Source organism: Vanellus vanellus (assembly GCF_965231255.1).
Source record: "Vanellus vanellus genome assembly, chromosome: 12".
Lineage (NCBI taxonomy): Eukaryota > Metazoa > Chordata > Aves > Charadriiformes > Charadriidae > Vanellus > Vanellus vanellus.
In genome coordinates this window covers 22,717,014-22,838,909 of record NC_138917.1, presented here as the reverse complement: position 1 = coordinate 22,838,909, position 121,896 = coordinate 22,717,014, and the positions used below count along the sequence as shown (strand labels likewise).

At 47.5% G+C, this 121,896-nt stretch overlaps 6 protein-coding genes across 15 annotated transcripts in view; 5 read left to right on the top strand and 1 right to left on the bottom strand.

The window, feature by feature from the left end:
* Positions 1–416: 416 nt before the first annotated feature.
* CENPT (centromere protein T) lies at positions 417–21,132 on the bottom strand. Of its 3 annotated transcripts, XM_082489590.1 has the most exons (14): positions 21,053–21,132; positions 20,335–20,461; positions 19,689–19,782; positions 16,742–16,875; positions 15,257–15,290; positions 13,964–14,106; positions 13,033–13,461; positions 11,159–11,365; positions 8,818–8,994; positions 7,874–8,089; positions 5,674–5,803; positions 3,271–3,426; positions 2,716–2,820; positions 417–671 (listed from the first exon to the last, which is right to left on the bottom strand). In XM_082489590.1, exons 1-14 carry the CDS (start codon positions 21,101–21,103, stop codon positions 548–550), a joined length of 2,127 nt encoding a protein of 708 aa, XP_082345716.1. In that variant the 5' UTR covers positions 21,104–21,132; the 3' UTR covers positions 417–547. The 3 variants fall into 3 exon arrangements, with proteins under 3 accessions (XP_082345716.1, XP_082345717.1, XP_082345718.1); XM_082489591.1 differs by lacking the exon at positions 11,159–11,365; XM_082489592.1 differs by lacking the exons at positions 15,257–15,290; positions 16,742–16,875; positions 19,689–19,782; positions 20,335–20,461; positions 21,053–21,132 and adding an exon at positions 15,032–15,134.
* A 118-nt stretch (positions 21,133–21,250) lies between these two features.
* Positions 21,251–22,324, top strand: THAP11 (THAP domain containing 11). Its single transcript, XM_082489593.1, has one exon. The coding sequence runs from the start codon at positions 21,450–21,452 to the stop codon at positions 22,230–22,232; it is 783 nt and encodes a 260-aa protein (XP_082345719.1). The 5' UTR covers positions 21,251–21,449; the 3' UTR covers positions 22,233–22,324.
* A 6,325-nt stretch (positions 22,325–28,649) lies between these two features.
* NUTF2 (nuclear transport factor 2) lies at positions 28,650–54,542 on the top strand. Of its 8 annotated transcripts, none has more exons than XM_082489301.1 (7): positions 30,207–30,713; positions 31,733–31,856; positions 36,168–36,279; positions 38,086–38,210; positions 40,940–41,011; positions 45,838–45,936; positions 54,010–54,542. In XM_082489301.1, the coding sequence occupies exons 4-7, from the start codon at positions 38,112–38,114 to the stop codon at positions 54,121–54,123; spliced, it is 384 nt and encodes a 127-aa protein (XP_082345427.1). In that variant the 5' UTR covers positions 30,207–30,713; positions 31,733–31,856; positions 36,168–36,279; positions 38,086–38,111; the 3' UTR covers positions 54,124–54,542. The 8 variants fall into 8 exon arrangements, with proteins under 8 accessions (XP_082345430.1, XP_082345423.1, XP_082345427.1 ...); XM_082489298.1 differs by having other exon boundaries at positions 30,207–30,813; XM_082489304.1 differs by lacking the exons at positions 30,207–30,713; positions 31,733–31,856; positions 36,168–36,279 and adding exons at positions 28,650–28,703; positions 49,568–49,725 and having other exon boundaries at positions 54,010–54,106.
* A 2,659-nt stretch (positions 54,543–57,201) lies between these two features.
* EDC4 (enhancer of mRNA decapping 4) lies at positions 57,202–95,167 on the top strand (the record flags this gene model as incomplete). Its single annotated transcript, XM_082489231.1, has 29 exons — positions 57,202–57,280; positions 61,307–61,463; positions 62,549–62,660; positions 63,797–63,896; positions 65,494–65,683; positions 66,775–66,922; positions 67,454–67,558; positions 68,462–68,571; positions 69,156–69,239; positions 69,824–69,919; positions 70,988–71,090; positions 71,525–71,705; positions 73,860–73,932; positions 74,384–74,475; positions 75,136–75,332; positions 77,451–77,539; positions 78,330–78,483; positions 79,220–79,683; positions 81,383–81,484; positions 82,482–82,634; positions 84,008–84,044; positions 85,037–85,217; positions 87,188–87,343; positions 88,091–88,206; positions 88,903–89,068; positions 90,288–90,474; positions 91,727–91,946; positions 92,676–92,839; positions 94,167–95,167. The coding sequence occupies 29 exons, from the start codon at positions 57,202–57,204 to the stop codon at positions 94,357–94,359; spliced, it is 4,209 nt and encodes a 1,402-aa protein (XP_082345357.1). The 3' UTR covers positions 94,360–95,167.
* A 1,214-nt stretch (positions 95,168–96,381) lies between these two features.
* On the top strand, positions 96,382–100,036 carry NRN1L (neuritin 1 like; the record flags this gene model as incomplete). Its single annotated transcript, XM_082489168.1, has 3 exons — positions 96,382–96,439; positions 99,519–99,678; positions 99,763–100,036. The coding sequence occupies 3 exons, from the start codon at positions 96,382–96,384 to the stop codon at positions 100,034–100,036; spliced, it is 492 nt and encodes a 163-aa protein (XP_082345294.1).
* Positions 100,037–109,183: 9,147 nt separating this feature from the next.
* The window catches only part of PSKH1 (protein serine kinase H1), a gene marked incomplete at its 3' end in the record, with an annotated part of 32,966 nt that continues 20,253 nt past the window's right edge, over positions 109,184–121,896 (top strand). The window contains exons 1-2 of the mRNA XM_082489614.1: positions 109,184–109,211; positions 110,391–111,422. Of these exons, the coding sequence (XP_082345740.1) occupies positions 110,478–111,422 (945 nt within the window). The 5' untranslated portion in view covers positions 109,184–109,211; positions 110,391–110,477. The remainder of the gene's footprint in view (positions 109,212–110,390; positions 111,423–121,896) is intronic.

Here is a 121,896-nt window from a genome sequence, read left to right as displayed (position 1 = left end):
CTGTGGTCACAGATGGATTGTCATCTACTCTCGACCCAGTAGACCAGACCTGCAAAGGGGGACAAGACCCCACATCCGGAAGCCCCCGCTCTAGAAAAATACACAGCTTAACAAAGATTTGCTTTGTGGAAGGCAGTACGTCACTCTTCTCCTTCGAGCAAACAGCTAGTTAGTAGGAAGAGGCTCAACACAGCTAAATGTCTCATTAGGAACATTTTGAAGAATGCAATGCAGTAGCCTTTCAGCTCGCTGGAATGAGCAGCATTTGTATCGTGCAGAATACACACAATATTTTATTTATCAGAGCTGTACAAGTCTTCAACAGGTAACATAAAAAATTCAGGCTGGTCAAATTACTTGTAATAATAGTAGGCGAGATCACGCAGGCTGGCGTGATAGCCACAGCACAACCGGCATCAGTTCAAAAGAACATTGACCGTTTATTGCCCCACTTGTTACTGGTGGAAAACCATCACAGGGAGCAGTTACATGGACCTTTTAGAGCCCACTCTGAGATAAGGCTATCCTCCCGCCCGCAGGAGTGCGTTCATTTGCAGGGGATCACTTTATTTCCACTCACAGCAACTGGAATCAGGAGCTTCCTGTACTCCAGAGGCAGGTAACGCTCTATCAGCACGTACAGCGGCATCTTGTCTGTCACCAGCCCTTGCCTTTGTTGGAAAAAGAGAAAAAACAGAGAAAAAACAGTTGTCAGTGAAAAGTGCTTCCACTCAATATCAGAGTAAAGGTTTTAAAAAGTCTTCTTGCAGTGGCATTTTGCATTTAATAGCTGAAATGCTGTGGCTGCTTGTGATATGAGAAGCTGCAGACGTCTATTCGCAGGCAACTTTCTCCTGCCCACGGCACAGGCACCACGCTTGCCGACGCAGGAAGGCGGAGCAGGAGAGCGACTGCAGGGCCGCTTCCCACAGAGGGACGCGTCCTCCGCAGCGAGCATCAGCATACCCCTCCTTACCAAAGTGTGAGCTCATGGCTTTGTAAATTCACAATGCACCTGCCATGGGATCAATTTTACTATTTAAAGACGTGCACAGGACGATGTACCAGAAGCAAATAGCTCATTACCCAGCAGATTTTTGACATTCACATTCAGAGGTGGTTTTCAAACTCTGTAGGCCACGTAGTTTTCTAGTACACCATTTAGGTGACTGGCCTGAAAAAAATCAGCAGCATCTTGCAGAAAGGAAAAAAGGAAAAAAAAAAAAAGCAGCACTTATTCATGCTTTCCTTGTGGAAGGAACAGAAATACTGTTCTTATTCATGAACCAGACAACAATTTTCAATGCCTTCATGAGGCAGAGGAAAGGCATAAAAGGCATCTAGGAAAAGGTAAGGTAACAAGAGTTACAGAATCCTCAAACCTGGCCAACTAAACCACCCCAACCCTCAGCCTCTTCATACTGAATTTCAGCACACACCTCTCAGGTGGGAAAATTACCCTCTCCAGACCAGGACAGCAACAGATTTTTCTTTTTAAGCACCAGCTCCATCGACACAGGCCCAGCGAAGCCAGTGCCTTTAATCAGGCGTGCCAACAAAATCCCTCAGATGACTCTAGCATCACATCTGAAACTCTTCCAGTGGAGAGGAGGAATAACAACTTGGAGTAATGACTTTAAATGAGGAGTGATGAGTATGTTTCAGGCCCCACAGAGTTTTACAGAGGGCTCCCAAGCCAAGAACAACCCCCTTGTGTTATGATCACAGGAACAAAGTGAATTCAGGCGTGAGATGGGGGAGCGGAGGGAGCGCGCAGGGAGAGGCTCCGAGAATAGTTCACCCAGGCTGCTGGCCAGCCTGCCCCTCTGTGGGGTCCCCAGGCGGCAGCACGAGGGGGAACACAGTTGTCAGGAGAGGCCAGCCCAGGGCTGCCAGGCTGGAGGCTCATTTTCCTGCTCTGGGGAGGAGCTGTCAGTTTGAACCCTAAGTATCAGCTTTTGCAGAGGCTCCCTGAAAGGAGGGGGTAGCGATGGGGGGGGGCGGTCTCTTCTCCCAAGGAACAGGCGATGGGACAAGAGGAAACAGCCTCAAGTTGCGCCAGGGGAGGTTTAGATTGGATATTAGGGAAAATTTGCTTCACTGAAAGGGTTATCAGACATTGGAAGAGGCTGCCCAGGGCAGTGGTGGAGTTGCCATCCCTGGAGTAAGACAGGCAGACGTGGCGCTGTGGGACATGGTTTAGTGGTGGGTTTGGCAGTATTGGGTTAATGGTTGGACTCTATGATCTTAAAGGTCCTTTCCAACCTAAATGGTTTTATGATTCTATGATTTTGTTTAGAATAAGTCATCAAAATAGATAGCAGGGCATGTGAAAATGCTCTCGCCTTTTCAGCTGCAAGTGCTATTAGCAAAGAGATCGCTCAGGGATGCAAACTGTTACTACTGACACCGCTCACTTCCCCGCCATAACTGCTTCACCCCTGCACACACACACACACCCTGCACAACTCCTGCACTCCCAACCCCTCACTACTTCCTCTTGCCCCTCCACCACTGTCACCACGGAGCATAAAAACCCACGTCCACGAACGCCCTCCTGAGACAGAATGCCAAGCGGCATCACGCAGAGTAAATCACAAGATATCACACTTACTGTGGACACACTCCTAGTGCACACCCCGGCAAGAACAGTCTTACCGGGCTATCAAAGCACCACCAAACACTACTACGGGTTAATAACAACCCTCCCTTTACCTTCTCATGAGGACTTCCAGGTCAGCCATCTCCACTGTTTTCCTCCCTGCATGGTGTGTGTAAGCTTCCAGATCGCTGCTTAACTGCTTGAAGTATCTCTCAGAGCTGCAGGAGGATTGAGGAGGGAAATAAAGTCAGGCTGCAGAGCGCGTGAACACCAGCTACTCACCCACTTCTGTAGGGCAAGTTGCAGTAGAGCTGCTTGCTGTGTAGGTCACAGCCTGCCAGGGAAAACCGCTGGGGAAGAAACGCTCCAGAGAGCAATAATGATGTTAGTGTGCTGTTAGCTAGAGCAGAGTGCGAACGGCGCCGTTTGTACCGGCTGGGACAAAACCCAGAAGTTCCTGCAAGGCAGCGTTGGTCATGGATACCCTCACAGCAGCCAAAAGCACCCTGCACATTTCTGTCCTCATTTTAATTAGGCCTCTCGTGACTCTCCCCAGCTGTCAGCTTGCCAGCAGCGCTCCTGACAGGTTTGTTATTTCAGAAGAGAAAAGGAAAAAAAACCCAAACCTCTAAAAAGAGTGGGAGGAGGAGCAATTTGCTGTCGCTTACCATTTTTCAACAATTTTCAACGCATCTCTGGCCACTGGCATTTTCACATAATGGCTAAATATCTTCTTTATCAAACTACTGGCTACTTCAGGCTCACGCGTTTTCCTCTGCGATGCTCCCGAGCTCTTTGGAAGTGGTTTAGCCTGCAGCGGAGACCTTTGGGGGAAGATGAAAATTCACACATCAAATGAATAAACACGGGGGAGAGGCAGAGAAGACCAGGCTGAGTTTGGGCAAACCTTATGCTGAATTAGAAGGGGGAAGAATTACCTCGAGCTCTTCATTCTTTCTCCCTCCCAATTCTTCAAAACCCTTATGCCCAAAAAGTACAGTTTGCAAACAGCTCACACGGCACTATGATCTTGGGAGAAGCAATCCAGGCTCAAGTATCCCCAAGATAAGCACAGCAGCACAACAAATAGTCAGCGAACGATAGTTGCCTCCAACACATGAATGCAGTTTTCACTGCATCCCTGTAGTATTCACTCTCCAGGAGTGCACAAAGTTTGAAGCATCCACAGATCACCTCTGTATCTGCAGACAGGAGAATCTGATCTGCAGGGTATACCTTTACACCATTAGGAACATTTTATTTAGGGGTTTGGGGTTTTTTTGTGGGTTTTGAGTTTTTTTTTCTGCTCAGTTGGTTGGGGTTATTGTGTTGTTGTTTTTTTTTTTTTTTTGTATATTTTGTTTTGAATTTTCCTTAGACAACACTGTAAGTCCCAAAGGAAACTAGTACTGCTTTCTAAACTACTAAACTTACTGTTTTCTAAAAAGGAAAAATAGTAACACGAAGAAGGGAAAAATAGTAACACGGATTCACTCAGTAGCCGAGGGGAAAACACCAGAAAAGACCTGGAATCTCAGGCTACCGCATGCAAAACCCCCCAAGGGAGTGCATAAATCATTTGATTCCCTCTCCAGCCCACCCGCATGTTTCTCTGTCAGAACCTCAGGGGCAGCTAGAAGAGCTCAGCCCCAGAGATGAAGTATGTGTAGTAGTGAGGGAAAAAAAAAAAACAGCAAACAAACAGTCATGATTTAAGTCATCTTGGTTACTGCTTCTGTGCCTCAGTTTACCCATTTGTGAATGACTATATATGAACATTTGGTTCACAGGATCAGGGCAAAATTGAAGTTTAGTGACTGTATGAGACTTTGGTGTTTCTAAATCACAGAATCACAGAACGGTTAGAGTTGGAAGGGACCTTAAAGACCGTCTACTTCCAACCCCCCTGCCATGGGGGGACACACACCTCCCAGTAGAGCTAAATGAAATGTTCTGTGGCCCTGTTGCACTCTAGTTGATCACAGCAGAATTGTACCAGTATAAAGAGATTATTTTACAGCAGAATGCCTTAACTGTGGCTCTCGCATGGTTATTGCTCCACTACATAACCTAGAGGATTCCTCAGACTGAGCGTTGCCATCTCAGGAAGCAAGCAGGCCAAATCAGAGCCAGACAGTATTCCATAAAGTGCAGACAAACCATGCACTTTTTGTGCAACAGCTTCCTTTAATCGAGGCTCTGAACCTATAATTTTCATTATCTGTTATCTCAGCACAGCTTGAAAGCCTGAAAAAAATCTGTCAGTCTATTCATGTCCAGAAATTCCTGTAAAGAACGTGCATCCAACTACGTGGACTTCTTTTGCCAATGAGGACCAACACTCTCTACAGAAGGATTAGCATTCAGCCATTCCATATATAAATCAGTAAATAAAGAGCACGTCCTGGTGCAAAAATCCCAAAGCAAATCTGCATTCATTCAGTTCCACGTCAGCAGAGTATCAAAGACTCCTTTTTCTATTTTATAAATATATTTTACTATCCATGATTAGAGCAATCATCTGGCACCTTCTGTAAGCATCATTCATCTCTGTTCACAGCAGTAAAGGGCACAAGAATTTGGTTTTATTGCTTATTGCTCCAATAAACAAAAATCTAGAGTCATGGGCTAGAAAACTCCTCCTGTTCCCTGGGACCCACTGTTAGAGGTTCTGACGAAGCATATGGCTTCACCAATTTTCCAGTTAAGAGGGTGACAAATGTGAATTAATTTGGAGTACTGCAGAGTACTGCAGAGGAAAGAGGTTCACTTTCTGCCCCTAGGTGAGCTTCATTTTACACTTAGCACATGAAAATATTAAATGAACGTTCATTGGACGGACCTGAGGCATCAGATCTGTTCTGGGAGAGTACTGACATTCACTTGATAGAATTCTTTATTCAACTGCTTAAAGCAGTGAACAAACTGAAGGATGCAGGACCACTTACTCCCTGCTACAGCTGATGAAGCACAACACAACTGACAAAGCTGGGCTCGGCTCTCTCCCCCTGGTACTTACACCCCCCCCGTACGCTTCTCCCAGACCACTGCTGGAGGTGGCCTGTACTTACTTGGGAGCAGCGGATTTTGCAGAACGTGGAGTTGACAACTTGGGAGCAGCAGGTTTTGTAAGACGTGGAGTTGACAGCAGTGGCTTGTAGGCTGCAGCACGGACAAACGTGGGCGTCTTCATGGAAACCTCTAGGGGGGAAAAAAAAAAAAAGTAGTTGAGGAACCAACTCTATTTTGGGAGTTCCTGCAGCAAGCAGCGCTGCAGCAGCAGAGAGAAGCCCAGCCAGCTTCCCACACATCTGGTCCGGTGCCTGCGCTCCGGCTGTGGCTCCATGGCACCCTGAACCAGCGCAACTGCTGGCTGCCACAGTTCCACCCTCACCACCTCCTGCCACGCAGGCCGGTGGTTTCCCTCACGCCCAGGCACAGCAGGCTGGGCAGGGTGCAGGAACGCATGCTGGGGGCCAGGCTGCAGGGGCTGCTGGCTGGGTGAACTTAGGCTGCCAAGAAGCTGCAACCTCTTTTCCCAGAGAGAATAAAGTCTGCGAGCTCTACCACATTGCCATCCTGCTAAATCAGCGGCAAATTCTCCCCAACAGGGACGAGCAGACCAACAAAATCACGTTACCTGGGTCAATCTATGAGCATCTCCCATATTCACAGATTTTCATCAATTCCCTCCAGCTAAGGTTGAGGTCATAGACAGTACCTCACCTCTTCTTTGCTGTGAACTACCCATATCAGTTCCTTCCAAGTCTAATCTGCATCCTCGAACTTCACTCTTGAACTTCTTTCACTTCTTAACAAGCGGGCGCAGGAAAGTAAGCTGTGCTAACAGAACTGAAATACTGAGAGCAGCTTGCTGTCGAGGAGTGGTCACGAAGGGCCTCTCGCCTGCCAGCTTCCCTTGCAAGCTGAGCGCAGCCCAAGAATCCAGAATATCTGGTAATGGTGTCAACTTCGCAACCCTCCTGAAGAGCTAGGATACCTGCCCCGTTATAGAAGACAAGCCCAACTACTAGAGGCCTCAAGTACTGCTGAGAGTTAAATTCCACAACACAAAGGGTCAGGAGTCTCCCAGAGAAAGCCGGGCTGGGTGAACTACCGTGGTTCCTCGCATTAGCTTCTTCTGAAGAAATATTTGTGTGCTGGAGGGACAGGGAGCAAGATGCAGGGGAAGAAACAAGTTATGCTGAGGTTTCCGAGGTTATCTTTTATGACAAAAGGTCATAATTTTTCATCTTTTCTTCCTACTTTTCTTCCTCTCCTTGTTCAAAGAGACCTGTAAGATGCTACCCTTACTGTTCCACCCTATCAGCAGGGATCTCTTCATCAAGATCTTTCCATCTCTTCATACAGCTGTGTTAAAGAGAAGCATGTTGACACACCATCGTAGATGCCTTAAGAACAGCCACAGTTTTTCTTGTGGCAAAAGTTCAACTGCCATCTTTGTGCCTTCCACACTGCACAAATACATAAAGGCATCAATATTCTCATTACAGCTGTATTTTCCCACAATGCCTCAAATCCTGGCAACAGGGTTCTTTTAGGACATCCTTAGTTCAGTTTTTAATTTCAAGGTGTATTGTACTTCGAAAGATTTTAAGACCAGGCCAAAAGACACCACTGAAACGCACTCTGGGCATTCTCAAACGTGGCCTTGGTCAGAGAGAACTCAGTCTGATGTACACATTCTTCCAAAAGGCATAAGCACTCTTGGGGCAACGGAGCAGAGTGATGCAGTGTCTGAAGGACTGTTTAGAAACAGACACTTCCTCTCAGCTTTCTGGAAAGCCAGCCTACTCTTTTGGTTAACTGGAAAGGAAATCTGTAATTACACGTACAAAATATGGGGTTCTAAATTAGGTTTCAAGTCTGGAATCATGTAAACAGCTGTGGAAACAGCAGTTCAATGCTAAGACATTAACAAGTCAGCATGAAGTTAGGAGTCAGAAGGAAGAATAAAATGGAGGATATCCCCATGTCACTGTATAAAACCACTTTGCACTCAGTTTTGTGTATTTCTGCACTTCCATCATCTTCACTTCAAGAAGGACAAGATGATCTGGGTCCCTGACACACCTGATGACCCAGTAACAATCTGGTCCTAGGAACAGCAGCCAATAGCTTCCCCTGGACTATGTGACGGACTAAACAGTTAATCACATTATTAACCCTGTTGTTCCCCAACCTATCAAGAGATAACAGGGAAAAATTCTCTCCAACTGCCTTCTGCTACTGCTGCAATATTTTTCTTACCTTCACTCTCAGGGTCTTCAGCTTCATCCTCAGTAGGCTCTTCTTCCGGACCATCGAATTCTACCATGATCGCCTGGTCCTCTAGTTCATCTGCTTGTTCATCTGCTTGTTCAACAGCTTCCTCTAATGGTTTCATCCCAGATTTTCCAGAGGAGGAAAAAGCATGAGAATGCCTGCCCAGACTTCCAGCTTCAACACCTTTGGCAATCTCATGGTCTAGAGTTCCGAAACAGGAAAAATACATTACTGAAACAAGTATCACAGCCAAAATTTCAGACCACTCATGAGAATAAAACCCAACTTTCCATTCCTGGCAACACTGCCACCTATTATATTCCCATCTTCAAGGATTAGGGTGTCAATACACTAAGCTAGATAAGGTGATGAATCCTCAACTTTTCCCTGTGCTACATCTAGGTGTGCAGAGGTCACACCAAAAAAAAGAGCTCTTGATAACATGCAGAAGCCCATGAGATCCGAGTGAAATTTTTATTTGAGCTCCTTTTAAATGAACTTTCTTTAATAAGAACTTTTATCTCAAAGAAGTCTTAACAAAGCCTTATTGCAGCACGTTGAACACAGAAGACCCAGCAATTCAGGAAAATTAACTTGGGACATCCTGATTTGCCAACACGCTCAGAACGTTTCCAAGTTTTATCAATCTTTGCCTAATTCTAGAACTTCCACTGGTAAGTTTTAATTAAGCTTCCCACAATTATATAATTCTAAGCAGTATTGCCAACATAATTTTGTTTTCCATTTGAGCAGAATGCAGTCTTTCAGCTTAAAATGCCAAAATTAGTTTGCTATTTTTCCCAGCATTTAGCCCAGATTCCAGAATGCATAGAGAGTTAGCAAGTCTCTCCCTCCCAGCACCGATGCCAACAATGCAGCTTGAGATTTTGGCATTAAAGACAGTCTTCAGTATTAGCAGTTGTCCTCACCAGCCTCAGGAGAGCCTTGGTGTTCAATGCTGCCTTCTGCTATTCCCTCTTCTTCTGAAGTGGCCATTTCTGTTTCGATTACGGCATCCCCTGACGCAGTTATCTGCAATTCTGCTTTTTTGGTCAGTTTCTTCTCCAAATGTCCAGAATATCCAGCATTTGCACGATGCTCTGCAGCTAAAATAGGAAATTCTATCATCAACTTACCTACAAAAAGAACCCCAAACATACAGTTTAACAGCCGCTAAAGTTTATGCACAATAAGTAAACTCAGCAACAGGCATCAGCTATAAATAAGGGAAGGAGATGGAGTTCCCTTCCAAAAGTTTACAGCTGAAAAACACACAACTTCTTCTGGGTTTGCTCAACAGCCACTCAATTAGGGTGCATGGCAGATCCCAATGAAGGAATTTTACCTATCAGTAAGCGGAGCTCCTCGAGATCTGCCATCTCTACATCTACTCTCAATTTTTGGTGATTGTGTGAAAGACCAATTTGTTTTCCTTTAAGTCTAACAATACACAGAGCTTGTGCTCAGATTCTCTTCCCCCTTTCCTCAGTTTTTCTGAATAAACAATTTTGGAAGAGATACATCGCACTACAAAGAGGAGAGCACCTAGCAGTGGTTTCAACCGTCCCGGACAAGTCTCTAGCAGGCAGGATAAGGAAAAATAAATGGACAAATGATTTGCGTGTCTTTAAAAACCTCCAGCTACTGAGGTGCTACTGAAGTGTACTTAAGTACTTCTTTTCCCTACGTGCTAAATCTATAGTCCACATGTCTGTTACCATATAGCTCAGAAATCCACACAGGTAATTATTTGGAGAAATCTTACTGGGAACTCTCACAGTACTGTCACTTGCTGCAGGGTTTGGAAATCTTGGCTGAGCCCAGAACAAGAAGCTGCAAAAGTGGATTTTCACCATCCTCTCCAGCGACTGGGAGTTTTCACACTCACAAGTAAAAGTGTCAAGGTCTTGAGAGCCCCAAGCCCCATTGAAGAACCGAAGGAAATCTGACCGAAGGTGGTGCAAAAACCAGTAATGCCAGTCTCACTAACCAGAACATTGGGCTCCCTACACCAACACAGGGCAAAATCTTGCCTAAAATTAAGCGAAATATTAACTAGCTTTGTGGGGAGAAAACAAAAGCTCAACTCGACACCAAGACTGCCTAAGGCAGACAGCCACCAGTGATTCTCTCACACCACTGGATCCCTTCTGGGATACAGTACTTCAGCAGTGGAGTACCAGATGCTATTGAGACATCCAAGTCTGAATTTTTACCGATTGCTTCACCTGTTGCTAGTGGCAATACCTCCTGCAGTGTGGTATAACCCGTTAGCTGTCAGTGATGGTTGCTCCTCTCTAGATCCCTGATGGATCAGGGAGCTGTTTGTTTTGATTTGTTCGCTGAATCATCTCCTCCCTGCCGCTCAAGGCTTTGCTCTTTAAACTTCTTATATTCCACTCCCATTGCCTTTTTTTCCAGGCTGAGCAGTCCTTATCTTTAGTCATTCAACGTACAGAAACTGCTCCACATATTTGATCATCGTTAACGGTAAAACTGTTCTCTGCACCTTCTCTAGTTTTGTTAGAGATGGCGAGGTTAGAACTGCACACAGTATTCAAAAGGTGAGCATGACAATCATTTCTGTAGTGGCACAGTGACATTTTGTCATCTCTTCCTTTCATAATAATTTTTACATGTTATTTGCTTGTCTGACCAGCCCGCAAGCTTTGAGCTGGTGTTCACAGAACTGTAACAATCCTGAGGTGACTTTTACCACCCCCAAGAGTCACATCCTGTTTCCACTTCACGCTCTACAGGTGCGCCCAAGCAAAACTACAACAGGACAAAAGACTCAAAAAAGATTACAGGATGCCCACCTTACGTAACTGTAAATTTAGACATGCAGAATATCTCCTACCTTAATGAACTAATCTAAAAACTGCTGAAAACAAAAGGCTGTATTATCGTGATAAAAAGGCAACATAACTAATTTTGCTGATACACCTGGTATATGCAAAAATTTACTTATGGGCAAGTATACTGCAAGTATTCAGTTTAAAATTCTAACAACAAAACTGTTGGTGCTATAGACTGTGCTGTTTCCATACTGCCATAAGGTAATTCATATGATGCTTCAGACATAATTAAGCCTAGGAAAAGCTAAACCCGCATGGCAATGGTCTTCTCTCATTTCCAGACACTGTCGAAGGAATAACGGGAAATTTACTGCACAAAGTCCTATTTCACTCTGCAAGCCACCTGAAAAACTCTTGGTTTCAACCGGATTAAAATAGTCCATTCGCTCGCAACACTGAAAGCACTTCTTACCCTCTCCGAAAATCTTTTCCCATTCCACTTCGTTCACTGTATTAGCCACCTCTTCTTCTGTAGCACTTATGTCTAGGTCTTCAATTATATGGGACACAACTTCTCTCAAAGAGATGCTGAAAGATCTCTTAGGCTTTAGAGTGACTGGGGAACCCAAACATTTCCTTGAACTTCTGGATGGCAAAGAGGAGCTCCATCTATTAACAGCTAGAAATTGAGAGCATTAATGTGCCCCCAGTATCTTTTTAACCCCCCTTTCAGCTTTCCTGATAAGTAAAGAACCCACCAAGCGGAGAGAGAAATACACAGAAGAAAATGCTCTTCCTTTACTTGAAACAGTTTAGGGAGTTCACACTGTATCTTAGGAACCAGTTGGAAAAGTCCTTGCAACTATTTTGCAGTTCACACTGAGGGAGCAGCATTGAAATCAGCTACCTTTGGTAAAACAGCAGAACTAACCATTAACTTTTGACATTAATGCCTTACAAACTCCAGCACCTTCCAAGATACACTCTCACTCCCCCTCCTCTTCCTCTCATCTGATCCAACCCCCTATCCCGTGTTCTCCACACTTTTCTCCCCATTATCTACCCATCTGTCCTAACAGCGCCTGCCAGTGGCTTCTTCAGAGCAACTAACCGTCTTCTGTTGGTCTCTTCCCTTGTCCTTTCAAAACAAGTTTTCCCACCAAGCTCCCCACAGACAACCCCCCAGAAGCACAGTATGGTGCAGCAGTCCACCAGGCATTAATTAATTTCTAAGCTTTCCACGGCAAGAACTCCTCTCCTGGCTTGAGCAGTACTAAATACACCAACTGCTCTTTAAATACCGCTTCTGTGGCCCTTTTGCCAAAGGACCATAAAATAACCTAAATGAAAAAGAAACATACATTAGGTGTCCATACATCATGGAAAGCATAGGGAGCTTTGATTGAAGCTATTTACCACAGCAGATCCTGTCCCGGCTAGCTGTCCCAGGGTAACTTAAGCAGAAAATTTTAGGGTTACAACCGTGGGGCCTGGTCCATGCAATATGAGGAAAATGTGCTCCTGTTTACGCAGCCAAGACAAGGTATTTACAGGGAAATGAATGCAACCAACCACCGGGGAGAAACTGGCAAGCGACAGGACGTGCAAAGCATCGGTACAGCGTGACCAGGGATGTGGCTCCCCCTGTCCAAGGGATTTTTAAGGCCCTGGAGACAGCAAAGTGGTTATCTGTGACAGGTAAATGACCTTACCAGCGTAAAGATCGAGACTCATAAACCTCCTGAGACTCCTTCTAACTCTGCCTACAATTCCTACATATTATCTCCTAATCTCACCATATTTGTGACCAATTTACGGTGTCCACTTCTGGGCTCCACAGTAAAAGAAAAAGATGGACGTACTGGAGAGAGTCCAGCAAAGGGCAACCAGGACAAATAAGGGACTGGAGCATCTCTCCAAGGAGAAAAGGCTGAAAGAGCTGGGACCATTCAGCCCGGAGAAGAGAAGGCTCAGGGGAGATGTCATCAATACATGCAAGTATCTGAAGGGAGGGTGTAAAGCAGATGGAGCCAGGCTCTTTTTAGTGGTGCCCAGTGCCAGGACAAGAGGCAACAGGCACAGACTGGAACACAGGAGGCTCTGCCTGAAAATAAGGAAACGCTTTCTCACTGTGAGAGGGACTGAGCACAGGCTGCACAGTTTGCAGTCCCCATTGTTCGAGACATGTAAAAAGCTGCCTGGACATGGGCCTGGGCAAACTGCTCTAGGTGGCCCTGTTCAAGCAGGGAAGTTGGAGATGACCTCCAGAGGTGCCTTCCTACCTCAACCATGCTGCGATTTCAGATAATACCTGCTAAGCCCCAAGTCCTAACTCATAGTACTCACTGCCATCCACCACCTCTTCTGAAAAAGAAAGCCGTTCCGCTGGGTTAGTCTGCTGGGAATGATCTTGCTTATCTTCTTGCTTGTTTGCAGGTGTTTTTGGAGATACAGGACTCATTCTGTCCACATGCTCACGATCAAGGATTAAATCCTCAGAATATCTTTGGGTCCTTCCCTCATTTGTGCCCACACTGGATACCAGGCCCACCAGCCTTGCTTCCTCTTGAGCTGCATCAGAAATCTTGCTTCTCTGTGCTGAAGTTTTCGAATCCGACAGCTGGGGTTCAAGAGCAGAAAGCTTATTTTGGCTCTGTTCATCAAACTGAGGCTGAACAAAGAGCTCCGTGTTACTCAGCATGATTTCTGCATCACTCGTCAGCATGGCTGTTCGAATCCCAGATGCTGTTTGTGAGTCCACGAGATAGTCCTGTGCTGCTTAGAGGAAGTTTTAAAACAAGTTTTACGTGAAAGACTGCTCAAGGTCATAGGGACACACACTTATTACCAGGACTCGCATAATTCAAAATTTAAGTCATTCAACGAGATTTTATTCATCCTCCACAGATCTAACACTGCAACTGTATCACCACACTTCAGTGCCCCTAACTTTCTCTACCAAACCATCTCACCAGCACCCACAGTCATGAACATGATCCCAAACGATTCCTGTGGTATATTACCAAATAATAAATAATATTAATTACCAAATAATAATTACCAAACTGGGCAGGAGCACATATTTAAGCGCAGAACCAAAGCAATAACAGGTACAGAGCCTCATCCGAATCTTGCCTCCCAAATCACACTGGATTTCTGTGAACGTGCTAGTGGCCTTCAAATTGTAAAATACAGACCACACTTCAGTAACTGCTTCTAAAAGCCACCTTATATAAGGCCCTCCCTCCCAAAACAGCAGCAGCAACACAAAAGAAACCTTTTCTCTTCAGCATGTTCTGTTCCACTCCGCCTTCAAAAGCTTCCATATCAATAATTTTGTGACGTTTTGGCCTCCGGAGCAAGCCTCTCTTTTCAACAGTGTCTGGTGGGATCAAGGAACCAAGAGACATGCGAAGAGATCTGTAAAAATAAAAGGCAAGAAATAGTTCTCCAAACTCACACACTCCCCTTTTACCCTCAGATTACAGACATGGTGCCACGAACAGTGAGATGTTTCAGAAATCCCTGAGCTAGGAGGCATTTATCCCCAAAAAACCCTGAATATTACATGCCAGTCTACTGTAAACAAATTGTTTAATTTCACAGTATCACCTGACATCAGGATATGTATCACAGAGACCAGGAAACAGACTGTTTTACAGCCTCCTACCTGCAACAATATGTATGAAAAAAGGTTCAGGAAATCTAAAAATTTTAAATAATAAAAACAAACAAAAAAAAAGAAAACAAACGTTTGAGAATAAAGATGTCCTCTAGACAACAGCGGGGTGGTAGGAGGACTTCAGAACAAGTCTAAGAAGCTGCTTAGTACCAGTATTCACAGCAAAGTACAGCTACCAACACACTAGACCTTTGAGATGGAAGCTAAGATAGCAATATGCAAAGCATGGGAGAAGATGTATCTCAATGTACGTATTTTGCATCCTCAAGAGACTGGCCACACTCAGCTCCCTCCTGTCCCTCCCTCTAGACAGCCCAATCAGAAAGGGGATTCAGAGGATTCAAAGACTGGAAGCACAGAATGCAGCTCTATCGATCACCTTGCATGGGACCACAGGCTGCAGCAGGAAAGGCGAAATAAATCGCGAAGCGTGGCTAGGATCGTTAGCAAAGTACGTGGGCAGCACAAGAAAAGAAATTCTTGACTTGCTTAAAGTCCAGGGAAGTTGGACTAAAGACTGCATAGATGCAACAGATATGATGAGTCAATTCTAAGGTAAACTGTGTACTGATTTATTGTTGGAAACATGAGAATGACAGGCAAAAAGGAATGATCCTGATAAGTAAACAGAGGAGGAACAGCAGCAATACAAGCTAGACCAACCTGGGCATACAGCGCAGAGCCACAATTTCTGAAAATCCCAAGAAGGTATTTAGTGGAACACCTTCAAATTCCATCACCAGAGCGGGAGATAACTGTGTTATTTCAAACATCAGTCTTTATCACGAATCCAGTTATCTATACTGTACTTCACAACTACAGAGGTGATGAATCAAGGCAGCTCGAGGAAGGACAGCCAGAAATTAAGGCATTTTAGTTTAAACTCACCGAACCAAAGCACTGTTGTCCAATGTTGACTGAGCTAGAAAAAAAAATTGTGACACATTAGCTGAGAAACTATGCTAGCTGAGAAATTACCCTCTACACAACAGGCTGCAGGAACACCCCAATGGATGCTCCTCTTTCTAGAGCTAGTTATGCTACAATCCTCAAAAGTTACATTTTGGTGAGAACAGAATTAGATGATCGGTTTACTTTACAACTTCTTGTCTGCATTTCAGAACTGCCTATTAGAATTCTAATAAGCAATTTCTGAAAGGGTAATAAAACGGTTATTTCATAGATTATTCAACACGGCACATGCCCTCACACTCAATATTAATCTTGCCGCACTAACAGCAAGATGCTAGGCTTGGGCCTCAACCACAACCACCCTGCAGCAACCCAAACCAAATGTTAAAGCATCTGGAAGCTTTAGAAGTACAGGTAACTACTCCACAGATTGTTGGTGAAACTGTAACTCAATCCTGTTCTACGCACAAAGTCCCCAAAATCTGAAAGCACATCTGGAGAGCAGTGACATAATCATGCTCATACGAGCAAATACTACAGCACGTCCGCTCTGCTTTTACAGAGCTGCCCGCATCGCAACAGAACACGTTCAGACCAGGTATCAGGCTAAGAAAGACAAGTTGATCTTTTTGACCACAGGCAAATCAGGGTGGGATACAGCTCCAGACTAAAATATCCCAACACAGGTGTCTATGTTCCCATTACACTCAAGCACAATTAATCATAGGTGTCTGCTTTAGGGTGAGCTGAATCACTCTCCAGACTCCACTGACTGGATCTGCCCTAAAATTTAGGAAGGCTTCAGTTACCTAGTGCACACACAGGCACATAATTCCGAACTGAGGTATGGGTGTCTGTAATTTGGAGCTGAATCCCACCCTGGAATTCTACTCCAGTTCCTACCACTAATAGGGTATATAAACCAAGGTGAGGCGTTTTACCTTTCTGTCTCTGTTAAACTGCAACTAAAATGAAAGTTATATTTACCAAATTTGAAAATTTATGTTTAAAGGGGAGACTTACTCCAGAATAAAACATTATTTCTTTTATAAAACTACAGGGCCCTTTCTTCTCCAACAAGGACTTTATCACTTCTTTGACATAGATGCAACAAAACACGTGCAGCTTGTTCTATTTTTAAGTTTCTGGAATTGAGGGGAACACAGGGTTTGCTTCCTTTGGCAATGCTTCAAAACTCAAAAAGCACCAAGTTGCAAAAATAGTCAAGAAGTTACGTACAGTCAGAGCAGAACCTGTAATTTGCCTCAAAAAGGCTTCTTTTAAATTTGACAGAGGGGCTTTTACCTTCTCCACTATCCCCTTTGCACAAGGTGCTGCAGTCTTGCTTCCAAACATACAACTGCCCAGCTGAGAAATTACTAAGAACTAAACTGCAGCAAATGAAAATCAATTGACAGCAAACGCAGTGCTGAACAAGGTAATTTTTGACTGTGGCCTTACCTTGGTTCTGAGGAAGTCGTTTGTCTGCTGCTCTCTCAAATTCAGAAACGCTGAATTTCCTTCTCTTCTTAGTCATACGGAATGTGGTGACAGATGTGTCCTCAGGAACAAGGTCTGGCAGTTGCATTTCCCCCCTACCAACACAAACCAGGCCTTTAACAAAGGACAACATTATCGCTTAGCTACCCTAGACAGGTCCCTGTAACGTCACTGAAAAGCAAATTAAAATTATTTATCCTTGCTGCAGCAGGAGTAAGGAACTAATCAGCTGTCCTGGTTTGAGAGACACAGGACTAATTTCTCTTCTAATGCTTGGGAAAACTGCACTTTTAGAAGACTCCAGTGTCTGAATTTGTGAAAATATTTACTTTACAGCCAGCTATGGTGTGTGGGTCTCAAGGTCTCAGTGTTTTCGAGCTAGCCAGGTGCGGGGATGAGGAGGAGCAAGACCCAGGCACTTGACCCAAGCTGGCCAACAGGATTATTTCATACCATCAACGTCACACTCATTATAAATTAGAAAGTTTGCTGCGAAGTTGGCTCTCTCCCTTGATGGCTGCCATCCTGAGAACTTCGTGCCCTGGTGCCGGAGCCCTGAGGCCTTCCCTTCCTCCTGAAGCCGTAGTGCTCGCAGTGTCCGACATTTGCTGTCCACTGCTGGGAGTGCACAGCTTCCTACTGATATAATTGGCTGAGTATAATCTTTGCATATTCCGTATTGGTGTCGGGATCAATCTCAGTTCTTTAGTGCTCTTAATGTTAATTATCTAATCTTATTCTATTAAATCTGTTTATACTTCAGCTCTCAGGTTTTCTTGTTTTTCCCAATTTCCCTTTCCCAGGTGGGGAGGGGTCATCGGGTGATAGAATGATTGTCTAAATGACAACAAATTGTTATGGGTCTCTCAAACCATAACATCAGCAAATGCAGGAATGTGTCATTCTCTCCTACTAAATCAAAGTAAATTTCACAAAGAGAATCAAAACTTGAGTGTATAGTCCAAATAGGGCTAAGAAAGGTCAAACTAGAGTAAAAGCCTGGATTTCCTACAAGCTCCATAGCTCTCTTCTCTTCACAGCACACAATACCAATCATTACAGTGTAAATGAAAAAGCTATCATCATGATACTTATCACAAAGCACACTAATACACAGCATAGACACATAATATCTCAGTCAGGACCTGGATCAGGATCAAAACGTAAGTTTCTAAGCTGCTTTCCTCCTTTACTGAGAAGTTCCAAGAATCCCCTCTCATGAAGGTCACGTTCAGGCAGGAGCTGCTGCCAGCCCTCCACCGTGTCCTGCAGAACAAGATCGAAGCATCCCTCCCACAGCCAAGAGCGCACATCTCGGCAGACAGAGCATTCTGTACCCTTTGCTGCAACAAACGTGGCTTCAATATAGCAAGAACGGTAAGGTGATTATGTTTACAGGTCTTTTGCCATTACAAAATACATTCTCTACCAGTCAGAAAGATGGATAAGTTTCATTACTGTATTATGAGCATAATGTAAGACTAAGCATTAGAATTAACTGGTTTGTAATGAGGAACAAATGTAAAGCAGCAGGCAAAAAAAGATTACTAATTTTTTTGCATTTATCCTGGAAGATGCTATTACAACAAGGGAAAGCAGTGCCTTCCCAAATCCAAGAAAGTTCATGTCACCTAAGGGACGATAGTGAGGGTACTTTAAAAAAAAAAAAAAAAAAATTTTTTTTTTTAATTTAAAAATATTTTTTAAAAGTCTATTATCTGTTCAACTTGAACAACTAGGTAATGTATGGCATATAAAATCCTGCAAAGATCCACCTGTTGTCTTTTCACTTAAGAAAAGCAATTTAAAGACATTCAATAACCACAACAAAAAAATGAGCAGTAATTTTAGTTCCTTCTTCATCTTTTTTGAATTAAAAAACCCCACACAAATAAACAAGCTACCACACTTGCTGAAAACTCAGATGTTTCTTTCTCTATTAAAAAAAAAAAGAAAACGGAAAGATAGAAGTTTGCCTAATGTTTTACATGACCTGCTTAAGGTTGCTTAAGGTCAATGCAAAAAAGTTTAGCTATAAAGACAACACAAAAGACAAAACATCTTCCCTGGAGATTTTCAAGACCCGCCTGGATGCAGTCCTGAGTAATGTGCTCTAGGCAATCCTGCTTTAGCAGGAGAGTTGGACTAGATGATCTCTAGAGGTCCCTTCCAACTCTGAAATTCTGTGATTCTGTGAAATCACGTTATTTAGAACAGTCTAATTTGCAGTAAGCAAAAACACATACGAGTGTTGTGACAAATCTGGCTAAAGCAAAGTCAGACCTACCACCACTACTGGTTTTCTTCTATTTCATAACAAAGTGGAAGGAAACAAACCACACTTCAGCCTCTCAGGCCCATTAACTTAAAATATTAAGAGAAGCTAAACATGAATAAAAGCAGCTGAGCCTCAGGCAAACCTCCCCTCCAAACCACTCTACAGGAAGGCAGTAACCCCTAGCAGCCCAAAACAAGGACAACCATAAAAAGCTACAACAGCCCAGATACGAGACACAGCAATCACTCGTTACACCTCAGCATCATCAGCACACGGCCTGTAGCTTTGGGGAGATCTAAGAATTTCTATTTTAGTATTTCACAGACAACTAAGAAAAGCAGGCTTCCATCAGTGCTGCATCCAGCACTTCCACTGCAAAAAAGATGTTAAAAGTCCGCATTTAAGAAGGGGGACTAAGCACAAGCCTGCAGTATTTACTATTCAGTCCCCCACTCCCAGTGATTCCTGTGCAACTTTTAAAGCCAAAGAAGCATTTCTGAAAATCCCACCTGACAGAACACAATTCTGGTCATCGAAACAGAGGTAAGGAAATCCTGCTCCCCAATCCCATTAACATCACAGGAACTGTGGCTATACCTGGCAGTGTGAAAACCCACAGACAGTACTTACATGCTGGAAACCCTCTTAGACGGAAGTTCTGAGCGAGCTTCCACTGTTTCTTCATGTCTTGATACGTGAGGTGCAAGAGGTGAAACTTGCGGTTCTGCAAACAAACCAAAACATTTCCTTTCCACAATTCAATCCAACACGAACACCAAAATGCAGCAGTGTCAAATATACATTCTGTAAATGACATTTATTAACGGGTTAAAATAAAGACCTGGTGAAAAGTACTGGGGGTCTACTCCTAGGAAGGTTGGCACGTACAGTGACAAATGGCAGCGCTGAGGTTCCACGTACTACAGCAGAGGAGCTGAAGTTTGCAACAGCCTCTAAAACTTACACAGCGTCCTACAGCTAAAGGCAGCGCGAAGGTTACACGCTTGCTCATCAGGATAAGATGACTGAGTGAAGAGGATTTTCAAGAATATGATTTCAGCAATGCAAGCCCCAGTCTTTGAGACAGAGCTGTTTCGTATCACTTTGTTCAGCTGCCACTGCAGCGATTCCCCTTTTACACAAATCAGTCTGGATTTCTGTTCTGCGTAACAGGGTAAGACTAATAGGCTACAAGAGAACACCTCCTGTTCTCAACTGCACCAAAACACTGGACTTCTGCTCTGTTTTCCTTGAAAAAAAAAAAAAAAATACTTACGGGTCCAGATGATTCTCTTGAGCATAACCCGTGGCGTGTCATTGTCAAGATGAGGGAACACAGTTGGTCTCTGCTTTAGCAAGGTGGTTCTGCCAGAATTCTTCTCCTTTTGTGAATCAGATACAGTCTGAAGACAGAAATCAGAGGCAGTCAATTAAAAAATCCCATTTTCAGCATTAAAGACAAATCTTAGCATCAAAAGCATTCATCATCCGTCTTCTAATCGGAATCTAAGCTAGCCAACATGAAACCTTTTCCAAATTCCCCAGAAGAAATTGCCCACGTTTGCTTCCTAACAAACGCTGGCACTTCGTTTTTGGGGCAGTTCACAAGGGTCTGTCATCCGGGTGGCTCTCACTGCGCGCCTCTCAGCGCGAACAAAAGCCCGGGGGAACTCGAAAGCACGGCCCACCACCCTTCGTCCCTGTAACAACCCAAAAGGGAGAAACAAAAGAAAAACATAACAGGGGTGGAAGGCTGTAACGGCCCCGGCTACTCGGTGAGCACGAAATTCAGGGGTTTCGGCCCATTTTCCACGCCTAAAGGCGAACAAGAGCAAGGGAGCCCCCCGCTCTGAGGGCCTCGCTCCTCCCTCACACCCAGCGGGAGCGGGAACCCGGCGGAGGGGACCGCGGGTCGGCCGGTCCCGGCAGCGGCTCTGCCTTCCCCTTCCCCTCCCGCACACCCCGCGGCGGAGCCGCCAGGCCCCATCCACCACCTTCGCCGGGTGTTGGGCGCAGCGGGCCAGGCCGCGGCTGCTGTCGGCCATGACGGGGTAACGGCCGCGCCGCCTCTCCCGCCCGCCCGAAGTCTCGCGAGACGACGAGGCAGCTCTCGCGAGACACCGCCCGCGCGCCGCACGGAGGGGAGGGGGGGTTTGTGGGCGGGGCGGGGGCGCAGCGCAGTGTGGGGCGGGTAGTTCCGGCGCGGCGCCGCCGCCGCGGTGCATTGTGGTCCGCGTAGTTCCGGTGCGGCGGGCGGCGTCGGCGGGAGGCGAGAAGGCCGCGGTTGGCCTTGTGGGAGCTGTAGTTCGGCGGGCCCCCCCCCGCGCCCGTTCTCCCCGCCGCCGGGGCCGCTCAGGGGTGTCCCCCCTTCCCCCGGGAGGCTTCCCCGCCATGCCGGGCTTCACCTGCTGCGTGCCGGGCTGCTACAACAACTCGCACCGCGACAAGGCGCTGCACTTCTACACCTTCCCCAAGGACGAGGAGCTGCGGCGCCTCTGGCTGAAGAACGTCTCCCGGGCGGGCGTCAGCGGCTGCTTCAGCACCTTCCAACCCACCACGGGCCACCGCGTCTGCAGCGAGCACTTCCAGGGCGGCCGCAAGTCCTACCTGGTGCGGGTCCCCACCATCTTCCCGCTGCGCGGCGTCAACGAGCGCAAGGCGCAGCGGGCCGCCCGTCGCCCCCGCCCCACCGCCGCCGCCGCCGCCGCCGCCTCCTCCTCCTCCTCCTCCTCCGCTGCTGCCGCCGCTGCTGCCGCCGCCGCCGCGCAGGGTCCCCCCGGTGCCGCCGCCGCCGAGGTCCCGGCAGGGGGCGCGGCCGAGGACGTGAAGCCCATCGACCTGACGGTGCAGGTGGAGCTCGGGTCTGGGGCGACCGCGGGACCCGGCCCCGGGAGGCTACCGGCGGCGGCGGCGGGGGGAGAGGAGGTCCCGGTGGAGGGCGGCCCCCCGGACCACTCGTACTCGCTGTCGTCGGGCACCACGTCGGAGGAGCTGCTGAGGAAGCTGAACGAGCAGCGCGACATCATCGCGCTGCTGGAGGTGAAGATGAAGGAGATGAAGGGCAGCATCCGCCGCCTGCGCCTGGCCGAGGCCCAGCTCCGTGAGGAGATCCGCGAGAAGGACCGGCTGCTCCACGCCGCCAGCGCCGGCACCCGCAAGCGCCACGGCCTCTGAGGGCCACGGGGGCCCGGCTCGGCATGGGGCTCTCCGCCGCCCTCGGTGAGGTGCCCGGACAGAGCAGAGATGGGATGGGTCTCAGCCCCACAGTCCCCCTGGCTCTCCCTGCCCAGTCCCTCCTGCCTCTGCCGAAGCAGCCCCCAGCTGTCAGATCCCCCTGCCCAGACAGGGTGGCTGCTGTCGGCTCAGTGCCGAGCCCCATCATCCATCCCACATTATCCCAGAGCTAGCACTGCGGGCGCCCACCGGCGTCCCGTCTACGCCGGGCCCATCTGGCAGCAGCGGAAAGCGCTTCTTTTAGTGTCGATGGGACCCGTGTCACCACGAAGTGGATGTAGGGTATCAGTTTTCAGCAAATAAACTGGCTGTGCGCTAAGTGAGGTGGCAGCAACACTACCCCCTGGAGAAGGCGTGTCTGAAAGCGTGGTTGGCACACAGCAACCTTCACAGGAACCAACAACGATGTCGTGTTTGGCCTCGCTTAGCAGAGGCACGAGGAAAGCTTTAGAAACCCTCTCAGGGTGATGTGTTTCTTCAGTAAATTACTGATGCCATAAAAAACTGCTGTTTCTAGCTTGAAAGAATCCCCAGAATTAAAGAGTGCTCTTGTACTATGTAGTTTTTGCTTTCTCTGCAGTACATCCATATTTGTTACAGGTGTCTTGATGCTCTCAACGCTAGCAAGGACTTACGATCTGGTACTGAGAACCCGGTGGCATTTGATGGCTGTAGTTTATCTCATTGGCTTAAGAACTCCCTCTAATGAAACGGAGGCTTTGTAACACGTCGGAATTTAAATCCTCGGCTTTCGTTCAGAGAATCGGGATGAAACAGAAGCGAAGCGAGTTTATCTGCAGCGGTTGCAAACCCTGGCTGTCTAATCCTAAACTAGGGGGCATGACTCATCATCTGTACATTAAGCGAGACCTTACTGAAACGTGCTTGCGTGTTCTAAACCCAGATTTAAAAGTATTGTAACAAACCTACGTGGAATGATTGTGTAGTTTCTGTTTCTAGCCAGCCGTTAGTCCCCTCGCTTCTCAGCAGCAGGAAACCAAATCAACGTTGGCTAGAAAGATGGTAGAGAGAAGGCAAGCGAAGCTGCTTGTCTGGCCTGAATGTGTGCTGCTGGGGCAACAGATACCTCAGTGTCGTATGAGGAGGAGGAGGGAGAGGAAGAGGGGGGTATCTGGGGCACCCGCAGAGCCCTGTGGCGATGCGTACTTAGGGGGTACAGCTTCGATTAGCAATGGATGTTGAAAACAAAAGGCAGTTCACCACAGTGTGCCCATAGCGACGTTGGAGGGAGGAACGCCCAGGTGTCCTCCGGGTCTGCGAGACCTTTCTCCTGCAATCAGAGTGCGTTACGCTCGGTAGATCGGGATGTCAGTTTTACTAAATTTTCTAGAAGTATTTTCTAAATGTAAAAAAAAGTATCGTTAGTTTGAAAATATCGTAATCTTTGTAACACTGGCTAATGTAGCTTTATAACTGTCCGTTTCGATACTCTGTATGACTGAACGAAAGGGCGCAGTGGGATTTGGTAGCCGGAGGTTTCTCTATTGATCATGTAGCCCGTTCAGCTCAATGCGTTGGTTGTCCCGGCCTGCTATGTGATGCATGGGTCATTTTTCTATTAACGTGTGTACTGAGTTGGATGGTCAACCGTAAGGATACTACAGGTCTATTCATGTACTAAGTATTTCCCATTATTTCATTTTAATTTATTTTCTCCAATCTGATATGTAGCTCTTAACTTCAGCTCCGTGGTATACTGATTTTCCTGCGAGTCAAGTAAGCAGCGATATTTTTGTTTGTTTGCTTGTTTTGGGTTTTTATTTTTATTTTTTGGTAAGGAAAGCAGATACCTGCTACACCATCTGATTTAACGTATGTAATTGGTCCAGCAGATATATACGCTCCCATCAAGACAATAGGCAGCACAACGTCTCCCCTTACAAACAAGACGGCTTGTGCGTCCTAGCTTCTTGAGAACGTGCGTGTCGTAACCGTCGTGGTACTTTTTTCTACCATTGGAATGCACTTCAGGACGTTCAGCCATTCGGCCTGCTGGACTGGTTAACTGCTGGACTCTTTGATTCTCCAGGTTACACTGAGGTGCTAACATGCTTAATTTTAATAAAGTATATTTTGTTTTGTTATGCTTCCGTGCTGTGTGTATATATATTTCTGAAAGGCTGGTGGCTGGAGCTCGTCATCTTCTGGTTTGCAACTTTTTTTCATAGAATCAAAGAATCATAGAATGGGTTGGGTTGGAAGGGACCTTGAAGATGATCTAGTCCCACCCCCCTGCCCTGGGCAGGGACACCTCCCACCAGCCCAGGTTGCTCCAAGCCCCGTCCAACCTGGCCTTGAACACCTCCAGGGATGGGGCAGCCACAGCTTCTCTGGCCAACCTGCGCCAGGGTCCCACCACCCTCAGAGTGAAAAATTTCTTCCTAATACCTAATCTAAATCTACCTTCTTCCAGTTTGAAGCCATTCCCCCTCGTCCTATCACTACATGCCCCAGTAAAAAGTCCAGCTCTCCTGTAGCCCATTTAGGTACTGGAAGGCTGCTATAAGGTCTCCCCAGAGCCTTCACTTCTCCAGTCTGAACAACCCCAACTCTCTCAGCCTGTCCTCCCAGCAGAGGGGCTCCAGCCCTCGCAGCATCTTTGCGGCCTCCTCTGGCCCCATTCCAACAGGTCCATGTCTTTCCTATGTTCGGGTGATCCAGGGACCCCATGCCTGTGACAACATGAATATCTTTACATTTTTGTCGGGTGAGGAAGAGGAGTTTGAGGTCTGTTTTGTGTACGCTGTGCCTGCCTGCACAGTGTTAGAGCCATTTAGATGAGCGAATGGCTGTTAGGACAGGGGTGCTCTCAAAATAGCCAGGAGCGATTTGAGCAGCCAGACCCAGGCTTTCCGCACAGGGCTTCTGCTAGAGGGCCAGAAAGTCTCCCACGTTACGCATGGAGGAGAAAGAAGAAAGTGTGGCGTCCCAGGAACCAACCTCCTGCAGGGAGGAGCTAGCCTGTAGTATCTTTGAATCTGTAATTCAACTTCCCAAAGTTCCTAATTTCAGATTGGTTTAGAGCTATAAGTCTCCAATGATTCTAAGTGGCAAAAAAAGTCAGCTGTGCCTCAAACATCACTTTTTTGGGTTGAACTGGGAGTGTTAAATGGAGCTGCATGACAAAAGCGAACACTTTTCCTCAGCTGCTTTTTCATTCCCTCGTTTGCTGCTAAATTGAGGTAAGTGAGCAACGGCACTGGCAGTGAATGAAGAAGCTAATTCTGTAGAAAGGCACCTTAATATGCTAACAAATAAACTGTATTACTGCTCCACACACACGTATTCTCACCACATGCCCTCTTTTTACTCTCAGGGTGTGTCCAGGCCCATTCTTGGGGCTGGCTCCCCTTGCTATTCTTAATCAGAGCCCAGGTAGTCCGACAGGCTTCTTGTATCACTCCCAGATCCAGAAAGCAGCAGCAGCCTCCCAGGACCAACAATAAGGAGGAAGCATCCAAACCTTTCACTTTCCTCCCGAGCGGAACGCAGGAGCACTCCCAGGCTCCAAGCATCACAAACTCATCATTGCCTAAGGGCTGGGGCAGAAGCAGCCAAGGAAAATGTGCTCACCTCTGGTCAGGAGCTACCAAGCCCAGTGTGGACTTTTGTCATGCGCTTCATAGCACCATCCCGTCTTCACTGCCTTGATTATTCTTCAGTTTTTAGATTGCACATTTTCTAGGGTAAAAATTGCCTCCCTTGTCCACTTGCACATAGTGCCCAGCATAGCAGGGCTTCGATGCTGCCTAGGCAGTGATACCCTTATTAACCTCTGCTAAAAATATAAAGAATCAGCATCATTCAGCTGCTGCCTGGTCAGTTCTCACTTCAAAGGGTTCATTGCTTCCCTACAGGAATATCCCAGTTCAGACAGGCGTGCTGGGACAGCCCAGAGACCAGATGGGCAACTGCAAGGCACCAGCCACACCTGCACTGGTCCCACAACTCATCTGGGAATCACTGAGCAGGAAAAGAACAAAAATGGTGAGCTCTCGTGGGTGGTGAGGTTACCATCTGCTGACGGACCTTCACTGCTTCGCTTCTCTCTGGGTATGTACTTTCTGATGGAATATGATTTAGGTACAGCTCTCACACAACAAAACATCCCTAAAACCCAGTTACCTCCTTCTCAGGATCTTCCATTCAGCCCTCACCATCTCATCTCTACTTTTCCTCCCAAATCTCATAGCAATTCTCCCTCAAATTCTTACTGCGTCTCTCCATCAAAAATTAAAAGCTACACTGCACAGAGCAGAAAGGGGCTACTATAGCTGGGCGGTCACACCATAAACCATACTTATTAACAGAAAGGAGCTACTACAGCTGGGGAGTTGCATCCTAAAAGATACTTATCCCACCTATAGTGGCTATCCCACATATATGGCTACTACAGGAACAGCAGAAGGAAAATCAACAGCATCTTATCCTAAAGCCTGCAAGTTCCAAGCTTGGGTCCTATGTTTGGAACTAATGAATCAGCTAGAACAAGGGACCCCAGGTGGTCCATACCATGCAAATCCTTCTCCTTTGTCTTTCCATATGAAGAACAAATGGGAAGTAGCTTTTCTGTATATTCACAGCTTTGCCTTGGTGTGTAATCAACCCAGTTCCTAGATCCTCCTAGATAAATCTGAGGGTTGCTGCACACAAACTGTTTACCTGTGTAAGTGTGTCACAGGCTCCATAATTTTAAAAATAGGTTTTGTTAATGACACAAATCTTTAAGCCAAATCCACAAAGAACTGTGGTCAGGATAGTGCCAGTCTTTCCACTGACATCTTTACACCCCCCGGGAGAGAGGCATCTGTAGCAGTCACAAGGTGCAGAGCACATGCACACGTCTCAGGTTGGCAGCTGGAGATCTGAGAATGTTATGATAAAGGCAATGAAAAAGCTCATCATTTTCTCCCAGGCATGAACCAGCACCTCAGTCAGAAAACAAGGGGGGAGAGGGAAAATGAAAAAAATCACCTATTATTGTTCAGCTATTCTTCACCTGGCTTCAGCGGAGTCTCAGCTGCCTGCAGTCTCCGTTTCCAGGCCGTGTGGGGTAAGAAGCCACGAGATGGTGACCAACACAGCATTGGCACGCAGGTTTGCCTCTTTGGAGTAGGAGAAACCTGTTGGAAAATACTGTTAGTGCGACATTAGAGGACTCCAGGAGAGAGGCCCAATGTCAGCCACCTCCGTCTCCTTTTCCTAGTACTGCCTTCAGCAGCAAGCCTGGACAAACGCTTTGTGGACCCATCTCCTTCCAGGGTTGTGCGATGCCGTTTCTCTCTCAGAAGCCGACAGGTAAGCGTCAGGTTTGCTGGCAGAGACCTGGAAACGTTCAGAACTGGGTTAAAACCCCACACTTGATACGGGGCAACTGCTGAGCTGTCTTTCAGGCTCAGCCCTATGAGCTAACTACCCACTAACACAGATTCCTGCTTGTGTAAGGCCTCCCTGCTGCTGCCTGAGTGAATGTGGCACAGGCCTCCAGCGAGACCGAATCCATGGCTTTTTTGACCACTTATCTCTTTGGAAGTAGTTTTTTGAAGGGGATTTTCTGTCAGCCCACGCCTTCTGTGCTAACTTCTTCCACTGCAAGCAAGCTAAGCCATTTTTTTGTTTTTGTTTCCTATTTTTTTTTAAAAGAAGATTTTTTCATTGTATAGCTCATTAGTCGACTTTAAAATGAATTTTAGGATCTGCGGTTCTGGCTGCAGCTCATTGCTGACTTCCTTGCTCGGGCCGACAGCCCCCCAAGGGCGGAAACCCGTCTTGTGCCCCTCTTTGAGGTAAAATCCTGTCACCCTCACAAGCCGGGGGCCAGTTGTAGCCCCAGTGGGCGACACGGGCTCCAAGGGGACCCCTCAGCCACCACACCCATGACCCGGGGGGCGGGGCGAACCGGGCCCGGCGCAGCCTCCCCCATGAGACGAGGCCTCCCACCCGTCGGGTGGTCCCGGGACAGACAGGGTCTGTCACGGAGGAGCCCCGGTGCCCAGACGGGGGTCGCCGGGCGGCGGGCTCGGAGCGGGAGAGCCCCGGAGAAACGGGGAATAGCGCTCCCCTTCCCCCTTCCCCCTTCCCCTCCCCCGCCCCTCGCACGCTCCGCCACTATCCCACAGTGCTCCGGGGCACGGCCTGCGGGGCCAGCGGTGCGCGGTCCCCTTCCCTTCATTCAAATGAGCCACGGCGGGCGGCGCCGCGGTGCACGTCGGGAGTTGTAGTCCTTCGCCCCCCTCCCATTGCGTACTCCGACGGGCAGTGGGACTCGCTGTCCCGGCGTGCCGCGGGGCGGGGCCGGCGGGGCGGGGCGGGGCGGGGAGCGCGGGCGAGAGAGGCTGAGGGGGTTCGCGCCGCGCACGGGGCCGCCGCCGCCATAGTGGGAGCCGCGGGGTGAGTGCGGGGCGGGGGGGGGGGGTGGGGGCGGAGCGGAGCGGAGCGGAGCGGCGCGGCGGCGGGTTCCCCGGTGGGGCTGGCGAGAGCGGGTCCGGGCTCGGTCGCCCGCCCGCGGGCCGGCACATGCCGCCGCCCCACCCCGTGCTCGCCGGCCGCGGTCCGGCCCCAGCCCCCCAGCAGGGCGCTGCCGGCAGCCGCGGGCCGGGTTGGGCGGCAACTGGCGGCCGGAGCCGCCCTGACCTTCCCCGTCTTTGAGGCGCCCCCGAGGGGCGGCGGTCGGGGCCCCGCTGTCGGCGCTTACCGGCTGAGGGAGGCGAGCCGCCGGCTTTGCCCCGGGGCTGGCCGGGCGGCGGTGGGCTGAGGGGGGGTGGAAGGCCCCCGGCCGTGCTCCGAGGGGCGGCTGCGGGGGTGTGAGGGGCCTCCCGGGCCGCAGGCTGAGGGAGCGGGTCCCTGCGGTCGGTAACCGGGAGGTGAGGCGGAGCACCGGCGTCCTCAGCCCGCGGCGGCAGCCGGCCCTTCCCCGCTGGGACGTGCCTCCGGGCTTTGCCGCCGCCATGGCCTGAAGTACCGGGGCTTCTCCTGGGCACCCGTGGGTCGGTGTCGCAGGAGGGGGAGAGGGGGGGCTGAGCTCTCAGAGCTACGAGGGGACGGTGTGTGTGGTGCGACAGGAGGGACACCTGGGTGTGCACTCTGCTCCGGGGGGGGGGGGTTGGTTTTGGTGTTTTCACTGTATTACTGTCTTGCCAGAAGGCTGTGCGAGAAATGAAGTTGACCCGACTCGGTTGAATCGCTTTGTCACGTAGAAAATAAAAGGTTCACCCTTCCTTGGAGTGAAGCTAGCAAAAGTGCATGTGCTCGGTGATCTGTTGGAGCCGCCTAGTTTTATCCTTTGAGTTCCCAGTTTCTGGTGCGGTTCCACATGAGATGATTTTTTTTTTTTTTTCTTCCACCTCTATCGCTGTTGTCACTTTCTACCTTAAAAAAACAATCAAAACCTGCAAAAATTCACAGTAGCAAGGCGCATGTGTTGCATTTTGTTAATGTGAGAGAGCTTTCTGAAGGCACTGAGTCCCAAAGATGCTGTTCCTACAATTCATATTTAAGTCCCTGTCCAAGGCAAGCTATAGTGCTTCAACTGTTTGTTCTCATTTGAAGTCCATCACTTCCAGTGTGAATGTGTACTTTAGGGTTGGATTTGTGGCATATACGTTGTACTGCAGTTGAATGGGAACAAAGCCCAGGTAAATGCTTGGAGAGGGATAGGAATCAGTTGCAGAACTGTTGCTTGGAAGTTAAATCTGATTGCTGAATCAGCCACCTTCTGAAGTTGACTTTCTTGGTTTCTCTTTTTCTGGGAGGAGTTATATTCAAGCAATGCTTTCTGTGTTTGTGTGTGGTGACTTTAAGTTTTCTTTTAGCAGAGGCATTTCGCATATCTCCACATAGAAGTAGAGAAATTACTGTATGTAGCATCATTATTGGTGAAAAATGTAATCTAATTTAAACTACAATGACATTTTGGCTTACTTTTGGACTATTTAACTAGTTTCCAACTGGGGTCCTAATTATTATTTCATGTTCTTTCCTAAAAGATTGCAAATTGTTCAGTAGATGATTTGAAATATATTTGTTTTAACACCTCTGTCTGTTCGGTTCTTTAGAAAAATGCGAATGCTAACAACTTTCTGCAGTTCTTTGTTGGGGATTCTTTTGTCTCTGTCACTAACTGGCTTGTCTAGTTAGTGGTAGTGTTGAGTATATATTGCAATCCTTACCCAAAACATACTAATAACTGGTAACACTTTCAAGCATGATTTCTTTCAGTTGTTTTAAAACTCCTGAATATTGTGGCATCACAGGCAGTTTTGGTATTCATATTTAAACGTGACCAATTTGTGTGCTTAGGTACCATGTTGCTGGAAGCAGGGCTGTTGTGTGTTGCAGGAGAGGAAAAAAATAATCAAAGGAGGATGGGGAAACGTGGTTTTAGAAGTGTAAGATGGTTAGGTAGGTATCATACAAAAAGTTTCGGTGACTTTTTTTTTTTTTTTAGGCGTGTTTTGGAAATTTGGAGCTCAACTAAAGATTGGAAACCAATCATTTGGAGGTGAGGTGTAACAAGCCTTGGTTATATGCGTGAAAAACTTGTGGATCATAAAGAAAACTTTCCATACTTTCAACACTGCCAAGCAATAACAGAGGAATGCCATGGCTAAACCTAAAATTTTGGGGGAATATAGTGCAAAATAGCGATGTTATCTTGGTCCTCTTGCATTTATCACTGCACCAAGGTACCTAGGGTTATGTTTGTAGAGGTGACTACCTTATTGCTGTCTCATTCAGGGCTGTTTACACAACTTGCTACTTTTGACAACCATACAACAGGGATTGTTTTCACATGTGCCAAACTTCAGTTGTGAATCATAAGAGAAGTTGCAGGGATTAAACTGCAGTTTTTGATAGAGGTTCTGTTTAGAATAAAAGTGAGTACCAAATATTATTTTGCTGCTGAGTTCATGAACAAACCTGGTTAATTTTTAAGTAATGATTTGGTAGAGAAAAAAGGGTTATAACTGTAGTATGACATCTTTGCTTCTGTAACTTGAAAATCAGTTCCTAATTTTCTCTTAACCTGAAACAGCTGTCATGATAGAGACAGGTAGATAGAAATATCTTAGATTCTGCTGTTTCTTGGAGATTAAATGTTATGTTACTGTGCCTGTAAGGTGAAGAAAAACATGGTGCAGCTGTTTCCCCCTCCCGTTCCCCCATGCTGCCTCCTCTGTTACTTTACAACTGAGCAGTCTTGGGTTCATCCTGGGGAAAAGAGATGTGACTTCAGCCTTGTAAATTTGAATTCTTTTTTGGATTGCAGCAAGAATACTGTAGGGAAAAAAATGCCAGATGTGTAGCGTTGTGGCTATTGCTTTAACACCAAATCATTACGTCTTCCTATCCAATTATATGTAATATAATATATGTCTGTATATTTGAAAGTCATCTCTTTGTCTCTGTTGGGTTGTCAGGTTGCAGACAGGATGAGCATCAGGCTGTAGGCACAGTGAAGGCTTTGCTGGAGTCCTCCCCATGTGTTTTGTTTACTAGTGGCCTGCTACTTACTGACATCTGCAACCAAAAAATAGACTTCAGGTTGGCATAATTCCTGCATTAATTTGTTTTAATGAAGTTGGAGTAGAGGAATAAAAAGAGTGAGAAGGGGAAAGGAAATTTATTTTCCATATTTTTCCAGAAAAAAACAGTCTGCGCCTTGTCACTCTTCCCCTTTCTCCCTTTACATCCTTCTACTGTTCCCATATCTAGACTTAATTATTTTTAGATCTGAAAGACTATTTAGAATAATGTAATTTCTTGCACAGTGCAACCCATAGCAATTACGAGGTGAAGGTCTGTGTTGAAATCAATAATTTCTGATTGGCCTGGAGCAGTAATTTTCAGATTGTTAACCTCCACGGATCAGTCAGCTACTGTGGAGGTAATAGCAAAGATACCCATGAAAAGCACTTCTCAGTCTCTGAACGTGTGAATTTGCTCCTCAACTGGAAATTTTATAGGTTTTCAAATGGAGAAAGATTGACCACAAAATTGGAATTTCTCAGAAAGAGGTACAGTGTGTTTAAGATAAATGACTGATGATGTACGATGTCCCCAAGTAAGTTCCAGTATTTCATCATCCCCATGTTAACGTGTGTTCTGCCTGGCCTGGGCTTGTTTAGCCTGGGGAAGAGAAGGCTTGATCCTAGCCTCCGACATCTGTCAGGCTGTTCTCGGGAGACCACAGCCAGGGTACACACTGGGAGCACAGGAGGCAAGAGGCATAAATTGGAACAGAAGGGACCCTGGTTGGACACAGGAGAGCCACCCTCTGTGAGAGGACGGTTGAACATTGGAACAGGTTGCCCACAGAGGTTAGGTAGTCTCCATGGTCAGAGCTTTTGGGGATCAAAGTGGATACAGGCATGGGCAACCTGGTCTGATGTCCTAGCTGACCCTGCTTTGGGTTGGAGGGGGTGCCTTAACACCTGAATTATTCTGTGATAATTTGCGTAGTTTCTTTTGTTGACAGCGTATGCCTTTGCTAAAGGAAGATCATGTTATCAAGTGATTCTTGGTGTAGTTGAATAGATGATCTGTTTGAGAGAAGATTAACTGGTCCTGTGATGCTGGTTCCATTGTGTTCCTAGAAAGTGCGCATAGGAGACACTCCTACCTTTGTACATTTTAGCGGCAATGGAAGAGATTGAAGGAAAAATAGTCTAAAATCTGTTTGCTCCTTTACTTTTTGGTTTTTTACTACTGTCTAAAGATTGCTCACTCTGTTTAATCTGAGTGATCAAAAAAGCATGGTAGAGATTGCATGAATAACAGGAACTGCAACAACTGAGAGCTGTTGTCCTTATTTACTCTTGTTAATCAGTAGTGAAGCGTGCAGCAACTGATGGTCTAAATCATGTTTGCCATGGATTCACATTTATCCCTGGACCAATAGCACCAAGTTAAAGAGAGCATTGGTGCTCTCTTGTTACGCTGATTTTCAAATCTTCCAGACAACAAGTTTGAATGAGATCTTAAGAGAGTTTAACTTTGGTGCAGTGGTGTGTAGGGCCAGCTTTACTATCCAGGGAGTGTGTTTTATTTATGGTCTGATTACTTACGGAGTAAGTGTAGTCATAACTGGATAATAGATGGCAATTTTTTTTCTCCACTAATATGTTAGAATGTATTGGCTTGAGGTTTTTCCTCTTTAAATCCTGTGTTTTCTTTCTTTCTTGATGTTCTGCAGATCAGAAGGTATTTACTGAGCTTATTTGCCTGCGATGGTTGTTCACTGATTCTTTGAATACAGCTTGCAATCCCTGGGAGACCACCTTTGTTTTCTTTAGCAATTTGTATTATACTTTACTATTGCTTAATCTGGTTTATGCTGACATTTTCAGAAGACATAGGATTCTTATAGAAGTGCAGGTCTGCCATGCGTGAGTTCAAAAAGACTTATTTTTTTAGATCGATAGCAGCAAGCTTGCACGTGTCCAGGTCTGATAATGCAGTAAACGCAGCTGCTGGTTGAAACAATTATTTGGTCTTTCTCCGTACTGCAGAGATGCAACGATAGCCCACCTGCTCCAGGTATCATTGGTGCTTATATGTTTCAGGAAAAGTGATCTCTTTATTTGCCTTTCGGCAGGATGCTTTCTACTTTTGCCAAGTAAAAAGGTGGCTTTTTCTCAAGTTACACCTCTGAGTAGCTCTGGTGGTGCCACTTGAGCAGAAAGATGGACTTCGTGCTGCAGCATGCTGGCAGGGAATCATCTCCAGGCTGTTTCCTCGTTTCTTGTTTGTTGAAGGAAGCAATGGAAAGAGTTTTCAACCAGTTCTTTTGCAGAAATGGGTCTTTTAAGGACTGTGCTCCCCTTAGGAGTTATGGTCAGGAACACCTAAGCTGTGACAGGCAGTGGGAAAGATTCTGCGTTTCTGGATTTTGCGGACAGAAAACCTGTTGCCTGATGCCAGTGCAACCCTAGTCTAATTCAAGGTCACCCATGACTCATGTGAAGGCTCTGTTCTCTTCCAGTCCTCCTCTGTCTTGTACCTTGATGCCTCTTCCTCCTTGGTGCTGCTACAGTTGGGGTCACGCAGCTTCACCTGCTATTGGTGTCACCTACCACATGCCAAAGCAGACGAGAGCGAGCTTAATTCAGGCAGTCGTCTCCCTCCTGGACCAGCATGGGCAGGTGGCACAGGACACAACAAGCTGGAGGAACCTATGGGGAAGGCAGGAGAGAGGCTTCGGGGTGTAGTGTAGCCTTGCATGATCTAGCAAGGTCAAACAGCACATGCTGGGCAGGATAGACTATGTGGGCCAGGATTGTGGGCCCTGTGGAAGTCCTGTTGATGTTGTGAGTCTTTGACTGTGTGTAGGAAAGCCTGGTGTCATAGGGAAGTGGGAAGTTCTGCATGGTTTAAGGTATGAATGCTGTCTCCTGTGCTGCTGCAGGAGCTCCGTCTGCTGTGCGTTCAGCGATGTGTGCAGCAGTGGCAGTGCCGGGCTGAGGGATGAACGAGGGATGAAGATACCGGGGATACCATGGTACCTTGCAGGATGAGAGCTGTAGGAAGCGTGGTGATAGATGTGCAGGGAGCCGGAATTTATGCTTGAGGATATGTCAGTGCATGGCCTGGCAAAGATATTGGAAAATTTGATTGAGACGTCACTGTGAAAAGTCCCCTGTGGAGCAGCGATCCCAGTTCTGCTGTGTCAGCATGTACCTGTTGAAGAGAGAGTTGCTGGCAGCTGCAGCTTTTGTGCGCTGTACTGGGTTTCAGCTTGAGCGCTGACGCTGGGTGGTGTTTGAGGTGGGGATAAATGTTCTAATATGACCAGATTCCAAGAAATTGAGTGATGTGAGTTAAAGTATTGCAGTCTGTGTTGGTAGCTCGGCTTTGCTGCTGTGCTTCTGTGAAGAAGCTGTTAATCAAATGGGTCATGATGTTCTTAAGTGGATGTGATGAGGTAGGTTTGGTTTGAAGTGACAAAGGAAAGAAAATTAATTGGCTTAAGGAAACAACCTCCTTTTCCATGGAGAATTAAGGTAGAATATCCAGTAATACCCTTATACAGTGGTAACTTTCAGCAGGTGCCTTTAAAAGGACAGGTGTGCCACATTGTGTGTGTTTTCTAGCTTACTGAAATTTCTTTTATCTGGTTTTAATATTAACGGAATATTCTTGCCTCCGTAACCAAACTTTGAGTGAACCATGGATAGATTTGGCTGGATGGCGCTGAGGCACATCTATGTTGTCCTAGTGTTTGACAACATCAGAACACATGCATTCTTCCTAGCTTTGGAATAGATCTTAAAAGCCTCTTATATTACATTTATCTCATTAAAACAAATTCATAAATATATCAATACAACCTTACATGGGTTGTATCTTATTGAAAGGGACTGGGCTTGTTGACACAGATCATTCCTGCCTTGTTCTTTCTTGAGGTACACCTCTAAGCTTCTTACATCTGTGATGACAGGCAGAAAATATAAAACAGCGTGGAGGAAAAGATGAGAAATCAGAAAAGGGGAAAAAAAAAAAAAAAACAAACCCAAAAACTTTCTGAGGAGAGCGAGAGTGTTCAGCAAAACCATATATGAATGGCACAGGAAAAAGAGCAAGGTTGTAACAAAAAAATAAAAATAAATCAAGTATCATTACTCTCAGCAGAATTTTTTTTTTTTAGCTTGGTTCTCACTTCTGGAAAAACCAACATTATAACTGGTCTAATTTATACTGTTATTTTTATTTATTTAATGGCATTTTACCTGCCAAAATATAAATACATTTTTTTAGAAGGAAATAGCAAGCTAGCGTACTAATTTTTAGTTTTAGAAGCCATAATACTACTTTCTGTATTTAAAATAAGAATTCCTTAATTTCTTGTGGTTTCAGGGTGGAACAGAAGGCATCTGGTGTTTGAGTGAAGCTGTTGTGCCTTGAGGAGTTGAAAGCCTCTGGTCTAGCATACAGCTAGCATGCAGGTTGATCGTGGGTCTATACAATGGTACAGTGAGCTGTTAAGGGTGAATACACATTTGTGTGTGTGTAAAAATAATATAGTAATAGCTAACTTTAGCTTCAGGAGGATAAGCTGGTGTTTTTTTGCTCTTTGCTGTTTCACCTCAGTGTTAGATGTGTGGCTGTTTAACATCGATACTGTCAACTAGATTTGCACTTCCATGTTCAGGAAGGATATCTGATAGTGATGTGAGTTCATGGGTTGAAGCTATGACAATCCATATAAAAGCGAACAGAAGTGATTTTTCGCTTGGACTGGTTGTTGGCTCCATTGCTGCCATCCCAAAGTACACACCTCTAAGTACCTGCAGGTCTGGAAGGGAACCAGCAGGCTTCAAAACTAAATACTAGTGCTTCTGGTTTTCCAAACAAGAGGTGAGAGTCCTCCCTAACAGCAGGGTGGGCATCACTCAGTAAAGTTCCCAGGGAGTTGGAGAGATGGTTTTAGGGTTATTTTCTTTCAACATAAAATCCTTTACTACAGGATGAAGTTGTTCGATTTATACCTCTGCTCCAAGTTCAGCCAGCATCAGTTAGATATCAAAAATTGTGTGATCTGTGGCATGCTGTTGTGGTGCATTGTCACAACCAAAGCTCCTCCTGCTGAACCTCTCCTCTTCTCACAGGCTACAAAACATTCCTTTTCAGCAGGGGGAACCACCTCACCCACTGTTATGTTCTCTGCTCCGCAGATGCCAACGATTTTCTCCCTCATGTAGTCTGGGTGTCTAAGCTCTAGCAATTGGTCTTGGTTTGTATTTTACTTTGGTAGTTGAATTTACCACCCTGAAAACTTGTATGCTACTTCCTCTTATGCCATTGATCAAATAAAAGGTATTTGACCTCCTGTGTCTGGCCAAATTTGTGTAACCTTAAAACTTCTGGCCTAGGGTTTGAACCCATTTCAGTTCCCATTTGTGTGAGTAAAGCTCAAACAGCCGAAGGCCTAAAATATGAAAAAAGCTTTCTTGTCTGACTGCACAGAAGGTTAGGCCTGGTAATACTTGCTGTGGATATCTTCAGAATATGTTTTTTGCTTCTCTTAGGAACTTATCAAATCTTAAACAGGTGTGTGAGTAATTGACATCTAAAGGAAGCCAAAATAACTGTCACATCCTGTGTCCTAAAACAGAATTTCACACCTTTCCAGACCTGCAGTGCAATACAGACCTAAGCTCAAGGGTTCCTGGTCAGGGGCTACAGACAGGGACTAGTGGCTGACAAATGTTGACCTTTAGCAAGTATAATTTAATCTGCTTGAAGTAAACTCTGATCTTAAATGTAGTGGGTTTTGAGTGCAGCATTGTGTTTTGATTTTAGCACAATTCTTCATTCTTTCAGAGAGATATCAAGATAAAGAAAAAATGGATTTGCTTTCTTGAAAAATGTGATGGCATGGTAAAGCAGTCATCTGTACTGATAGTGCATGGTAGTTTTTAGACTGTGTCTGTCTGGACTGCTGCACATGCTGTATGTTTAATCCCTCTAAAACAAAAGGTGGTAACACTTACTCGTTCTTGTTCTCCACTTTTATGTGCACATTGTGACCTCCGACTGAAATAGCTCTAGAAATCACCAAATGCTATAATAAGAAATTAAACCATTTGGTATCCGAGATTTTTACAGATGAAAGTCTAGGATGCAGAGGTGATAATTTGTCCTACTTTTTCCAAAGAAAAATTCTGTCCGACTGAGAGGATCTATGTTTACTGATGCTTAATACTCAAGCTAAGTAAATGCTTATTTATGTGATTGTTCTTTCTGATGATTTTTTTGTTTGTTTGTGTTACAGTCACTGGCTTTAGGTGAGGATTCAGAATGGGAGACAAGCCTATCTGGGAGCAGATTGGGTCCAGCTTCGTACAACATTACTACCAGCTTTTTGATGCAGACAGGACTCAGTTAGGAGCAATATATGTAAGTATCTACAAAAAGGGGTCTGAGGCTTTGTCCCATGATCTGCCTAGGTTTCTCTATTTTGATGTGTGGGAACACGCAGGGTGGGATAGTGGGTTTTATCCTGACTTCGGGATAGTGCAATCACACTTACTCAACTTCTATTTATTGCATTTCTTTTACATTTCACTTCCATTTTGAGCTTTGTCTGCCTTATCTACAAGCAGACTCATAAAACCCCTAGTCGGCTGTAGCCAGCGGCTTGTAGTGGAGGGGGCTGGTGATGATCCTGTGATGAAATTCTTAGTAAAAACAAATATGCTAGCCTTAGTTTGCCATTGATTTACAGGCGGGAATTTGCTTGGATCCCTCTTGAAGTGGGATGTGACTTAAGTCCTAGTCTGTGTTTAGCAGTTCTTGCAGGTATTTCTTGGGATCTCATGCTGTATTAATCCTTGGAACATTAAAATAGATTCAAAATTTGGCATCCAGTTTAAATATTTAGGCGTTAAAGAAATATAAGTTCATTTTAAATTTCTTTAAATTAGGTTTTTAATTTTGCTCCTTATCTGGGGCAAAGTAGATTTGGCTTCCAAAATTAAAGACTGTAACAAACCCAAGGAACCTCAGCTTTTACTTTTGGGGGAAGACTCCTCCAGAGCATGCGAAGTGCTGTGTGTGGAGTTGATTACTGGTGGTGAGGAATGCTGCTGGCTGGCTGAGGTGTTTCAGCAAGACACTCAAGTCTTACGAGTCTTCTAGCAGCATATCCTGTTTTTCCGACCTGTTTTTCATCTGCTGGATGACTTGTATGAAGCTTCACCAAGCTCTTGAGGACAGAAACTGTTGCACAAACACCATCTGACACCCTTACCATCTACACCTACCTCAGCAGCACCCACCAGCACTGATAGCATTTGCTCTTTGGATTGTTGTGCATTTGCTACCAATGCTCAGAAGACTGGTGGTGATAAGTACAGGCTAATTTAAATTCCTGGAAACATGGCCTTCCACACAATGAACTCCCGGGCTTTTCCATCCTTAGGGTCTTTCCACCTTTGATCATTCAAGGGAGATACCTATGCAAATGTAGTCAGGAGAACTGTTACGAAGGTCACCAATGTGTATTGTTTTGTAGAGTACCTAAACTGGAGGATGGGACCCTGTTTTGTGTGGCTAAAACACTCCATGGTCACAACTTGTCTAAATTAGAGGAGGTTCTGCAGAAAGGCCCTTTTATTGATGAGCTTTTTGCCTTCTGAGACCCTGTGGGAGTGAAAAACTTTTATAGCGTGCAGGGAGCTCTTGGGTTTGTTTTGCATTCCTGTATTGCTGCTTCCACCACAAGGTTCAGTTTTCTCCGTTACTGGTGTAATCCGAGTCAATTGAGCTTTTGTCACCAAATCCAGGCAGGGATCTGGGCGGATCACTTCTGATATGAATTCCTTGAGTTACAGGAGTTGGAGTGCAAAGTCAAAGACTTGTTTTACAGTTATCCCCCTGCAGTTGTTTTGCAGGAAAATGCTGCAGCTACTCCTTCCTTCAGCTTTGGGTGTGCGGCTTCTTAGAATGAAATATTTCCTTTTTTTTTTTTATGCTGTTTTCTCATCTGTAGGGCTTTTGGGATAGAGGAGGGGTTGCTTTTTGTTCTTGAAGCAGTTGCTCCCAGGTTGTTGATACAGCAAGTGGCTATGGAGATAACCCATAGCAGAGAGTCAGGTGGAAGCTAATTAGGTACAATGTGAAGTTGTAGTGTATTTGAGGAAGAGCATAGAGCACAGCCTTGTTCCCTTGTACTATCACCCTGCTTCTCAGGTTACCAGTGTCAAGGGTTGATGTCGTGTAAGATGCGAGTGATGTCAGCCAGATGTCAGATTCACTTCGGAATCTGCCTATTTCTTCTGAGACATTCAGAGCTTCAGTGAAAGTTGAAGACTGGATGGGAAAGAGCTGGGAATCGTGTTCCTGGAGGTATTTAAACTCAAAAAGGTGGAATGAATAGCCGTTTGTGGTAGCCCCTATCGGGTATAGGGTGTGGGTGCTGTTTGGAGATGGCAGCAGGCAGACTTTGAGCTCAGTGGAAACTAATTTAAATTTAGGTTTGTTTGCCAAGGTTTAAAACTGGATTTGAGAGCTATGTCAACAATAGGATATTGTGACTCTAGTTTAAACAGTATCCTAAGCTGAACAGAAAGCTTCTTCCCATTTGCTGTTGTACCTGACATTGCGTGCTCAGAATGCCCTCTCTCATACTGGAAGAGCTTGTAGGCTGAAGACCTCCATCACTTCATGCCACACAGGGCAGTCTGTTAGAAAAACTTGAGAGACATATTGTCCTTTTCTGGGTGTCAGTAGGGTATGCAAATCAGTACCTGAGAGGGGAAAAAAGCTGGTGATACAACTTGTCAGATTTCTTCGTATATTTTTGTCTCTCTACATGCCTGACTTTGTGTCCATAGGGTTATTTGGGTTTTGGGTGTTCTTTAGATTTTCTTCTGAAAGCTAACTTTGATCCAAAGGCAGGAGCTTTTTTGCTGGTAGAATCATGATAATGAAATTTAATCTACTGAATTTCGAGTTGATTATTCCACACCTTTTCAGTTGCTCTTTGTGGTTTCTTTCCACCTGCCTTTGAGGTAGTTTCCAAATAGCTGGATTCTAAGGACATATGCCAAGTAAACAAAGTCTCTTACCAGGATTGCTTAAGGCTTACCTCAGCAAGTTGATGAATTTGTTTCTTTTCCCCTCAGATTGATGCATCATGCCTTACGTGGGAAGGACAGCAGTTCCAGGGCAAAGCAGCTATTGTTGAAAAACTCTCTGTAAGTCTGTAATCCTTATCAAACGTTTTGGGAGACAGTTCTGAAGACTATACATTAATTGCTTCTAAAAATTTGATTTCAACTTCAGCCATTTAAAACTCTTGAACATGGGACTTCTGCTTCCAACTTTTGGTCTTCAAAAATGTTACTTGTGATTTAATTCTGTGTTCTGTTGTTGGCTCTAATGGTGGAATGTTAATTGAGTCTATTAGTTTGCAAGGTTATTTTGTGACTGCAATTGTGTCTGACATTATTGATTTATTTTTTAAAAAGTATAGTTCATAAGCTGATGCTGTGATCTAAAGGAATGAAAGGTGGGGTTTTTTGTTCTTTTAAAGCAAGCCAAGGAAGTAGCAACAGCAAACCTGTTATTTGGATCTGCCTGTAATAGAGGCTAAACATGATCACGGAGTTTCAGAGTTGGAAGGGACCTCTAGAGATCATCTAGTCCAACTCCCCTGCCAAAGCAGGATTGCCCAGAGCACATTACTCAGGACTGCATCCAGGCGGGTCTTGAAAATCTCCAGAGAAGGGGACTCCACCCCCTCCCTGGGCAGCCTGTGCCAGTGCTCTGTCACCCGAACTGTAAAGAAGTTTTTCCATGTATTTGAACGGAACTTCCTGTTTTCTAACTTGTGCCCATTGCCCCTCGTCCTGTCACTGGGAACCATTGAAAAGAGCCTGGCTCCATCCTCCTTCAACCCACCCTTTAGATACTTGTACGCCATAAGGTCTCCCCTCAGCCTTCTCTTCTCCAGGCTAACGAGTCCCAGCTCTCTCAGCCTTTCCTCATAAGGCATATGCTCCAATCCCTTAATCATCTTAGTTGCCCTTTGCTGGACTCGCTCCAGCAGTTCCCTGTCCCTCTTGAACTGGGGAGCCCAAAACTGGACACAGTATTCCAGTTGTGGCCTCACCAGTGCAGAGTAGAGGGGGAGAATGACCTCCCTCGACCTACTGGCCACACTCTTCCCTATGCAGCCCAGGATTCCATTGGCCTTTTTGGCAACAAGGGCACATTGCTGGGTCATGGATAATTTACTGTCTACTAGGACCCTCAGATCCTTCTCCTCAGAACTACTTCCCAGCAGGTCCGCCCCTAACCTCTACTGGTGCTCTGCATTCTTCCTCCCCAGGTGCAGGACCTTGCACTTGCTTTTGTTGAACCTCATTAGGTTCTTCTCTGCCCAGCTCTCCAGCCTGTCCAGGTCACGCTGGATGGCAGCACGGCCCTCTGGGGTGTCAGCCACCCCACCCAGTTTGGGATCATCAGTGAACTTGCTGAGGATACACTCTGTCCCCTCATCCAGGTCATTAATGAATATATTAAATAAGATCGGACCAAGTCCCTGGGGGACACCACTGGTTACAGGCCTCCAACTAGACTTGCAATGATATTGCAAGGAACAATTTCTTTTCTGATAGATAAGCTGCAAATAAATGCTGTGGTGGAGAACCTGACTTATCCTCAGTGGAGCATTTGTCAGCTGTTCAGACGTGAGCAGTGATGATTCAGGACTCTGAAACCAGTGTTTCCCCTTCCTCAAGTGAGAGGAAAGCATTTCTTACTGTGTAGAGACTGAAACTCTTCCTGTCTGTTCAATTAGTTAAACTTGGAGAAGTTTTATCTTTTTGAGTAAATCCATGCTTCTGTTATAAAACAGGGTGTACTTATAAGCTGTCATGAGACTAAAAAGTCTATTTCTCTTGCAAGATATGTGGAGGGCATGTGTGAGGTCCTCAGACGTTCTGCTCAGAGCATATCAGGCAGATATACCATTTTTTTTACACATTGAGAAGAAAAATCTTTGTAACTTGGATGCTTGTCTTGTCACAGGATGCTACTGCTCCTGTGTTTTGGAATCAGTGCTTTCATCCAGGACACCTTTAACTGTGAAGGCTGAGGTTTGCCCTTGGATCTATCTGTGTTTTAGGTGCTCGCATTGCCTTTGAGAAGGCCACACACCTCAGAAATAACACAGCTTGCAACTGCTCGCTTCTAGATGAGCAGATACTCAACCTCCAGAGTTGCTTGTTTGTGTACTCTGTGCTCTTTAGAGTTCTGGGCTGGAAGCCATTTAGATACCCAACCAGAGAAGCATTTGCTTGGCCCCAGCGTCTCAGATGCTGCCATGGATCTGGCCCAGTGCCGATGGGCCCCTTTCCCACCAGAGTGTTACTCATCTTTACCTTCCCTGTGTGTGGTGCAAGTTGGACTTTCTGGGTTCATATGCCTGCTGCAGTCTTGCTTGGTGAGCGAAGGCATGCTGCTTTGCCTCAGGGAAAGCGTTTCTGACTTGTATCCATCTGCTTAAAGTAAGGAAGAAATGCAGTAAAATTACTCCATGCCCTTCCACTGCCATGGCTCGTTACGGGGTTGTATCAACTTACCGCAACTCTGACGTCTTTCAGCATGCCCCTGTCAGCACTGAGCTGCTTGGGCTGTTTGCTGTTTCAACTTAATGTACTCACCTACTCTGTGCTTCTGGAGCTTCTTAGTTGAGCAGATCTCTGAAAGTTTGACCCTGAAATTCTTTTGCATGAAGAGTTGTTTCAAATAGAGTGCCTGTCCTAATCAGGGGACAGCCTGATTTATATTGAGCATTTGAGATAATCCTGTAGTTCTATGAGTCTCCTGGACCAAGGAGGTAGCTTTGTTGCCATTTGTTGCCAGGAGTGAGTTTAAGCTACTCTGCTTCATTCTTGCAGAATTTCTCTTGCCTGACTTCAAGGAGGATTCCATGGTTTTGGTAGTGAAAGCCCAGACAAGTTTTAGTGTCAGAGGGCACTAAAAACCTTGGTTGTTGTGTGGCTTCTCACTTGTTAGTTGCTTTTATTGTACTCTTCATCTAAAGAAGTGCTTCTCTCCAGTACAGATGGATGTTCATAAGCAACCATCCTTTCGAGGTAGCTTCTCTCTTCTCAAAATCGGCGACCTTTCCTATCACCTGACCCAGTGGGATTTCCCCCACTGCATCACATGAGTAGCAGCTCACTCAGCTGACCAACCTTTGGGGTCCTTTTCTCTGAAGGACACAATTGGATACTTGAAACAGGCACCATCCTCCCCAGCCTTGTCTTTGGTTTCTTGTCACCGTTTTGTAGGGCTCTTGACTGTGAAGCCTTTCCTTCCTCTCCTGTCTTCTCTCTCCAGTCTCGCCTCTCATTGGCATATTGTCACACTGGAAGCTGGGTTCTGGATACAAGCGCATTCATTCCCCTTCATCTCTCTGCCTTTTCAAGAGACTTTTCTTGCAGGACTCGTTCCACAAGAAGCTGTTGTGCTGAGGCGGAACCAGCCTTCCTCGTACTCTTTTTGTCAAAGGTGTGCAATGTCCCAGCCTATGCTTGTGCTGGTGGTGTGGGCACGTTCAAGTTTGGGATGGTGACCCTAGAAAATATTCACTGGTAGTTCAGAAAAGACGGTTCTGGATTTTTTTTTTTTTTTCTGGTTACTAAATGTCTATTCCATATTACAAATCAGTGGCTTGCTTTGCAGTTCATGGTAGGTTGGGATTGTTCTCCCAGCCGAGAGGAAACACTGCAGGCTTTATTAGAGAGTGTTCTTGAATAGTACCCCTCTGTGATCAGAGGACTGCTCCTTTGCTTCCCCAGGTACTGATCCTCCCACAGTTTCTGTGTTCTCTTGTTAGCCAAGGATTTAGCTTCCTGGTATTATTCCTGAAGCCTTATGCTTGTCAGGGCCAAGTTTGTACTTCACATCCTTGACAGTAGGACTTGGCTCTCCTGTTGTTGTACCTGGGCCTTCTAGGAAGTCTTTCAGGCTCCTTCCATTAGAGTGAAATGCAGAACTTGTCAAAGTATGTGCTTGGGTCTACCTGGAGCTGTTAACAAGTCAGGGAAATGAAGCAAAGGCATGAAAGCACAACCTGAGGTTTAAATGACCACGTGCTGCTGCCCTGTGCAGTGGGTGGACTCTGGATATCACCCATGTGGTCACTCAGAGCTCCATCCGTGCTGAACTGCCACTTCTAAAGCATCTAGCATTAATACAGCTTTTGATAGAACAGTGCCAAAACTGCGTTTCTGTGACAGAACTCGGAGATCCCCCAGGTATTTCATGTTCACTGCTTGGAGTTGTCCGTGGTTGGAATGTGACTGTGGTCTAAGTTGAAAGAGAGGAATTACTCCCCAATGTCTGGTGCTTCTCACAGTGTGTTCCTTGTGCACTTAACTCCAGACATACTTGCAGCTGCTACGTGAGCATGGAAAGCTTTTTTTCTTTTCAATATGTGTGCTTTTGATCTCCGCCTCCTCCTCCTTTCCCCCTGCTCCTGTCTGGTACCTGGCAAAGATGGTGCCTGTTGCTGTGTTCATTCCCCTCAGCTGCTGTTACAAAGAAAAGAAAAGAGGGGAAAGGTGGATATGTGGGTTTCAAGTCCTGAACACTGGTTCTTGATCAAACACCTTTCCTTTGTATTTGTAGCCATTTTAACAAAGGAGCAAATTTGGAGTTTTCTGGTAAACGGTCTTTTAACACTGTTCAGAACGGAGAAGCTTTGTGCCTTTACAAGCTGAAGGTTCCTATGATAGATGAACTGAAGCTCTTTGGGCATTGTGGTTAGAATATGAACAGGTACTGCCTAACGTATATGGTGACATATTATTTCATTTCTCTGGTGCTTGAAAAACGCAACTGTCATGATCAACCCAGCCTAAGTAGTGTCAAATTGCAGCAACTCTCCATGCAGTACTACCAAAATAGTCTTAACATTTCCTAATGTTGGATTTGCTCAACCTTTGTTTTGTAAGTTAAACAATGCAATGACTGTACACTTCCTTATTTTACTTTCTTTTCATTGTAGAGCCTCCCTTTCCAAAAAATCCAACACAGCATCACAGCACAAGACCACCAACCTACACCTGACAGCTGTATACTCAGTATGGTAGTGGGACAGCTTAAGGTAAACTCTTTCCATTACAGGTTAACAAACGCTTATGTCTTAGATTTTTGCAGGATTCTAAATCATCTGATTTCTGAAAATATTAATGCTGTCTTGGGTGGGGAAGGAACACTGGTAAGCTTGCTTTGAGACGTCATTCTTCTACTGTTCAAGACTGTCAAGAAACTCCTCATCCCTCCAGATGACTAGCCCTAGGTAAACCACCTGTAATTTGACAGTTCCTGCCAAGCGAAGTACTATGGTTTTTACTGTGCATACAAATATAATCTGGGCTCTAAAAGCATCAATATTTCCCTTACCCTGATGCAGTAAGGTTTCAGTGTCCTCTGTTGCGATCAAAAGCATCGTTACAGTGTTTGTGGACAATATGAGCACATCTAGTTTAATGTGCTCTTTGATGTAACGTACTCATCAAACTGTGATTTAGCAGACCTTTTTTTGTTAGCTGACAACCCTTCAGTAAGACCATGTTTTGTTGTTGCTGTCACAGGACACAAGAATGCAGTTCTGGTGTTAATGCAGTCCAGTCCCTCTGTAGTCAAAACTGGTTCAGCAATGGGAGTGTTGCCTCCGAGATGAAACACTTATTGTTGAGACAGTCTCTTCTTTTGAAGAAATCAGATCATTTTTCAGGCTGTAGTATGATTACGTTGGTGTTAAAGTTACGCTGCTGAGCTGAATAAACTTGCCCAGTCTCCTGTTCTTTTGAGAAACTGTTGGGTGTAAATATACCGGGGCCACAGACTTGCAAGCTAGTTACACTACTAATCGATGAAAGAAGTTGTCCTGGAATCTGCAAAAAATAACCTGTAAAGTCAGCTGTGGGCAGAACTTGCTCGCAGTGGGCAGTGCTTATTGCAAAAGCGTGAAATTACATAGCAATAGTTAAACTTATCAGAGTTGGTTTAGTCAGGGTTTGGGCCAGCCATGCTGTCAAGTCAGAACTCTAAAGCCACTCAGTCTTTAGAGGTACTTGAACCCAGTTTCTTTTAAAATAGCTGGTTAGGTTTCCTTTTCCTGGTAACTCTGAATGGCTCCTCCAGTATCAAAACATTCAAACTCCCACTGACTGGACTCTTCACTAAGCAAACACAGGACTGAAAGTTTGAATCTGCTTGCTTAGCTATTCTCCGTACTTGTTTTGGGCTGGGCAGTTGAGAAGAGCAGTTCCCGGTGTATTGCATCCACTTCTAAGCCTAACATAGATAGATAGCTTTGGCTCTCATTAAAGTTGCTCCTGCTTCCTAGCTGCAAGTTGGATACCAGCTTTCTTGTTGCTCAATCCCACCTGCACATACTGTGTTGAGGAAAGACGGACACGCAAAGCACTGAATTGCAGGACAGGTATGAAGTCAGACGTGCTGATCTCATCTGTCTTGCTCTTGGGTGTGCACAAAACAAAATGACGTGACCAAGACTTTTTCACTCAATGTCTTGGGCCGCTCACACCTGCACCTGGGTTTGCACAGTCCTGTTTTTAAGGTTATTGCATAATCATCAAGCAGATTGCAGCTTGCAAGTTGTTGTGTTGAATCCTGTGGCAAGATACCGAGTTCTTAAAGATTCTGTGAAATTTTTGGTTTTCTCATCCTTTAGCATGGTTCTTAGGGTTGTAGATGCAGTCAGGGAGTTTTCCATAAATACCATGGCTTAGAGTAATTTTTTCTTATTATGCTGTTTTTTATCCACTGAATTTACTCTGAAATTACTCAGAATAATTCGGGGTCACATGACAGTGCATCTAGGTACTTGGAAAAAACATTGGATTAAAGAATCTGTTGTCGTGATCAAATCCAACTTGTCTGTGAATTTTTAGTAGGAGAGGCAACATTTTTCCACTCTTCACACGTATGTGTCTCCAATCTTAGCTTTAAAAAAGCCCATTTTAATGACTGGGAGCCGCTGCTCCTCACTGAGGAAGTGTCCAGAAAGTCAAAGTCAACTTAAAACTTTGATTTCTTGCATCTGCCTTGTATCATACTTACATAGCTGGACAAATGAAATAATCGGTAACAGTCAGTAGCATGACACATGTAGCAATCACTTCTGCCAGTACACAAACCTGGTTGTCATGTGTAGAGAATACTTTTTCTTGTGCTAATACATACATATCGATAGCCATTTTAATGCATCTCAGTGCTGTTCTTGATACAATGCAGTAACCAAGAACAGCTGGGTTCAGTTAGTGCATTTTAACAAGTGGCACATCTATAGCTCCAGTTGAATGGGGTACACTTTTACATGCAAACACGGAGCAGCATACTTAATTTTATTTAAAGGTTGCCTTCTTAATAGTGTGGCTGTTCTGCACAGCTCACATCTGTTGGTCTTGAGGAAAACTAGAGAAATTTGCCCAAGGAAGGGGACTTTCAAGACCATCAGTAGCAGGGTTTGAAGGGAAAAGCCATGCTTTTTCCCTTTCCGAGGAGTAAACTGTTCTGTTATCCTTTTCATGGGACTGAGCCAAATTCTTCAAAGCCAATTAATGCATATGCTTTTGAATCCTCTGCGGTTTTTCAAAACTTGCATTGTTTTACTTAATGAAGGAGTATGCATAATGCTTTTAATAGAATAATCCAAGAAAATAATAATGCTAAAATACATGTAATGTGCCCTTTCTAAGGAGTCATTCTTGTAATGATATTTAAATGGATTTTCTGAGGCCTTTTATTTGCTTGAATCACTAGTCCCAGGAGTTCAGTGGAACTCAAGTGAGCTGGGCATATCTTGTGTTTCTTCCTTAAACCATTATATTTTGATCTTGTTTGATTTTAAGGGGAAAAAAAACCCAACCAAAGTAGAAAAAAACTTATACTCTGCCTGCATATACTGTGGGGTGAACTGCTACCAAGTTGTCACAAAGCCTCAGCTCCCTTCTTAACTGGACAAAAATAGTTCTAAAGAAATAACAGGGTCAAGGACTATTCCTGTCAAACTCTGTTTTTCCTTTACCAGAGTATCATGCCTTAAGTAAACCTGCAGGTTTGGGTTGTTTTAAGCCTTTGGCCTCCCCTGCTGGAGAGGGATTTAACTGGGCTCAGTTGTAATCATTACTGCATTGTGACAAGGTCTGGATGCGTATCTGCCTCTGTGCTGCTCCAGTCTCCAGCTCAGCATGCTAATACCAATAGGAACTGTAAATAAATAATAAAAAAACCAATATCTTTTACAGCACAATAATCAGCTGCACTGAGGGGACTAGACACAGCAGCTTCTTGGAGAAGATGTTAGAGAATATAGGGCATCTAAGTAGGGTGAATGTCACTAGTGAGGATCTAATTTGCTGGTAGAAGCAGTACAGTAATCTCTTTCATTGAAAAGCATGTTTACAAGTAAACATATAAAAGATCCTCTTTAATGGGTGTTGGGATAGGTAGTAATGGTTTTTTATACTTTTGTAGAGGTATAATGAATATACCTCCACTTATTTTAATTCTACTATCACTTTTTATCGCTATTCATTGTCTGGGTGCATGCTTGCTTGCTTCAACTAGGAAGAGGAAGCATCAGTTTAAGCTTTTAGGAGTGAGTTTCATTTAGTGTGACGCTACTTTGCCAATGTTCATCCAGAATGTCACCCAGTATTCTCAGTGCGCTTCACCTAGTAACGTATTTCTCCTGTCACGCTCAGGCAGATGATGACCAGGTTCTAGGCTTCCACCAAACCTTTTTGTTGAAAAATTTGCAAGGTGCCTGGGTGTGCACCAACGAAGTCTTCAGGCTAGCCCTCCACAACGTTTAACCCTCTGCCTTCCCTCTCTTCCACGCAGTCCTCGCTGTCCGGGTTGAGTAAGGAGTGCTCTCTTCTCGCTCTTCTGTCACTTGAGCTCGGCTGAGAAGCATGGCTGGGGCTTGCAGTTTCTCAAAGCAATGTGGCAGATCTGTGGCTCTCCCCCAGAGTGTGAATTTTGAAGTGATCGTTGCAAAATTAATTGTGAATAACTAATTGTTATGCGGTGTTTCCTAGTCTTAAAAGGGAAAGGAAATTTGCAATTAAAATCACTGGATGTTTTTGTAATGCATGCTGAACACTCAAAGCATTGCTTAAAACCTGTTAAATGAGGCTTAACAGCTGAAAGAACCTATCTTAAGTAATTAGCCTTTCCTTTGAGATAAGGCTAGCTGCAAGCCTGCAGTTCAATCGGTTGCTGCTGGGTGCTGCTGAAAGGCTAAAACCATCTGTGACCAGACAAGAGGAGAAATGTTGTGCAGCTAAACTTGGATTGCAAAATAGCGTTGCACCTAAATACTCTGACGTGACCTCTGCGAGCTGAGGACTTTCTACAGTTTTGAGCCTCCGGGTCAGAAGGCATGTATAAAAACTGGAAGAGGCATAAAAGCTGCCAAGAATGCCAGTGTTCCAGGTCTTGTGGAGCTGGGAGAGGAGGCAGCTAAGGGCAATCTGCCTGAAATGTAGTTGGAAAGTAGTTGAGTACTCCAACATCCTGAAAGCAAACCGTTCTTGGTGGTGTTGGACAGTGTACCAAGAGACAGTGGCTGCAAATCTTAACTTGGGAGTTAACTTCGGATTGGACACATGGGAGAGATTTTCCCTGGAAGGCTGAAACCCTGGGAATTGGTGCGTGGACACCTCGTGAAATGTCTGTTCTTGGAGGCTTGGAAGACTCTGCTTGACAAAGCTGTGGCTGATGCAATGCTTCTGGTAGTCTATGCTCATGCTGAGCGTGAGGCTGCACTGGAAACCAGAGGATCCTTCCAATCTGATCCTGCCTTTTTTTTATTTTAATTCAAGGATGTCATGAAAGAATTTGAACTGCATAAAGGAAAGCTTTGTAGAAAAAATAAAGCCCATTTCAAGCCTGAGCTTACATCTTGTGAGAAACACGCTCACATAGTGAGCACACATCTACTTTAGCTGAAGCAAAATTCTTTTGCTAAATTACTTATTACAATTTGGAATGCAAATTTTGAGTTGGACATAGCTGAATTTGGAGTGGAAAGTAAGGGTAAAGAGTTAGAGTGAGATTATCAGAGCTGTGATGAAGATCTAAAATAAAATGGGATAGGATTAGTCTATGCCTTCTAGAGCATCTCAAGTCATTCAACTGTGGGCCTTTGCTGTATGTTAATAGGACATATTCAGAATTTTGGGAACGGACTATGAATTATTGCATTCGCCTTAAATATAGTCTGGGATTTTCCTTGATTTTAAAGTATACTGCTCCTCTGTGCTGTGAAGACATAACATAAAAGGAATAAAGAAAGCAATAACATGTGACTTCACTGTGGGAATTTGCCTTATGTACAACAGCAAGCGGTTGGGGAAGGATCCCCCTTTCTCTTAATCTTCATGTGTCCAGTCCTGAATTGGCTAAGAAAGGAGGAAATTCTCCTCAAGCCAAAGCACTAAGCTGCAGTGCAGGTAGGCTTACCAGAAATTTAGGAAGTCTACACTAAAACTAGTCTGGTGGTGATACCTCTTTTTTTTTTTTTTTTTTTTTTTTTCCAGAGGTATGTATATTTTTTTTGAGTGTACTCATATCAGTAATGACATCCCCAAATTTCATGTGGAAGCTACTTTTGCACTTTGTAATAGATGCCTATGATTCTGCATGGCTGGTTTAAACTAAGCCATTAGAAAGGAGCTGACACAAATGTGAGTTCATTCCAACTTAGTCAAAAGGGATGGCATTAATAAGATGTTTTACAAAGTCGTTATGTCAAACTTCAATGTACAGCTCTGATGCTACTCAGTTTTCTTAAAGATTCCTTCATGTTCAACTATCAAGCAGAAGTGAGACTATATGAGGATGTAAGTGTTACATTTGATACCTAGGAAAAGCTAGAAAAGGCATAAACCCGTGGGTTCCAGTGCACAGGCCACCTCTTCGGTGTGGATATGCAATCATCTTTTCTGGGCAGAGCTAATAGTGATAATGCTGCTCCTGAAATAATTGGCACGAGTGCTGTCATATGTGCTAACAACCTAGATGGATGGCTGGTCTAATCCAGCATAATTGCTTGTGTTCACATTGTGCTGGCTGTTACAGAGCCTCAGCCTGGTGCAAAAGAAGGCATATACCAATGTGACAAAAAGCTGCCCAGGTCATCATCAGTGGCACTTTTCTTGCTTGAGGATTTTTCCTTAGTTCTTTTGTCTACTGAACACTTGGACTTGCTCATACCTCTGGCCTTGCTCGTTGCTGCCTTAATTTCTGGTTGTAGTAGCTCATTCACTTTGTCCATCACGGTTTTATGGTACTTTGATATCTTGCCTGTTCTCCCCACCCTGATCACACTTTTGTAAGCTAGAGAGTCATACTCAATTTACTTTCTTCAGTAGGAAAATGTCCTGTAGCTGGCTTATCTTTCTTGCCCTTCTCTGGCCTTTCCCTATTCTATCATTTTAATTTTTTAAATAAGTGCATGCAGGATTTGATATGTGGGTGCTCTCTGTGCATTTATATGGTTGCTTATTTATGGGTTTTGGTTCTCTGTTCCTTTCCTAATAACTGCTAACACTGTGCTTGCCTCAATAACTGTTAAGCTCTGAGCTGTTTTTAAAAAAAAAAAAAAAAAAACAAAAAACAAACAAACAAACAAAAAAAAAACAACAAAAAAAAAACCAAACAACCCAAAAAACATTGTCCACCACGATTTCAGTATTGCTTTCCTGACAGGCAATAGCTGATCTAGGGCCCTTTTTGATTTTCCTCTGTGGATTAGCATACGCTTACTGAAACTGTGCTTCATCTACACCCTTTTATTTCCTGGGCAGTTGTCACTGTGAAACCTGTCCAGCGGTTGTAGATCAGAGTGCTGCTTTTACACGTCCCTGATCCTAGCAGGCCTCTGGCACACTTGCTGTTCTGTGATATAACTGATGTCCTCAGCAGGTTGCTCCTCAAAGCTGACTTGTTTCAGTCAGTTTATCACTTACACGTATATTACTTTTTTAAGTAAAGATATTTTTTTGTTTATTTTATAGTCTGCTTTGCTCTTCAACCTTTTCATTTGCTGTTCTCAGTGGACAGCAGCAGAGCATCGCGAATAAACATTCAGCACTTTGGCAGTCTGTTTCATGTGCCGCTCGGGCGGCTGCTCTTCAATGCTTTTTTTTTTTTTTTTTTTTTTTTTAATGCATTTCCCCCCTTTTCTGAAGCTGAATAGTCGTGTACTGAAAGAATAGAGCTTAAAATCCTCCAAAAATGCTGAATTGAATACACTGTGGTCAGTATTAGAAGATTGTTTTTTAGCTAGGACCTGTGTGCTGTTGCGATTAAATCCTATTGTGTGATTCACGGCTGATTTGGGAATCATTTGTGTTATTTTGAGGCTTTAATTCCTGCATGATGTCTCTGAGGAGACTCGTAAACATTAGGTGGGAGAAGTAGTCTTCCTCTAATACTATTTTCTACTTCTGTAGTAATACAGTAAATGTAGTGCAGGCGCTATAGCCTGCCTAAGTGAATTGTCAAAGGCAGGAGTTGAGGTGCTGCTACAAAGATTCCTGTGCTTAGAACATCTCGTTGTGACTACAGCAGATATTTCCCTCCCTTTGAGCTGTTCCTGGACAGCGGAAGGGGAAGCACTAAGTCGCTGGCCAGCTGTACCTGCTCTGGGAAAGCTTTCAAAACCCTGGATCCTTACCTAGATCGTTCAGGCAATATTGTTAATATCGACTTCTACAGAAACTCCCTTCTGTCGTCAATCCAAAGTACGGCAGCTACAAACTAATTGTGAAACACCTTGGTTTACGTTTGGCTCCTGGGCAAGGCCCACAGAAAATTTTGTTGTGATTCAACACCGAGGCAGGGATGCTCTTATCAGTGTTGTGGAGCTGCTGGAACGAGAAGTCTCCAAGTCTTCCAGAAAACCCCAACTTCAGATGCTGTTGCAGGACTTCTGTGTCATTGGGCCCCGGGTGTTTGTCTCGGAGCACCTTGGAAGAGAACCTCTGTTTGTATTAGTGTCTCCTGAGGTACTAGGCATCTTACAGCATGTGACATCACTGTTAATGTTAGCATTGGAGTTGTCTTATTGTGAATTTTGGAATATGTTTAAAAAAAGAGCTTTTTGAACTTTTTTTTTTTGTTTCCTCTCTTCCTACAGGCTGATGAAGATCCTATCATGGGATTTCACCAGATATTTCTATTAAAGAACATCAATGATGCCTGGGTTTGCACCAATGACATGTTCAGGCTAGCATTGCACAACTTTGGCTGAGCTGGCAACCCTGAGGCACCCGTGCTTTTTTTTTTTTTCTTTTTTTTTTTTTCTCCTCTCTTACTGGTATTATTCACACTCACGGAACATTCCAAATATCATACACAAACCTGCAGCACTGCAGAACGTGAGCAAGCGAGACCTGTGACCTGCCCTTCTGCTGAGTTTACATTGTCACTAGATGAGTTTCTTGTGCATGATGTTTGGAAGGTAGACTTAGCTGCATTTGACAAGAGAAATTTGTGTTGTACCAGCATGCCTCGGAAAGAATTTATAATGCAAAAGGTTGTTGTTTATGTACTGACAAGATACTCTATAACCCAAAGAAATGAAAGAACAGCAGCCTGTACAGCCCAGATATTGATTTGTTCAGATGTTTCAATGCTACATTACACAATAAAACCATAAGATTTTCTTAACAGTTTAAATTGTTTTAATGAGTTGGATATGGAGTGTATGGTATCGCTTGCTTTGGGTAGCCTGTGTCTGCCTGGTGGGGAAATGCTTTCAAACCTGAACCTCTCAAACTGAAAAGCACTTGGTAGTTTTACCGATGAAGGTAGTTCAGGTATGCCTTTGGCCATACAACTTTTTTCCATCTCTCTCATCAGCTTTTCTAACGGAGGCTTCTAGCTCAGTTTTTAACACTGACAGGTTAGTTCCCAGCGGTTGTATTTTACCAAGGCAAAAGCCTCAAATACACAAAGATGACAACAGTCATGGTAGCTTCTAGTCAGTCTTCATGACGTCTCTTATCATAGAATCTTTTTGGTTGAAAAAGACCTTTAAGATCATCAAGTCCAACCATCAACCTAACACGGCCAAACTCACCACTAAACCACGTCCCTCAGCACCGCGTCTACCCCTCTGTTAAGTACCTCCAGGGATGGTAACTCAATATGTTCACCCTCAAAGCTAAACAGGACACTGCATTGTCTTCATAGGCAGATGGGGTGTCAATCCAGCAGTGTCCTCCTGGAGTTTGTACCCCACTGTAAAGCCCTGGCCCTGCTTTCTGGTGCCCTTCGAGCATCCTTTCCTTACAACTTGAGCTGGTGTACTGTGCTGGTTTTTACAGCATGGTTGGCTGTCATGTATTTTCCACCCTGGAGGTGGCAGTATTCCACCAGTGAAAGGATTCATTAAATTAATCTTTCCAGTATCCGAGAAGGCGCAGGAGCAGAATCACATTCACTTTACCTTCAGACCTGACTTAAGCCACTAGGCCTCAGTTTTCAAGGGCTTTTGAAGTATACAACTTGGCATTTCTCTTTTTGATGCTTTTCAGGAAAGCCTGGGATGGGCTGTGCTCAAGCTGGTCCGTTCTCTAATCTGGCTGCTTTGGTGTTTGAATCGGAACGGACCTTTCTTGGGAGCGGATATTAGGGCCCTCCCGTTGGCTATTGCAGCATTGTCTTATATTCCCCGTTTCAAATGCTGGGCTGTTCTCCTGTCGCTGCTCCTATGCTATGAAAGTCACGCTCAAAATTAATCACTTGAAGAGATTAGCTCTTTCAGCAGGAGGCATTTTCTACGGTCACCGCTAAGCAAAGATCCTTCTGTTGTAGCTCCAGATCTAAATGAAGCCTGGCAGAGGAGGGGGGATCTAAGAATAGGTCTGGCTGATGAACCTTGCTCTGCAGGAGGATCTGGTCTGCAAGGTCGGGGTAGGCCTTTGAATAACGAGCTTAATAAGCCAGAGAGAGCTTGCTTAAAAGTCAGGTTCAAGGAATGATACATGTGGCAGAGGTTAGTTTAAAAACTATCTAAAATAACATTCTTTTAGGCCACTGAATGTTCAAAGCAGTTATCCCCTGAAATTGGTCATGTAGGTTTTTCTGGGGCTCTTTTTCCTGCCATTCCCCACACAGTCCTTCACTCCTTACCTGGAGAAGACAAACACTGGTGTTTCTAAAGCATAGACTCATCAAGGTTGGAAGAGACCTTTAAGATCATTGAGTCCAACCATCAACCCAGCACTGCCAAACCCACCACTAAACCCATGTCCCTCAGCACCACATCAGCTTGTCTTTTAAATCCCTCCAGGGATGGTGACTCCACCGCTTCCCTGGCAGCCTCTTCCAATGCTTGCCAACCCTTTCCGTGAAGAAATTCTCCCTAATATCCAATCTAAACCTCCCCTGGCGCAACTTGAGGCCATTTCCCCTTGTCCCATCGCTTGTTCCTTGGGAGAAGAGACCAACCCCCCCTCCTTTCAGGGAGCTGTAGAGAGCGAGAAGGTCTCCCCTCAGCCTCCTTTTCCCCAGGCTGAACACCCCCAGGTCCCTCAGCCGCTCCTCATCAGCCGTGTGCTCCAGACCCCTCACAGCTCTGTTGCCCTTCTCTGGACACACTCCAACACCTCAGTGTCTTTCTTGTCATGAGGGGCCCAAAACTGAACACAGCACTGGAGGTGGGGCCTCACCAGTGCTGAGCACAGGGGGATGATCACCTCCCTAAATCAGTATTGCTTAATGTTATTGACACCCACAGGTCACTTTTGAGGCCCGATATAAGTGAAGAGATCTGCTGTCTCTTCGCTGTCGTTTTTTGTACCCACTTTTACTGGTGAGACGGAGCCCCCACCATCCCCTCCTGACTGGGGAAGCCGGTGTGGAGGGACGGCGGCAGAGGCCGGGCCGGACAGCCGGAGGAGATTATTTTACTCCCCAAACAGCCTGTTTTAACCCTTTATGAGTGAGACTTTCGGTATCCTCTCATGTTTTTGGCCCTGGCGGGAATTCACACCCGGGGTGTTACCAACAAGGCCCCTTGAGGCCTGCGGCAGCCGCCGCCCCCTCAACGCCCGGGCTGGCGGCAGCGGGCGGCCCGGTGGGAGAGGCCCGGCCCCGCGGGGAGGAGGCGGAGGAGGAGGAGGCCGGGGCCGCCGGTTCTAGCCCTGCCGCCCGAAACCGGGCTGGCTCCGCCCCCGCCGCGCCCGGAACCCTCCGTCCACGGCGGCGGTTTCCGCCCGGCGCACCCAGGCCCGGACCGGAGGCGGAAGCGTGGGCGGCGGGGCCGGGCCGGGGCAGCGCGGTGGCGGTTGTGCGGGCGGCGGCGGGAAGCGGGCCGGGCCCCATGGCCTCCTCCTCCAGTATCGACATTGAGGACGCGACCCAGCACCTGCGGGACATCCTCAAGCTGGACCGGCCGGGAGGTGAGGCACTGGGGCCGAGGGGGCGCGGGAGGCCTGGCCGCCGCACAGGGCCCTGTCCCGGGGCCGGGGCCGGGGCCGGGGCCGGGGCCGGGGCCGCGGGACCCTCCTCAGCCGGGGCCTCTCTCTCAGGCGGCCGCGCTCCGGGGCTGGGCCCGTCTCCCTCGGGGCGCCGGTGGCATCGCCCTCCGCCGGCTCCGGGGCGAGAGGGGGCCGGCTCGGCCCTGACCCGGCGCCGGCGGGGAGGGAGGTGTGCGCCGGCCCGGGGCAGGAGAGGAGCCAGGAGGACCGTCGCTGATGGCGGGGGGGGGGATTCTTGTCGCTGAGCTGAGCGGGAGCGGTTCGGACCCGGAGCTCGCTGCTGCTGCGCGTCTCTGGGCTCCTCTTATCCGAGAGGTTTCGCTGTTGATAACTGACCAGTACTCACCACCTCCACCCCGGTCTCCCTCTTGCGTTAGGAATACCCGGGCTCAGGAGAAGGGGCCATGAGTGCTATCTTCAAACCTGATGAGGTAATGGTCTGAAGGAGCCTGACACCACGAATATTTCATCCAAAAAACCCCCTTAGCCTCTGGGTAAAGGACACAATTTATGCCTGTGTTGTGCTCCTGTTAAGGAAAAAAACAGCAATAATGTAGCTTTTAAGTGTCCTGAGAGTCAGTACGAATGTGCTGCCTCCAAAGCAAATGCCACGTGTGCCGCCTTTGGCTTGGCTGAAAGGATGCTAGGTTGGATGCGGGATTGTTGTGGGAGGGGTGTAGAGGCACCTGGGGTGATGGAGCAAACCTACAGGAAGCCAGCTTCATTAGTTTTACTACCCATAGAGAAACTTCTCATTACTTGACGTAGCTTCTCTTGTTTCTGGACCACTTGCGTGCTCCTGGATTATTAATTCCTGTAAGAAGATACATTTTTCCTTCATAGTACAGCACTCTGTACGTGAAATACCGAAAGGAGAACTTGGTGCAGGGATGGGGAACGCTTGTTTCACAACCAATTTCTGACCTGAAAGGATGTGTCATGGTTGGGAAATGGTTGGAGTTGTTTCTGTTCTCTCAAGGTGACTTGACTTTCCCCTGCAGCAGCTTCTCTTGCTGGTTGACGCAAAGGAGTTATTTACTGAGTACGGCTTATTTCTTTCCATTTTTCTTCTTTCCTATTTGTTCTCTTTATACCTTCTCTGTGAACTCTAGTGCACAAGAAGACGGTTGAGAGGAAAAGGAGCAAATGGACAGTAAGTCAAGCTGTAAGAACCCTGTGGTTGTTCTCACCAGAAGTCACTGCCTGGGTAGTAGAAAATAGACATGAAAGAACTGGACATAATAAAGTGAAGAGCAACAGTACTTGTCTGTTAACTGAAAGCCTTTGAAAATCCTGTTAGGGTGTCAGAGGAAAGGGAAAATGGGGGATCCTTCAAGGCTTTTGACAGAGAATAGAAGCAGCCTCATGAATTGTATGCGTAGGGCTGGTCTTTTCTGGCATAAAGTTGCTGTGGTCAAGGTCCTCTCTAGTTCCAGTTTCTATTATGCCTTGGGTTTCACTTACAGATTTTAATATCCAGCAGAGAGTAGTGTAGCTGCTTTCCAAGGTTACTATCACTAAGAAAGTTTTGCAGTACTAGGTGTATGTAGCTGTGAGAAGCGTTATGTTATTCTGTGTGCTGTCCAGGCAGGTGACAAGAACACTCCTCACTCTAAAGAGTTTAGAGCTGTCACAGCGCTTTTAGTTCTGCTTGGGTTTGACGATTGTGAGAATGTGATCCACCACTCCAGTCTCTCTTGACACAGTTTTCTCCCAGTTTTGGCAAACATCATCCATTGTTTTAGTAGCCCTTGCCCCGTTTTTTTTTTGTTTTTTTTTTTTTTACGCCATGCCCTCAGCAAGGGGGAGCTGCACGATCAAACCATGGACCTCCTAGCTGGGGCACTAGTCAGTGTCAGTGTACTATGGAGGAGAGTCCCTGCTGGGATTGTGGGCAGAATCCTGCAATCCATGCTGAAATCTCTGCTGGTAACCAGGGCTTACATGGGCTCACCCTAGTCGTCTGACATTTATCAGGGAAGGGTTCTGTTCAGTACAGAGTAGCATCCCCCGGTGCAGGCAACGGTGTGAGCAGGAAGAGTTTAGTATCTCGGCTCTGATTGGTCCTGCTTACCCACTCTTGAAAAAGGTAATGAATACAACCCCCTTATTTCCCTTTGAAGGCCACTCCTAGTCTAGGTTAATATTTTTGTTTTGTTCACCTACCTACTAAACACTGGGCCTTCTTTTATGCCTTCAGGACTGTGTGCAGGCAGCACCTGTGCTTGTCTGGCTCCCAGTAAGACAGTGATAGGCTAAGCCCCGTTCCTGAGTTTCGGTGTGCTGCTGTTGTGCCCATCAGCCTCTGAGGCATGTTTTCTCCTTCCCTTTCCCATGGAGCGAACATCACCATCCTGCTGTCTGTAAAAGAGCAGAGATAGTTACACGAGGCATTCCTGATGCTGCAAATAGACCAAAGACTGTATTATCTTTCTCTGGCAGCCTGGATGCTTTTTCTATAGGGAGTATTTTCCTGCTTTCTGTCACAAAGGATAAAAGGATAAGTTGCTGCAACCGATAAAACACCCACCATATGCTCTAGAAATAAGGGGTGCATCTTAATCTTGCAACAGCAAGCACAGTGCAAATGTGTTAGGGGGTTGCAGGATCCCATTCCCTGGGCTGACCTTTCCTTGTGCTGTATGAGTGCCACTGCCTTTTTCTTCATGCAGTGCAGGTAAACTGAGGTGAGTGCCCAAATGGTCTCTGCATCAGGATACTCTGTTACTGCAGAGGCTTTTTGTGTCCATAGTGTAGTTGCTGATTTAATGACAGGTGAGTTTTAAATATTCTTCTGGTAAATGAATAACAGTCGCTGATATTTCTGTAGGCAGCAGCACTCATCCTGGTATGTTAGAGCCTGTTTGGTAACTGAAAGCATGCCTGGCTTTCAAAGGACGTGCCTCTTGCCCATGGTTCTGTTCAGGTTTGTTATGTGTGCCAGTAACGGTGGAACTTCTGGTCCTGGGAGCAGCCATTTTGCAAGAGCTCAGCTGCAGTTGTTACCTGGCAACAGTACACGAAATTTCAGTTTTCAAAACCTGTGAAAATTTCAAGCGAGGGTTTTGCTGAGACAGGAGGCTTTGACTTCGGCATATTGATGTGTTAGTGCAGATGGAGCTGACTTCCTCTCCAATGGGGATTGTCAACTATTTACCTTGCTAGTGAAATAGAAGAGTCTCCTTTGCCCCCTGTTATGCCTGTCCCCTTCTAAAAGCCTTCAGAAGGCGTGGAGGCCACCAGGCAACTTGTGCTAGGCCAAATATGTTAAGTCAGGGCATATGCACTCTTGAAGCTTTTCACAAGTGGTTGCTTTATGCAAAACTTGAGTGCTGTAAACTTCTAAGTGACTAATTGGCCAAGGGGAAAATATGGGAATCCCGTAGGCACGGCTGTGCAGTTTCATAGCTCAGTTACTCAAACACCTGGACTTTGAGGTCAGGTCTCAGTTAGAAGCCAGTTTTGGAAAATAACAAATGTATTATTTCCAGCCAGCCCCAAGTGTTGCAGCTGACCACTGTATTGCTGGACTTCAGAGATATCTCTGCAGGCGTGAGGGTTAGAAACGACCCTTCAAGAACACTTTGGTCTGGCACCTGATTCAGTAAATCTGAATTACCAGTTTAGTCTTTCTGATCCAGGACTATTTGCTCTTTGAACCTGGTAAGTTCCTTGTACCTGTGCTTTGGTGCTTTCTGGTCTGCTGGGATCGCTTGTGTAAGGAAAGAGCTACGACTTCATTCGTTTGTGTGGAGATAAGTTTCTTGTATGGAAGGGCTCTTCTCTTACACATCCCTTTTGGAGAAGAATGCTTTTTCCAACCAATTCAGCTTATTCTACCCAATAAGCCAGTAGAACCTGACAAAAAACATCTGGAGGTAGCATATTTCATGCAGTGAAAATACTTTTAAATGGATGTTGTGCACAATTGGTCATGCTTTTCCCTAGGTTCAGTGAATGAGAACCAGAGACCGTCAAATTCATATAATGGAGACCTGAATGGACTGCTGGTGCCTGATCCCATTGTGGCCGGAGATGGACCTTCTTTGGCTAAGCCAGTGCATCGCAGCATTTCTTTGGGAGCCCTGCAGGAGAAACAAGTCATGTAAGTTTCGTCAAAAAAAAAAAAAGAAAAGCTGATAGTGAATAGAAAACGGTTCAAAATGAGTTCTGGTGAGCCTGGACAAGCATGCTGGGAGTCTGACAGTGAGTTTTATGTTGAGTTCAGGTGGCAGTTGTGGGTCCATGCTGTTGGTCAGAGCTTTTTGTAGTTTTTGTGAGGCTGATGCGGGGAGCCCTTTGTTCTTGCTGCTCAGGAACTGAAGAATATCGGCAGAACTGTTTAGAGAGAAGGGGAGCAGGACTGCATGGTGGACATTGCAAGTGAGGATGGAGGTAAATTAGCAGGGACCTGGCTGAAACTTAGCGTTCTTATGTAGACCTCCAGCTGGACTCTTTCAGGGACCCAAGTTACCTGAGAGGTAACTTATACCAGTTTGCAGTGTGGTAGACTTTGCAATTGTCAAAGTATTTCTCTCCACATAGCTTAAAACAGGACAAACGATCCTGAGCTAGATTTCTACCTAACTCTTTGCTGAGTTGTGCATATACACGGTGTGTTTTGTGCTTTTACTACTTATGTGCAAGAGAACACATGCATATGGAATACTTTGGATTTGTCATGGGAGTAATAATGCAAATCCACATCAGTCTAATTAATGTAATGCTTGGCTTCATCTGCAGACTCTTAACATCAGAGCTCATGTAAATAGCTTTGGTTTGGGTTCTCTGGTCATAATTTTGAGAGAGGATGCCATGAGAGCCATGAGCAGCGTGCACTGTTGTTGATGAGGTTCAGCTGGTTGACTTTGGTCTCTTTGCACCTTCCTATGTCGGGTAGTAGTCAAGGCTACTTTAACCAAATGTAGGTCTGTGCTCAAGTCAAACAGACTGGAGGGTTTTAAGCTGAACAAACCAGGTGTTTGGCGCTCTCAAACGCGCGGCACATGAGGAAGGGAGACTCTTAATTGAAAGTTGTTTCTGTTTGCAATTGTTCAGTTCAAACTCCCTAGATGCACAGATACTCCTTCTGCATTGATGTTAAAATTATGAATAGCAAATATCTGACCGCTGTTCTCTTCCTGTGAGCCCTGTCTGATTTTTTTTCTTTCCCTTTGTTCTTCTTAAAAGCTGCCTTTCCGGTGATGACAGCTCCACTTGTGTAGTGATATCAGCAAAAGATGTGGAGATAGTGGCCAGCAGTGATTCCAGCATCACCAGTAAGGCCAGAGGGAGTAATAAGGTAAGGAGCAAGAGAAATCATAGTTCTGTCTCTTTTTTTAGTCACTTACACTCATGCTTGAATATTTTAAACAGAAATTACTATCATCTTTCCTGTGTTATAAGGGCTTGTAATTAGTTAGAAGTTTGTCAAAGAGCTTAACAAGGGGAAAAAAATTGGAGCAGTATCTTGTAAGCGATGGTTACTGTTATTCCAGAGTCTGGCCAAGCTATCCTCTAATTTTCAGGAATAAATCCATGATCTAAGCTGGATCCTGGAAAAGTGCCCTTCCTTCACAAACAAGTTTTTCCTGCTGATTGTTTCTTCGTTGGCAGGTCTTCACTATGGAGGGGGGGTTGCTCTTGACAGTTTGCTAACCTCAGTCCTGCTGAGGGCTCCACCCAGCACATCAGAGCTGCAGGAGAACCAATGTGCTGAGATTAGAACTAGTGCTATAGCAGAGTACCAAGATGTGCTCAGAACAAATGCTAATAATTAGGAGAGAGAACTCTGGTCTTGATCCTTTTGGCACTTTTCCATATTGTATTGTTTTGTTCCTTGACGTGCAATGAATTAAAGGACCTCAGAGATTGTAAATAAATACTGTACTATGTTGTTATTATTTTTCATGGATAATACTGAAGATAAAAATGAAAGGGAGGATCACTGTCATAACTTCCACAGTATTTCTTAATTCTTTGCTTGCGAAGGCAATGCTTATCAATAAGACCAGGACTTTCCAGTTTCTTGGCAAGCAGTATTGAAACTAAAAAGCAAGTGCCCATGCAGCAAATGTGTTTCTATATTTCAAAAAAGTTTCCAAGAACTGGGAATCCAGACACAGTGCTTATAAAGAGGTAAAGGGTGCCTTACTGTAGTTGTAGGGTCGAGTGTTGTTCTGCAGCATGGCAAATTCAGTGAGTTGCATTCCTTCTTTCAATGGAAGGAAACATTCATCAGCCTCCAGAACTTTGAATGTTCAGGGCTCTGCTACCTGGTGTTCAATGTGCAATTCTTCTTACCAACTGCTGCTTCTCACAGTTACCTATTAAGCATCACACATCTTCCCTAGAGGAAATTGTGTATTCGGCAGGTTTGTCCCAGGAAAATGTTAATTCCGGACATTTCTCATGTTTTGTTTTCTTTCTCCTGAGCAGGTGAAAATACAGCCTGTTGCTAGATATGACTGGGAGCAGAAATACTATTATGGCAATCTGATAGCTGTGTCAAACTCTTACCTGGCTTATGCCATTAGAGGTGAGATACCTTCTTGTCTTGGATGTGATTTGTATTCTCTTGCTCTGTGTATCTCTAAAAGAGGCAAAGGTTTGCATCAGAAGAAGGTAACTGGCAATAATTGAAACGCATCTTGCAATACCCAGGTCAGGCTGCTGTTTTAGTGGGAATATAACTGAAACTGGAGCTACAGGGGAGGGAAGAGTTGGTGGTGTAGGAGAGTTTCTGCTGAGAAGGAAAGCTTTTCTGAAGTTAGAAATGAAAGAAAGAGAAGGACTCTGGGGATGGAGGAAAAGTTGAAGGATTACATTGGTTCCACTGGACAGTAAACTGATGTTCAGATTACTCCTCTAATTAAATATTTCTGCAGTAAACAAGCTTCTCTGTAGCTAAGCACAGAAACATCCCTATGGTAATTTGAGCAGATAAATGTTTGTGATGGATTTGCTTGCATAAATTTAGAGTTGAGTTTAAGGCTAAATTTAGAGGAGCCAAAGAGCAATACAGATACAGTGTGTTTTGCAGTAGGAAGGAATAGAAAAGCAGAACAACACAGGGAGAGGCTGTTTCACAACATACATGAAACAAATGAACACTTAGTCGTCTGCAGTGTCTCTTTGTGCTCTCATATAACCACACAGTTCTTGGGGCTCCATCAGCTCTTCCCTTTCTTCCTAGTTCTAACACCCAGTAGTTTGTCTGACCTTTTAGGAAATCTACTACTTTGCTTCTGTGTGTTGGTTTTTTTTTTTTTTTTCCCTAGCTGAAGTTATTTTAGAGCATCTTTAGGGTGTCTTACCCTTTTTTAAAGTATTGAAGCTGGGGTGCAGTAACACTATAGAAAGCTGAGTGGTCTGCTAGGGTTGGCTTGGGCATCAAGGTGGAAACGATAGGGCTTCCATAAGACTGCTCGCATTATAGTGATGTTTGTCTGAAATGGTGAAATTGGAAAATTCCCTTGGTATTTGCATGCTCTAACGCATGTTCTTTTCAGTCATGCAAACCAAAAAGCAGTGCTTTTTTCCAGGTGAGTGTTTATGCTTTTTACATTCCCCTTACAGAAGATATATTTGAGCTACCTGCTTCTCTGTGACTCCTTTTCTGTAATTACTGAAAATGAAATTGCAATTAACGTTAATTCACTGTCACTGGACGTCAGTCTTGGAGGTTTGGTAGCTTTGTCATCACCCTGGTCTAAAGATTTAGGCTGTGCATTTAATGAAGGCATCTTTCATGAGCATAATCCTGGTAATCTTGAGAAGTCAACTTCGGTTGACTTTTTAAGTAGAGCAACTTAGAATTTGAAGTGCTCAAGAAATTGTAGAAGATATGGGGAATTAAGCTGTCCCTTACAAGACAGGCAAAGTCGTCCTTGATGCTGTTGTTCCAATCTTCTGCACCAAATCTGAAAAGTGCAGTAAATATTTGTGCATGTACCCTGGGTCTTGAAGGGGCTTCTTAATGTGGTACCTGTTGAGGTGGGTTTTCAGTGTGCTGCAAGTGACATTTGATGGCAGGATGGGTGCTGGAAATTATAAGCCGATGGCTGGAAACAAAGGTAGTGCTGTGGGGAAACCGCACAGCTAAATGGTGACTTCTCCCTCTGTCTTTTCTGCAGTTGCCAGTAACGGCTCCGCTATGGTGCGGGTGTTGAGTGTCAGCACTGCTGATCGGACATTGCTGAAGGGATTCACAGGCGGTGTGGCAGACCTGGCTTTTGCTCATCTCAACTCTAACCAGCTGGCGTGCCTGGATGAGGCCGGCAACCTTTTTGTCTGGCGCCTGGCCATGGATAAAGAAAAGATCCAGTATCTTGTCAAAATATGCCTCTTATAAGTCTTTGTCTAATGGTTAAATGTGAATGCAACCTCAAAATTGTACCTTATTTTCTATCCTTTCCAGAACAGCAGCTTGCAGGGGGAAGGTCGATAGTTCTGCCCCTTTCAGAGTATCAAATCAGGCATCCTGCGCCTGTATTCGGCGCAATAATTACTTGAAAATGCACATAGCTTGAAATTCTAGGAGTGACACCTCAGTGCTCCTTCTGGTCCAGGCAAAAGTAGTCAGTGAGAAGTGTCAGTCCGTACTAGCTGGCCTTACACATGGGCAGAGTCACCTCGGTAGTGTGACAAAGTTTTTTACTTACTTTTGTCTGGTTCTAGCTCTTTTCCCCAGTTACTTTTTTGGGGAAGAAGATGTAATACTTCCCTCCTGTTCACCATCTTCCTTCCAAACCTGTCATCCCTCTTCTTTTGGTAGTCCTGAAATTTATTTTCAGTGTTTTATTCATTGTCCTAAATCTTTTCCTTTTAATTGCTCGGAGTGACTGCTCAGTGCTTTGGGAAGCATGTCAGTCTGTGGGATATGTCGTCTTAGGCTGTGGCTTCTTAATTTTAATTGTATACCATCATTTGAAAAGCAAGTGGAGCAAAGGTGATTGTAGTTGTTTAAGATCTGATTTGTTGGGGTGGACCTAGAGCATTCAGCTTGGGGCAACGAGAGCATTCAGCTTGGGGCAACGTGGTAGTTTTTCTGTCTTTCTACGGTAGTGTTGCGATGCTAGCTGAAATCATTTAATCTGTCTGTTAGCAGTCGTGTGGATTGCAAATTCAGATGCGTGTGCGTGCTCCTCTTGTGCTTGTCCTGTCCCTGTTTGCAGCCTGCAAGAGAAAGTTATGAGACTCTGTTGACTTTCGTAAGCTTAACCTCTTCTGACAGGGAAGAAACACTAGCTTGTCTGCTTTCTTAGCAGGATCGTTTTACCTGGTCTCTTTTTGAATCAGTGACCCAGAAAATCTTGAGGTTTAATAGTATTTAACAGAGGACCAAACCTGAATAGGTTATTGCTGATCATTAGTAATGCAGCCAGAATCTTACGTTTCTTAACCATGGTGACCAGAGAGGAGATCTTGGTGCACATCAAGCGACCTGACAATACCCCGTTGAACACCTCTCGAAGAATCATCTGGTGCCCTTTCATCCCGGATGATAATGAGGAGAGTGGTGAAGAGGGAAGTCAGACGCTGGCATTGTTGCATGAAGACAGGGTAAGGAAACCCTGCTTTTGAAGCATTATCCTTATCATTAGAGGGAGAGAATCTAATGAAGGAAAGACCCGGTATGGTTAGAGTTGTAAAGGCTCCTGTCTAGTCCGTGTTGGGGATCCTCCCATAATATGAGATGTGGGATTCCTCTCTTCTGAGGAGAGGTCATGCTGATCTTCCTCTGGGCCTCAAGAGGATAGAAAATGGTAACTTCTGCTCGCCGTCAAATAGCGAGGACCGCTAGAAACAGTGTGGAGGGCCAGAGGCATCACTTGGCTGTTCAGGGTGAGCCAGTACCTAGGGGAGGGGCCTTGGTGAGCCACAAGTGCAGCTGCCAAGAGCAGTTCCCCGTACTTATATACAGCTGAATGCCAGGAAAGCATCTAATGGCTAAATTGGGTGGAAATGGGAAGGTTTATGTTACATACTTGCCATTGGGCTGGTATGTCAGGATATAAGGATATAAGAAATTCTGCACTGGATCAGACCAATAGTTACAGAAATAAACCTCTGTGCCCGCATGTGTGTTTCCAGGCAGAGGTGTGGGATTTGGACATTATCCGAACAAACAACAGCTCCTGGCCCGTGGAAGTGCCTAGTATCAAAGAAGGCTTCATCGTAGTGAAAGGCCACAGCACGGTATAAACCTGTTTCGCTTTCTTTACTGCCATTGCATAGGGGATTGCTACAGATCACTTAAGTTTTCTTTGGGTTAGTGTCTCGGGAGCTGCAGTTCTTAGGACAGTTGGCTGTAAAAAACCCAGTTGCTTACCCATCCGCGCTATCACCCACAACCTCCTGGCTATGTACACACACTATTGGTAAGTAACCTCTGTTTAAAAAGCCAAGGTGAACGTGTAGTCATCTGCTTTGAAAACAGCTCTTGAAAAAACTCACCTGTATTTCCAAGGGCCTGTTTGACAGCCTGGGCTGTGTTTCTGTTCTTTTTTATATATCCTGGTAAATGCAACACTTAACATGGCAGTGGTTTACTGCTGGATGAGAAGAGCAAAATTAAGCTCGATGTCATGTTTATTCTTCTATGATTCCCCTAATGAGTATAGTTACATCTGTGAGTACAGTGGACCAGGACTGCAGCTGAGTATCCAGGGGGTGATATTTTGAATCTAAAAGAAACAACGGGAAAGTGCAATTTCAATTCTTGAACAGGATGACGATAAAGTAATTGTATGACTTTGTTTCACAATCATAATTGTTTAATCTGTAGTGATTGTGTAAAGCCAGAACAACCCAAAACAAAATGAGCTTCATTCATAACATGAGAAAAAGTGGGAACAGTAGCAGCACAACCCATTGTACTTAAGTTTGCTGTCTGGAAAAGGTGATTATTTATTATTATTACAAAAAAAAGTCCTGTTAATTCTTCTGTGAAGGGTAAAGTTACCTGGTGACATGTCTGTTAGAAATCACTCTGACCTTCTGTACTATCAGACTGGTAGTCCTGTTTGAAGAGAATACTCTTTTTTCATGAAGAGCTATAAAATCACTTTTCTGTGTCTTTTTTTCCCCCTCTCTGTTTAGTGCCTAAGCGAGGGAGCACTTTCTCCAGATGGAACTGTGTTGGCCACAGCAAGCCACGATGGTTTTGTCAAATTTTGGCAGATCTATATTGAGGGGCAAGACGAGCCAAGGTAACTGGAGGATTAGAAAATGAAGGATCTGAGAGCAGCATTTTCTCTGTGAGAGTTTCCTTGTTACAGAATGACCTGCGATGGTCATTCTCAGGACATTTATAAAGATAGAGGGTGAATGTTTTTAATTTGTGGCAGAAGAGTTGTATCACTGAGTATCACACATGCTCAAGGTTTGGGAACTTAGGAAGAAAGCAAAGGGCTGTGCCTGGAAGCAGGAGTTCTGTGCTTTGCACAGGCCGTAGTCAGCTCTTTTGCACTGTCCCTGTAAATGCAGGAGCTTCTCTGAGCTGTTCTTCTCAGTATTCTTCTCAGACTTCTTTTATGTATTGTGCCCTTGTTAAGACACATAGCAACACGTGATTTCTTTTCTTTTTTTTTTTTCTTTTGGGTCACAATCTATGGCTGTATGGGCTCTGATCTCCTTATTTTATATAAGCCTGTAAGCAGCTATAAGCTGATAATGCTTGGTGGCTGCTGACTTAATGCTGTCTTTGGACAAGGGGTAATGTGTTCAGCGCCCACCTTGTATATTCCTTATTGACTACTCCCTGCACGCTCAGTCTTTTCTGGTTCTTTCCTAGGTGTCTTCATGAGTGGAAGCCCCATGATGGGAGGCCTCTTTCCTGCCTGCTCTTCTGTGACAACCATAAAAAACAAGACCCTGAGTAAGTCCCCAATCCTGTCCTTGGAGTATCAAAGTTTAGTAGTGTCTTCTAACTCTGCCTTTGGTGGATTCCTTGTAATTGCATTGTACCTGTTTAAAAAAAAAAAAAAAAAAAAAAAAATCAGCATTGTGGTAGGAGCAAGTCCTGTCCTCTTTGCAGTCAGTTTTCTAGTGATGGAGAAATAAATAAGGCTCTGAAGCACAGTATAAAGTGACCTTAACTCTAGCGTCAATTCCATGAAAGCAAGAAAAATTCTAAACTGATGAGACCTTTCAGGTTTCTGGTATGGTCAGTTTTAACTGGCCTGTTATCCTCCAAATTTCTACTGCAGTTGATTAAAAACCAAAAGAGTTACTTTTTAATCTTTATTCTTTCTTCAGTCAGTTGTGGCTTTTGGGTTCTTGAGAGCTATGAGAGCTATAGTGGTTTCTAATCTGCCTCAGAAGCAGAAATTTTCTGGGAACTTTTAAGACACAGTTGGGCAAAATCAGCTATGAGCACCTTGTGAGGAACATTTCTGTGAAACATCCTTACTGGAAGTACCAGTTCTTCTTCAAGAGAACTTAATTCTTTTGTGCCTGCAGAGTTCCCTTCTGGAGATTTCTCATCACAGGAGCAGATCAGAATAGAGAATTGAAGATGTGGTGCACTGTGTCTTGGACTTGTCTGCAGACTGTCCGGTAGGTGGTGATATGTTGACTCCCCTGAAGTTTGATTTGGATTTGAAGTTTGGTTGGATTTACTTTGACAAGCAGATGAGCTCTCAATTTCCAGGTATACTTACTTTGCGAAGGTGATCCATTTCCAGCGGAGTCTACTCTAGCCCCAGTTAGAGCCTCCTGCTTTGCCAATTGAGCCATCTGTTGAAAGCTGGCAGGGCTGTGACATACTGTCAGGTTAAGCTTTGGCAAGGCGGGGGAGGTTGATCGTTTTATGCAGTCTCCTTGGTGTTACCAAGACCTATTGTCTTTGCTTTGGTCTGTAGAGCATAGACATACCTGTAGGAGAGGCATTCCAAAATTGCACACCTTGAGTGCTTTCTTCTGTAAAAATACTAGATATTCGATAACCAATCTAGATCTTTTCCTGATATTGCTTTTTCTGATTTAAATAATGAGAAGCTGCTATGTTGACAGAGCTTAAGCAATTATACATGAATTATTTGCTGAGCCTCATAGGTCCAGTTCAATTTCTGCTTTAGTACATCCCTTCACTCCGCTTCTGTTCCCTGATTCTACTTTTCTGCTGGTGGATCATGGCTTCTTTGATAACGTGCATGTGTAAGGCCACTTCTGTATTGCGCTCTTAAAGTGAGAGGAATATGCCATACAGCTGAGCACTGCTTTTTCCACCTCATACTACAGAAGGTCCAAAACCTGTAGAAGGGTTATTTCGGTTTGGTGGATTTTTTTTTTTTTTTAAATCTGTAGCCTTGGCTTTTGTCCTCCTATGAATGTGGAACATGTTAAGTAACGACAAACTGCCATCTTTCATTTAGACGTTCAGAATCTAGATCATATTGTGTGGTCTCCCTGATGAATTCTCTTAGCTGAAGTCAGCACTGATTTCCGCAATGATATTTTTGTTCTAGTGGGTGGTTGCATGGTAATATGGCTGTAAACTCCTTAAGATGTTGGGTTTTGCTTTTTTTTTTTTTTTTAAGCTGATGCAGTTTCATAGCAGTCGTTCTGGTTGTGCTAATCTGCCTTGTTTTCTGCACCCTTCCACCTCTTTGTTTGTGGATCTAGCTTTTCTCCTGACATCTTCAGCTCCATGAGTATTCTTCCCAGCCTGAAAGTCTGCCTGGACCTTTCCGCTGAATATCTGATACTGAGCGATGTGCAGAGAAAAGTAGGTGGTTCATTTTATTGCTGGCTCTGTGGGTAATGGTGACAGAAGGAGAAATGGCCTTTTGTGTGACTGGTTCTGCTGCCTAAGTGTAGGATTTGCATGTTAATAGCTAAAAATGCAGAGGTTGGCCTCAGCTATTTCACCATAAGATGACAAATGGTAACAATTCAGCTGATTAATCCTGAGGAGTCTTAAGGATTGTTTCTCACCCTGAAGTAAAGCTCTCGTTTGGAGACACCTGTGTCTGGCACAGTAAGATTGAGTTCCTGTGGCTCCCTTGGGTATTCTGTTTCAAATTTAAATGGCCCAGGCTTTATTCCTCCGTTATTTCCATTGTTCCAAATCTAGTTCAGGTGCTAGGCTTTGTAGTCCACACAGACATATGCGTTCCCTGCTCTGAAAGCCCAGTGACTTACTGTTTCTGATTCTTCCAGGTCTTGTATGTGATGGAGCTGATGCAGAACCAAGAGGAGGGCAAAGCTTACTTCAGCTCCATCTCGGAGTTCCTCCTTACTCACCCAGTCCTAAGCTTTGGCATCCAGGCAGTGAGCCGCTGTCGGTTAAGGCACACCGAAGTGCTCCCAGCAGAAGAGGAAAATGACAACTTGAGTGTAGGTAGGTGACAAAGAGAATTTGGCTGCTGTGAGATCAGGATTTCCTTCCTGGCTGGTTCTGGCTTTGTCATGAAAGGCTGGTCTCTTCTCCCAAGTAACAAGCTATAGGACAAGAGGAAACGGCCTCAAGTTGCACCAGGGGAGGTTCAGGGTAGATATTAGGAAAAATTTCTTCACTGAAAGGTTTGTCAAACATTGGAAGAGGCTGCCCAGGGAAGCGGTGGAGTTGCCATCCCTGGAGGGATTTAACAGAGGGGCAGACGTGGTGCCGAGGGACGTGGTTTAGTGGTGGGTTTGGCAGTGTTGGGTTAATGCTTAGAAATGGCCTTTAAGATCATCAAGTCCAACGTAAACAATTCCATGATTCTATGATTATTCTTTAAGTCTGTGTGAAACACATCCTGTGCAGCTACAGTACTTTGGGGAAACACAGTAGAGTTGGTTACAAGGGACCTCTGGAGGTCTCTGGTACAACCTGCTGCTTGAAGCAGGACTGTTTCTAGGGGTAGATCAGGTCACCTATGGCTTCATTTAGTTGCATGTTGAAGGCCCTCAAACATGACACTTCTGTCTGTGCTCTGGTGCCCTGTGCCAGGGCTGCACCCCTTCCCAAAGAAAATATTCCTAATGTGAACCTGAACCTCCCCACCCAGATTGCAGCCATTGCCCCTTGCCACACGGAAACTCCACTGAGATGTTTCTGGTGTTAAAAAAGCATTCCAGGGCTGTGTGGGCTGAAATGAGTGCAAGTGATGCTTTGATTAAGGTACAAGATTAGCTGCTCCTATCTGAGCCGTGATGCTTTGCGGTCATTGCCACCAGAAGAACGCAGGGCAAAACTTCCTCTGGCAGCGGCAGGGCTGAGTCTGCCTCCAGCACAGTTCCTGGAAGCAAAAGCGTTCCTGGAAGAACCGGCAGGATATATTTCTGTGGCTGGTTGTCTGAGTAAACTCTGTGTAAATAAGCATCGGAGGTGCGAGCATGTGATCTGAGAAACCAGTTGGTTGCTTCTGAATTGTGCTGCCTGAGCTGCAACAGATGTGAGGACAGTACGCAGTTGGAGTTGAGGGAAAGGGTGGGATTCTTCTCCATTGTTTCTGGAAGGTATGTTCCTAAACCACAAAGCTTCTTGCAACAGAAACAAAACAGGAACTCTCTTTTAGAGGAGAGCCTTCTGAGAAGCACGTGAGATCCGTTCTTCTGCCTGTTACTACAATGAATGACAGTGGAGAACTGTCCCATGCAGGCATTCCTTGATTACTGCCTCTCTTCAGCTCTTGGCCTGCTCCTGATCTCCTGCCTTTCTGTTAGTAAAATTTGGAAAGATGCTTTGAATAAGATCAATGTATTTCCTGTTAGAAAGATTCCTGGACTATCAGTACAGCTAAATGACGTGCTTCCCTATGCCTGTTATTGTACATAATAGTTAATTCACGTTGTTGACAATATTTGTGGCATATTGCTCTGAAATCCAGGGGTAAAAATGACTGATACATGTAGCCAGTGAGAAGCAGACTTGGATTGAAACTTCAGGTCCCCAATTGGTGCTCACATGATTAAGACAATTTGCATAGGAATGCCATTTTTTTTTTTTTTTATGGAGTTACGTTTATCTTTTCTGTTCACCTTCCTTAGCTTTCTTAGTGGTGAGACCAATGCAGGTGTACAGGTGTTGAGTGAATGTTGTCAGTGCTGGCGGGTGGGAAGTTATTGCAAAGCTCTTCATAATGACAGTTGTTTACAGCCAGGAAGGATGGTTGAGCCCTAGTCTGGACTTCTGTGTGATATAAGCTAGTGTGTCTCTCTTAAAATATACCTAACCGGTCACTTCAACAGTCAGAACAAATCTTGGGCAGTTCCAGAGCTCAGCTTCCTTCTCTTTACCTAGTGACGTATCTCTTTTTTTTTTTCTTTTCTTTTTTTTTCTTTCCTTCTTCTTTGAGGCTTATTTGGCTGGATTAGAGCAAGTTTGATTTGCTCTCACGTTGAAAAGTAAAGAGACTGTAGGACAGGGTGAATCCACCTCTGAAGTGGGGAAGTGATGAAGCTGTATCGTGCTGGTTCGGTCCTGCTGGGTCATCTGCTATGATGTTTTTCTAGTACTTTGTCTGCAGTTTCCATCCAACTTCATATTTTACATTTGTATCGTTTACAGAAGGTGCTCAGGGAGCCGGAGCCATTGAATCAGCAGCGGGTGTGCTGATAAAACTCTTCTGTGTGCACACCAAGTGAGTATGCAAAGCAGGTACCGTGGGCAGCTGTCTGTGGTCATCCTATTCCTGCACTGACCTAGAGAAATTTAACTTACCGATTCCTTTCGCTCATAACAAAAACTACTTGGACCCATAGAAACTTCTAGCTGTGGTGTGTTCAGTATGGCCTTACCAGGAAGTAGTCCTGCATGGTGCTGTGGCAAGCTAGTATTTTTGTTGCCATGAGTACGCAGTGACTTAAGAGTTGTGCTGATGCGTAAACATCTCTGGTATACCCTGGCCTCCCGAACTGGGTGACACAGCTGAATGAGGATCAGCTGCTGCTTCTGTCACAGGCAGAAAGCACTAAAGCGTATTCCAAGGCAATCAGTTCCGTGAAGAAAAATCCTCTAAGCCTTAGACTTCTCTTGGTGATTCATAAACTAATCAGAGACACCTGTTTTGTTTTGGTTTTTCTTTTTTCCAGGGCCCTACAGGATGTGCAGATTAGATTCCAGCCTCTTCATAGCCCTGACATGAGTGCATCCATGCCTTCCCACAGCTCTCATGAAGAATTTGGTGAGCGTTTGTGTTAAATTCATCTTTGGTGTTGTTGAGCCTTTAAAGGTTGTTGGGGGGGACAGCAGGAGGGCAGCTTTGGGTGGGTCTTTGTAATAGAGCGGTGTCATTGTGTAAAGCATTACAAATATGGACTAGCTGTGAAGAAGGCTGCTTAATTAGAGCCTGGTGTGAGTATGGAGCACAGGGACATGTTAGGCTAGTAGCGTTAATGCTTTGTGCACGCTTGAGTTCACCTTTCTAGGTGATTTGGCACTTGTGCCAGAAACTTGATGTTTGTTTCTTGTCAGGTGGAAGAGATTAGAGTGACACCAGAGCTTTGGGAGCAGAGGGGACTGGGCTGTGTGTAGCATGCTCTTTTCGGCTCATTCACCGTTCTGGGATGTGGCTGTTAAACTGGCCTTGTGTTTAGCGTGCATTTAGAGAAGAAACTTGGATCTCTTATTATCAAAACCTGATAACATCTACTGCTTAGCCTGCAAAGAGTAAGCATAACACAGGATTTGCCTTGCCCTTAGCTTTGATTAGGATGTTGCGGGGTTTTTTGTTCTTTTGGAATCCAGTATGGCAGGCCATGGCCTAAATTCATACTTTGTGGAATTAAAACTTTAGCTTTTGGGGAAAGTTCCTGTAAATTGATTTGTATTTCTCCCTTGGAAGCCTTTCCAGACCACATGGCTGATCTAAACACAGAAGGGCTGGGATCTGAAAAAGGATCAGTGCATGGCTCTCAACCAGACCTGCGGCGTATTGCTGATCTGCCTGTACCAGCAGATTTCCTTTCTCTCTCAAACGATGCCAAACCGAAGCTGATGACTCCGGATGCATTCATGACACCAAGTACATCTCTTCAACAGGTAACCAGAGAGCAGCACTGTACAAGGGGTGGGTTTGGATTTTGGTGCTTTTGGGAACTTTTTCTAGGTGGTAATGACTCTGATAGGCTATGCTAGCTGAATGCAGAGCACCCAGGAAACTCTGCATGTAACCAAACCGAGCAAAGACATATTGGCACATCTGAAATGCTAAGCTGGCCTAAACTTGTGTTGCGAGTGCTGTGTTTAGCTGCAAAACTGCTCATGTAGCTGTGTTGTGCAGAAATACGGGTTTGCTACATAACTGTATCTAAGCTGGCAGACCAGTTTGCATGTGTTGTTTGGGGTTGTGATGTAACTATAATGGAAGAAAATATGCCATCTCTGCATATCCTGGCTGATGGGATGCTGGGGGAATGCATGTCTGAAATGATGAGATAGGTAGATGGGACTGCATAACATCATCTGCATGAGATCTGCAAATCGTTGATCCGGTTAGCTCATTGGGTTTTTTTTAATCTAACTCAGCAGGCCTTAACCTATACAGAAAGCAAATCTTCTGTGCTTGAGCCAGGGATTTCAGTATCGGGAAGCATGTGAAGCATTCCTCGGGATTTGGTGATCCCTGCAAAGGGTAGCAAAGTTTCTTGGTGAAGAGCCATAAGCAAGCATGTGCTCCTCAGTGGAGCTCTAATGGAGCAGTCAGAAAACATGGAATTCCTCTTAATGCTCCGTCTCATGTGCATGGCCAGCAGTGCTGCATCATGCACCTTTGCGTCCTGCCAGACATTTCTAGAGGCTGTGGCGCTGGCAGTGTGCATCTGTCTAACTCAGTGCAGGTTTCTGCTGCCCCTTCGGGGTTATGCCAACAAGCAGAAGTGCAAGAGCTCGCTGTTTCTTCACCATTCTTCATCCAAGTCTCGTGTTTGTCTTAAACCCATTCAGATAGTCTTGCTTTATAACCTGCTTCCATGCCTCTGTACTGAATTTGTGACTGTGTAGTTTTTTCCATGTGCTTTTAGAATGGGAGTAGAGGTAAATTAAAAACTATTTTAAAAAGTGCATCCTTTAAAAAAGTGGTCTGCAATATAGCTACAAGGTGTGGATTCCCCTAGTGAGAAGCTGTGGTGTTTGTGTTTTTTCTGCCTTTCTGTGCAAAATGGATCATTGACAGTTATTTGCCGTGCTGATGTGGTTCTTACAGGCACAGAGGAGAGTGCTTGTGAGCAGCACTCCATGTGCACATGCCAAGGCAGGGCTTCCCCCTCCAAGGGAGGAACGTCTGGTTGTCACCACAGCTTGAACGTGTGCTGGAGGAGTCTGGGTGCGGATGGGCAGTGTGTGGAGATGTGCAGAAATGGAGTTTGTACTGAGCTGACTGATGAGAGTATGTCACTCCAGCAGCAACTTGAGAAGCAAAGAATAAATTAAACTCCTTCTGAAGGTTTTGATGTTGCTAGCAAAGTTGCTGAGTGCGGAAGTCAATTTTGTGCCTAAGGATGGGTAGCCTTCCCAATGCAAAAATGTCACAAGGGAGCAGAGAAAAGTTGTTTAGCTCAATCTCTGCTCTCTCCTATAAGCAGTGTCAAGCACAAGAAGCTTGGCCAAACCAAGTTTCCCAGCTGAGTACTGGTGTGCTTCTGTTGGTGTTCTCTGTGTTTCTTGGTAGCCAGAAGCAGCCGTGGGGGCCAGCATATCCACCCGTACTCTTCACTGTTAGCCAGCTAGCTGGGTGACCAACCCTCTTCTTGTGCCTTGGAGCATTCTCCTTCCATCTGTCAGCAGTGCAGGACCTAAACCCTGTACAGACTCTGGCCTTGCTAGTGGCAACAGACCTTGACAAGAGCAGTCTAGCTCAAAAGAAATGAGGATCTGGTGCTAAGAAATGGGGATCTGGTGCTAAGCCCTGCGGAATTACACATTTTTTGGGGGGGAGAGCAATTGCTCAATAAAAGCAGTCATGGCTCATGTTCTGGGGACGTATTGGGGCTTGCCTTCGAGCAGCACCTGAGTGCCCTAGCGGTAGAACTCGACTTATTTTTTGTTCTATTCCCTCTTTGCCAAAGACTCCTTAGGAGTCTTCTGGAGCCAGCATTCTCAGGTCAAGTTCTGCTGTTGGGCTCTTCCGTCACATCCTGACTGCTGTGTATTTTCTTATAGATCGCGGTATCTCCAGGCAGCAGCGTCAGTTCACTGACTGCAGTCACAGCCATGAGTAGCACTTCTGTCACGGATGCCTCTATGCCCAGGTAAATAGCGAGTGTATTAAATAATATATCTGCAGCTGAACTGATACTGTCCTTCAGGGTGACGCAGAGCTGTGGTGCGTCTTGTAGGAGAGGAGATTGTAACCAGGGTTAGAAACTGGCCTGAGTCCCAGAGTCCCTATATGGGCAATTGTTTGCGTCTCTAGTGCTGCTTGGAGCATGCCTGTTGTCATCTAAGGGCCAACAATAGTGTTTCATGTGTGCCTCACAGGGATTCTCTTATTGCATCTCAGTTTTGTTGTTTTACATGCTTCTCCCAAAGGGCTGTCGTTGTTTACAGGTAAGAGAACACTGCAGCCACCAAGGACAGGAAGATAATTGGGACTGTTAAGAAAATCTTACTAGTCTTGAGGTGGGTGGGGCTGCATAACAGGGGAAAACTTCACTTCTGGGGGCTGGGAAACGGACAAAGACCTATCCCGTAGTGTCCTGTTTCTCCCTGAACTCCGTACAGTGTGAACTGATGATACAACAGGTCCCTTCTCATTGACACTTCAAATTCTAAGAGATTGTGATGCCTGTCTTTGGGTTTTATTTTTTTGTTTCTGCCTGGTCTCTCTTTGGGCTTTATGGGGACTAGGAGATGCAGGTGGTAGTTGACAGGGAGTGGCTGACCGCAGTGGAAGGAGCAAGGGCTTGGAGAATACTGGTGAAGTTTGGGATGGGCTCCTCCATTGACTTGTGGATCCCGTCTCCTCACCTTGAGTGTTTGATGCAGATCTGTATGATTAGGTTGGCCTGCTTGATTTGTTTGTGTCTCTGTTATCTGCAGGCCGTCGGAAGACTTGACTGTGAGCCCGAAGATGCAGCTGGACACTAGCCTCACGCTGAGCAGCAGTGGCAGCAGTCTCCAGACTAGCCCTAGGAGCCATTCGGTTCTTATCCCAGGCCTCCCTGACAAGCTGACACCAAAGGCACCTATTCCAGTAAGGCTCCAAATGCTGTTCCCTTCCTTCTCCTCGTGGGCCAAGGGACCTCTCTCTATGGGCCTGCACAGGCTGAAATTCGACTTATTTGGATCATAACGAGGCCAGCAGCTGCCCTCTGGAAAACAGTTGCTGGCACAGGTCTGCAGCCAGGTTTACCTGTGTTAATGGAACTTGACCTCGGTATAAAACAGCATGTCTCTGAAAACTAGAGACAGCTCTAGCTTGTGCTATCACAGTGGTTTGAACTGGTCAGCCTTTGTGTTAGGAGACAGTGCTACCTGGAAAAGCTTCTTCCTCCTTGCTGGTCTTCCAGGTCTGAAACCATCATTTCCTATTCCTAAATTTTTCTTTCCAGGTGTGATGCAAAACAGATTATGACCAAAGCTTGAAATTGAAATAAAATTTCAGTCCAGGAGATACTCATGTTAGTTTTAACACTTTTCTCCCAAAGAGAAGGGATCCTGGAGCGGAGCAGTGAGGTAGAACTGGTGTTACGTTTTCTTTTGAAAGTGCGTTCAAACTGGCATTGGCTTAAGTGTGGTGTTAGCCCCGCTAAGAGTCCGTTACAAGGCTTGGGGCCCTTCTCCATCTACTGAATAGAGTGGGAGCACAGGGACCACATGAGGAAAGGATACAGCTGGCTGTTTCCAGAGGTGGTTTGTGCAAGGTACCAGGAGCTCTTGGGGCGTCTCCACATTACTCTGAAGGCTCTTTTTTCATTTCCTGTATTCAGGTCACGCCAGGAAACCCCTCTCTAGCACTGGAACTGCAGGAGGTGGAGCCCTTGGTGGTGCCCCAGGCTTCTCCCACCCGCGAGCGCTCGCCAGACGTCATTTCATCTGCTTCCACAGCCATGTCCCAAGATATCCCAGAGATTGCTTCCGAGACTTTGCAACGCAGCTTTGCGGCAGCTCCGTCTGGGCTCCCTACGGAGGTGCTGGAGCCCAGTCATCACGCAGACAGTATGGCATCCGCTGCCTCAGCTTTGCATTTGCTGTCTCCAAGGAACCGGCACAATTCAGAGCACAGCCACCACTCTTTGGACATGCCTCCAGTGGAGGTGGACAGATTGAATGCTCCATCATTACTGGAGACTGCTTTAACTCAGGAAAATGCATCTTCTGACAGTGTTGTGAGTCAGCCATGGCCAGCAGCTCCTGACATAACCAGAGAAACCAGGAACAGCATGGCAGACAGGTAATCACTTGGGTTTGTCTCGCTTGGGGCAATTTCTTTACCCTTGCCGAACTGCAAGGTTGGTGTAAAGCTCTTATATTGTGACTAAACCAGAATAGTTCTTCATCCCTCCTTTTCCTTAAAGGATCTGGTGATTCAGCCTTCCTGTATGCCTGGTCTGTGTATGCTGTCTCCTGAACTTCCTAGGACAGCTCTAACAATTTGTGCTCTCTCATACCCCTCGCAGCACAAAGGATCTCTGTTAAGAAGGTGAAAAGTCTAATTTATTGGCCTCCATGTTCACCTGGAAACGGAGACTTGAGATGGGTTTTTTCTTTTTGTTTCTTTTTTGTACTCTGGAAATAAAACCAGTACAAGCTAAATTCTGCCCCAGGTGATACGTTCCTACATGCTTTTGTGGAAAGGAGTCAATTAGCACATAATTGACAGGTTTGATTATAGGTTAATTGTATAACTCTCTTCTAGGATTGGCTCTGTGCAGTGAGCATTATAAAAAAGTACTTCAAAAGTCAGAAAATGAATAACGATGTCTCTGTGGAGCAGGCATGTAGAATGGGGCAACATCGCATACACCTGCTTACCAGGAGCAAACGCTGGAGCAGTGCTAAGATTCAGCACAGAATTAGTGTCCCTGTCTTGTAGTGGGACAGGAGCAGCGAGATGCATCTGGCACCTCTAGAGTCTGTCTAGGCCAGGGCTGCATGTGCCACGAGAGCCTGCAAACACCATCCTTTTCAACAGGACTAGCAGGCTGAGAGTGTCAGTGTTGTCCCTCAAACTACCCAGTTAGAATTGCAAGAGAAAGACCTCACCTTGTGCCTCTGCACCTGAGGATGCTCCTTCAGGAAACCGTCTCAATTCTGATGGCTCTGGGGAGGGCACTGAGGCTGCATCTCTGCGCAGTGATTTTGCTTTTGCTCATAATTTGAAGTTGAGAAAATACTTTCATCGGAGTTTGCAACTCCCCTCAATCCCACTTTGTCTTTGAATTCTTCGGGACTTCTCATATCAGAATATCGGATCAGAAATCTCTGTATTTTAGAGGTTTCTTTTTTTTTTTTTTTTTTTTAACATTCCGATTCAGTCGAGCCATCAGCCTGTGTGAAAGTAACAAGTGCTCACTTCTGTCTAAAGATCTTCCTGCAAGCTGAATTCAGATAGACTTAGTTTACTGCTTGGAAGCATGTGCAGTTTGCTTTCAGAATCTTTATGAAACTTGGACTAGATTCACTGTTATGATTCTGTTCTGTCTGGTAGAGCTAACCCATCAAATTCACACAATTCCTCAGACACTTGAAAGAATGGGGAATTACTGATGATTTTTGCCCCAGTGATCAATATTACTTGAGGAAAACAAACCCAAGATGATGCTCTTCACTGCAGTATGCTGTACTACCCCTTTTGAGTAGTGGCTTGTGTGCCTTGCCTGAATGTCTGTTGCGAGATTGTTCTTGGTTAGTGCCTGAAGCGTAGCTGAGCTCCTTTTCCCTTCTTAAGGACCCCAGAAAACCGCACGGAGAAGTTTGAGTGTTTAGTGCCCCTAAACACCACCTGCCGCTCTCTGGATCTCTGTGCAGAGGTGTGGGGTTTTTGTTTGGTTTAGACTTTCTATCAGAATTTCTCATGAGAAGTGGAGTGAGCAAATACCCAAGCTGAAATAGACTTTCATGATGGTATTTTCTTTTTTTTCCTCCTCTAGCCCAAGGGATGAGGTTGAAGAAAAGCACAAGAGCTCTTCCTATCATCGACACAGCTACCACCTGCTGCAGCATGACAGCCAGGATGCTAGTGCAGAACAAAGGTACCAGAGTGCTCAGCCCCCTCTCTCGCCCTGCATGGACTCAGTTCAGGCTGCATTCGTGCTTCTGTCCCCAGCAAGCCTTCACGTGTGGGGTGAATGTCTTTGCTTTGTCTCCTGACTTAATGTGTGTATGCAGTCCAGCTTCTGTAATGTGCTGATGACTTCAGCTGATCACGAGATTGGCCTCTGGGCGCTGTCCAATTTACTCTCTGTAGGGAAAGGTCTGGTTGTGCTGCTCCAAAGAGCATGGCCCAAGCTTGGTTTTATTACCAGTGAAAACCTGTTAAGGGATCGGTTTCCAAATCCTGTGCCCTAGATAACGTAGTGAGAGTATCTCAGGAGTTAGTTTCTTGCTTTTGACATCTTTGCTCTCTCGTGAGCCACCCTAAAGCTCTGTGGGTACATTCTGTGTGCCTGGCAAGCTCAGGCCTGTTTGACTGCTGAGGGTTCGTCCATAATCCACACAATTCAGACTGAAGCGCGCAGCCTGTATTGGATGGCTGGTCAGCAGCTGAAAGACCCCAGGGTACCAAGGATCACCACTTCCTGGGCCTAACCTGATTCTCCTCTGTTCCTGCAATATTTGCTGCATTAAGTGCTTTCTGTCTGTAAAGCTGTAAGAATATGCTCTGCTTGGGATCCCTGCTGGGTCAACGTCACATCCTAGGGCTTATGTGCTAGTGTGTGTATGCAGCAAGAACAGGCATCGTTCTGCCTCGCTGCCTGAACCACAGTTGTCCCTAATGCCCCTTCAAGACCCTTCAAGTCTTGCCGTGCAGCACTGGAGCTCAGCCTGAGCAGACCTGGATCAAAACGGAGCAGCACGTACTGAGCTCTGTAGATGTCTCAGTGTTAAAAGATCGAGGTGGCAGGCGTCCTTAGCTGCGTGACTCTGGCCGTGTGTGGATGAAAAGCGGTGTAAATCCCCTCCCTTTAGTGAAGGCTACTGCTGTCCAGTATTGCAAGTGATGTCCTCTCCCCTGCTGTTCTTTCATAGTGACCATGATGATGAAGTCGCAAGCTTGGCTTCTACGTCAGGTGGATTTGGTGCCAAAGCGTCTACGCAGAGGCTGCCTGTGAAGGACTGGAAAGCCAAGGCATCCCCCCGGGCTTCCCCAAAGCTAAAGCGGAAGGGCAAGAAAGATGACGGGTACGCTGGGCTTGCCAGAATGCAGGTGGCTGTGGGACCAGTTGCGAAGGGCCACAACTCGATGCAGCCGTTAGCAGCGAGACTAAGGTCTGAGGCTGGGCTGCCGCAAGTGCTCCCAACCCTCACCCCGTTTTGCAAACAGCAGTAACCCCACAGAAAGTGTTGCTGGTTACTCAGATGCTGACTGCCGCTCAGGGGTGTGGGAAGAGGTTCTGCACTACCTTTCCAGCTGGGACTCAAAATCCAAAATATAGCCTGGGCTTCAGAAGAACGTGTGGGAGGTGAATTGCACATTGTGGGGGGACACTGGGTCCATTTGCCAGTTCCAGTAAAGGCTTCATTGCACCTGTGATGCTGTGAGTATAGCTTAACGGGGCTTCCGTTTCTGGTTGGCCTCTGAACGCTGGCCCAGTGCCCTTGTTCAACAATATCTACTGTTTGTTACCTGCTTGCAGCTTTTCTGCTTTTCTAAACGTGCCCATATGAATGTCTTGTAAGTGAAAATTGATGACTGGAGAGGTCTGTCCATGGCAGGGTAGACCAACCTGTCTGCATTAATGTGAGGAGAGCAGCACAGCCTCTGCACAGGGCTCTCTATCCTCTTCTTGTCTTCCCATAACTCCGTGATTTGGATCTCCAGCTGTGCAGATTACAACGAAGAGGGGCTATGGCATTAAGTTTCTGGCTGTGGTCCTGTTCTGGGACACCCAGAAACTCTTAGCCTCAGAAATGCCTTTCATTTTTCCTGCCTCAGTCCTTTTAAAGTTGCTGAATGGATGCTGTCTGAGAATGACAAATGTATACTTCCCTTCTGGTAGTGTTTGAATATTCATAAATTTGTGGCTGTGATAGAGACATGCAATATTAGTGGATCAGTTCAGTAATTTTTTCTTTATTCTGCTGTATATGCTGGAATGCATCACTAATTTCTTCACCTTGAATGCTGGAATCATTCTAGATTATTTGAAGCTCATTAATTCTATATTTAACAAGCAGGTACTTGTTTTTTTCTTTGTAAAATATCAGGAGAGCTTCAAAAGTGGTTTGACAAAGCCTTCCCTGGCTATGAATTTGAAAAATCAGTGTGCATTTTCCTATGTACCAGTCCTCATTAAGTCTTGGTTCAGATCTCCTCCCTGCGAAGGGAGCAGTCTGTAAGGAACTTCAGGGCCTGTGGATCGTGCAAATGGAGTCACAGTGCTGCTGTAGGGCCTGGGATTTCATCGCCTTGCTCTTGTTCTTCATATTGTACTACACAAAAAAGCAGCATGTGCGTAAAATCTAAAGCAACTGTAAAATGTGTGATGTGTTTTGGCAGAAGACTTGGATAACAAGAGCAGTTAATTGACATTATTGGATTACTACTTTTTCAGGGATGTGAACCAGTCGCCGAGATCGTCTAACAACCAGGTGAGTCAGAGCTGCTCTGCAGTCCCTCCCAAGGGCATGATGCTTCAGCTCTATTGACTGTGTTACTGAAGCCCTGAGAGAAAGTTCGTCCCGGTTCTTTGAAGTACCTTGGGCCTCTGCTGTGCCCGAGCAGGCTGAGATGGGGCTGCGCTTGAGCTTGGCATTGCTCTGTTCTCTGACTTGCGCAGCAGAGGAGGAGCTGCTCGGTGCTGTCCAGACTGATGGCTTCCTTCTCGCCTTTGCACATCGATGTAAATGTCTGTGTTCTCCCAAGCCCCGTATCATCCAAGACTCGACCGCTCGTTTCCTTTTCCCTGCTGAGATGACTTGCATGTGTCGTCAGCGGGATAAGCTGTTCCCGTAAGGGTCGCAGTGGGACTGGCCTATTTCTTATCCCTGTTGATGGTATCTTCATATCTGACAGAAAATGCTCTCAGCTGAGTAGCTTACACTCCTTTAAACTGCCCCTGATGTGTAGTCCTCTTAGATATTTTGAGCAGGTGAAGAGAACAAACTGTAGATGTATACTTTTCCAGTTGTTTGGTTATTCATAAACAAGTGAAAGAGCTGAAAAAGTGCTCTAGGAAACCTCTTTCCTACTCTACTAATAGCACAGCTGTTTTCATAAGCGTTTGAGGTCATTATTTACATTCAGAGGCCTAAACACTCTCAGTACCTGGACAAAAGTGAATAGAATCTGTTTTCTTTTGCTTTCTTTTAGATGCGAGAGCTTTGAAGAGGGTCTTGAATGTAAACAATTGAGGATATTCTAAGCAAATGTTTCTGAATTCCATGTGGGAACTTCATGTACCTTGCTTTGTCAGTTTATTTCTTGGGACAAAAGTCTTAAAAATAAGCATTAAGCTGGCCCTGTTTTCTGCTTTGTGTGTTATGCTTCAGTCCTAGTCACAGGGATTGACTTAATGCCTAGCAGAAAGCTTTACTGACCTCCGATCCTGTTAGAAATGAATGTTTGTCCTCTCCATGTATAGGTGACACCAGAGTTCCAGGATGAGCTGATGTGCATATTGAGGAGCCAACAGCGGGAGCTCTCTGAGCTGCGTCAGAATCAGATGGAGCTGCTGCAGAGACTCACGGATCACCTTGATGCCATTCAGAGCTCCCTTATGGGCCATGTGGAGAGGGTGATCGACTCCCAGCAGGAGCAGGAACGTATCCTTGTTTGCAAGTGTTGCATGGGACTTAAGGAGTGGAAGGCTGCGGGCAGACTAGAGACGTGGAAAGCTGAGAAAGTTCAAGGCTCTTGGCAGCGTGGGCCATAGGTGCGGTAAAATTGCCTGACTCCAGCGTAACTATTTCAGTTCCTCTCAGTCCCTTTCTAAAGACAAGAAACTCAAAAATAGAACGGAGAAGAACTGATACTTTCTCCATGCTACTAAATTGTCTAGTTACTCGTTAAGACCATAAGAGCTGAAACGTTGGAGTAGACTAGAGGTGTGCCTAATACATTATTCTGCATCAGGCAGTGGCCAGTTGCACAAGAGTAATTAGGGGATGATCCTTTCCTCCTTAAGGCAAGTCAGTATTTGCACCTGAAATAGCATGAGACTGCCGTACTGCATAGCTGAATACAGAATTATCTTGTCTGCACCCATACGTAAACCTGGTGGTCCACAGGTCCTATGTGTGTTGTCTGAAAAGTCCATTCTTCTGGTGTCTTCCAACCTGGCATCCAGTTATTTTTATTGTATCGCAAGTAGTCAGTTCCTGTACATCTTTTGTGGGACTGAATTTGGTCATGTTCCCCAAACCGAGGAGGTCTAGCCTGTTTCAGGTCCGAAACCACTCTTCTATGACATGACAATGATTTCTGTTTTCTCTATTAATTAGTCTTGGATTTTCCTTTTTGACCACCAAGCTGATATTTTCATAGATAATTCAGATAGCTTTCTACTGAACTAGGGAGTCTAGAGCTATATTGTAATATTAGAATAACTTTTCCCTATCTGCACAACTTCATATCTGCCCTGAATTTTGTCAGCAGCTGAATTGTCTTTTCGCTGTTTGTTTTGTTGGGGTTTTTGTTTGTTTGGGTTTGTTTTGTTTTGTTGTGTTTGTGGTTTTTTTTTTGGTTTTTTTTTTTTAAGATGCATCTCGGTGTTTGTGTGTTGTCTCTTTCAGAGAGCTTGATTACTTCAGGAGGTATGGTGAGGTTTTATTAAGCCTGGGTTTGCTCCCATGCGCTATATCGCTTATGTCCACCAATTCCATCCTGTAGAAATGTTTTTACCCATTTGCTTTTTATGCATGTTGGGCTTTGTGGTTTCTGTGGTGGTTTTGGCTGAGATGGAGTTAATTTTCTTCATAGCAACTTGTGTGGTGGTACGTTTGGGATTTGTGACCAGAACAATGTTGATAACACGCTGATGGTTTTTATGCTATTGCTAAACCCTGTCAAGGCTGCCTCTGTCTCTTGCACTGCTCCACCAGCGAGCAGGCTGGGGGTGGGCAAAAAGCAGGGAGGGGACAGTGGACCAAAGGGGTATCCCATACCATATGACATTGTGCTCAGCAATATAAAGCTGGGGGAAAGGAGGAGGAAGGTGGGGGGGATGTTCAGAGTGATGGCATTTGTCTTCCCAAGTCACTGTTAACTCATGATGGAGCCCTGCTTTCCTGGGGATGGCTGAACACCTGCCAGCCCATGGGAGGTAGTGAAAGAGTTCCTTATTCTGCTTGGCTTGCGTGTGCAGCTTTTGCTTTATCGATTAAACTGTCTTTATATCTCAACCCATGAGCTTTCTCACTTTTACCCTTCCTGTTCTCTCCCCCGTCCCGCTGCAGAGGAGTGAGCGAGTGGCTATCTGGGACTCAGCTGCCTACAGGACAGCTAAGTTAACCTGCAATATGTAGGAAACACTGCTGTCGAGCTTCTTTTAGCTGTTTGGCTTTTCTACCGTGCCTTCCAGAGTTCTTCTCTCACCCTGATCATTTGTTTAAGAGCACCCTGTTGTTTACAGGAACACATCAGCAATGTTATGTAGACCTCTCTTTCACCAGAGCTGCAAATTGGCTCTCACTGAGCACCTGGAGGTGAGGCTAGTGTCCATCTTTGTGGACAGGAATGTTGAGGGTAGAGAGGAAATCTGTTGTTTGTGCTCCTTAATGTGCGTTCTCATAAGAGAGAAGACTAGACCGAGCGCTGACAGAAGGACAGCAGCGCAACGGGCAGCTCCAGGAGCATCTGTCTCAGCAGCTCTCCCAGTCCCTTTCCACTGCTGTGTGTAACCGTCTGGAGAGGACCATTCGCGAGGAGATGAAGAAGACCGTGCCCCAGTGTGAGTGGTGCTGCCTAGGTTTTGAAGGTGGATTCCTGCAGTTAGCCCCGTCAGGATTGAAAGCAGGCTGCGTAAAAGTGTTGGCGCTATATGAAGTAGGAGTTAGGTTACGTGAAGACTAGTCTAGTCGTTGCGCTTTAAACTGTTGTGGGCCCCACTGTAATCTGAGAAGAGGAGTTGTGGTTTGGAAGGAGTATGAGGCTCCTGGAGGGGCTGTCTTTCCAGAGAGCGTGGTCTGACCTTCCGTTATAATCCATAAAGTTTCTGGAGTCTGTTCGGTGGAGGAAAGCAAAAGAGGCTAATGAGTTTGGAAATGTTCAGACTTGGCTGGAGTAAACTTAAACTTGTCTTTCCCCTTCCTTGACCCACTGGCACCATCCATGTAAGGAAATGTTCAAAGAAATGCAGGTGGGAAAGCCTTCTGCAGCCATTAGTGTCCACCATTCTGCTTGAAGCAGGGCTACCTGCTATTCTAAATCAGGTCAGTTGTGACTTTGTATGGGCAAGTCTTGAAAACCTTCAAGGTTGGAGATTCCACAGCCTCTCTGGTGACTTCCAGAGCTGTACCACCTTCCTGGCAAAATGTTTCTCCTAATGTCGAACCTTAGCTTCCCAAGTCAGAGCTTGTGGTTATTGCCCCTTGCTGTGTTACAGCCAAGAAAAGTTTGACTCAATTTTCTTTTTTGGGTTTTGAAGTGTGACTCTAGGCTTAAAGCTGAAACTTTGACATGTTTGTGTTGTGCCCAGGCATTTCCAAGAGCGTGGACCCTATCGCTGGCCAGCTAAGTAACACTATTGCCGCCAAGCTCACTGCTGTTGAGGGGACACTGAAAGAGAGTATCACCAAGCTAGTGAAATCAAAGGTAAGGAGAACCGGACTGTAGCTTTTCCTGGGGACATTGAGTTGTCACCTGCCTGGGTAATGACTCCTCATACCTCTTCCCCTCACCTCTGTCTCCAGGTGAGGTCAGTATAGCTGCCAGTCGTCAAAGTTATTTCATGGTCTTATGAGGAGAGCGAGCTTGTTGTGTACTCCCCTATCCACTTTGTCTCATTAGCCCTTTCTTTTAATTACCAAGTTGTTCGTTTTCCACTAGAGTAGAGATTCTCACTGCAGCAGTGGTTTTAGGGCCATCTCGATCAGCCAAGTGGTGAAAGTTTGACTGGCTCTTCTGCTCTCCGCTCTGTTCTCCGTTTCTACATTATTTAGGGAGCAGAAGCTTGTTACTCACCCTGGCAGGGACTGGTGGATTGTGGGAGGGAAGCAGAGGAAGGGGAAAGGAGCCATGCCTGACTCTGCCACCTTCCCTTGCTCTACAGCTGAACTACAGGGAAACGGTGAAGCTCTCGGGCAGCCCCTCAGCAAGCGGGCGCCCTGCCTGCTGTGGCCATGGTGCAGCCTGGTCAGTGGAAAGAGCTGAGGGAATACACGCTTCCGACACTGGGCTGTCCTTACCTGGTGTGGGTGTCTTGCAGGGACCTACAGTTTTGTTCACATCTTCGTCTTGCAGCGGGCTGTTGTCGATTTTTCTGAAATCTCTTGTGTGTGTGCTTGTAAGAACCTTACAGATACCATCGTGAGGGCAACGGCCGATACCCTGCAGGGGCCGATCCAGTCAGCGTACAGGGAAGCATTTCAGAGTGTCGTGTTGCCAGCCTTCGAGAAGAGCTGCCAGTCCATGTTCCAGCAAATCAATGACACCTTCAAGCAGGGCACGCAGGAATGTGAGTGGGTTTTCTTCTCTTGAGTTGTCTCTGCACAGCGTATTTGCATTAGTGGCTGACAACAAGTTGGCCTTTTCTTATGGCTTTGCCTTTCAGGGTTTTGCGGGTGACTGTTTAACCTCTCAGCCCATCTGCATGCTGTGTTTTGCACTTGGGAAAGGGAAGTGGGAGTGAGGAGATTTTTGTGGGTAGTGCTGTAAGAACAGATATTCACCTCTGGTCTTTGCAGCCCGTGCAGCGAAACCCATAGCCTCATTCTGTCAATCTGTGACTTCATCTAGTGAGTAGAAAAGCCCAGCTGTGGCATTACCCCATGCTGGCATCAGGAAGATGATGTATGGAGAGGGTGATAGTCCTGCTGCTCGGCCCTCATCTCAGAGGGGTAATGGAATTTGGGGAGGTTTAGAGAATGGTACGGGGATGATCAGAGGTTAAATAGTGGCCGGACGGTGTAAACATGGTCAGGCTGGAAAAAAGAAAACTCTGAAGTAAGGAAAATTGTACGCTGATGCACTGGAGAAGATCTTTCCTGTTCTCAGGCGTAGGATCCAGTTCCTTGGCCTTCTGGGAGGCCAGGCAGGTATCACTCTGCAGAGCTGATTCCTGAGGAGGCCTGAAGTTGGCTGGTGCTGGCACAGCGACTTCTGTTGTTTGTAAATCTGCAGTGTCTCCAGCTGCTGTTTATTTTACACTCTTCTGTTTTCCTCACAAGTCTCCCACAAGTAAACAGAGCCTGTATTCTTCTCCCTTTTGATCAGATCAGTTCATAAAATATTGTGAAATACAGCTTTTTGATCTCTGCAGACACTTTTTTTTGGGGGGGGGTGTCAGAAATGTTCTTCCTCTTTCTTCATTGGCATTGAACTCCATTACTAATGCAGATCACAACTTGCACTGTGTATGAAATAAAATACCCTCACTCCCACCTTTATCTTGCCCTGAACAACCAGTGCCTGTAAAGGTCTGTCGCAAGAGAACTCGTGGCTTTGTTGCTGTATCATGTAATCCTGCGTGATGGGGAGGCTGGAAGCGGGGTTTCTAGGTTAGTGTAACAGAGCCCAAAACAAGGCTTGTGTATTCTCCCCTCTCTCCCGTGCTCATACGCTGGCTCAATAATTGCTTCTGCTGGAGAACGCGTAGAGCCTGGCAGCTGGATTCCTGCCCTGATGGTCTCCGCACGTACCCACGGCACAAACGTCTTCCTCTCTGGTTGTTGCAGATATCCAACAGCTTGAGACTCACTTGAAGAACAAGAAGGTACGAGAACAGGAGGTCCGGGACCCGCTGCTCAATCAGCTTCGACAGCTCATCGGCACCTTCCAGAGCACCACCGAGCAGCTGGCGGCTACTGTCGCAGCCAGCGTCCATGCTGAGGTGCAGCATCAGCTGCATATTATCGTGGGCAAGTAAGTTGGCAGCTGGACTCGTGGAAAGAGATGTCAGTGAGAGGTATACGTGTGCCTAACAAAAACCTCTCCCTGCTTAAGTGTGGAAACAAGCCTCTGTAGGGCTGCTTGTTGCCTCGGTGCACAGTATGACAAAGCATGTGGGCTGGTGCAACTGTTGCCCTGTACAGCACAAAGTGAAGGCCCCAGAAGGTTTCTAACAACCAACTGTATTGCTGCTGCGTGTGGGAGCTCAGGGCCTGCTTTTCACAGGGTCCCTTGTGCATGTTGGCCGGCAGAAGGACCTAAGGCAGCCCATAAGCACACTCAAGTCTGAACACTTCCTGAAGGCCATTTCAGAACAGGTCTTTTGAAGGCTTTTCTACTCAATGCTGTGTCCTCAGGCATACCAACAGTTTCTGCAGGCTACTCTGTCCTCCCAACTGCTCTGCTTGGCCATCCTGGTTTCAAGATATGATCCTGGCGGTGCCTTCAGCACATTCACGCCAGGAAGCTGGTGGCAGGTTGCAGTCATTAACATTGGCGGGTGGTCACCTGCGGGGCAGAATGCCCCTGTCTATTTTAAGCCACTAGAAACATATGTCAGAGCGCACTGGGGTCTTCGATGCAAACCAGACTTGCCAGGAAGGCTTCCAGATGAAATTCTCATTGCATGGGCTGTGCTTGCTCCCGGGAGGTGCTGCAGTAGAGCAGGTTCGATGCTTTCTACCCTTTGTAAGAGGGGAGAGGATCCCACCCTTGGGCAAAAGCTGTAATGCGCAGCCGTGGAGCCTGCGCTGTGAACTGGGCTTCTGCGGAGAAGTCACAGGCTCAGTGGAAGTGCGTTCTCATTCTAAAGGTGTCATGTGCAGGCTGGGAAATTGCATCTGACAGATGTGATGTAGAAAGCTGGGCCCGTTCGGGGAGGAACCTAGAGCTTGGTAGCCTTGCTTCTCGGCCGGAGACATTAAAGATTTAAAACACTGTGTGATAAGAGACACAGTTCCCCGAAATATCACTTTCCCTGCGCAGAATCCCAGCATCTTCTGCATGCACGCTGGGACATTGGGTTGTTGGCCACAGCTACCTTGCGCAGCAGCATGTTTCCGATGCCTATGCCTCACAGCGATTTGTATTAACCCTTCGGGAGCCGCGCTACAATAAGCAAGCAAGCCTGTGCTTTCTCGCCGGTACGAGCTTTGTGCAATATAGTCCCTCAGCTCTTCATTTTCAGAGATGCCTTTGGGTTTGTTTGTTGTTTTTTTTTTTTCAGCATGCAGGAGTCTATTTTGGCCCAGGTGCAGAGAGTCATTAAAGGAGAAGTGAGCCTAGCTATGAAGGAGCAACAAGCAGCCGTCACCTCGAGCATCGTCCAGGCAATGCGCTCGGCGGCCGGCACTCCGATCCCCTCTGCTCACTTGGATTTCCAATCGCAGCAAACTCACATCCTTCAGCTGCTCCAGCAGGGACACCTCAACCAAGCTTTCCAGCAGGTACCTGGGCTTCCTGGCAGTGGGCATGGCTGCTTGTAGGGCCATGGAGTCGAGGGGGAAAAGGGCTCCTTGAGGTGGGGATGTAGTCCCACAAAAACTTACCCAGGAGTTGGCTGAGGAGACCTGTGGGCTGCTCGAGGGCTGCAGTTGCATTCATGTGCAGGTCAAGCCAGAGCCGTGCGAGTTCCTTGATTTGGTGGCAGTTAAGTTCCTCCTTGAGTCTCCGTGCCTTCGGAGCACAGTGTCAGCGCTCCAGCGAGACAGAGTGTTTTGCCATCAGCGGTGGCGCGTGGTGCACCCCTGAAGAGCTTCATAAGCCTCTCCAGGCAGATCTACCAGCTGGAGCCTGCCCTTGCCTTGCCTTTGAATATGTAGGCAGATCCATTTGAGCTGCTGCAGACAAACTCCTGTGAGAATAATCACAACGCCGTGGCCTTGGGCTGGCAGGGGATGCAAACCTGGCCCTGCTCCGTGCTGTAACCTGCTCCCCTCTGTCCGGTTGTGCTCTGTTCCGCTTAGAACAGACACAGGTGTCCTCTGAGCATAGACCGAGAGCCTGAACACAGTCCTGCTTGCGTGGGCAGCAGGGTTTGCAGTGAATTCTACTCCTAGAGGAGGCTGGTGGAGCCATTGAGCTGCCCCAAGGCAAGAGGGCTGTCATGTGCCCTGTCCTGTGTCCCTCGCCTGCCTGTCGTTTCCTCTGCGTTTCTAGCTGTGTCTTCCCTGCAGGCTCTGACAGCAGCTGATCTCAACCTGGTCCTGTACGTCTGTGAGACTGTGGATACTCAGCAAGTATTTGGACAGCATCCCTGCCCGCTGTCCCAGCCGGTGCTGCTCTCTCTCATTCAGCAGCTCTCCTCAGATTTGGGTACTCGTACAGAACTGAAGCTGAAGTGAGTATGATCAGAGCGCCGGGTCTGAACCTATGCAGAGCGATTCCTGGCTCTGGCTTTAAATTCACTGCCGGGAAGCAGAAGGTGGTGCTTCGATGAAGGTTGGAACTTCTGTAGCTCGTTACTGGCATGCGAACAACCGGTAATGACTTGAAAAAGATGTAGGCGTTGCCACAGAAAGTTTTGTTGCCCAGAGGTAGTAGTAGAAAGGGTACCCAGCTGTAGGTGCTGTTACCTTCTGGATTGTAGTCGGTAAATATTATATGTGGTGTGTGCAGGAATCTCCTTTAACCGAGGAACAGTTCCCCTGTGGGGTTAGAAGGAGGGATGGCACCATGTTTCCTGGATAGGTCAATATCCAGAGCAGCTTTGCTCTGTCCTCAATCCTTAACCCGTCTCTGGACTTGGTGTGGGCAGTTTCTCATCGTGACTGCCAGACAGGTTCAGTGGGAGGTGGCAGCAGGAGCTGCTGGAAGTAATGTCTGTGAGATGTTCTAAGCAAAGCTCGTGTGACAAAATAGCGACTGTGCTGATACTTGCCATGAACGTTTTTAGCGAGTGAGTCAAAACCCTGTTATCTGCCCTAAAAAAACCCTAACTTGTTAAGATACCGGCAGGTTTTGCCTGGCTTGTATGGAAAATGACTAAAATTAAGATTTTTAACTCAAGTTTACAGTAGGGATAAAGCAAGCTAGAAAAACTGAAGAGGAGCTCTAAGTTACAGAAGAGCTGGTAATTGGAGTTGAAGCTACTGCTGTTGAGTTCAGGCTGGCCTGTTAGTGAAAACCTTTGGCAGTGACTGCGTTGCTTTTCTCTCGGGCTGTGGTGGGAAAGTTTGTGGCTCGTCTGAACTTCAGCACAACCTGTTGGTAAAAACCTTGCTCTTCCCCCACTCCTTCCTTGATAGCCATATTGGAAGATGACCGTAAATATATCCCTACATGAAGTAAGCTTCACTGCTGAGGATTTTCACTGTCTAATAAGTGACTAATTCTGCTTACGCTAAAAAGGCACCAAAGAAAATATCTGCAGAGCTGTGACCAGGCATGGCCACCTCCAGCACTGCGGGGGGGGGTTGTGGCTTGCTGTGGCGCCTGCTCAGTTCAGGCAGCCAGGCTGCGTTGCACGTACTGGGGGCTGGAAAATATATGGGCTGCCCTTACGTGTTGAAGAAGGGATGGGTGGGCTCTGCTCTGAGTCAGTACCATTTATTTTCTGAGTTTGGGTGGGTGGGGGAGCAGAATTGTGCATCTTCAGTGCTGAAATGAACCGAATCGGATTGGGATTGCACGTTGGTTTGGCTCTAATCCTGCGCTCTCTCCTTTAGTTACTTGGAGGAAGCGGTGATGCACCTGGACCACAGTGACCCCATCACCCGAGACCACATGGGGTCAGTCATGAACCAGGTGCGGCAGAAGCTCTTCCAGTTCCTCCAGGTGGAACCCCACAACACGCTGAGCAAGCCTGCCCGTCGCCTCATGATCATGCTCCAGGGCCTGGTCACCCCTGGCATGACCTAGGAGGACCTGGCTACCTTGTGGGCTGCTCCATGGAAGCCCACCCAGCAGATCCAGTAGTTACTAACCACGTATGGCTTGTGTTAAGAGCTCTTGCCAGGAAATCTATCAACATGTGTGTGATGTCTCTAAGGCAAACGCCATCTGTGTATAGTCCCAAATAGTCACTGAACGCTCACTTGGCTTATTTTTCCTAAATAGCCTTTTTTTGAGAGAGTTAAGTCTCCTCTTCACCTGCCCATCCGTCCCTGAGGCCTGGCTGGCAGTCCCAGTCACATTCAGCAGAAGCCGGTGGATTTCTTACCCCTTTAGTTTGGAGTCTGCTGCCGTGAGCATAGGAGAAGGGAGGTGTGTGCTGAGCCCCGAGCAAGAGGGCCGCCGAGGACACGTACTCCTCATTGACGAGAAACTATTACCCGTATCTTAGTCAAGGACTCAAACCTCCTCCTCCCTGTTGGGGTGAGTAGCTGGGAGGGTATCAGCCGAGCTTGAAGGGGGTTCCATTAACTCCAGATCCGCCCTGCCACCGCAGCGGGGTGCCCAGCCCATCCTATGTGGGGCAGGCGGGTTTGGGCAGGGGGGCGGTGCGTTGCCTCTGGAGGGACCTGAAGAGTGCTCTGGGTCAGGATGGTCAAGCAGCAGCAAGCTGCGAGAGCCCCTGGGGGCCATCGGTTCTGTTGTGTATCAGAGCATGTCCATGGATCAGACATTAGTTTTGATTTTACACCAGGGTTTTTCTTCTTATCTAAATTTTGAATTTTTTTTTTTTTTGAAATAACATTAAGAACAATTCAATAAACAACTTTTTGAGAAAAAAAAGCGTGGACTGGCTTTTGTTGTGCCGTGGAAGGGAGACGGTGTGGCCTTTAGAACCAGGCCTGAAGCATGTTGAAACAATCTCCAGGCTGGAGCCCCAGCTGGGATACCTTTCCCAGATCTCCCCACGAGTTCTTGCTTGAGCTTCCCTGTGTGAGTCCAGCCGGTGCAGTGGTCTTTCCATCCCAGGAGAACTTTTTACCGATGGTGGTGGTCTGCTGGTGGCAGGGATCGTAGAATGGTTTAGGTTGGAAGGGACCTTGAAGATCACCCAGTACCACCCCCCTGCCCTGGGCAGGGACACCTCCCACCAGCCCAGGTTGCTCCAAGCCCCATCCAACCTGGCCTTGAACACCTCCAGGGATGGGGCAGCCACAGCTTCTCTGGGCAACCTGAGCCAGCGGCTCACCGCCCGCACAGTGAAACATTTCATCCTAATATCTTATCTAAGAGTTTCTTCCTGATATCTAATCTAAATCTCACCTCTTCCAGTTTGAAGCCATTCCCCCTCATCCCATGGCTCCCCTCCCTGATCCAGAGTCCTTCTCCAGCTCTCCTGGAGCCCCTTTAGACACTGGAAGGGGCTCTGAGGTCTCCCTGGAGCCTTCTCTTCTCCAGGCTGACCCCCCCAACTCTCCCAGCCTGTCCTCCCAGCAGAGGGGCTCCAGCCCTCCCAGCATCTCCGGGGCCTCCTCTGGCCCCGCTCCAACAGCTCCGTGTCCTTCTGCTGTTGGGACCCCCCGAGCTGGAGGCAGCACTGCGGGGGGGTCTCCCCAGAGCAGAGCGCAGCAGAGGGGCACAATCCCCCCTCGCCCTGCTGGCCACGCTGCGGGGGATGCAGCCCGGGGTGCCGGGGGCTTTCTGGGCTGCCGGCGCACACTGCGGCTCGTGGTGAGCTTCTCATCCCCCACCACCCCCAAATCCCTCTCCCCAGGGCTGCTCTCCAGCCATTCCCCCCCAGCCTGGAGCTGTGCTGGGGAAGGCGACGCTAATTCCGCTTTTCCCAGCAAAAGCATCTCCTCCTGCTGCTTCTTCCCCCTCCCGGGACGGCGTGGTCTGGGGTCCAGCCCCGGGGGAGGGGGGCCGGGAGGGCTCAGCCGGGGGCGGTGCCGGGGCGGTGCGGGGCGGGCGGGGGGCGGTGCGGCGGGGCCGGGGCTGCCGGCGGCGGCGGGGCGCGGAGCACACGGCGGCGGCGGCGGGGTCCGCACCATGGGCTGCGGCTGCTGGCGGCTGCTGGGCGTCGTGTGCCCGCTGCTCCTGCACTTGGGTGAGTGTCGCCGCGGGAGGGGGGACCCGGGACCTCCCGTTGTGCCCGGTGGCCTCGGCTCGGGCATCCCCGGGATGTCCCCCGGCGGGGCTGGGGGAGGCTGGAGGCGGGTGGGAGCGGGACCCCCGGCTGTCTCCGGCTGCGCTGCCCATACCCCCTCCGTCCCCGGGGGTGCCCGGCTGCCCTGAGCCCCGCTGATGTCCCCAGAGACTCAGCCATCCACCGTCGCCCCGTCTCCCAGCGGGTAAGGAGGAGAGCGGCTTCGCAGCGCTGCCCGGGGGTCCCTCTGCTCAGGCAGGGTTGTTCCTCCGGTCCGGCTCTCCAGCCCGGAGCAGTGTCCCAGGCCAGCCCTGCCCGCCACCCCCATGCTCCTGATGGCTGTCCCTGCCTGCCCTCCTTCACCCGGGGCCTGGAGGGCATCCTGCCCGCCGGGGGAACGGTCATCCAGCACATCCTGCACCTCATCGCCACCAATGTGCCACCTCCACGCTCTCCCGCTCCTCCCGGACCCAAGGGAGGACAATGTCCAGCTCTGGGCGCAGCGGTACCCAGTGGCATCCCTGCCCCGAAGAGGGATGCAGGAGCCCAGGGGGTGGAGGACAGGGACCGCCAAGTCTGGGGCAGTTTTGGGGCTTGGAGGGTGGATGGTTCAGGCCCTTCCCCAGAGGCAGAAGGGCTGCCTCGGCGCTCGCTTGGAGCCAGCGATGCTCTGGAGCACCCTGGGGTGCTCCTGCATTTCCCCTGGGGCTCTCGTCCTGCCGGAGCCAGAGGCATTTTTTTGCCACGTGGTTTTTGCAGTGGGGTAGGGGAGGTGATTTGCCCTCCTGCTTTCTCCTTCCTGGCTGCCCTGCCCAGCCTTGTGCCGAGGCGGCCAGGCAGAGGGGAGGGCTCATGCTGGGTGTTAGAGGAGCCCGGGAGGCCAAAACCCAGCCTGGGGCAGGGACCAGGTGGCCGAGGGAAGGCATCTGCTGGCCCAACCAGCCGGTGTGTCCCTGGGCTGGTTGGAGGCATGCTTGTTGCCCATCTGGGTCAAAAGGGGAGCAACGCATCCCGCTTTCTCCATCGGTACCCGTGATACTTGCGACCCACGTGGCAGGCATCAATCTGGGACTCTCAGCAGTGATGTGGTCAGGGGGTTCCTCATAGCAAACACCCGCTGTGCTCTGTGACGGGCCGAGGTTTCAGGCTTGCCCCTGTGTTAGTCTCGGCCACAGCCTCTTTGCTCGGGGCCTTGTTCCAGGGGCACAGGCGTGGGATGCCAGCGGCACGGCGCGCGGCTCCCTGGAGACATCCTGGCTGCCTTGGCAGCCACGGGCAACTTTCTGCTGCTTCTCAGAGCTCCTTCCCACAGGGGACCCCTCTGGGACTGTCCTCACGCCTTTTTAGCATCCTCAGCTTAGAGAGCTCCAAGGTGCACACGCATGGCACTTCCGAAAGTCTTGTGCCTCCCATGACGTGTGCCTGCGGGACCCCAGCACAGAGCCGAGACGACCTCTCAGGATTTCCCTGTGATCCAGACACACCCTGGCTCTTTTTGGGCTTTCCCCGGCCGCGGATGGCACTCACAGTCATCCCCAAGACACCCTGTCACCCATCATCCCGTGGCTGGCACCGAGGTTGGGCCACTCCCGGTGGTGTGTCCCTTGCAGAGCAGAGGAGGGAACTGGGGCTTCCCAGGGTGAAGCAGCCAGACTTGCACTTGTACCTCTTCCTTTTGGGTTTCTCCTTTCTCCGTTCCCCCTACCCCTTTCCCACTCCCCCTCCCCCCTCTCCTCTCTTCCCTTTTCCTTTTTCCTTTTTCCTTTTTCCTTTCCTTTTTCCCTTTTCCTTTTTCCCATTTCCTTTTTCCCTTTTCCCTTTTCCCTTTTCCCTTTTCCCTTTTCCCTTTCCCCTTTTCCTTTCCCTTTCCCCTTTCCCCTTCCTCATCCCCGTCCCCTTCCCTTTCCCCTTTCCCCTTTCCCCTTTCCCCTTTCCCCTTTCCCCTTTCCCCTTTCCCCTTTCCCCTTTCCCCTTTCCCCTTTCCCTTTTCCCTTCCCTTTTCCCTTCCCTTTTCCCTTTCCCTTTCCCTTTCCCTTTCCCTTTTCCCCTTCCCCTTTCCCCCTTCGCCCTTCCCCCTTCCCCCTTCCCCCTTCCCCCTTCCCCTTTCCCCTTTCCCCTTCCTCATTCCCGTCCCCTTCCCTTTCCCCTTCCCCCTTCCCCCTTCCCCCTTCCCCCTTTCCCCTTTCCCCTTTCCCCTTTCCCCTTTCCCCTTTCCCCTTTTCCCTTCCCCCTTTCCCCTTCCCCTTTCCCCCTTCCCCTTCCCCCTTCCCCCTTTCCCCTTTCCTCTTTTCCCTTTTCCTTTTCCCCTTTTCCCTTCCCTTTCCCCTTTCCCCTTCTTCATCCCCTTCCCTTTCCCCTTTCCCCTTTCCCCTTTCCCCTTTCCCCTTTCCCCTTTCCCCTTTCCCCTTGCCCTTTCCCCTTCTCCCTTGCCCTTCCCCCTTTCCTCTTTCCCCTTTCCTCTTTCCCCTTTCCCTTTCCCTTTCCCTTTCCCTTTCCCTTTCCCTTTCCCTTTCCCTTTCCCTTTCCCTTTCCCTTTCCCTTTCCCTTTCCCTTTCCCTTTCCCTTTTCCCCATCCCCTTCCCCCTTTCCCCACCTCTCCCCCTGCAGTAGGAGCAGGGACTCCAGCTTGCTGAGCCTCAGCTTTTGTTTGTTTGTTTGTTTGTTTGCTTATTTTTCTGTTGTAGTCCCAAATTAATCTTTGCTGCGAGGGGATAAGAGCCGGCACAGATGGCTGCGGGGAGAGCCCGGGAGGCCCGGGGCGAAGCGGCCGACACGCCGCTCTTCCCCCGCCGCGAATGGCAGCATCGCTTGCGGGGGCATCACAGCGTGCCACGGCGCGCTCCCGGGGCAGGAGCGAAGGTTCGCCCCGAGGAGAGGATGCCGGGGGGCCCGGCAGGAGGTGGAAGACGGTGCCAGCCCCTCGCCACATTTCGGAGCCCAGTGTCACCCCTGCCCGGTGACACCTGCCCCTGAGCTGGGCAGGCGATGGCTGTCAGGGGGTTCCGTGGGGGCTCAGCTCGGTCTCTCCTCTCCCCCGCAGCCGCGAGCCAGGAGCCCGTCAGCATGGCGGGGAAGTGCGACACCATCTACAAGGGCTTCGCTGGCTGCCTCATCAGCCTCGGGGACAGCATGGCGCAGAGCGTGCGGCGGCAGCGGGAGGAGGGCGGCGAGGAGGCGCAGGAGCTGGACACCATCTGCAAGTGAGTGTCCCCGTGGGAGGTGCTGGGACGGCCGGGTGACCTGCCACCAGCGTTCCCCTCCCCGACTCCTGCGCGTCTTCCCAGGTCCTGGGATGACTTCCACGCCTGCGCCAGCGAGGTGCTGTCGAGCTGCCCCGAGGAAGCGGCCGCCATCTGGGAATCGCTGCGCCAGGAGTCCCGCAAGATCCAGTTCCAGGGGAACCTGCAGGAGCTGTGCAGCGCCCGGGGACGCCTGGCCAGCTCCCGTGGCTCGCCGGCCGCCGAGACCAACCAGGCCACGCTGCGGGGCTCGGCCACCCCGCTGCGTCCCCGTCTCCTGGCCCTGCTGGCCCTGCCGCTGCTGGTGCCACGGCTCTAGCCCTGCCTGCCCGCGGGTACCCAGGTGATGCCCCGGGTCGGTCCCCCAGGCGTTGGCCCAGCACTGGCGCCCGCGCTCCCTGCCGAGCCCACCTCCCCCCCCTCCCCGGGCATCCCTCGTGGGGCACAGTCCTCTCCTGAAGCCCTTCAGATGGATTTATATTTATATTAAAAGACGCTTTTACATTTCTCCTGTCTTTCTGCCATGGGATGCCCCTCACCTTCTTCCCAAGCTCCGGCTTTGCTCCGGGGACTGGAGGGGGGATGGTCCCCGGACCAGCCCCCGGGGAGGGTCACCCGGGGGGGTGTCTGTAGCTCCGTCCCCCCAGCGCATCGCCTGCGGCCCTGGGAAGGGCTGGACTGGGGATTCCCACTGCCTTGCTGCTCCCTGAGAGCTGCTTTTCGGGGCTGGGCATAAAGGATATTCCCTTCGGAGGTGGGTCAAACGGTTTCTTTATTTTAAGGGGCATCTTAGGAAAACATCGATAGCTTGTCCTCTCATAGGCAACTCCGGTGGCCTCTGTTTTATTTTGGTCATATGAATGGTCATCAAGGAAATTGGGGTTTGCCAGGAAGAACAGGGTGGGGTTTTTTTTAGCCGAGATGATATAGGTGAAGAAAACCAGAGACCTGAAGATCCACATCCAAGTGGAACTCGTTGAAGTTAAATCAAGATGACGTGCTGGAGTTTAACTTGGTTAAACTTGTGTCAATCAATGGAAGACGATCCCATTCCCATCCCTGTTGCTGTTACGCTGCAAGCTTCAGGGTTTTTTTGTTCCTAGAGTACTAAAACCCACTGTGGCAAACCAGTTCCCCCAGACGTGGGATGGCGAGGTGACCTCCCCGCTCTCCAGGGAACAGCCATCTCCCCTCTCCTGCCACCTAAAGGGACATTAAAATTGCAAAGGGGCCACCCCATCAGATCAACGGCTCCTCGCTGGGGCGGTCCCAAGCTCCCGGCAGCAGTGGTGGGTAGATCTGGCCGGCTCATGGGACACTGTCCCACTTGGCACCCTGACCGCCAAAATCCTCTGGCCAACGTGAGTGCCACCGTGTCCTGGACCCGTGACAGCCCCAGCCGCCGCGCATGGCTCGGCTGCGAGCAGGAGCGCCGAGAAAAGCAGCTACGTGCCGTGAGTATGAGTTGCTGCAGTGTCTCTTTGATTCCCCGGGTGACTTCAAGGCTGTCCCAAAAACATCCCCGCAGCCGATCGCGGGGCATGGTCGTGGGTTTGGTCCAGGCAAGTGTTAGCACCATGTCTGAAAGTCTTCAGCGTGCCAGCGAAAAGCTTAATTATCGCTGTCCTCATCGAGCCGGGGAAAATTATTGCTCGTTTCATTGCAAAACCACTTCCTGCGAGGTCTGGTGACTTAAACGTGTGATCCCCGACCTCTGGGATGTCCCCTGCCGGCATCCGGGGCCGGGAAATGCCGCTTGTGCTGTGGTGCATCCTGCGGGGCTGAGCGGTCGTCGCCGATCCCTCAGCTTTACGGGGGGGACCCCGTATTTGTCTCATTGACCAGCCTGGAGCTGGTTTGGGGAGGGACACAAACCGTGGCACGAGGAGGAGCGGGGACAGGCTGCCGGCAGCGCCGGGACCGGGTACCCCACAGGACATGGGACAAAACGCCGTCCTAGCTCTTCTCGGCCGGCAGCTGCAGCTCCCTGTGTTTAACGCTGCTGCCGAGGGGGGATAATCCGCCGATTCTCTCCTTTCCAGTTCCCGACAATCCTGTGTTTAAGGGTGAATTAGTGCCGGATCCCCGCAGGGTGGCTAAGAGGATAAACACCCGACGGGCACCGGCCGCGCATCACGCAGCGCCCACCACCCCACCGGCACCTCCATGGGGCCGGGAGCGGTGGGATCACCACCGCGGGCTGCTCTCCATCATCCTCTGGCAGGGAGGTGGCCAGGAAGCTGGAGGGCCACCAGAGCGGTGCTCTGCCAGGCCATCACCGTGATGGTGACACCAGTGTGCACCAAACCATCCTGCTTCGATCCAGCCGGGAGCTTGTGGGTGCCTGGGAAGACCCTCAGACGCCCACCAAACGCTCAGGGTGGCACACAGAAAGACACCCTGCACGTCGCATGCCCCGGAAGATGTCACCGCACGTGTTCCACACCCCTGGCTATGTCACCATGTGTCCTGCACACCAGCGCATGACACCACACATGGCCCGCACCCTTGGCTAGGCTGCCACACATGTCCTGCAGCTGGAAGATGTCACCATATGTGACATCAGAGCATGTCATCGCACAGCCTGCAGGCACTGGAAGTTCCAGGGAGGTTCCAGGGAGGTTCTGGGCTGGGATTTGGGGATGCCAGGCTAGGACAGGCCTGTAGGTCACCACTGCTTGGTGACACCCCATGGTGCAAGGGTCCATAGCAGAGCACTGCCCTAAACCCACCGTCACCACGTCACACCTAGTCCTCTTTCCAGGAGATGCCCTCAAGGAGGGAGGATGCCCTGGGAGTGGCAGAGTGACAGCAAGGATGGGCATGCCGACCCCCCTGGGAAAGCTCTCTGTGTGCTCCGAAATCGGGACAAGCAGCCAGTGTCTGTCCTCCCATTGGGTTCAAGGGTTTGGGACAGTCCTGTGGCCATGTCCCACCATGGGAAGGGACAAAATCCTCCTTCCTGTCCCCAAAACAAACAGTTGGTTCCCTGCACCCTGACCAGCATCTTAAAGCAAACCGCCCAGGCTGAAACCCCCGGTCACTGGACGGTGGGGACGGGGACGGGTGGCCCCCGGCACCGGGCGCCTCTGAGCACCCGGCGTGCTGTGAAAACCCATCGCCGCGGTTATGAAACTCCGGCGACCTACTTTACACTCCCCGCTTTTGTTCTTAATTCCCAGATATGGCCGCTCTCCAGATTTTGCCCATCAAGGCAAATTAATTGGAGTAGATCCTAATTTGCTCTCTGCTATTCTTTGGGCAGAAGATTAAATGCTCTGCAGACATTATCTCCCTCTCTCTTTTCTCAGAGACAAACCTGAATTATTAAAAAAAAAAAAAAAAAAAAAAGAAAAGGGGATAAAGGAAGGCCGAGTTGGGTTCAGTCGATGTTTGAATTCACTTTTTGTAATCGCAGAAGGGGCCGGGGAGGCTCCCGCAGCCCCGGGCAGCTGGAACCAGATGGTGACACTATTCTGGGCAGCTGTGTGAGCGAGACGGCACACGTGGCACGGCTACACGAGGGCCAACCTCCCGGCCAGGCCGCCCGCCGCCTCTGCCACGCGATGGAGGAATCCTCCGTTCCTTTGCCCGGGGAAATTCCTGCTGGCGAAGGTGCCAGCCGGGGAACGACTCCTCATCTGCAGGGACACACTTGGGTTTCTCTAACAGGATGGGCTGAAGCCGTGTCAGGGCCACCAGCGCAGGTAGGACAGCTCATTGCCCTCCCATGGTCCCCAAGGCCACCGTCCCAGCCCGGTGTCCCCACGGAGGAGGACACCCAGGAACCAGCCTCGCCAGGCGGAGCGGCTTCCAGCATCACCGGCACCCCAGCGCGCTGGGGGGAGAGGGAGCGTCGGGAGCCACGCGTAGCCTGGAGGACACTGTGTCACAGGGCTGGCCACCGTCCGAGCTCGTGTGGGGATTTCTGCCGAGCCAAATGTCCAACTTTCCATAAGGAAACGCCAAAAGGCAACCTCAATCCCCGTGGAACGGATGCAGCGGGAACGGCTGAGCCGGAGTCACCTCTGCCGCCGGGACCGTGCTCAGCCGCCAGCCTGGCACCCCGTCTGCGCTCAGCTTTGGGGCTATTTATTTCTCCACAGAGGCATATGGAAGTTTGGATTTCTTTTATAAGCAGCTTTAATTGAACATCCTCCCTCTCCGACCTCTGCTCAGCTTTGCCGGGACAACCTTGAGCTCTGGCCCGGCATGGCCGCCGACACTCAGGCTCACCGCTGCGTGGGGCTGGGATGTGGCTCGGAGAAAAACCAGGTTTCCCGCTTCACCGCATGGCTGTTTGATGGCAGACGAAGGACCCCCGTTCAGCTCTGTGGCTTTCCTGTGGCCTGGCAGAGCAGGAAGCCCCAGGCTCCCCAAATTGCCCCCTGCCCTGGATGCGCAGCAATGTCCTGGGCAGCTTGGGGGGCGCTGGGGGATGGTGGAGGTGGTGCTGACTGTTTCCATCACTCCGTAAGAAATTACAGCTCATTGTGCCTCAGTGAGACTCTGGATTTGGATGGCAGGAGGCTGCTGGACAGAAAGGGAGCTCTGGTGGTTTCTTGTCCAAGCTCCTGCTCCAAGCAGAGTTTGCCCTAGAGCTGGAGCAGGCTGCTCAGCACTGTCTCCGGGGGAGCTGTGCATCTCCAAGGAGGGAGGATTCTCCATCTTTCTGGGTACCCACCATCGGCTCGGCGGTCCCAACCTGCCTTTAGCAGCTTCCACAGGAGAAGCCGCGAGGAAGCCACTGATGGGAGATGCAAAACCCTAAGGGGAACCCATCCTTGCAGAGGGATGGTGGATTTCTGAAGGGGCAAGGAAGGATGAGCAGGGTGAGGCTCCTCCCTTGGGAAAGCACCACCTTGGAAGGGCAGGAGGCAGAACCAGGTGAATGTCAATCACGAAACAAGAAGATGACAGCCCGCTGACAGTGGGGCTGCAGAGCTTCCCCAGAGCTCAGGGCTTCGTAGCCCGCCACCGGCACCCTTAGCAGCAAGATGCTTACCCTGGTCATGAAACATTTCCTGCTGGAGAAATGTCTCTAGACTGAATAACAGGTTTCATGGGCCAACTGACACTGACCCCAAACTCAAATGGGGTGCCCAAACCAGCAGGCAGCGGATCATGTAGATGAGAGGAGGGTTCTCCGAGATCCCTGCCCGCTCCCCAGCTCCCTCACAGGTTTCACAATTCTGCAGCGAGCTATGGGTCCTTCCCACCCGCGTCCCTGGGTAGTTTGCCAGGCGGATATGTTGGCTTTGTGCTGATGCCTGGTGTGACGTTCTCTTGGCTCCGGTGGGTCTCAGAGCACTACCACGGCATAAATAATACAAGAAAGAGACGCTCTGATTGAAGTTCTCAGAAGTCCGTGGTTCTGGCCCAAGAGTTCGATACGTGTTGGCTCTTTGACATTTTTGTGCTGACAATTAGCAGTGGTGATGGACTCGTAGCTGCTTCATCTGATGTTCTTATGAGCCGGCCAGGAAACAAAGCTGTGAGAAGCAACTAATGGAAGATGCGAAACCCTGAGGGAAAACCATCCTTGCAGAGCGGTTATCCCTGTCCCAGCAGCTGTGGCCGAGGTGAGGCAGCCCCGTGCCGTTCGCCCATATGGAGCAGCTGGACTGATGAGGAGAGGTGCTTTTTAATTTGCTGGTGGCACCAAACTGGGATGACCTTGAGAAAGGGTCTAAAATAACAGGATCAACTTTAACAGGGACACGTGCAAGGTTTTACGTGTCGGGCACAGGCTAAGCCACCTCCTAGGGACAGTGCGGGGGACGTGTGGCTGTGGAAACGTGTCCAGAAAGAAAATGGGGGGGTTATAGGGCTGAAAATGTACCAGCAGCACCACTGCTGTGTGGGAAAACAAGAACAGGCTAATTTCCCTTGAAGGCAACGGTGCAACTCTATGGATCTGCCGAGTGCAGCCCAAACAGCCCCTTCTCAGACCCATCACTTCCGTAGCTTATCTGGAATTACATAGAAAAGAAGCTGATGACAATAGCACGCATCAGCAGGTATAACTTTTATTACGGTATGACTTACTAAGCATTTTAAACAGCTGAAGAGCCCAGGAGTGTTAAAATAAAACCAGCTATTTTTAAAAGCATGGTAGGAGTGTGAAAATAGCCCCTCTTCACCCGAATCACGTCGGGAATGACGCGACAGGCAGGCTGGAAAACAAGCCCGACAGTGTCGCGTTTGTGTCTTCCCCGGAGAAAGAAGTGCCGTCAGCATCTCCGCAAGAAGGTGTCATCCCTCACCCCACTGTTTTCAGGTCATCTGAGAGCTGAAACATGGAGTATTTGGTTTAAGGATGGAGAAAGGGGATGAGGAAGAAAGTCCACCAGCAGTTACCAAGCAAGCTTTGCAGGTTTTGTGGCACTTAGTAGCCGGGGAAAAGGAAGGAGAAAGGAATGTGCCTCGTTATTCTGTTGTGCACAAGAGCTAGCCCACGGGGACCGGGTTTTCCCTGCCAAAGAAAAGGGCTGATGCTTCCGGGCGGTTTTCTTGCAAAGGGAGTGTTTTTCCAGAGCCCTGCAGCCCAGCAGGGAGCCCTCGGAGCCGCTCGGTGAGGGCAGCTCTCCCAGGCGCTGCTGGGGATCCCTTTGGGTTGGGTTTGGCTCTGGAAAGGAGGCGAGGAGTCGTTCCTCCTGGGGCAGCGGTGTCACCGTGGCCACCCCTCAGAGGCGGGAGTGTGGGGAGCGGGAACACCGTGCCAGTCTGGGGGCCTCCTGCTCAGCCGGTGGGGCTGAGGGGGTCCTGGGACCCACAGGGCTGAGGGGGGTCCTGGAGTCTGTGGGGCTGAGGGGGTCTCAGGGCCCTGTGGGGTTGAGGGAGAGTCTGGGGCCTGGGGGGGATCCTGGGGCCCATCTTGCTGAGGGGGCTTCTGGGGTCCATGGGGCTTAGGGGGTCCCAGGGCCCTGTGGGGCTCATGGGAATCCTGGGGTCTATGGGGCTTAGGGGGTTCTGGGGCTCTGTGGGGCTGAGAGGCTGTCAGGGCCCATGGGGGCTCGCAGGGCCCGTATTGCTGAGGGGATCCCGGGGCCCATGGGGGCTGCCGGGCCTGTGGGGCTGAGGGGGGTCCCGAGGTCCGTGGGGCTGAGGGGGGCCGAGCTCTGTGAGGCTGAGGGGATGCCGCGTGCGTGGGTGCTCCCGGGCCCGCGGGGCTGAGGGAAACCCGGCGGCAGGGCGAGCGCTGGGGCTGTTATTCTCGGCGGGCCCGGCAGGGGGCGGTAGAGCGCGGAGCGGCGGAAGAACACCCCCGCCCCTCCTCGACCCCGCCCACCGCCGCCTCCGCCAATCACCGGGCGGGGTGGCCTCGGGCTTCCCCGGCGCTCGGGGATGACGTCAAGAGGCGGCGCCGAGCCGCGGGGCCGGAGCGGGCCGAGGTGAGTCCGGGTTCGGCCGCCGCTCGGGGCCGCCCGCTCCGCTCTGGGGGGGGGCGGGCAGTCTCGGCTCCCGTCGGCCCTCCCTCTTCCTCCTTCTCCCCGGCTCCCGGGCGTTGGCGGCTGGGCCCCGCGGCGCGGTAGCGGTGCGACCCGGGAGGGCGCGACGGGCCCCGGCGCCTCAGCCCTGCCGCTGCCCGGGGCCGCGGGTACGGGCGGGCCCCGGGGCGTCCCCTCACCGGGTCGGGGAGGGTGTGGGGGCTTCCCAGGCCTGCAGCCGAGCCTACCGCGGGCGGGACGAGCTACCGGCCCGGCCCTGGGTCCTCTCCCTGGGAAGGACGGGGGAAAAATGGCCTAGTTCGGGATAAGTTATGGAAAACAATCAGAGTTTTGGAAATCCCAGTTGGTTTGACCGATTCTGGCCGGCTACCGGCTCCAGCACAGCTGTCCAGAGTGCCCCAGCAGCCCCAGCCCCGGGTTTCCCCTCAGAAACCCACCGAAGGCTTACACTGGCAGCCAGGGGACTGGTAACGCCGGGTTTGTGTCAGGCAATAAGATGCACTTTTTTAGTAAAACTAAAGGTAAGGTATTTTCAGGCCTTTTCCCCCACATTATGCTATGTTGACATAGGTGTGATTTGAAGGTTGCTGTGTGTGAGCATTTCTTAGTGCAGTTGAGAGCTGGTATCTTCAAATTTCCTTATTGGCATCTTACAGAAAAGCAAAATTAAATAGCTTCAAGTCGTGAGGTATTTAATTGGTGGTGGAAGGCCGGCTAGGCCTCAGGTGGGTTACTCAGGTGGCTGACGCCCCTTATCCAGGGGGACACCCTCAGGTATGAAACCATTCAGGCCCTGATATTTTCAGAGAGGTGGAGGATGCTTCTGAACCAGCAGGAGTTGAGGTGTTGCCCAGCAGAGGCACGAGATGCAACACGCTGGTTGTCCAAGGAGAGAAGCAGGTAGACGTTGAAGCATAAACCCCATGTTCCTTCTCGCCCCTTGCAACCGCAGCTCAGGTGTGCTGTCTCCTTTCAAAGAGTTTGGCACCTGCTGAGTATGTGATTTGCTACTCAGAGGGGGCTTGTAATGCCCTGTTTCTCTGCTGTGTTAGTTCCTTCTGCCAAACTCTTGGTGATTATTAACCAGGAGTGTTTCCACCTGCTCTGATGTGAAGTTTTTGGTTGCTGGCCGTGGCGTGCAGCTCTGAGGTTCTGTAGGCTTCACTGAGACTCTTCCATGTATGAGGAAGAGCCACTGATATTCTGTTAGTTGATGCCTGATCTCAGTTAACATTATTAGTGGATTTATTTATATATGACGTTTTCAAGCTCAGTTTTTGACCCTTCTCGTTGGTTTTGTTGACGGGTGGGATGTTTTACACAAGCGCTTCTCTGCGTGTGGCATTACTCTGCAATAACCTTGTTTCCGGGTGCTCTCATTTCATTTATCTGTTAATCGAGTATGCTTTAATGTACAATAATGCTGGGGAAAACTGTCCTTGTCAGGCTTATTCAGGTATAGCTATGGTATTTTATTTATGTCTTTGGCGTAGTACTTTAATCTGAATGAACACCTAAGTACAGGACAGTCCTTGCTGAAATTCTTGCTGGAATCACCATCTCTGGAGATATTTAAAAAATGGGTAGATGTGGTGCTGAGGGACATGATTTAGTGGTGGTTTTGTCAGTGCTAGGTTGATGGTTGGACTTGGTGATCTTAAAGTCCCTTCCAACCTAGACAATTCTATGAATCAAATGTCAGTTAAGCTTTCCATTAAGTTGGTTTTTATTTCTACTGCTTGCACCCTAGTGTAGCCATGTTTGTGCACGGTTGGTGTGCTTGGCTTCGCAGTACTGCCAGGAGGACTTGGGTGAGAAATTACTTTTTTGATGTCTGATTTTAAAATTGAATTGTAACTAAAGCCTTGGTTTCTTTCCAGATTGGATGTAGAGTCTAAACTTCTTCTGGGTGTCCCTCTCAAACTTGTCTTGTTTCTCCAGGTAATTCTCTTGCCGGAAGATCAGCCAGGGTTCCTGTTCTGTTGTTCGCGCTGAGTAGTTGCTTGGAGAGGTGGTGGATGAGTGAAGATACGTTCGGTGATGGTAAGCTGTATGATTACATTTCAAGGCTAACGGCTTTTCCGTAGCCTTCTGTGGAGGCTCAAGGCACCATATTGATGGGCTCTGAGCCAAAGAGTGGAAATTTAAAACCGCTTGGCTAACTGCCAGAGCGCATGCAGGCAGTTCTGCTATCTCCTAGCCAGTCATACTGTTTTAATCAGCACCTAAAGACTTGCTGAAGTGCAGCTGATTTGGTTCTGCTGGAATACGGTGTGATGAGCAGGACCTCCCTTTGCTCTAGTCTGGAGCAGCTGGTAGAAATTCCACTTCCTACACCCCAGCTCCATATGGAAAACCAGACGTGCCACTTGGTACTTGAAGATACAAAAGAAAGCAAAGCTGAGTCAGGATGTTAAAATATGTCAAAGCCTATCTTGATTTCTTAGGGTTTGGAGAACAACAGAATTGCCAGAAAAGCTGCGATAAGAGCTGGATAAGGGCTCCCTTTTTGCAGGGGATGCAGTGAGTTAATTGGTAATTAAAGTGCATCTTAAAACCAGTGTGCCTCTGTCTCCATGTTCCCTGCCTTCTGTGCGGTTTCATTGGTCCCCAGGAGCTCATTAGTGAGAAGTTTAATACACCGGTACAACTTCAATATAAAGAATATCTTAGGAAGGTCTATTAAATGAAGAAGTTGCTGAGATGCTTCGTGGAGTTTCTGGCGAGAAATTTCAAAACTATAAGATTGGGAGTGGCCGCTGTCTTACGAAGTTGAGCAGATCAAATAAAATTGAGGAAAATACTCAACTCTTTCCTTAATATCATTTTTACTAAGCAATTTGTGCTGGACGTCCAGAGGTCTCTTCCAACCTCAGCCATTCTGTGGCTCTGTGATTTAGTGCTCAGCTGGGAGCATTAAACAAACTATGCTTAATAAAAAGGGATACTGTCTGATTTCCACAGATATCTGTTCTGACCGTGGCTGTGTTTTTATAGGCATTATCTTCACTAGGTTGTGGTGAAAGCAGTGAAGAACTGTGCGTGCTCTGTAGTATAGTATAGTGAAAATCCCAAATTCTTAGTTTGCGGTAGCGTGGCTCTGTTAAGACCTGAACCGCTTGTTTTTGGGTTTTGTTGTTTTTTTTTTTTTTTTTTTCTCCCCGTTTGAAACCTTGCTACACTGATTCCTATTTATTTGTTTCTTTTCGTTCTTTTCCTAAGGTTCAAATGTGGGAATTGCCCCGAATGTGGTTGCTGCTGATGCTGCCCTGGGAAAATGCCTTGATAGGGAATTAACACCATTCAGTGATGGGCTGTGGGACCAGCAAAGTGCTTCCCGAGCCCCCCAAAGATGTGCAGCTAGACCTGGTTAAAAAAGTCGAGCCTTACACAGGCCACAATGACATATACAAGCATTTCATCAAAGATGACTGTGGGACTGTCATCAAAGCTGGCTCTCCCTCACCTCCGCGTCACGCTAACCCCTATCCTGGGAACCACCTGCCTGCCCACGTGGGCCAGCCTGAACCCCGCAAGAACAAAGTGGCTAAATACCGTGCCAAATTTGACCCCCGAGTGACAGCCAAATATGACATTAAAGCCCTGATTGGGAGGGGGAGTTTTAGCCGCGTTGTCCGGGTGGAGCACAAAGCTACCAAGCAGCCCTACGCAATCAAGATGATAGAGACCAAATACCGGGAGGGGAGGGAAGTGTGCGAGTCGGAGCTTAGTGTGCTACGGCGGGTTCGGCACACCAATATCATCCAGCTTATTGAGGTGTTTGAGACCCAGGACCGTGTGTACATGGTGATGGAATTGGCGACCGGAGGAGAACTGTTTGATCGAATCATCGCTAAAGGTTCCTTCACGGAGCGAGACGCTACGCGTGTGCTGCAGATGGTGTTAGATGGGGTGAAGTACTTGCATACGCTGGGTATAACGCACCGGGACTTAAAACCAGAGAATCTGTTGTACTACCATCCGGGAACAGACTCCAAAATCATGATTACGGATTTTGGACTGGCAAGTGCTCGGAAGAAGGGAGATGACTGCCTGATGAAAACCACGTGTGGGACCCCGGAGTACATCGCTCCCGAGATCCTGGTCAGGAAGCCGTACACGAACTCTGTGGACATGTGGGCGCTGGGTGTTATCTCGTACATTCTCCTGAGCGGCACTATGCCCTTTGAAGATGACAACCGCACCCGCTTATATCGGCAGATCTTGAAAGGAAAATACAGTTACTCAGGCGAGGTGAGTGTGGCAAAGGCTACGGTGAGGGAAAGTTGAACAAGAAGCTCTCCCGTAGGTGGGTCTCTGCGATGACCAGAAGTTGGCTGTCATGTGCAGGGTGGTAACGTTACCAGGGTTAAATCCCACCCCCCGCCCCCACTATTCTGGCTTTTAAAATCCTTTCCTGTTTTCTGTCTGCTTTCAAAACTGCTTCCAGTGCAGCATAGTGAGCTCCTTTAAAAAAATATGTATCTAAAGACAGAATAGGTCTCTTCCTGTAGAACAGAACCGGAGGGAACCGACAGAACCGGGATGCTTGCGGGTTTCTAGCTGGGGAGACCTCAGCTGTGGTAAGCTGCTGTTTGAAGCTTCACTGTTGAAACTCCTCCCAGGGGGAGTGTTTGAAATGTAGCGTATACGTCCCTAGGCTGACTTCTGGTACAAATCCAAGCGTGGTCTGCAAAACACCTTTGCTGAAAGACAAGGTTATGGCAGGCAAAGGGGCACTTCCTCCTTAGATCTGGAGATGTGAGCGTTTCTGAAATTGGTCTCTGTTGCCTCCGAGCTTAATATGTGACAAAATCGAGGGTTGAAGGATAGTTTTCCTGGATAACTATGGAAAGAAGAACCGCGGGGGATAGATTTTAGGCAGGCGATGGGTGCCCCATCCCTCCCGGAGTCCCATCGCTCTGTCGAACGGCCGGGTGTCCGGCTGACACAGCTCCTGCTGACCACCTTCTGGTCATGGTGGGAGATGTTGATTGCCAGCGCAGTTGCCAAGTGTAGTCACCACCTCACTAAGGATCATGCTTAGAGATAAGAGGGGTTATCTGGATTTGCAAGTTGCATTTCTGCCTATATCCATCGCTGGAAATACTAAATAATGAAGCTTTTATAACCTCCTCCTTTAGTAAGAGAGGAGGGCGTTTAGATTCCTGAACGCTGGGACTTTGTGAGATGAAGCCCACTGGGAAAACGTTCGTGAGTGGCTAAGCTTATGATTCTGAAATGACAGTAAAATAACTGTCAAAAGAGCAGGATAAATTAATGATTGTTCTTGTATTTTTAGGTGTGACAGGTACGTTGGCATTTTAATGATGGATGGAAGGAGTCTAACATCTTAGATTAATATTCTTAAAAACTTGCTTTAGGATTGTGTTTAAAAAAGAAGAATAATCATTCTCTGAAGGGGTTTCAGAGGTGTCAGTAAGTCTTTTCTTCTTTAAAGTTGTCAGGCCAGCTTGTGTTAATAGTCGGAATATCCAGGTTAAATGAATCTGAGGAATATTGGCATCTGCATAGGAGGCCACTGAGGAGCGTCCGGATTTGACAGCTTTGTGAATCTTTTTATTCTTCCTGTGAACGTTCCTCAGAAGATCTCCTGGTGCACAGAGGAGACACAAATGTGACGAGCTGTAAACCCCCAAATTTAGCACTTTCTGGACCAAGCGTGTTACTTCCTTTAGAAATTGCAGTACTCGATTAGTTTCTTGCCAAAAGTATTCTATCAGCTGCTTCCCTGAACTCCAAGCTTCAGCTGACTTTGGCAGCCTTCGCTTCTTTTGTTAATTTGCTGCCTTAATATGATTTGTTGACCAGTTGCAGAGTTTTCAGAATGCAGTCAGGTTATCCTAATGCAGAAATAGATTAATTACCAGCAGTGTGTAACATCTGCTGGGTCACGCTGAAAGGCGATGCCCCGTTACTTAGTTTGCCTTCTAACCAGTGGTAGTAAGTAGGTTAGAAATTATTTTTCTCAAGAGAAAAGGCCAGTTCACTCCGTTTGTTGTGTAGCAGGACTCATTTCAAGTGCGCGCACCTCCTCATAGTTTCTCATTCCAGCAGTAGGTAGGTGCTGGCTTGGCTCAGCTTGGATTTTGGCCTCTAGACAGCAGATTTTAGAGCTTTTAGAAAGCCAATTCATTGGCCAAACTCAGGTTTGGTCCTTTTTAGCTTGCTCCATTGGCCATTCATTCTTCTCCTCCCCTTCAACTTCTTTTATTTTGAAGAAGTGGTGTAGTAGGGGTGTTTTTGTTGTGGCTTTTTATTTTTTTTTTTTTTTTTTTGGTGAAAGCTACCCTTCTCTACGCTACTTCTAATATTTGAGACGGGGTGATATGTGAGCACCGTGGCTTTGTGTCTTGGCATAAAAAGGTCTCTCTGGTTGTTCCCTACTCCTTCCTGTAGGGTTTCTGGTACTGTATTTGTTTCTTCAACACCTCTGAGCATTTGGCCGATGATGTAGAGTGGTCCACTGTGACTCCAAGAGGTTTCCTGAGTGTTAACAGCTGACTTGGGGATGTCATGGTGTATATATAATTTAGTCCATTCCCTCTAATGTCTCCACCCCTCGGTGCATGAGTATTTACTGACATTGAATTTTGTGACTGTCCCTCAACTTTGTCAATTGCTATTTTTTGCATTTTTGCAGATTTGTTACTGAAGTTTAACATGCTGTCCAGGACAGGTTCTGCCCGTTATTGTGAAATGTGGTAATTCTGGAGTCGTAGAAGCAAGTGGTGGGCTAGAGGTTTGACACCCAATAAATGGTGCTGGTGGTACTGAGCTGTTGAGGTTATAAACAAAGCTGAGGGAGTAGGGAGAGACCGCATGATAAATTGACTGATGTTTGGGGCGGACAGACTTGAAGTGGTCCTATGGGAAGACGGGCGGTCTGAATTTTCTGTAAATGGTGGTGGGTGCTGGAGGTGATGCTTGCCCTTCAGAAGAAACAATTTGAAGTTAAACGCTTCTAAACGTCATCCTGATACTTGTGATCAGAAGCCAATTGATATTAGGAATTAGCGTTACTATTGCAGGTGTCCTTGCTGTGCCATGCCTGTCATCCACCTGCACTTGAATGTTGAGTGCAGTTCTGTTTCCCCCTGAAAAATTATTAAATTTGGATTTAGACAGAATTAAAAAGCACGTGAAGAAGGGCAGCGTGAATAATCAAAGGTATGGGCTGGCTTCCCTTTGAAGACCGAGTCAACAGACTAGGGCCCTTCCTCCAAAAAAAAAATTAATGTTTGAGGGAGGCCTCTGACCAAACAGTACAGCCATAGGGAGAGTGAGGAGAGAACAACTGGTTTGAGCGGTCCCTGGGGTAATTTAATTTTATGTCCTCTGGTCCTTGCGTCAGAACTGAATTATTTTGAGAAATTTTGTGACTTCATTGCGACTAGGGCCACTGGGTGCTTGTAGGTTGTATACGCAACGGTAGCACGTGTGCCACCGAGAAAGCATTAGACTATATATTTTGAAGGTGTCAGTGCACAAGCCTGAAGCGTTTTACTTGTTATCCCACCACAAATCTCATACTTCAGGAGGCTGTTACGGATACTGTGTGTGACATGAGTGGTTGTTTTGGAAAGCCGTAAATGTTTTACCGCTTGGAAAGCAAATATGTGTCGGCCAATAGCCTGTATATTTTGCCCAGATGTTTTCTGTTCTTTCAGAGCCAGGGAAAATGGATGCTTTAATTTACCAGTGTAATTAAGCCTATACCCCTAAATTGCAGGCGTGTTTGACTGCAGCCGAGTATTGGCAGGAGAGGCAGTAACAGAGTGCCCACTCTGTGAATAAATTCTAGGTGGAAACAAAGCAAGCCAGAGATTTAGAGGTGTCTGGCATGTTTCCCACAACCTTGCCAGCTTTCTTAAAGCCGTCTTCTGGACTTTTAAACGCTTCCAAATTTCCAGTGTTCACAGAAAATTGCTTTTCTTTTTTTTGTGTTACACCGGAAGAAGCGGGGAAGGTGTCAGAAATGAGGCTGTTGATAAGTTCATCAGACTAATGGAAACGGCAGGAGCCATAAGTCCTGGTTTATTTGGAACAAGAATGAGCAGAATACTTGACTGTGTTGCAGAAAGTGTCTCTCTCGGAGGTGCAGAAGCAGAGATTTAAAGGGAAGGACTGCTTTTCTTCTCTGTAATGTGAACTTTGAAGATGTGAAATGGAAGAGGAAATGTTAAAAGAAGCCTGCGAAGTAAAGTGCCCAGAGCTTGACAGCTTGTGCTGCGCAGCTGGGACAGGTTTCAGCAGGGAAGGAGGGAGCCGTCTTCCGAACTGTATTGCCGTACCATGTCACGCAGCAGCAGTGCTGCCAGTTTGCCGGGAATTGGTGCCGAGTCCCACTTTTTGAAAGGTCTGGCCTCAAAACCTGGTCAGAGAGGACAAAGCTGTATTGAGAGAGGAATAAAAGCCAAGATGCACGCTGATCTGAGAAGTAGCTCCATCTTCTTGAAAAACAAGTGAGCTCGTGTCCAGCTAATGTAATTTCTTTCTGACAGGGACCCTCTTACCACCGCTCTCCTGTGCCTGGAGTGTGAGGTCTGTTTGAAGAGGCTATTAGCAGATCAATAGGAGAGGTGTCCATAATAGCTTATTCAGGTACTGCTGACATCACTGCTCTGGTTCTCTCTTGTATCTCCTTCTGTGCTTTCTGAACTGCTTGGAGTAATGGGTAGGGTGAGGAATGAAGAAAAGCTGGCTTTGTAAATTGGCTTTTTTTTTTTTTTTTTCCTGAGCATCTCCGAGTAAGGGCTACTTGGGCTATGGAGACTGCGTTTGATGTAGCCTGCTACAAAGTCATTCTCTTTCACTTCTTTTGTTAGAACTGACTAAAAAGAAAATCTGGCGACTTTTTTTTTTTATTGAAATCTTGAGGTTAAAACTGATTTCTGGGGATCTCTTTGTAGCTTAAAAAGTTGTCTGAGGAATAAAGCTGGAATTCCATTCACAGTTTCCTTTGAATTTGAAAGCGCAGAAATGAACATCGGACCATCGTTACCCTGCTAAGACAGGCTTGCTCTGGTTCTGTTTCAAAGCTTGTCCTTCTCTTGAATACCGATACTTTTATGTTGCTTAACGCACCTGGGAAACTTGCTGGAAGAAGTGGAAGATAATACGCGTTGTGGATAAATTGAGAAACTGAGCTGGGCTTTGTTCTGGTTTTGATACCTGATCTGGGCAAATAATTTCCCCTTGTGGTCTGTTTTCCTACTTATAAAACAGAATCAGCTTTTTGCGGGATGTTCACCATGGGTAAGGTTGGTGGGTGCCGGTGTGGGAACGTCTCTTCATCAGTTTAAAACCCAAAAACTTGTTCTAACTAATGGTGCTCGTGGATACACTGATCAATGCGGTGCAAGGAGAGACACGTTTGATCTGTGAAGGAAGCTGGGCATTGCAAACCTGTAGGAGACGTGCAGTGAGATGATCTGGTTTTGCGTGGCTTGCTTAGATTTTCCAGTGGTGTTTAATAAAGTCCCTCACCAAAGGCTCTCAAAGGAGCTTTGTGGCTGTAATGCGACAGTGGCCTTTCCATGGATCAGCGATTTGCTTAAGATAAGCATGAAGGTGAAATAAGTGGTCAGTTCCATGGGGAAGGAAAAAACAGTGAAGTTTGCTTTTGGGCAGAAGGGAACAGATCCTTCAATCAGGACAAAGATAACTAATGAAGCCACGTGGTTGTTGATGATACAGAATTCTTCAGGTGGTGAAAATTAGGGCTGCCGACCTCCTGGATGCAGGCTGCTGTGGACCATAGAAATTTGCCTGAATTAAAAGAGCAACTGGATGAAATCACGGAAGATAAATCTATGGAGAGAATGATATTAAAAAGTCCTAAGTATGGATAAAGAGGTCGCCAAGCCACAATCTTTTGCGGCTTGAGAGTATGGGAGGGTGTTAATTGCGACATAGGGACTGTTTTTTTGGGTTCTCCCTCTAGATCTGCTGTCGGCTGATGTTGGAGACACCAGACCAGACTGGCCAGATCTTTGATCTAGTAACCTTCGGTCCAGTTAGAGGTGCTAGTCTTTCCTTCTCTCGTTTCATCCCTCAGCTGGGGGGTCCACTCCTACGAGTTACTAAGCTGAGCAATAGGCAGCCTGCAGAGCAGATAGTACTCTGAGGTTGTGCGTGCAGCATTTGGGGCACCTACCTACGTGCTGGGGGTATTCGGTGGTCCCGTTGGACGTTGATGGCGTAAGTACCGCGCGTCCCGTGTGGTTTTGGCTTGTGGTTTGGAGGCAGCATTATCTCAACTGAGTTTGAGAATGGGAAATCAATCCCGAAGCTTATCAACTCCCACGGGCTAATTTTATTAATACTCCTCCTTTGGAAAGGCTACACATGTAAAAAGTGAGGAGGGTAAACATTTCCTATTAGATGGAAATACAACAAGGGAAAGTGTAGGGTCCTACATCTGGGCAGAAACAACCCCAGGTTCCAGTATAGGATGGGGAGCTACCTGTTAGAGAGCAGTGTAGAGGAAAGGGACCTGGGGGTCCTGGTGGACAGCAGGATGACCATGAGCCAGCACTGTGCCCTTGTGGCCAAGAAGGCCAATGGCATCCTGGGCTGTATTAGAAGGGGGGTGGTTAGCAGATCGAGAGAGGTCCTCCTTCCCCTCTACTCTGCCCTGGTGAGACCGCATCTGGAATATTGTGTCCAGTTCTGGGCCCCTCAGTTCAAGAAGGACAGAGAGCTGCTGGAGAGAGTCCAGCGTAGGGCAACTAAGATGATTAAGGGAGTGGAGCATCTCCCTTATGAGGAAAGACTGAGGGAGCTGGGTCTCTTTAGTTTGGAGAAGAGGAGACTGAGGGGTGATCTTATTAGCATTTATAAATATATAAAGGGGGAATGTCATGAGGATGGAGCCAGGCTTTTCTCAGTAGCAACCAATGATAGGACAAGGGGTAATGGATTCAAGCTGGAACACAAGAGGTTCCACTTAAATTTGAGAAGAAACTTCTTCTCAGTGAGGGTGACAGAGCACTGGAACAGGCTGCCCAGGGAGGTTGTGGAGTCTCCTTCTCTGGAGACATTCAAAACTCGCCTGGACGCCTTCCTGTGCAACCTCATCTAGGTGTTCCTGCTCCGACAGGGGGATTGGACTAGATGATCTTTTGAGGTCCCTTCCAATCCCTAGCATACTGTGATACTGTGAAATGTTCTTGAACTCTTTAATTACGACCCAGTGCTGGAGTTCCCCTGTAGGTAGGTGAAAAAGCAGGCAATGTATACAGACTAAGTGGTAATAGAAAGTGCATTTTGCAGATGAGAAAAGTAGCTTAACTTCCCTTTCTCCTGCAGAAATGTGTTGTGGTTGGTTGTTTTGGTGGTGGTGGTTTTTTTTTTTTTTTTTCCTTGGGAGAAATGAGTCTGTCTTGACATTATACATCTCTAAAGGAAAATGTGGCGAGAATTGCATTCTGCTTGTGACTCTGCCCTTCTCTTTTTGGTGACTCATTCAGGTTTGAACCTATCTAGTCATCCTCGTGCCCTTAATATGATGGCTTTATTCTTTGACAGCTCCCCTTGCCAGTTAGTTTTGCTGTTCAGGGTTTTGCTTACTGATTTTTCTTCCTGCTCCCAACAACATCCCAAGATGCTGTCTTCCCATTCTTCCCCTGTTGCGTCTACTGTCAGATGGGGAAGGGTGACAGCAGTTTTGGGGCTGGCTGTTAAAGCCCCATGCGTAAGTTTTTAAGCCATTCTTTCTGATCCCATGAGCGTGCGGTGCCTCTTCCCACTGACTTCATGTGGAATATAAGCCCGTCTGTAGTTTCAAAAACATGAGCGCCCTTCATGTGAAGGCGTGTTTAGAAACATGTCCCCTTCAAACTGAGGATTCTTGTTGGGTCCTCACCAAAGTCTAATTTTTAAGCCTTGCTCATCCTTCATTTAAAAACTGGCCTTTTCTCTCTATCTACACAGCAAACCCTTCAGCCAGGCTCTCAATGTATGTCAGAATCTTTGCAGCATCCCTTTCTCCTGACATGACATGTACGTTCTTGCTCGGTTAGGGTGAGGTCAAGGGAGGCGATTCTGCCCCTCTACTCCACTCTCGTGGAGTCCCCGACATAAGAAGGACATGGACTTGTTGGAGCATGTCCAGAGGAGGGCCACAAAGATGATCCGAGGGCTGGAGCACATCTCCTATGAGGACAGGCTGAGAGAGTTGGGGTTGTTCAGCCTGGAGAAGAGAAGGCTCTGGGGAGACCTCATTGCAGCCTTCCAGTAGCTAAAGGGGCTCCAGGAGAGCTGGGGAGGGACTTTTTACTGGGGCATGTAGTGATAGGAGGAGGGGGAATGGCTTCAAGCTGGGAGAAGGTAGATTTAGATTGAACATTAGGAAGAAGTTTTTCACTGTGAGGGTGGTGAGCCCCTGGCGCAGGTTGGCCAGAGAAGCTGTGGCTGCCCCATCCCTGGAGGTGTTCAAGGCCAGGTTGGACGGGGCTTGGAGCAATGTGGGCTGGTGGGAGGTGTCCCTGCCTGTGGCATGGGGGCTGGAACTCTATGATCTTCAAGGTCCCTTCCAACCTAAACCATTCTATGATTCTTTGTTCTTGCATATGCAGATCTCTGCTGCACTTTTTTTGTATAGCTTGTTTCCTTGGCCACGTCCCCCCCAGATTTCTTCTTCTCCATCTCTTGATTTGGGTTATTTATGCTTTCTACCTAGGTTCCTTTGCAACCTAGGTTCACCTGGTCTGTGGCTCCTTCTTAGCAAAGATTGTAATGCTGAAAGGGAGTGCTGTGGTCTGTTAGTCTGTCCCTGCAATGGATGGCATCTTCCTAGGATAACTGACAAGACTGGAGACTTGTTCACATACATGGGCATAACGCGGAGGTCGTAATGCAGAAAAATAACTAAGATGTGCACAAAAATAACATAAGTAAGAATTTCACAGCATTTTGGTAGTGATGGCAGCTTTTGAAGTTAAGTCAAATAAAGAGCACCTATTTCTAAATGTAGATGGCCTGTTTGTGATTACTTTACATAGAACTTGATGGCATTCATGAAGTGGTTCTGCCTTTTATTTTGCAACAGACTGGCAAGCTTCAGTTGAGACAGCATCAACAAACAATTTGTCTGGCTTCTTGCAGTACAGTGTTGCAATGCATACCACTCATCTTAAAATTATAGGAAGATTTAGGCACAAAGTGACCTCAGGAAGTCTCTGGTCCAAACCCCTCTTCAGAGCAGGGCTAAGTTTAGAGCTAGATGAGGTTGCTTAGCAGCTTGAAAGTTTACAAGGATGGAGATGTCACCATCTCTCTGGGCCCTGTCCTGGGGCTGCCCCAGTCTTGTAGGAACTGTTTTCTTTAAATCCAGACAGAATTTACCTGGTTGCACCGTGACAGTCACTGCTTGCCTTTTCACAGAGCATCTCCAAGACATCTGGTGTGGTGTCATCCTCTCTGTACCTGCCCTGACAGTACTGGTGGATGTACTTAGATCCTGTTTCTCCAGCTAGCTGAGGTTCTTCTGGGTGGCAGTCCTGCCCTCCTGCCTATCAACAACTCCTCCAAATCTTGGTCAAAAGCAACCAAGAAGCAAGTACTAAAATATGGAATGCTAAAGAGAGATTTGCAGCACAAAGGGCTTCAGAGCAAAGTAAAGGAGAGGTGTAATGTGCAGAATTTGTATGTCTGTAGCGTTTCCTATTTCCCTTCTTAAACATTCAGCATCGTAAGGATCATCTGCCCTAGCCTGGAGTTGAAAGCACCAAGTTAAATGCAGCTATTGAGTAAACTCTGCAAATAGTACTATGGATAGAATCAGGCTGGAAGAACGCACTTAATTACATGAAAAACGAATTACCCTAGTAGATGTGAATGGTTGTTCCTGTGATAACTAACTCTCCGCCTAAGTAGAGAAACAAAAGACTTTCTCCCCAAGCAGTTTTCCCTGCCTGGAGGTGCAAAAAGAAGCAGGAAGAATGAAGAGGGCTGGCAGTGCGTTAGCAAACAAACTGCCAAACTGCGTGCCCGCGCCATTAGTCGCTACCTGACAGAGCGCAAGATAAAAATCCGAAAAGCGATTCCAAACCAGCTGCTGCACGCTTACAGGATGAGTTCTTACCCCAAGTACGTCTGCAGAGTGTTTCCAAAGTATTCGTGTAATTGTCCTCCTCGTGGAGACTGCGTAACAGACTGTGGAGGACTTGTAACCCCTCAAATCCCTCGTGACATGAAATGGAGGAGGTGGATGACAGTCTTGTCAACTTTTAATACTAATTTCCTGCATCTATGCAACTTTCTGAGAGAGAATGGGGTAGAGCATCAACACAGGCTGCTTCTGGCTCAGGTGGGAACTGGTTATGGAGTCACCTGTCCCTCTCCAAAGGGACTGGTCAGAGATTGTATTATGGCTATAGTGAGATTTCCTAACAAATTACAAACGTACACTAAAAAAAGGCACGAGCAATAAAAAGAATAAGGTTGGTAACCTACTTGGTAACCTTCTTCCTATAAAAGTTGCAGGTAGAAATGTGTAGCAGCAGAGATCTGGGGGGGGGGGGGGGGGGAGATGACCAAACTTTTATTTTACATGCTTGTATTTTAGTGTAGAAACTAATTTCCTGTAGGAGAGGAGAAAAAAATTATACGTCACAGAAAATGTCTCTCCACACTCCCTATTGCTTTGCAGGAGAGGTCAGTCAGTATAGGACAAACATTATCAAATTTTGGATGTGTTTTT

What these genes read in the sequence shown, in the direction of transcription:
- THAP11 (XM_082489593.1), top strand. Translation starts at nt 21,450, where the DNA reads ATGCCGGGCTTCACCTGCTGCGTGCCGGGCTGCTACAACAACTCGCAC.
- NUTF2 (XM_082489297.1), top strand. Translation starts at nt 38,112, where the DNA reads ATGGGAGACAAGCCTATCTGGGAGCAGATTGGGTCCAGCTTCGTACAA. An exon ending in CTCAGTTAGGAGCAATATAT is followed by an intron (nt 38,211 to 40,939) that starts GTAAGTATCTAC and finishes TTTTCCCCTCAG; the next exon opens with ATTGATGCATCATGCCTTAC. An exon ending in TGGTAGTGGGACAGCTTAAG is followed by an intron (nt 45,937 to 54,009) that starts GTAAACTCTTTC and finishes CTCTTCCTACAG; the next exon opens with GCTGATGAAGATCCTATCAT.
- CENPT (XM_082489590.1), bottom strand. Translation starts at nt 21,103, where the DNA reads ATGGCCGACAGCAGCCGCGGCCTGGCCCGCTGCGCCCAACACCCGGCG. An exon ending in GACAACAGTGCTTTGGTTCG is followed by an intron (nt 14,107 to 15,256) that starts GTGAGTTTAAAC and finishes TTATTTTTACAG; the next exon opens with ATCTCTTCGCATGTCTCTTG. An exon ending in CCAAGGCTCTCCTGAGGCTG is followed by an intron (nt 8,090 to 8,817) that starts GTGAGGACAACT and finishes TCGGAACTCTAG; the next exon opens with ACCATGAGATTGCCAAAGGT.